This window comes from Brassica rapa, chromosome A02 (assembly GCF_000309985.2).
Source record: "Brassica rapa cultivar Chiifu-401-42 chromosome A02, CAAS_Brap_v3.01, whole genome shotgun sequence".
In the NCBI taxonomy this organism is placed as follows: domain Eukaryota; kingdom Viridiplantae; phylum Streptophyta; class Magnoliopsida; order Brassicales; family Brassicaceae; genus Brassica; species Brassica rapa.
Window position 1 is genome coordinate 7,257,181 of NC_024796.2, and position 137,565 is coordinate 7,394,745.

General features: G+C 34.7%; 24 protein-coding genes, 1 long non-coding RNA gene and 1 other non-coding gene across 31 annotated transcripts; 17 read left to right on the forward strand and 9 right to left on the reverse strand.

Annotated features, from left to right (window-relative positions):
- Window positions 1–3,147: 3,147 nt before the first annotated feature.
- LOC103851988 (uncharacterized calcium-binding protein At1g02270) lies at window positions 3,148–6,086 on the reverse strand. 2 transcript variants are annotated; one of them, XM_033284925.1, is made up of 9 exons: window positions 5,556–6,086; window positions 5,380–5,485; window positions 5,078–5,289; window positions 4,917–4,993; window positions 4,691–4,799; window positions 4,480–4,584; window positions 4,149–4,259; window positions 3,950–4,057; window positions 3,148–3,741 (listed from the first exon to the last, which is right to left on the reverse strand). In XM_033284925.1, exons 1-9 carry the CDS (start codon window positions 5,775–5,777, stop codon window positions 3,517–3,519), a joined length of 1,275 nt encoding a protein of 424 aa, XP_033140816.1. In that variant the 5' UTR covers window positions 5,778–6,086; the 3' UTR covers window positions 3,148–3,516. The 2 variants fall into 2 exon arrangements, with proteins under 2 accessions (XP_033140816.1, XP_009127113.1); XM_009128865.3 differs by having other exon boundaries at window positions 3,194–3,741; window positions 4,459–4,584; window positions 5,556–6,062.
- Window positions 6,087–9,607: 3,521 nt separating this feature from the next.
- Window positions 9,608–11,600, reverse strand: LOC103851989 (vesicle-associated protein 4-1). The gene is made up of 7 exons (XM_009128866.3): window positions 11,160–11,600; window positions 10,990–11,060; window positions 10,826–10,907; window positions 10,610–10,731; window positions 10,303–10,380; window positions 10,101–10,220; window positions 9,608–10,000 (listed from the first exon to the last, which is right to left on the reverse strand). The coding sequence occupies exons 1-7, from the start codon at window positions 11,416–11,418 to the stop codon at window positions 9,938–9,940; spliced, it is 795 nt and encodes a 264-aa protein (XP_009127114.1). The 5' UTR covers window positions 11,419–11,600; the 3' UTR covers window positions 9,608–9,937.
- A 237-nt stretch (window positions 11,601–11,837) lies between these two features.
- On the forward strand, window positions 11,838–17,702 carry LOC103851991 (stomatin-like protein 2, mitochondrial). The gene is made up of 9 exons (XM_009128869.3): window positions 11,838–14,595; window positions 14,683–14,926; window positions 15,010–15,159; window positions 15,394–15,451; window positions 15,538–15,630; window positions 15,762–15,860; window positions 15,998–16,089; window positions 16,269–16,328; window positions 16,428–17,702. Exons 1-9 carry the CDS (start codon window positions 14,318–14,320, stop codon window positions 16,566–16,568), a joined length of 1,215 nt encoding a protein of 404 aa, XP_009127117.1. The 5' UTR covers window positions 11,838–14,317; the 3' UTR covers window positions 16,569–17,702.
- A 1,057-nt stretch (window positions 17,703–18,759) lies between these two features.
- Window positions 18,760–21,384, forward strand: LOC103851990 (stomatin-like protein 2, mitochondrial). The gene is made up of 9 exons (XM_009128867.3): window positions 18,760–19,167; window positions 19,238–19,475; window positions 19,545–19,694; window positions 19,930–19,987; window positions 20,074–20,166; window positions 20,298–20,396; window positions 20,502–20,593; window positions 20,905–20,964; window positions 21,073–21,384. Exons 1-9 carry the CDS (start codon window positions 19,028–19,030, stop codon window positions 21,235–21,237), a joined length of 1,095 nt encoding a protein of 364 aa, XP_009127115.1. The 5' UTR covers window positions 18,760–19,027; the 3' UTR covers window positions 21,238–21,384.
- Window positions 21,385–21,703: 319 nt separating this feature from the next.
- LOC103851992 (uncharacterized protein DDB_G0286299) lies at window positions 21,704–22,527 on the forward strand. Its single transcript, XM_009128870.3, has 2 exons — window positions 21,704–21,964; window positions 22,057–22,527. Exons 1-2 carry the CDS (start codon window positions 21,854–21,856, stop codon window positions 22,333–22,335), a joined length of 390 nt encoding a protein of 129 aa, XP_009127118.1. The 5' UTR covers window positions 21,704–21,853; the 3' UTR covers window positions 22,336–22,527.
- Window positions 22,528–22,674: 147 nt separating this feature from the next.
- Window positions 22,675–26,908, forward strand: LOC103851994 (endonuclease MutS2). Of its 2 annotated transcripts, none has more exons than XM_009128873.3 (18): window positions 22,675–23,209; window positions 23,279–23,407; window positions 23,495–23,662; window positions 23,747–23,830; window positions 23,908–23,958; window positions 24,109–24,165; window positions 24,231–24,313; window positions 24,391–24,514; window positions 24,589–24,648; window positions 24,722–24,976; window positions 25,052–25,199; window positions 25,276–25,403; window positions 25,498–25,545; window positions 25,627–25,757; window positions 25,831–25,913; window positions 25,998–26,172; window positions 26,256–26,518; window positions 26,608–26,888. In XM_009128873.3, the coding sequence occupies exons 1-18, from the start codon at window positions 22,961–22,963 to the stop codon at window positions 26,775–26,777; spliced, it is 2,406 nt and encodes an 801-aa protein (XP_009127121.1). In that variant the 5' UTR covers window positions 22,675–22,960; the 3' UTR covers window positions 26,778–26,888. The 2 variants fall into 2 exon arrangements, with proteins under 2 accessions (XP_009127121.1, XP_009127120.1); XM_009128872.3 differs by having other exon boundaries at window positions 22,961–23,209; window positions 26,605–26,908.
- On the reverse strand, window positions 26,803–29,151 carry LOC103851993 (homogentisate 1,2-dioxygenase). Its single transcript, XM_009128871.1, has 9 exons — window positions 28,840–29,151; window positions 28,403–28,633; window positions 28,245–28,324; window positions 27,999–28,166; window positions 27,748–27,923; window positions 27,595–27,664; window positions 27,366–27,520; window positions 27,217–27,300; window positions 26,803–27,131 (listed from the first exon to the last, which is right to left on the reverse strand). The coding sequence occupies exons 1-9, from the start codon at window positions 29,019–29,021 to the stop codon at window positions 26,919–26,921; spliced, it is 1,359 nt and encodes a 452-aa protein (XP_009127119.1). The 5' UTR covers window positions 29,022–29,151; the 3' UTR covers window positions 26,803–26,918.
- TRNAC-GCA lies at window positions 28,703–28,774 on the forward strand. Its single transcript has one exon. It is a non-coding gene; the product is annotated as a tRNA-Cys (tRNA).
- Window positions 29,152–29,374: 223 nt separating the features above from the next.
- On the forward strand, window positions 29,375–31,268 carry LOC103851995. Its single transcript, XR_629845.3, has 2 exons — window positions 29,375–30,352; window positions 30,504–31,268. It is a non-coding gene; the product is annotated as an uncharacterized LOC103851995 (long non-coding RNA).
- A 63-nt stretch (window positions 31,269–31,331) lies between these two features.
- LOC103852252 (L-type lectin-domain containing receptor kinase IX.2-like) lies at window positions 31,332–32,188 on the reverse strand. The gene is made up of 2 exons (XM_009129168.1): window positions 31,436–32,188; window positions 31,332–31,343 (listed from the first exon to the last, which is right to left on the reverse strand). Exons 1-2 carry the CDS (start codon window positions 32,186–32,188, stop codon window positions 31,332–31,334), a joined length of 765 nt encoding a protein of 254 aa, XP_009127416.1.
- Window positions 32,189–35,661: 3,473 nt separating this feature from the next.
- On the forward strand, window positions 35,662–42,221 carry LOC103851996 (protein SRG1). Its single transcript, XM_009128874.3, has 4 exons — window positions 35,662–38,248; window positions 39,598–39,845; window positions 39,923–40,250; window positions 40,339–42,221. The coding sequence occupies exons 1-4, from the start codon at window positions 38,015–38,017 to the stop codon at window positions 40,573–40,575; spliced, it is 1,047 nt and encodes a 348-aa protein (XP_009127122.1). The 5' UTR covers window positions 35,662–38,014; the 3' UTR covers window positions 40,576–42,221.
- A 2,767-nt stretch (window positions 42,222–44,988) lies between these two features.
- LOC103852253 (UDP-glycosyltransferase 79B9-like) lies at window positions 44,989–46,362 on the forward strand. Its single transcript, XM_033284939.1, is given in 2 exon segments — window positions 44,989–45,216; window positions 45,219–46,362. Coding segments are annotated over 2 exon segments (699 nt in total). The 5' UTR covers window positions 44,989–45,030; the 3' UTR covers window positions 45,732–46,362.
- An 803-nt stretch (window positions 46,363–47,165) lies between these two features.
- On the forward strand, window positions 47,166–49,610 carry LOC103851998 (UDP-glycosyltransferase 79B10). The gene has a single exon (XM_009128875.2). It carries the CDS (start codon window positions 48,048–48,050, stop codon window positions 49,401–49,403), a length of 1,356 nt encoding a protein of 451 aa, XP_009127123.1. The 5' UTR covers window positions 47,166–48,047; the 3' UTR covers window positions 49,404–49,610.
- A 1,376-nt stretch (window positions 49,611–50,986) lies between these two features.
- LOC103851999 (homeobox-leucine zipper protein ATHB-52) lies at window positions 50,987–52,985 on the reverse strand. The gene has a single exon (XM_009128876.3). It carries the CDS (start codon window positions 51,570–51,572, stop codon window positions 51,102–51,104), a length of 471 nt encoding a protein of 156 aa, XP_009127124.1. The 5' UTR covers window positions 51,573–52,985; the 3' UTR covers window positions 50,987–51,101.
- A 1,843-nt stretch (window positions 52,986–54,828) lies between these two features.
- Window positions 54,829–57,513, reverse strand: LOC103852000 (probable aminotransferase TAT2). Its single transcript, XM_033284926.1, has 7 exons — window positions 57,025–57,513; window positions 56,148–56,487; window positions 55,850–56,068; window positions 55,698–55,757; window positions 55,421–55,576; window positions 55,252–55,345; window positions 54,829–55,165 (listed from the first exon to the last, which is right to left on the reverse strand). The coding sequence occupies exons 1-7, from the start codon at window positions 57,267–57,269 to the stop codon at window positions 55,026–55,028; spliced, it is 1,254 nt and encodes a 417-aa protein (XP_033140817.1). The 5' UTR covers window positions 57,270–57,513; the 3' UTR covers window positions 54,829–55,025.
- Window positions 57,514–65,695: 8,182 nt separating this feature from the next.
- Window positions 65,696–69,085, reverse strand: LOC103852254. Its single transcript, XM_009129170.1, has one exon. It carries the CDS (start codon window positions 69,083–69,085, stop codon window positions 65,696–65,698), a length of 3,390 nt encoding a protein of 1,129 aa, XP_009127418.1.
- Window positions 69,086–75,312: 6,227 nt separating this feature from the next.
- Window positions 75,313–86,214, forward strand: LOC103852001 (protein CUP-SHAPED COTYLEDON 2). Its single transcript, XM_009128879.3, has 3 exons — window positions 75,313–80,234; window positions 80,351–80,634; window positions 81,172–86,214. The coding sequence occupies exons 1-3, from the start codon at window positions 80,045–80,047 to the stop codon at window positions 81,799–81,801; spliced, it is 1,104 nt and encodes a 367-aa protein (XP_009127127.1). The 5' UTR covers window positions 75,313–80,044; the 3' UTR covers window positions 81,802–86,214.
- Window positions 86,215–87,689: 1,475 nt separating this feature from the next.
- On the forward strand, window positions 87,690–94,761 carry LOC103852002 (protein yippee-like At5g53940). The gene is made up of 5 exons (XM_009128880.2): window positions 87,690–88,161; window positions 93,815–93,858; window positions 94,103–94,211; window positions 94,287–94,342; window positions 94,433–94,761. Exons 1-5 carry the CDS (start codon window positions 88,066–88,068, stop codon window positions 94,500–94,502), a joined length of 375 nt encoding a protein of 124 aa, XP_009127128.1. The 5' UTR covers window positions 87,690–88,065; the 3' UTR covers window positions 94,503–94,761.
- Window positions 94,762–95,801: 1,040 nt separating this feature from the next.
- On the forward strand, window positions 95,802–97,924 carry LOC103852004 (transcriptional regulator ATRX homolog). 2 transcript variants are annotated; one of them, XM_033284922.1, is made up of 3 exons: window positions 95,802–96,061; window positions 96,197–97,543; window positions 97,618–97,924. In XM_033284922.1, the coding sequence occupies exons 1-2, from the start codon at window positions 95,999–96,001 to the stop codon at window positions 97,523–97,525; spliced, it is 1,392 nt and encodes a 463-aa protein (XP_033140813.1). In that variant the 5' UTR covers window positions 95,802–95,998; the 3' UTR covers window positions 97,526–97,543; window positions 97,618–97,924. The 2 variants fall into 2 exon arrangements, with proteins under 2 accessions (XP_033140813.1, XP_009127130.1); XM_009128882.3 differs by having other exon boundaries at window positions 96,197–97,495; window positions 97,618–97,849.
- LOC103852003 (ribosomal protein L11 methyltransferase) lies at window positions 97,753–99,952 on the reverse strand. The gene is given in 8 exon segments (XM_009128881.3): window positions 97,753–98,065; window positions 98,175–98,444; window positions 98,570–98,737; window positions 98,971–99,036; window positions 99,143–99,192; window positions 99,195–99,282; window positions 99,459–99,578; window positions 99,680–99,952. Coding segments are annotated over 8 exon segments (1,074 nt in total). The 5' UTR covers window positions 99,890–99,952; the 3' UTR covers window positions 97,753–97,963.
- LOC103852005 (PRA1 family protein H) lies at window positions 99,941–104,590 on the forward strand. 2 transcript variants are annotated; one of them, XR_004455340.1, is made up of 3 exons: window positions 99,941–100,317; window positions 100,472–100,834; window positions 100,925–104,590. XR_004455340.1 is itself a non-coding variant. In XM_018656881.2 (2 exons), the coding sequence occupies exons 1-2, from the start codon at window positions 100,001–100,003 to the stop codon at window positions 100,701–100,703; spliced, it is 549 nt and encodes a 182-aa protein (XP_018512397.1). In that variant the 5' UTR covers window positions 99,941–100,000; the 3' UTR covers window positions 100,704–104,590. The 2 variants fall into 2 exon arrangements, 1 of the variants encoding a protein (XP_018512397.1); XM_018656881.2 differs by having other exon boundaries at window positions 100,472–104,590.
- Window positions 104,591–108,771: 4,181 nt separating this feature from the next.
- LOC103852006 (protein RICE SALT SENSITIVE 3) lies at window positions 108,772–111,215 on the forward strand. Of its 2 annotated transcripts, none has more exons than XM_009128885.3 (7): window positions 108,772–109,350; window positions 109,439–109,489; window positions 109,598–109,746; window positions 109,879–109,984; window positions 110,095–110,136; window positions 110,239–110,295; window positions 110,381–111,215. In XM_009128885.3, exons 4-7 carry the CDS (start codon window positions 109,883–109,885, stop codon window positions 110,975–110,977), a joined length of 798 nt encoding a protein of 265 aa, XP_009127133.1. In that variant the 5' UTR covers window positions 108,772–109,350; window positions 109,439–109,489; window positions 109,598–109,746; window positions 109,879–109,882; the 3' UTR covers window positions 110,978–111,215. The 2 variants fall into 2 exon arrangements, with proteins under 2 accessions (XP_009127133.1, XP_009127132.1); XM_009128884.3 differs by having other exon boundaries at window positions 108,780–109,350; window positions 109,598–109,735.
- A 576-nt stretch (window positions 111,216–111,791) lies between these two features.
- On the reverse strand, window positions 111,792–117,414 carry LOC103852007 (phytosulfokine receptor 2). The gene is made up of 2 exons (XM_009128887.3): window positions 115,075–117,414; window positions 111,792–114,905 (listed from the first exon to the last, which is right to left on the reverse strand). The coding sequence occupies exon 2, from the start codon at window positions 114,736–114,738 to the stop codon at window positions 111,919–111,921; it is 2,820 nt and encodes a 939-aa protein (XP_009127135.2). The 5' UTR covers window positions 114,739–114,905; window positions 115,075–117,414; the 3' UTR covers window positions 111,792–111,918.
- A 10,242-nt stretch (window positions 117,415–127,656) lies between these two features.
- LOC103852008 (UPF0329 protein ECU05_1680/ECU11_0050) lies at window positions 127,657–128,150 on the forward strand. The gene has a single exon (XM_009128888.3). The coding sequence runs from the start codon at window positions 127,747–127,749 to the stop codon at window positions 127,939–127,941; it is 195 nt and encodes a 64-aa protein (XP_009127136.1). The 5' UTR covers window positions 127,657–127,746; the 3' UTR covers window positions 127,942–128,150.
- Window positions 128,151–130,840: 2,690 nt separating this feature from the next.
- LOC103852009 (early nodulin-like protein 2) lies at window positions 130,841–132,437 on the forward strand. The gene is made up of 2 exons (XM_009128889.3): window positions 130,841–131,452; window positions 131,548–132,437. Exons 1-2 carry the CDS (start codon window positions 131,269–131,271, stop codon window positions 132,387–132,389), a joined length of 1,026 nt encoding a protein of 341 aa, XP_009127137.1. The 5' UTR covers window positions 130,841–131,268; the 3' UTR covers window positions 132,390–132,437.
- A 1,003-nt stretch (window positions 132,438–133,440) lies between these two features.
- Window positions 133,441–136,551, forward strand: LOC103852010 (probable bifunctional methylthioribulose-1-phosphate dehydratase/enolase-phosphatase E1). The gene is made up of 12 exons (XM_009128890.3): window positions 133,441–133,802; window positions 133,923–134,059; window positions 134,475–134,570; window positions 134,641–134,760; window positions 134,846–134,935; window positions 135,019–135,147; window positions 135,247–135,402; window positions 135,486–135,635; window positions 135,724–135,825; window positions 135,906–136,015; window positions 136,093–136,211; window positions 136,306–136,551. The coding sequence occupies exons 1-12, from the start codon at window positions 133,598–133,600 to the stop codon at window positions 136,395–136,397; spliced, it is 1,506 nt and encodes a 501-aa protein (XP_009127138.1). The 5' UTR covers window positions 133,441–133,597; the 3' UTR covers window positions 136,398–136,551.
- Window positions 136,552–137,565: the final 1,014 nt, after the last annotated feature.

Genomic DNA, 137,565 nt, shown 5'->3' on the forward strand with positions numbered 1-137,565 from the left:
TTAGATTATAGGTGGCTTTCGATATCTCTCACTATAATCAATAATGGAGAACTTATTATTTGGTACATGTTCTATATAGAATATATGGTGAAGATTTTTCTCAACCCCTAAAGAAGATGTGGACTTTCTTGATTAGGCCAACTTAAAGTTTCAATTCGAAGATTTAATGTTAGTAAATTGACAGATCCAATGACAGTCACGTGGTCGGAGGGACTATCAAACTACGTGGTTAAACTTGATTAGAAGGAACTGGATCTTGAAATGATCATCTTCATGGCTTTCCAAGTGATGGAAGAGGTTATAACGAGTGATAAATCTGGTTTTAAAATTTTGAGTTTCTTCAGGAATCAAGAAGCCAATATAACTTCTGCTTAGCTAGAAAAAAAACAATCTCAATTGGATTTCCTTTTGAAACCATATATAATCAACTTGCTTACCTCATACCTAGGTGTATTTGGAGATATGTAACTGTGAATCACTTGTGTATTGTTTATTATTTACTTATTTGTAATTAGATTTAAGGTTATGTATATAGACTAATTAGAAGTCGTTTAAAAAGAAGTATATAGACTAAAGTAATTAGTAAAGATGGTGTTGTTGGATGAGCATGATTTATCAACACACTTGGGATATATTCGTGAGGAAGAGAGATGTAGTAGTTACCATAAAATTGGATTAAATTAGAAAATTGTAATTCTAAAAAAATAATAGAAATTGGAACTACCTTTAAGCTAAACGTAATTTCCTGTGATAATATAGATGAACTGCAGGTTGTTGAGTTCGATCGTCGTATTATGCTTCTTTTTTTATTCCTCGCGAGTGGCACAAGGAGATTATTCTTTAAGATCATTTAATGTCTTTAGTTAGGGATTACATGTGTCGCAACTTTTGTCTTTGCTTTATAGCCTTTAGGTGAGATTAAGCCCTTAAACCTAATCTCACTCTCTTTCTTTATCTCCTAGCTGCATTTTCTTTCTTCAAATTCGACAAGCTTTGTATCTCATGTGAGAGTCATGTGACACAGTCAATGTTTATATTATCCTAACTTTTTGTCTAGGAAAAAGACAAATTAAATTTTATAAACAATACAAAAGAAAACTTTTCTTTGCATAGATTTATATACTAGCTAGAAGCTAGATGCTGTTTTTTTTTCCACAGACTCATTTGGTCATTGTTTTCTCAATCTAAATAGTCAAATTAAATATTAAAAATACACAATTTTCTGTTTTGTTGTATATTTATATTGCTTGCTTATTATTATCGGAAAACTTTACATGGTTTTTAATTTGTCGGTATCACAAAATTAAATGACATTGTTTTAATTTATGACACTCGGACAAGTTGCAACTACTATATAAGACACATTATTACTAACACAATACTCGAATTGATTCGTTAGTAAGAAACTGTTCATAAGAGTCTGCCCAAAAACAAAGAGTTTGGAGTCTGATGGTTGTGTGCGTGACTATGTTACGTATCTACTCTTACGCGAGTTTGCTCGAGTGTTGCTTAAGAGAATAGAGTAAATGCATCAGATCTTGATGTCTAGGAAGATGACTCTGGAACCTTGTACATTGACCTTGTACATTGGTACTCATGCCTTAAGCTTATGCATACTTTATTGTATTAGGAAAAATGGAGGAAACTCATATGAGTCTCTTACCAATAGAATAACAGAATGTTTATTATGTTTAAATAATTAAATTTAGAATCACATTTATAAAATGTATGAACCAGTGAAATGTAGACACAGGTAATGAGAGTCTTTCTTTTTTTATTTTGTTTTGTAAAAATTCTTTTTTAGAGACCCATTTCACTCGCTTTCATATTTTTAATTATCTTACATTATTTTAATACCCTTTTACTTTTGAGAAATACATTGAAAGACTCAAAGAAAATGCTCTAAGGTTTAGTATTTGTGTTGATGAGGGTTTAGTTAAAAAGTTAGCTAATGTTCACAGTGATAACCTCATGTTCTCGAAGCTGGATGATTTGGGTTGTGGCATTCGTAGGACCGATCTGGCTTGGTGTCTCATGCTTCTGTGTCATGCCCATCTTGTGAGTCGAAAAGGTTTAGATTATGTTGTTAAAGAGATGGAAGAAAGAGAGTTCCATAGGTTACTCAAAGATCGGTGATTTCAAGAGCACTGAACTGTTACAGTATAAATTTACCAAAAATGACTATTACATTGTCTTGTCTGAATTTGAATACCTTCCCATTAATGTCAGTCAAATCATCCGTTACTAGGTTACCATATAAACTATTTGGGTCAAACTTATACCAAGACTGGCCAAAAAAACAATTTAGTTCTCACCGGGAACAGAAATCAAGACACTAAATATGTTTTGTAGTTCAACTTCAGATTTGCTTAGAACATAAGTTGCTGAAAGAAACAATTGGGTAAGACTTGGTGAAGAGATCATCCAATTACTTATAATAGAGAAATGAAATTTCCAAGGCAAAGCATTATTTGTGGAAATCTATATTAAAATGATTCAATCTATTATGTAGAGCAGGCGTGGTAGATAACTAGATGGCATAGGTGTTATCACAAGAGAGTTTTGGGATTGAGTGTAGAGGAAGACCAGTGTCTCGCATAAGTGAACCAATCCAACAAAGCAGTATTAGATAGTGATAACTGATAAGTGCTCTGCTTCCGTACAGAATCGTGACGTTGTTGGCTGCTTTCTAGCACACCAAAGGATATGATTTAAGCCCAAGAATGTTAAAGGTCACTAGTTGATCTTCTTGTTTTCCAAATCCTGTCTAGTCACTATAACTGTAAGCTCAGTGTGAAGTATATCTTAAGATGTGATTGTCAGATGCATATGACATATGCATATATTGATATCCACTAGGAATTGTGAAATCTGCAACCATACGAACATGCGTATTTTGATACACATAATTAAAGTTAAATTGTATATCTGGATGCGTTCGAATCAAACATTGAAACAAACTTCTGAAGATTTTTAAAATAGAAACAAATCAGGATTTCAAAATTGGATTGGAATTGATTAAAGTATTATAATTATTTTCATGTATGGTTAGTTCCGCAAATAATTTGTTTATCTATCTTTGAACATTGGAGCAGTGAATAACTTTTATTGGTTTCATATCTATCTAACAAACTTTACACAGAGGTATGCTTTATAAAGTTTTTTGCTAAAATAAAAACAAAAAGGGGCAAAATAATGAAGACAGAGTTGCAAAGCTGCTTCTTAAATCTCTCTACTACAAGATTTCTTTTTTTTTTTTACATGAAATATTATATACTTCGTTTACATGTTTTGTACATGATAGTATAAAGGTATAAGACTCTTGCTGTGTCCTTTCTGTCTTCTTCCCCCCAGACGCAGAAACCTCAGGGTGAGAGCGTTCAGGGCGGTGCAAGTCTTTAAGCTTACCGACCAATGCAAACCGAGCAACGTGTTGATTCTGACCTCTAAGGACACAAAAACTTAGAGCTCTCTAAAATGGAAGACGATAAAGGTTTGTTGTAGAGTGTTGTTGTGTTATGAAACCAATTGGGAGCAAGGCATTCTTATGGGAGAGAATACAACGGTTAGTCTAGCGTGATCTGAGAGAGAGTAATTTTCAGGCCACACTCCTTTCTCCACTTCAGGAGGAAACAATACTGCGTTCTTGACGCTGAAACCAACTGTTTGTTCTTGGTTACCTTTTGCTTCTCCGTCCTCTGCATCTCTCTGTTCAGACCATGTTTGATTCCAAATTCTTTGCTGTAATGAGTTATATAAACAAATGAGTAACATGTGTGTGTTCCAATAGCAAGGGTTATAGCTGCTATTGGCATTATCAAATCTCTATGTTCTTAGTCTAGCTGTTCACCAGTGATCACATTCAGGTATTCTAACTCAAAACTACGATCTGGAACTATAGCTTATGAGTGATCTATTATGAACAGGTTTTAAAGAGTAGTCTTATTACCTGAAACTCCTTGTAATCTACAATACCGTTCCCATCAATGTCAGCTTGAATCCACAGATCTTTAATCTCTTTCTTCGTAAGTCCATTGCAATGACCCGTTAGGTTGAGCTGTATAGTGGAGGAGAAGCAAATTAAGAAAGAGAAAACTCTGTGAACAGTCAGCTGGATAGGATTCAATTGCGTTACAGATTCAATGTACCTGTCGAAGAGTCTCGCAGAAGCCCAAGAATGTAATGTAGTCACCATCATTGTCGGTTTTCAGAAAGGCAAAAGCATCTTCAGATGTTAGTGAAGCTCTTCTCAGTAGATACTGCAAAATCAAAAGGCTCAGATGTTACATGGAGAATCTAGAAAACAACTCTGTTCCCGGAAATCATTTACACAAGAATAGCGAAATAAAAGACTTTCTTCTTCGTCAATACCCTCTGACATAAGTTTAGAAGCATTTCAGTATCAACAATTAAACTACCATTTTGGACAAAATTAAGGAAACTTGAGGAGCGTCTCACCCTGAACATGCCAAACACTGCCTCACTCCAACTTGTCTTTAGAAGCTTTCTATACCGATTTGGATTTAGAAGCCATATGAAATCTACAGCGCATATGTTACCCCGGTGATTCCTATGGCTTATCCACTGTAAAAGCCAAAAAAACAGGACGACAAGAGAGTTTCAAAAACCTTGATCACCAAAATTCTACAGCATACCCAAAAATATTCTCCAAATGAAGAAAGACAGTGACCTTTTGAGATTCTGAATCTGTGTACCGATGAGCACTGTCGTAAGACGACACAAACCCCTGTGACCTGAGAAACTTGTACACGTGTCCTCGCTTGCTTCCGTTCCAATCTCTGCCCACAAAGACACAAACAGAACCGAACATAGAAAATTTTCAGCTTTTTTTGTTCTTTAGAAAATTAGATGTAACTCCTGAAAATGTAAAAAAAAAATCATGACTTGGTAGTTACCCGCAGAGTATAATAGGCATTGGACTGAGATTAACTTCTTGCTGATAAGATTCAACATACTGAAGAATCTTATAAACCTATCAAAAACCAAAAAAATCATGATCAAAAGAAAGATGCAAATCATCAAAAACAAAGATTCAAGACTGAAAGTATTATTATACCTGCTGCAACCTTACAATAGAGAGTGTAGAATCATGAGGAAACAACAAATGAGTGTTGACAATCAAAACTTGCTGATGCGCATCGTACTGAGAGTAAGGAGGAACTAGCTCCACATGTAACAATTGCGCGACTCGGTCACCACAATCATTGAAAAGCAAATCTCTAGAGCGGACAACTCTGAAATAGTCCTTATGAACAGCCGTAAGCAAACCTAACAAAAATAATATAAAATACTATTTATCATCAATTAGTTTTAAGTTGGAACCATATAATAAACCCGAATCTAACAGAATATGTTTACCGTCACCACGGTTGTTGGTACGGCCTAGTTTGTAACAGAGGTAACCCGCGTCGCCGAGTCTCTTCTCGTACAAGCGAACAAGCTCTTCGTTGCCTACCCAAAACTCCTGAAAATCACAATCATCGACATTAGAAGACGGGATCGAAAACAAAAGGAGGGGGAGAAGGAGAAGTAACCTGGAGACATATGATTGAAGATCTTTCGTAGAGTAACCAATCGAGGATTCGGTGATTCCTACCCATCCAATAGGCTCGGTTATCGCTTTCGCGGATGCTTTGATCGTTTCGGGAGAGGCGTTTGTAGATGGGAGCGAGGATGTTGAAGGTAGTGCAGGAGATGCAATCTCTTGTGGATGATGATATTGCGTAGCTTCCTATCTTCGATATTCTCCCCTTCATTTTTCTCTTACGATGAAGATGATGATGACGAATCTCGAAATCGTTGCGGGCGGCCTGAACTTCCCCTCTGATTCTCTTAATTATAGATTTAAACCAATAATTAAAAGTAAAATCTCCCCCAAAATTAGAAACTTTAACGAACCTATTTTAGTTTTATTTTTCTTGCTCTGTTAAAACCTTACGAGCGTATGATATATGGTCCGTGTGCATGTGTGTATTTATAGTGGCGTAGCACTCCGATGTGTGGCCGAATTGTAATCTATTTGCTCGTTGGTCAGAATAAAAATTAATATTTTTGTCGCGTAAGTCTTATTTTGTTTATTTTCTTTACACGATGAATATTATGCTTTCGACCGAGCGCATAATCAATGGGCGCCGCCCATATTTATTCCTTTCGGCCCTCCATTTGAGATACGTTTTGTTTTTATTTATTTTTTACTAATTGTAAATTCTGCACTTTTATTTTATTCTTATCTTAATGAATGGACAATTAAACATAATGATAGGTTGTAGCAGTTCTTGTCGAAATCTTTCGCTTAAGGATTTTTAAATTGATGACGGTTTTGTGCCGGTTTATACTTTATACAGCAGTTGAAGTATTGTTTTATAAAAAGTGTATAAGAATAAGTTTCGGTTATAGGATAAGAGAAGTTGACAACAACAAAAAAGTTCGGTTGATGAGCGGGGTATCTAGTCTCTTACTGATTTTTTGTTGATGAGAAATACCGTAATATTAATTACTTTTTGAGCGTTAAATTAATTACTTATTAATTAGCGGGGTATCTTGAAGATCTTTGATAGTGAATTGTTTGTCTATATGCTTGCCTTACATTTATTTGTGCGAGAAAATATGTTGAATGGTTTTTTAATTTTTGAGTGGTAACATTGATAGATGAGTAAATCCATGTTTTTTTTTTGAGAAAAGATTAATAATCCATGTTCTATGGACATTTGTTATTTGTTTCTAAACTGTGTTTTATTAATAAGCATGGAAATAGTTTAAGTGTTCGTTTGCCATAAAACCCAATGAATTTAGTGTGAGATATAGAACAAAATTTTATATTGAAAATTAGATAAAAGATAGTCTAACATAAAAAAGAGATGTCAAACTCTAATTAATATGAAACTTTTTAAGAAGAAAACTAATAGTAAAACTATGCGGGTTTGCCAAAGGCTCAAAGTTAACAATATCGTACTAATCAAACAATACAAAGTTAGGACATGAATTTAATAAATTTCTACATTGTTATCATAGCACTAGGTTGACGAAGATCCGCAAAATAACCTAAATACGAAAGAGAAAATTTGTGGCAGAAACAAGTCAAGATCATAGAAATTAGACAAATGATAATCTAATATATAAAAATATGTCAAACTCTAATTAATATAATACCTTTTAGATAAAAAAACCGGAAAAAAATCTGTGAGCTTGTCTAATGTCTAAAGTGGACAAACAATGTAGAGTTGAACATACATTTAATAAATCCCAACATTTATGAGCACTATAGTAAACAGTATTTTCTATATTTTTTGTACTCAAGATATGCATGAAGTAAATATTACATTAGATATGTTCTTGGTATGATATATAATATATACGCTGATTCTTTAAGTCTTATCAAATGACATTTAAACAATTCTTATCAAATGTCTAAAGAATTGCTTAAATGTCAAATGAGTGTTTATGGGATAAACAAGTTTTGATCTTAAGAAATTTGTTTATAAAAAAGATTCCAAATCTTCATCCTACATGTGCCACAACCTAAACTGAGTTAATAGGCTTTGCTGGTTTCAGCGTATTTTAGGTTTAGTGGGCAATTATAATTTTTACTAATGGGCAAATATCAAACTTTTGGGTTTCTGTATATTAACGATTTGAAATAGGCGGACAAATATATAACCACCGCGTTGGGTTACCGAATCGCACATCCACACCACGGCCTAGCTCTGGTTACCGACTACGCGGCTAGGTTCCTGCATTTTTTAACAAGGATATATAAATAGTAGAGAACCGTGTTCTTGTTTTGTAGTTGAATCAGTCGAGTTTATGCATAGATTTGAATACGTTAATCGGAACCTAAACTAAAAATATACAAATACTTAATTAAGTTTTTAAAAAATTATTTCGAAAAGAACCGAAACCGAATAGACAAAATAATAAATCACTTTTTATTAAATGTAGGACATCTGTTACGGTGAAATTTACCTCAGCACAACTGTAATATTTACTTTTTCTATTTTCAGTTACATTTTTTACTTATCCAGTTTAATCTATTATCTTTATGTTACCAAATGCCTGTATAAAAAGAAAATTTCTTCGTTCCAAATAGAAATAAAGCTACATAAGGGAGTGAGGTTGGTTCAGCGTACAAAAACGAACAAGGTTAGAGTTCCGTGTTGTCAAAGGTTTAAGAACAAACTCTCATTCTTAATATAAAATCATACTATTATTTTATTATTACTTTGTTTGTACATTATTATGATATCATTTATCCAAATTGATGATACTAGAATTTGATAATATTAGAAGAATGGAATACAATGGCCAGAAGAGCCCATCAAAATCATAACCGCCTAACTGAACTCTGAAAATGCAATAACGTTTTATAATTGTATCTTCAAAACATTCAACTAGTTCATTAATCTTAGACTGGATTGTCAATTTTTGAAATAAAATTGTATAGAGTAGTTTATTCCATTAATTTGTTTTTTATCATTTAACTTGAATGAAATAAAATAAAACACACATTCTATAGATTTTACCACCATTCAAAAACAAAAAATCCTTCCAAAACATTATTCTACAATTTTGATAAAAAATGAATTGAATGAATATATTTCATTTTTAAAAAAGTATTCCGTTAATCTCTTTCTCTCTTTTTTTTTCCTTTCTGAAGCACCAATTCATCTTATACTATCCGTATTTATTCTACTAATCCCATTTCATGGTTATCATTTGGACAGAGAGGAATCTGAATATCACAGTTTTTAAATGCAAGGAGCAAAATAGCAACGCATCAAACGCACCCTTTGGGTAAACGTCTTTTTGGTACTAGGGCACTCGTGCGTGCGGTTGGATGTGGTTTGGTATCAGTCTTTTAGAGGTCACTCTTGCGGACCATAGAGTCTTATAGAAAGTAAACATCATTTTTCAAAACTATAACAAACTAGGAATGTAAAAGAAAAGATGGAAAGACTTCACAATTCTGACTATAGCAAGGACCAAACTTGGTAAAAGACTGTCATCAAAATACAAGCATGTACTTTAGTTTGAGAAAGGTTCCAAGCGAACTGGATCACGGTTCTTTGGTAAACTTATCGTCTACAAAACCATCATTCATATTTCACACGTTCACTATTATTCCAAAAGTTGACAAAAAAAACTATTATTCAAAATTAACGAATATTTTATCTTGTTCTAAGAAACCAGTTGTATATAATGAATTGTCATAATTGTTTAGCTTTTTTTTTCTAGTATTGAGAGTGTTGTAAGATGTAGAGAGAGCTCTTAAATAATTCAAAAACTTGAAACAATAACAAGCAGCACTGTAGGTAAAGTTAGCTATGTTTTGTTACACAACCGGTAGGTAAAATTAGCTATGTTTTGTTACACGCCCGGTAAGAGGTAAATTTACTCTTGATGATATAAAGCTTTTGATTGTGGAAATAAAATAAAGCCTCAATTACAAGCTACTTGTCTACATTTTGAGCAGGAATATATAGTAAGCATTGTAAAAGATTCAATACCAACAATATGATTTTTCATTTTCAAAGGAATCAATTCAAGATCAACTAAAACTAGAGGTATCAGATACTCTATCAAAACGGAATAACAAATCTACATTTGTAAACGGATAAAATATACAAAAGAACCAGTAGTGATACCACAGAAGTCAGAAAGCACAAATCAGATAACTGAACTAAGCTATGGTTCGATTCTAGATCGATTAATGAATTCGTTTTAAACCGAAACAAAATTTGATGAAAACGGCGTGAATCACACAAGAAACAGAGACATACAAGAAACCACAAAGTAGCCACTCTAGACATTATAACACACATAAAAATAGACGGATACAATTATGTACAGCTGCAAAAGATGATGGAGAAGAGAATCTCTTACCTCCCGCAAATGACAAATGCAAGTTCCTCTCTGCGTTTTAGGAAGAAGAATCTATGGCTTCGACTTGCTGTCGAGCAAGGTACTTCTCTCTTCTCTCCTTCTGATATATGACACAAACTTTGGTTAGTAAAATAAACCATGGAAGAAAGAAAACAAGAAAAAAAGAAAGAGCAAGCCAAAGATCTTAATCTATATATTACCCATTCGTCTATCACAAGACCTTCTCCAACCACACGAGGCCCTGTCTCCGGTAGAGGCTTCTTTCTTTCTTCAACTGCAGCTTCAGCTTCATCCAGTTGACGTTTCAGTTTCTCCAGTGCCTGATAATTATATCAACAATCCTCCTTATTGAAAGATTCATACTCAGAATTTTTTTTTTTATAGTATCTACTTAAAGCTTACAGCAGTTGGGCGTTCTGCATCAAGAAAAATGACCCGGAGAACCCTCTCCACCGTGACTTGATCTTTTTGCTCATCAAACTGCATTGATAAACACAAGAGAGATGCATCATCTAAAACATGTTAAGAACAAGATAGAACATTTTACGCCCAAAACTCTCTATGAGACGGAAAGGCCTTATTTTTACAAATTGCATTTGCACTATCCAACAAGAGTTATGTAACTTACGAATATATTCTAAGATTGAACAATGCTTTCAGAGTTGTATATAATAACCTGATAGAATTAGAAAGGAGCAAGATAACATACCAACTCAGGGACAAACTCAACTCCGGGTTTGACTTTGAGGCTCATGATCTTAAACTTAGCCTTGCTCTTCTGGTTCAACTGCTGTTTCTCATTGTTCTCTGGGTGTTCCACGAACTTAAACACTGAACATTTTCAAGACACAATCGGAATCAGAGGCTGTATAAACTAGTTAGAACAAAGACGACGTTTTGATTTCCACAAAAAAAAACTCATTACCAGTAGCAAAGACGCTCTCTCCTGGGGCCAAAACACCACCAGGAGGACGCATGTAACAACTCTTCGGTGCAGTTGTTTGGAACTGGAACAAACAAAGTCAACAAAAAGTCAACATTCTCTGGTACGTGAGAATCAATGAGCAAAGTCGAACAAGTCTCGGTTACCTTGAAAGCAGTATGAGATTTGCTAGTGTTCTTAAGCTTGATCGCGCTTCGCACTTGCTTCCCAGGCTCATCTGCGAACACACACAAACCTCCATCTCTAACTAAGGATCCTAAACTTCAATCTCTAACTAACGCAAACAATCAATCGAAAGGAATCGAGGGAGACGTACAAGGGAAATAGAGGTAGCTGGAAGGATCTAGCCGGAGACGACGGCGCGCGGGGAGAATTGATCTCGCGACGGAAGAGATAGACAAGGCGGAGGACGGCTTGGAGACATCCGTATTCCGATTTCGATTGCGGCCAGGTTGATTCTGAGTTGACGACGGAGGAGAAGAGGAGATTGTGGTTCTACTCTGCCAGAAAGGGAATAGCCTGAAGAGACTCTTCTTTTTCTCCGCACTCGGATTCTGACGGTCAGTGATTGCCATCGGAACCTTAAGTCAGTTTCCGGTGACCGGAGAACAGTGACAATCTCTCTCTAGGAAAAGTGAATTTTTCAATTTGAAAGAAGAAAGAGAGAGAGAGAGAGAGAGAGAGAGAAACGAGTTTACAAGTTGATTTTATTTATTTGTAAAGTTTATAATAAAGTTTTCAAATCAAAGTCCGTGTGAAAACGAGTTTGACAAAATGAAAAGTCCACCAAAAGGGTTGTGTGTTTCGCATTTATAACGAAAGGGATTTGAAAATCAGTGAGTGGTTCTTCTTGTTGTGATTTCATTTTCATTCCTTGCCTTGTACTTGTAGTATTTGGTTGCTAACCACTTTTTTATTTGCTTAATATCTTGCGTATTTTCTTGTGGTATATAAAACTAGTACGCATGTTTTGATGTGACTAGTTTTGTTACCTACATTTAATGGATAAACATCTCTTATATACTAAAGCACAAGTCACATGACAAATCAAATTTTGACAAATAGAAAATAGTTTTTTAAAAGAAAAAGTAATTGATTGAAAATAAATTGACTTTGATCCCTAATTTTTAGCAATTGTGTATCACAATATTTCTTCCACGTTCAAACTCACTTGACACGATTTCAAACTGTTTTCCTCTTTTATATAATTTAATCTCAATTTCTTTTACTTCTTTTTCTATCTTCTCCAGCAAAACAAGAGATCTTTTCATCTCTCTTAAAAGTTCAATTTCAATATCGGGTCTTCATATCTTCTTTCTTTTCTTCTGCTTTTTTTCTTTCTTTTTCCTGCACAATTTTTTATTTTTATTTTTATTCTTCATCTAGATTAATACTTAAAAGTCTATTAACGACAAGATTTTAGATAGATACAGTAGAATTTTGGGAAGCAATTGATACTGGTACGGTAATTTTTAAGAGAACTGATTTTAGATCCATATGGCATAGCTAACTTAGTTTGTTCTATCTATTGATTCACAGCCTCTGGAAGTCACGGTTTGGAGAGAAAGAATGGAGCATACGAAATATTATTCTTGTGAAAAACCTATAACTACATTCAAGGCCAGTGATCTTTTGGTTGAATCAAAGAGCATAAGGTTTTGGCATGACAAAGAAGGTTTTGCATGTTGTTCATTCTTTACTATTTTTCTTTGATTTGTTGACTTTTTTGTAGCACTTTTGATGTTTCATTTTTTTTTTGAAACAACTAATGTTTCATTTATCAATTTTTGTTTTCAGTATTCACTACTGCAATTGAGTTCGAAGCTAAAGCTATTGCTGAAATATCACGAAGCTTGCAGTTATGAATCCAAAGGTGAATTTACTTTACTTAATTGTTGCTAGACAATTCTTTTAATTTATAAAAGGTAAACTAAAGTTGTAAATTTTAATTTTATAAATTCATAACACTGTCAAAATAAGTAATATGGGTTAATTTTGTTTAGATGTATGCTTTTAAAAAAAGATGATAGGTAAATTAACATTTTTGATCAAATTAGGTAAATTAACATAAAGTGTCAATTTTAAAATATAAAAAAATTAGACCTTTCAAAAAACTATAAAAACTAAGACCTTTCAGAAAACTATAAAAATTAAATAGTAAATTTATAAGATTCATCATATCTAAATTTACACTAAACTAAATTAAGTATTTGTTATTCTGTACAAAATTATCAAATATTGTATTTCAAGTATATTTTATATTTTGGTATATATTTTATTTATTTTTGATTTTTTTTACAAAACATGTATCCATTTTATAATGATATAAAAGTTATTGTTTCATCCCCTTAACCGTTTTGTTTCAATGCATGTATCTCTAATATTATGTGCTACTATTCATATAGTATTTAAAACAATATTCACTCTTATTGAAAATTATGACTATCAAATAATTTTTTTAAAAGTGAATTGACCTGTGCGTAGCACAGGTGGTAATACTAGTTAGAATATAATCTGAGTGCTAACTACTTGTATGTTTCTAAGATCGTACATTGTTGTTGGTAACACTTCTTTTTTCAACTTTTTGTTCCGTTAATTAAGGCACAAAGCAACCACATGGTGAAATCAAAAGCCCAATACAAACCAACCCTTTCGAAAACCCATCACCTCTTCACAATCTTCTTCAGTTTCTGAATGCAAGTGTTTCCTACATTACGCAGAGATACAGGAAACACTTAAAATATTTTTATTCTGTATTTCTTCGGATAAAAATTTGTAGATATATTATTGTTCAATTTTTTATATAACTATTATAAATGTTGGAAAACCGGAAAATGCCAATTTTTTATTAGCTTAATAAAGTTTTTAACTAAAATCCATACATAAACCGATAAAAGCGTTATAACTAATAACTCAACTTGAAAAAATGAAGATATTAAGTACATGGAGTATTTAATATCTTCACTTTTTCAAACTCACTTTAATTCGCAATCAACCCATTTTTATTATGAAACAAATTAAATAAATATTATAAACAAACTTAGTCTACTACTGAACAGATTAAATAAACTGATTATTCCATTTTGACTCTCATTAATTCATAATTATATTTATGTAAATATAATATTAGATTATAAAAAGATAAAATAACATATATTATCAATGTATAAAATATCATAAAAAAATTAAATATCTTATAGCAATGTAGAAAAGTTAAACTTACATTAACAAAACTCTATAATTATTATTCTATTAAATTAAATTATCACAAAATTAATTTTTTAAAGTATATTTCTGAGCTAACCGCCAACCAGATCATTAAGTCTTCTCTTTTCTTTGGCAAAAAGTTTGAAATATTTCCAATTTTCTTTTTGCCTCTTCTCCACGTTACTTGATATCTAAGTATAAAAGTTATCATGAGAAAAGAGAAGAAGAGAGTTTTACGTTCCTTCCCAGTTACAAGCTACAAGGATCATGAACCAACTCGTATCTTCACCATCCTTCGGCCAAGCCGCCGTTAGGTCCCTCAACTACATCCGTCCACTCTGCGCAGCTCTACCTCTAATATCAGCAGGACTCAACGCCGCCTCCAAGCCCGCCACCACCACCGTCCGCAAGTTCAGCAGCTCTCCCGTGCCTAATATCAACAGGCTTAAGCCTCCCGCTGCTCCTATGACGCAACTATCCTCCGCCGCGAGCGCCTTCGTCCGTAACTTCAGCAGCAACTCATCTGCTAGTGCTGTTCTCGACAGGTTTCTAAGCTTAGAATCTTGGTATTACGCTATAATATGTGTGAGAACTGAACGGTAATAATCTTTGTGTTGATTGTTTACTTGTAGATTCCAAATCACGCCCCAGACTAACTGGGGAGTCCGAATCGTGCCGGAGAGGAAGGCGTGCGTGGTCGAGCGGTTCGGCAAATACGTCAAGACTCTGGGGTCGGGGATTCACTTCCTTGTCCCCGGTGTGGATCGCATCGCTTATGTTCATTCTCTCAAGGAGGAAGCCATTCCGATTGGTAATCAGTCTGCCATCACAAAGGATAACGTCAGCATCAACATCGATGGTGTTCTATACGTCAAGGTTTGAGACATTCTTCTTAGTTTAAAAGGGATACTTATGTCTTTGTGTCTATGCTGAGAGTTGTTGCATTGTTTTTTTTGCAGATAGTGGACCCTAAACTAGCTTCTTATGGTGTTGAGAATCCAGTTTACGCTGTTGTCCAGTTGGCTCAGACTACAATGCGTAGTGAGCTCGGTAAGATTACACTTGACAAGACCTTTGAGGAACGAGATACTCTCAATGAGAAAATTGTGGTTCGTTCTCCACACACTTTCTTAATGTTTCTTGTTCAATTTTTTGTTATGTTATGGTCAGTGATGTTACTTTGGTATTACTACCTAAGCTTGCAGTTGAGCTTTTTTTTTTTTTGTCACTGCTTCCTATTAGTTTGAGTTTGCTTTTGTAATGAAGATAAAAGTAAAAACTCATGCATTTGTATTTAGTTATGTTTTGGATATGATGGTTTGAGAAGGAATTATTTCTTGCAGGAAGCTATCAATGTTGCTGCAAAACATTGGGGTCTTGAGTGCCTTCGTTATGAGATAAGTGAGTATTTTTTTCTGTTTTTGAATCTTTTTTTAATGGATTCCCGTGTTTGCATGTTACTAAATACATGTGGTGTGTGTATCTAGAGGATATTATGCCTCCTAATGGAGTGAAGGTTGCTATGGAAATGCAAGCTGAAGCTGAACGTAGAAAGAGAGCCCAGATTCTTGAGTCTGAAGGTACTTAACTTTGCCTACTTATGTCATTGAATGCTTGCTACTGCTCATTTGTTTTAAATTATTGGCTCAAAGCTACCCACTTTACTTGTTGATTTGTTTTCTCATAATCTGTTATACAAACTTGAATATAGGAACACGTCAAGCCCATATCAACATAGCTGATGGTAAGAAAAGTTCTGTAATCTTGGAATCAGAAGCTGCAAAGATGGACCAAGTCAATCGAGCATCAGGTTAGTATTAACTACATATCTAGTAACCAAGCACTTCAAAAGCATGATGAACACATAAATTATAAAATTTCAAGTCATTTTTCAATATATTTATGCTAAAAATATTTTTTTCAATAAATTGTGCTGCGTCTCCCCAGGTGAAGCAGAAGCAATATTAGCTAGAGCACAAGCCACAGCCAGGGGTCTGACCATGTTATCTCAGTCCATCAAAGAAACTGGTGGAGTGGAGGTTAGTAAATATGCATGATTTGAACAAAGGTTTAGTCATTCATTGCTACTTAATTGTTTTTTGAACCGTTATCCCATACAAATTCTCTTTTAGATTCTACATAGTTTTTTTTCTGTCTTGTTGAGTTAGGTTAACTTGTTTTGATTTTCAAATTGGGACTTCGTGGTGCTAATATGCAGGCTGCGAGTTTGAGAGTTGCGGAGAAATACATTGAAGCTTTTGGCAACATCGCTAAGGAGGTAAACAATTATGAAACATAACTTACTACTTTTAAATCTCAGATTTCACTTGAGGGTATTGATCTAATATGGTGTAATTAATATTCTTCTTCTTGATAGGGTACAACAATGTTGCTTCCGAGTTCTGCTGAAAATCCTGCAAACATGATCGCTCAAGCTTTGACAATGTACAAAAGTCTCGTCCCCAAGAGTGCTCTCCAAGAAACTTTAGCAGTGGAATCCTCTGACGTGGTTACCTGAGCTACACATTTCACTAGAAGCCATGGTAGCTGAACTAGGAACTATAATTATTTTTTGACCTGTGAGAGACAGTTATCAACTTATCTATACCTTAGTGTCATTTTTTTCGCAAACAAGAAAACATATATAAACCCTAACCTCCTAAGGGGTTTTCACCAGATTTAGTTGGCTTTTTTCTTGTTGTCTTTAATTTTTATTTTAGTATCAAACTCTTCTTCTGTTTTTTTTTTGGTTGCTATCGTCCTTTAAGTTTCAAGGACGATCTCTAATTATAAAAACAATCAGAACCAAATCAATTAAGTTTAGAGAAATGAAACTCTTTGTCCTCAGCGAGAACAGGCACCTTCTTGGCCGCACTCGGATTCTGACGGTCAGTGATCGGCAATCAATTTCCCTTGAACACTCTAAAGCTCAAATCGGAACAGTCACGCAATGAAAACAGAGCACATACGTTAACGAGTGTTTATAAGAACGTTATTACAAATCCTCAAGTTTCTTTCTTAAGATTAATTTTTATTTAGTAATATGGCAATCCAGGAACTAAGCGACCGTAACAATCTCAATTGTCGATATTGTTTGAAAATAAGTTAAACTTGTGATAAATTATATTTTATAAGAACGGTAGGACACCCAGTTTATTAATGGAGTTCGGCCAATTTGCTTACATCAAAACATACATCAGATGTTTTATTATTAATAGAGAAAATTACAACAATTTCAACTCACCTTATAGTGATATTTATAAGTTATGAAGTTGTGGGAGCCATCAAATACTAGTTGTATGAGCGCAAAGAGCCTCCTTCAAAATAACGGTAATATAGAGCGATGAAATGTTCAATACATTACAACGTAAACCTATCATTGAGTCGTAAGGTTACAAAATACCTTTTGAGGTGAATTTTAAGACAATCTAAATCGGCCTAAAGTTGAAAACGTTATCAGTTAATTCTTCTATAAGAAACCACAGCTAGCGCGCTTGAAAGAGACACTACCGGAGCACAACACGATTACCTGTCAAGCCAAACATATTTCCCAAGAAAATACTCATAATTTCCAACTGTAAAAGATCCAGTCCTTGACGCAAAAAAAACATACCAGTCAAAAAGTAGACTTATCGAGAATCACTATATAAAATAAGACAAAAACAAAGAGCAAAAAGGATAAAATATTCATGAGATATTAGGGTTGATGAGAAATAAAGAGATTAACAATGGTTTATATTTTTTCAAAAAAAAAAACAATGGTTTATAAAACTTGTTGTTAGTATTGAGCATTAGGGTTCATTATATTATTATTATTTTATTTAAATAATTATTTATTATATATATAAAGAACAAAAGTATAAAAGTTTTTTTGTCATTTAATAAAGAATGTATTTTTGAAAATATTCTTAGTGGTGGTAAATATAAATAATGGTAAACATGAAATTCACCCTTGGATTTTCTCTAAAACTAATTTAAGTTTGACTATATATGATTTTCATGAGAAAGACATAGAGATATTAGACTCACCTATTTGCTCTATTTCCTCCAATTTTTTGTACTTTGCTGTTGTGTAAGAAGGGTAGTGGAAGCTGATATATCCATTATCTTGTGAATCTCCTAGCTAAAAACATTTTTAGTGTATATCTCTATAATTTTCTTTAAAACAACATTTTTTATTAATTTTTTTTGTCATCAGCATTACAGACTCATGTTGACTCTGTGAAGCAAACCGGGTGAGCTGAATCCATGTGAACGACAAAAGACGATTGCTTCCTAGCACTGCGTGCCAGACTATCCGCCTTTGAATTTTGCGTCCGTGGTACATAGATAATGTCTGCTCTTATGAAGCTCTCCTTCGGGATCGTGATGTCTTCTAAATAATTTGCCAAACAACATTTTTTATTATATAAGTAATTTTTCTTCAATATATTCTTCTATAATATAATTTTTTTATTTTAGATAAAATAATAGACAAATGAAAATAGTATTTCACTATATTTTTTCTTAAAAATAAAAAAAAAACTTTATTTTACAGACATATACTAAAGTAAATTTACCTTTACAATAAAAATATATTTTAGAGAAATATATATAAATAAATATAAAATGAGTTCGAAATAGTCAATTTTTCTATATAATATATCTGTTGAAAAAATAAATCTGGACAAAATAAACAAAATTAATACAAACTAACAAACGTGTCTATAAAGAAATGAATTCGTTGCAGAAATATCTCAGATTAAACAAATCTAATAAGTATAATTTAACAAACGTGTCTAAAAAGAAAATAAATTTTGTTAAATAAGTAATAATCTAAAATAAAATAAATAGGTGTTTATCTGAAATGATCTGTCAAATGTCTTGCCACATCCCCAAGTATTTTTCACAGTATATATATATGAATGCTCGTCAACCAAAAAAAAAAGCAAAAAGATTTAAAGAGGGTTTTAGTTACTCCTCCTCGAATTTGACACAATGAACCAAATAATCCGATCAAGATCCGTCGCTAGCAATGCCGTTAGGTCCCTCCGTCAATCTCCACTAGTCTCCGGCGCCACAGCCACCACTACCCCAGTCCGCCACTTCAGCTCCTCCCCGGGTCATGCTTTCAACAGGTAAGAATCATTCGATTTCGAGTTTTAACTAGGAGGAATAATCTTAGGGTTGATTATATGCGTTCGTTAGAATCAATCCGCCGGCGAACTGGGGGATCCGGATCGTGCCGGAGAAGAAGGCGTGCGTGATCGAGCGGTTCGGCAAATACGCCAAGACTCTGGAGTCGGGGATCCACTTCCTCGTTCCCGGCGTGGATCGCATCGCTTACGTTCATTCGCTCAAGGAGGAAGCGATTCCGATTGGGAATCAGACTGCGATCACGAAGGATAACGTCAGCATCCAGATCGATGGTGTTCTTTACGTCAAGGTTTGAGAGATTCTTCTATCTCTGTTTTTTGGATCTTATGTTGAGATCACGAAGGATTTTGTTTTGCAGATTGTGAATCCACATCTGGCGTCTTACGGCGTTGAGAATCCAATCTACGCTGTTGTTCAATTGGCTCAGACTACAATGCGTAGTGAATTGGGGAAGATGACTCTTGACAAGACGTTTGAGGAACGTGATACGCTCAACGAAAAAATTGTGGTTTGTCGTCTTTTGCCTTTATGTAACTATTGATTCTTGGATGTCATGGTTAGTGATGTTAATGTGAAATTCTAGTTAGTACCTAAGATTGCAGCTTAGATTGTTTAGCTTTCTTGTTCTTGTAGTCATTGCTCGGTGTTGAGTTTAGTTTTTTGTTAGATAAAAGTTTATAGGGGAATGGATTATGCGTTTGTTGTTTATGAATGATGATTTTGAGATGGAATCATTCTTGCAGGAAGCTATCAATGTGGCTGCAAAACATTGGGGTCTTGAGTGCCTTCGTTATGAGATAAGTGAGTCATTTTTTTCTGTTTTGACTCTCTTTTGATGGATTCCCTTGTTTGCTTGTTATTAAATATATGTGTTGTTGGATATCCAGGGGATATCATGCCTCCTAATGGAGTTAGGGTTGCTATGGAAATGCAAGCTGAAGCTGAACGTAAAAAGAGAGCTCAGATTCTTGAGTCTGAAGGTAATATTTGTGTTGCCTATCTTTGCAAACTTATGTCCTGTGATTGAACTGTGTCCTTGCTACTGCTCAGAAATACAGAACAAAGCCTGCTCAATTTGTTTCTCATAATCTGTTTTTACTAACTTGTTTAGGAGAACGCCAAGCCCATATCAACATAGCTGATGGTAAGAAAAGTTCTGTAATCTTGGAATCAGAAGCTGCCAAGATGGACCAAGTCAATCGAGCATCAGGTTATTATTATTATTAACTATTTAGTAAGCCATGAACGCATCATACTAATGTCAAGCCATTCTTCAATTTGTTTCATCACAACATTTTTTTGTATGGCTTTCCAGGTGAGGCAGAAGCAATAATAGCTAGAGCAAAAGCAACAGCGAGAGGACTGGCCATGTTATCTCAATCCCTCAAGGAAACTGGTGGAGTGGAGGTTAGTACATGAGATCAAACAGCTGTATCTTTACAAGATTTACAAAGTTTTGAGCTTAATGAATTAACCTGATTACTTAGGGTGTAATACGATTTGCAAAAATTGTTAGTTGTCTTAATGCGATCCTTCAAATGTAGTTTGGTTTCACACCGGGAGCAGCCAATGCATTTAGTCATATAACCTACTTTCTCCATAAATGATTCTCTCTAGCTTCTAAATAGATGTTTATGTGGCTTATTGGACTTGCAAAAGTTGACGTGTAAGTAAACTTGTTTTGCTTTACTCATGCTTAATCGTGGTGGAAAGTGCAGGCTGCGGGTTTGAGAGTTGCGGAGCAATACATTCATGCTTTTGGCAACATTGCGAAGGAGGTAAACATTTACGAAGCATACTGTACCAGATTTCATATACTTTCTTATATCGTCCTACCTTGGGGATATGAATCCAATAAGAGTAACTATTGTTCTTCTTCTTGATAGGGTACAACGATGTTGCTTCCGAGTTCTGCTGAAAATCCTGCAAACATGATCGCTCAAGCTTTGACAATGTACAAAAGTCTCGTCCCCAAGGGTGGTCTCCAAGAAACTTCAGCAGTGGAACCTCTCCTAAAGAGGAATAGGAGACGTGTGGTAGAAGAGAACTAGGAACAATAATAATAATTGTTTTGACCTGAGAACAGCTTTTTAGTATGATGATATGAGAAACTCTAATTTCCGAAAGGAGATTTTGCATAGGTTTTGGTTTGATAACATTGGTTTTTTCTTCTTATACATCATATCATTTCAACCGCATTGCTTGCCATAGTAAATCCGTATCTTTATAACAATAAGCTGTCCGACTCTTGTTTTGTTTTTCTTGTTTGTTCTTTCTTTGTTTCTATAGGGTTGCTAATGGCAGAAGGAAAGCCTGTGGCAAGTTTGTGAGGCTGTAAAAGAAACTGTGGCTAAAAAGTAGAATAAAGGTTGAGGTTTGTTTCTCCTGTTTAATAGGTCGTTAACAGAGAAGAGCCTCAGAGAATCTAAGGTGACATGAAGAAAATATAGTCTTTTCCTGAAATAGCGTTTGTCTTGGGTGTCCTTACAACCACTATATATATCTCTTTGTTGCCTTCTCCTACATTTGCTCAGCCTCTAATAAGTAAAAACAGTTTTGGCTTTTTTTTTTTAAAAAAAGGATCAGAAAAGGAGTTTCATTGTTAGCTCCACAGCTCTTCCCATTGTAACTTGTCTTTGTTTCAAACCGAACCTTTCGCTAAACAACATGGGAGGCTGTGCGAGCAAACCTAAGGAGTCTGATATCCTTGAAACCTCTGCCGTGACTGAAAACGCCGTCGTGGAGTCCAAGAATGTGGAGTCCGAAGCCGTTTCTCAGGTTTTGTGGATCAAATATATCATTTTGGTTTTGTGGTAATGTTTCGGGTGAAAGATGTGTGATTCTTTTTCTACTTTCGTGGCGATTTACAGGAGAAGGCAGATGAAGTTGTTGCAGAGAAGAAGGAAGAGTCTGCTGTAGATGGAGCAGAGACACAGAAGGAAGCTGAACCAGCCAAACCGGCTGAGGCTGAGGTAGCCAAGCCTGTCGAGGCTGAACCAGCCAAGCCTGCAGAGGCTGAGGCAGCTCCAGAGGCTGTGAAGACCGAAGCAACTGTCAAAGCTGTTGATGAGACTGAGCCACCAAAGCAAGAGGAGGCTGCACCAGCCAGTGACACCAAAACCATGGAAGAGCCTCTTGTAACTCTTTAATTCTCAAAGTCATTTCTCTCAAATCTCAATTCATATTTGTATGTTCGTCACCACTGTTGTTGTATTGCTATTTGTTGTAACATGCACCTTATGAAACGACCAACTTGTTGTGATTTGTAATCTCTCCTTACAATTATCTATCACATTGTGATTAGTCTTTATGTGATATAAATGTGCTTATGTTACTAATAATCCTCAGCGTTCGGCTTCTTCGATTTATGTAGGTAATTTGTGTGTTTTTTTTTGGTTTTTTTTGGTTTTTTTTCCACTTCTTGTAACCTTTTGTTCGGACAGGTTCAGTTACCTTTCAATTCGGTTTGGGGTGGATAATTCTATCGAGAATCAGTAAGTGTCCGAAAATTTATCGGTTTCACTTTTCAGTATTTATTACTTTTGTGTTCAAAGTTTTCAAACTATATAAAAATATTTAAATTATCGAAATTACCAAAAAAAATTCAACTCGAATTACCAAAATAATATATGAAATATTAAAAAATCAAAATACCAAAAAAAAAAAAATAGTAAAATTTACGAATATATTATTTAATTTTAAAAATATAAATAAAGAAATTATATCCCCCATTTATTAATCGATCCTTCCCTGAAATCAAAAGGGCTAAAAAGAATGCAGACTTTATCGATAACATTCTGCAACTGTGCCCTGCTCGTTAGAAGAAACTCTGTCGGAAACAGAAACAGACTTAATCTGAGTTTCATCTCTTCTTCTTCTTCCTCTTCCTCTTCTGCTCCGACTCTTATTTGCCGATCAAAATCCAAATCCCAAACCGACAGCTTAAGAGTGTTGGAATGGGACAAGCTCTGCGACGTCGTCGCTTCTTTTGCTCGTACTTCTTTAGGTCGCCAAGCCACAAAGGTTTGTTCTTTTCAAAATTTGTAGCTTCTCAGCATTAAACTCACATTGACATTTTGATGGTTTTTTCAGAAAAAGCTTTGGTCTCTTGACCAGAGTTTCGATGAAAGCTTGAAGCTTTTGGAAGAAACAGAGGCCGCCATTAAAATGCTTGAACATGGTTCCTTCTGTCTCGACCTCTCCAGCATTCAAATCTCCCTGGTAACAGCTTCACCCTCAATCCCATAAATTAATAATCATTTTTGTGTGTGTGTTTTTTTAATGTAAATACTGTTTTGTGTAAAAAAGGTTGAGTTGGGCATACGTAATGCTAAGAGGAAGATGTCTTTGAGAGCAGACCAAGCGCTTGAGGTGGCTTCTCTTCTTAGTTTCTTCGAAAACTTGCAGCTTGATCTCAAAGCTGCCATTAAGCAAGATGGAGATTGGTACAAACGGTTCATGCCTCTATCTGAAATGGTATCTTACAGTTTGAGCTCCAAATCTTGCTACTTCAACACTGTGTTGGTCTTATATACATTGTTTCATACCTCTCTGTTGCAGATAATGCTACCTGTTATCAATAGATCATTCATCAAGTTGGTTGAACAAATTATAGACGTTGATGGAAAAATCAAAGATTCTGCGGTTTGTTCTTTCTCTCACTCTTTGACTACAGCCTCAAGAGGAATGATCCTTATGTTAAGTTATATTTATTGTTTCAGAGTAGTGACCTGAGACTGTCGCGTGAACGAGTCCAGACAGTTGAAAGAAAGGTCAGCTTAGACTGTCTAAAATAAGCTGAAATATTGTCCAAACAGTATCTTACAAGACTGTTGATTTTGAGTTTTCACTGATACATTTGTTCTTAAGATATATCTTTTTAAAGTAAGATTGTCTGAAACCCTCTTATTGTCTCCTTTCAGCTGCAACAACTGTTGGAAGCTATTGTAAGGAGCCAAAAGGCTAATGAATCTGTCATGGTAAGCACTCCCTTAGCATGGCATAAGAAGAAAGAGCAAATCTTCATATCTTAACATGTCTCCAGGTAGTAGCTGAAATTGACGGAAGATGGTGTATACAAACGAGCTCAAGCCAGCTTACTTCTGTTGATGGTCTTCTTCTTTCCAGGTAAACTTAAATTTGCAGTTTTCAGATTGTGATTTTATCTTTCAGTTCAATCCTTTTGAAGATAATATGTGTTACAGTGGTTCAGGTGGAGGGACTGCTTCGGAGCCATTAGCTGCGGTGTCTATGAACGATGAACTCCAAAGCGCAAGAGCATCAGTTGCAAAGGCTGAGGCAGAGATTCTCTCAATGCTAACTGCAAAGGTAATTGAATATTTGATTTCAAAAGTTGATATTCTATATGACTTTTTTACTCATTTTGATGCAAATCAATACAGATGCAAATGGATCTTGATCAAATCGATGATGTGATGAAGTACTCAATTCAGCTGGATGTGGTAAGCTTATGCTTTTTCTCCCTTGCATGAAAACAAATTGATCTTACAGTGTGTTTTCTTGTTTTGCTTATAGATAAATGCTCGAGCAACTTATAGTCGGGCATATGGCGCTTCACATCCTGATATATACTTACCACCTGAAGATGGGGTGGACTCTGAATCTTTATCTGCTGGAGAAGACTCACCTGCGAATAACTTCTCTGGTGAGGAAGCGCTTCCTAGAAAAGAATGGTTGCTGTATCTACCTAGATGTTACCATCCTCTACTGCTTCACCAACACAAGAAACGCATAAGAAAGACGCAGGAGGCTGTAAAATATCATAAAACAGTATGTTCCCCAATGATCATTGCTCAGATTTGGTGATCCTTTTTAGCTGAAGTTGATAAGTAATTTTTGTTTCAGGCAGGCACGGTATCAGGAGTTCCACCAGTTCCAGCTGATTTCCAGATCTCTAAGGGAACTAGAGTTTTGGTCATTACAGGTCCAAACACAGGAGGTAAAACCATTTGCTTGAAATCAGTTGGACTCGCTGCTATGATGGCAAAATCAGGTAAAGCCATATGTTACTTATAGTTTTTGTCTGTGTATTCAATACTACACCAAATGATTTGCAATGCGTTTTGTAGGTCTTTATGTGCTAGCATCTGAATCTGCTCGCTTACCTTGGTTTGACAACATCTATGCTGATATTGGTGATGAACAGTCCTTGCTGCAGTCACTTTCTACCTTCTCCGGTCATTTGAAGCAAATAAGTGTAAGTCTGTTTCTCTGTCCCTGTCACGCTCTTTCACAGTTCAACATGTCTCCTCTCCTCATCTCAGTGTTTTTTCTTACTGGTTAACTTGCAGGAGATTATCTCGCATTCAACAAGCAGATCACTTGTGTTGTTGGATGAAGTAAGTTAAAAAAGATTGGACACATTTGTAGTGATCATCTGCTTGAAGGAACCCACTTTAAACCGTTGGTGCTATTAACAGGTTGGAGCAGGTACAAATCCCCTTGAAGGAGCTGCGTTAGGGATGGCAATACTCGAATCATTTGCAGAAAGCGGCTCTCTACTCACCATGGCGACCACACATCACGGAGAGCTTAAGATGCTTAAATACAGGTTTTATAATCTGCACATGCCGTTTATATCTTGGATCATCCTATGTTTTAGAGAGTATTAACTTCTTTTGTAGCAATTCTGCGTTTGAGAATGCTTGCATGGAGTTTGATGACCTCAACTTAAAACCCACTTTCAAAATCTTATGGGGAGTACCAGGTTTAGCTACATAATCATCTATAGACTGTTTTCTTACCCCTGAACATTGGCTTTATAGTGGCCATGTCTGAAAATGATTGTCAGGTCGTTCGAATGCAATAAACATAGCCGAAAGATTGGGGCTGCCATGTGATATCATCAACAGCGCTCGTGAGCTATATGGCTCTGCAAGTGCTGAGATCAATGAGGTCATACTTGACATGGAACGCTACAAGCAAGACTACCAGAGGCTTTTAAACGAGTCACGTCGTTATATAAGGTGAGAGAAGCTATTGTTGTGTCTTAGATTAAACAAGATTAAGGAGCTTGTACACTCTTATGAGCTTCTCTTTTTGGTTCTAGGATCTCAAGAGAGCTTCATGAGAATCTACTTACAGCAGAGAAGAACATTAACAGCCATGCTACTCGAGAAAGACTAAAGATGAGACAAGAACTGATTCAGGCGGGATCAATGGCTCGTTCTACACTTCGCAGAACATTGCAACAGTTTCGTGCATCTGCTGCACAATCTTCTCGGACAAAGGTAGCTACACAACTCAAAACGACCAAGGGTGGAGACAACGCAACTCGTTCACCATCCATGGTAGCCAGACGACCAGTTTCTGGTATTGAACTAAAACTTAAGCCATTTGAAAGATATCTATTGTCTGGTTTTGATCATTGAAACTGAACCATGTTTCTGCTCTAACAGAAGATGCTGCACAAAAGGGAAATACAAAGCTTCCTCAAGTCGGTGACTCGGTGTTTGTTTCTTCTCTAGGCAAAAAAGTGACTGTATTGAAGGTAGAACAGTCGAAGAAAGAGATCTTAGTTCAAGTAGGCATCATGAAGATGAAAGTGAAGCTGACTGAAGTTGTGGCCTGAATCTCTTAATGTAACTAATGTGATATTAGGAAACATTTCCTGCTTATTGCATATACATTTTACATATGGTAAAGGTCTGTACATAATGGGTATTAACATTACACATTAGTTAATGTTTTAATTACTCTGAAGCTCCTGTCTTTATTTATCTGTTGACTCAACGTTTGTCTCGTCCAAGGCTATGCGTGAGAAATGGGACTTGAGACCAATCCAACATTGGTAGTAATCGTGGTCGAGGAAAGGGGACTCCAGAGCCCAGTGGCAGACTCTAGGAATCAAAGCTGATTCGAACATGAAAGCCATTGTACCTGTGAGCTTATAAGGAGCCATTGCATTTACACGAGCAATCGTCGCCTACAAAATCATTATGAGAATGGCTTCAGACTTGAGATGTATTTTCAAACTTGTGATTGCTGCAGCATTAAGATGGGATTGATACCTCGTATGTGGTTGTATCTGGACCATGAGGTGTCATACAACTGTGAAGACTTGCGCCACCAGGTAGAAATCCATCAGCTTTGGCCTGTGAAAAGGTGGAGTCAGCTTCTAGATTCGGTAGGAAGAGCACAAGCCAGTAAAGTATTATACCTCGTAAGCACCATAGATTAGGCCCATAAATTCACTCATGCAGTTACGATGGTAGTAAGGAGGTCGAAAGGTATGCTCAGCAACCAACCAACGAGGAGGGAATATGACAAAATCAAGCAAGGCCACACCAGGTTTATCCGTTGGTGCTGTCAGAACTGAGAGAGCCATTTATATTGAAAATCAGTTATAGATGAAGAACAACAGTTAGGTATAGATTTAGTCCCCTTACCTGTATTTACAGATGGATCTCCATGGTCTACAAGGACAGTGTTGTATGGACAGAACTTGTGCAGGTCATACTGCAGATGTAAATACATGATATGGTCAGAAAAGATAACTTCAATCTTTCCAAGAGCTTAGGCTGAACAAACACTGTAATAACCTTATAAGGCACGTAATTGCCATGCCAGGCGACGACATTGAACGGAGAGAAATCTTGTTTAGCAGTAAAGAGTTCACCGCCAAACTTCTGAACAATAGTGTAGTCAGGCCGTAGCCCTTCCTCAAACCATGCCGTTGGTGCAAGAAAATCTCTTGGTGCAGCAAGACCATTGGCACCTTCACACGTCCAACGATAAAGACATAAGGCCTTTTATAATACAATCAAAGTTGAATCAAAAAGAAGAAACATACCTATAGGTCCAAGATCAGGAAGCTGAAAATGAGCACCATAGATCTCAGCAACATAACCACGAGACTTCCCATCTGGCAAATCTATTGAAAATCTGAAACCTTGTGGTATAACAGCAATTTCACCAGGAGACACCAGAAGCCTCCCACACTCAGTTTCAATCCACACCCCTAAACAACCCACTCAAAACATCAGAACAAGACTAAACCTTTATAACAAATGAATCTAACCCAATCTTGATAACTTACTTCCAGCTTGGGGAACAAACAAGAAGTCACCATCAGCGTTACAAAAGGCAGAGTCTTTCATCCCTTTGTTAGCAGTGTACCTTCAAATAGAAAGAAAAACAAGATCAATTACTCATCTAAACCAAAAGAGAAGAAGGTGTACATCTCTCTCTCTATACATGTGAATAGCAAACCCATGGCGGAGAAAAGAGCTCCCAGCTCCACAAACAGTGTACAGCCCATCAACGAAATCAGTAGGCGAGTCAGGAACATCCTCAGGCCTCCACCGAAGCTGAGTCGGGTTCGTGCGGCTGTTCGACGCATCGAACTCGCTCACTAGCCTCGTATGAGCAGGAACTCGAGGCTTGAAGGGCTCGTGCGTCACTGATGGTTTGATCCGGTACAACCAACTGAAAATTAAAAAAAAAAAATAGAAAATTTGATCAAAGTCATGAATGAGTTAGAGAAGTGAGAAACTTTGTTCCATAGCTCAGTGGTAGAGTAATTGACTGCAGATCAATAGGTCTCAGGTTCGAATCCCGGTAGGGCCTTAAGTCTACTGTTAAAAAAAGTGCTACAAAAAAAAAAGGAGATAAGAGAGAGTAAAGGAAAGGACCTTCGCTGATTAAGCTTGCGAGGAGAAGTGAAAGAGGTTCCGGAGATCTGCTCGGCGTAGAGACCGAGAGGACAAACAAGTGGACTGTTCTGATCTCGCGGCAGAGCTCCGGGGATGGCTTCGGAGGAGAAGTGGTTGCCGAAGCCTGGTTGGTACTGTAAATCTGCAAGCTTCTCTCCCATGGCTTCTTCAGCGACGAAGCCGATACACTTTAGCTTTTAGTTTATAAACGTGGGGAGTTTAGTTTTGGTGACGTTGACATTTCGATCAAAGAGGTAAGAGACAACGTCTGGTTTTAAAACTCCTTTTCTGTGGATGGATTCTCCAGCGTGGCAGAGACAGGGCATTTACGTTAACTTGTCTATTAGTTTTAGGCTTATCCATTAATGGGCTTTTTGAAATCAGGCTCAGTTCTATTTAAAATCAAACCCATGAAATGGGGTTTTGACTTTTTCTTATTTCTCCCTACACTAGAACTCTTGAAGGAGGTTTTCAACTCCAGTCGGATCAAGTAGTGATATTTTAGGAAGTTGCTTGTTTACAGGATATTATGTTGGCTTCAAGTTTATTATTTTGTAATATTTTGTACAAACTTGTTAAGTTATTTGTTCAACTACACTACAAACTTTGTACAGTAGATAAAAAGACTTATTGATAGAATAGACTAGTATGTAAAATGATGCATTTTAGGACTTAAGACTAAAACTCAATTTTTTATCTTTCAATATAATAAGCATCTTATATTTCATAAAAATTGGAGGAACATAAAGGTGTACACATTTTATCCAATAACATCAAAAGTTTTGATCAATTTCATCTTGTATTTCTTGTTCGTAATAAGACATAACTAGAGATAAGATAAAATAGAACTCATAAGTATCACAAAATTAAATTATTTGCTTGGTCGATACTATTTTGAAGAGAACAAAAACCAGACAACATAGTTCACTTTGTTCCACACATGCAAAGACCTCTCTCCGTATTAGCATTATGTGAGCTAATATAAGATGACAAAACAATTACAGAATTTCCTAGATATTAGAGCAGCATTAACGCAAGCTCCTAACCACGTCTCTTAGCATTAATGGGATTTAAAAAAAAAGGAAATTAGTATAATGGAGAGAAGACGTATCTTAATTAGGAGAAATAAGAGACGTGTTTTCTTGGACACGTGTTGTGTTTTGCGGGCTTTGTGACTCTCTCCTTCGCTCCATTTCGTTGCCGCGTCTCTCCATCTCTCCTCGACGACTCCGGTGATTTCTTCATCTCGTCACGATCGGATGAAGGATTAGGCGTCACTCTCGATTCCTCACGTTTTCGTCTACGAAGACTCTCGGTTCCTCTCCTACCTCACCGTCGACCGTAGTCACTAACGGAAGGAGCTTCGATCCTCATCTCGATCCATATCCACTCGAGCAGATCTCTCTTCCCACCGCGATGTCGAAAGCTCCGACGTGAACGTGATCCGTCCCAAAGAGTATTGGGATTACGAGTCTCTCAATGTTGAGTGGGGGTAAGATCGAAAGTCTGAGTCTTTTTGTGGAATTGATACAAAAGTGAAAAGTTTGAGCCTTTTTGATCTGTATGATGAAGATGCTTTTGTTAAAAGATTCTCTTAATCTCACTGTTTTTCTCGGATTGATCTTTTTCTTATGTTTAAACAGAGCTCTGAACAATCTTGGGAGCATCTACATCGATTGTTCGATGCTAGATCAAGCTGAAACTGCATACAGGAACGCTCTAGAGATCAAACACATTCGTGCTCATCAAGGCCTAGCAAGAGTTTACTTCCTGAAGATTCAACGTAAAAGAAGCGTGCGAGGAGATGACAAAGCTGATTGAGAAGGCGTTTAGCAAAGCAGCAGCCTATGAGAAACGGTCTGAGTACTGCGAACGTGAAAAAGCCAAAGAGGATCTCGACATGGCCACAACACTTGACCCTCTTCGAACCTATCCTTACAGATACCGAGCTGCTGGTAAACTAAACTCTTCTCTTTGCCTGTTGATGTAAAGATCGTAGTTGCTCTTTGTATCGTTTACAATCGGTAGATAGATCTAGGAAAGCAATGAAGTTGTGTTTTCTTGGGAATCGGATAAGCTCGTACCATTGTCGTCTCTGTCTTGTGCTGTTCCCTCATAGTGGCTTCAATACATCATTTTTATGTTCCCTTATAGTGGCTTCAATAAAAATGATTTTTGAGTTTTAGCAATGATAGAAGCTGTGTTAATGACTTGGGTAGCTTCTCCACTGTTTTCTTGAGGCATCGATTGAAACAGGTGAACTTTATGTGATAGTTAGCATGCTCTGCATTTTCATTTCATTACTCTAAATCTTTGCAACGATATAAACAGAGACGCACGTTTTTCTCTGTGTGTCTTCATGCTCACATATGTTTTATTAGCTGAATATATGTCGTAGTAGTGTCTTATTATGCATGTTTGTCAATGGTTCAAAAAATTTTAAGTTTAATAAAAAGTTTTTTTAAGAACTTTTAATTAAGAACCTTGCAATGGACCACAAACAAGTTTAGGTTTCTTAATGTTGTTTCTTAACTCACTTTTTCTACTTAAAAGTATTAAAAAAAAAAATAAGAACCCCCAAATGGGTCTTTGGGATAATCATGCTCTTAGTTGCAGCATATTGAGAGTTAGTGACCAACTTGAGAACGTAACTTGAACCCAACCCCCTACTTGAGCTAACTGTGAAACAAGTAGGCGAGATGTGATTCATAGGAACTGGCATCTTCTGTGGAAGATAAGGCAATGGCGACTCCAAGTTCAGGACTTGGGTGGCTTCTCTTATAGAAGGCCTCGAGTTTCCGTCAGGATGACTGCACCATACCCCCCACAACAACAAGATAGGATCAGCTTGTTCCTTATTATACTCTTCACCGAATATCTCTCCATAGCTGACAAAAGTTGTTGTCTTCCAAACGGATCCCAGGCCGCACTCTTTCAACAAGACTCTTAGCCTCAATGCCTTCTTGTGACTTTTTAGTATACCAACTCCAAAGCTATATATGTCAGATTCCTTGCTCTTGTTGCCTTGTTGGCTCTTCCTGTCAGGAGCCATATGTAGCCAAAAGTTCTGACTAATTAATCCTGTTGTATGGGAACCTATATCATAGTCCATTAATCGAGCTAGCCCAAAGTCGCATAGCTTAACATTGAAATTGGTGTCCAATATGATTTTGCTTGCCTTGTTGTCCCTCTGTAATACGCATCGATCCCACTCTTCGTGAAGATAAAACAGCGACGAGGCTAGACCAAGAGCTACTTTGTATCTTAAGTCCCAACAGAGATGTGGTCTTTTCCCAAAGAGGTGAGTGTCCAAGCTACCATTAGGCATGAACTCATATGGAGTATATATTAGCAACTACACGTCTTTTTTCATTACACCAACCAATGAGTGTCCAAGCTACCATTTGGCATGAACTTAATTTTACGAGTTATTTTGATTTTTTTTTTTTTGCCAAGAGATTTTTAATTAATATTAATCCGGGCTAAGCCCATAGTACATGGCCAAAGGCCAAAATACAATATTAAAACCCAGAAGCCCATAAACCATCCGGCTACTCTCTAGAAAATTTAAACCGGCCCACGGCCCAAACCATACAACTCGACCGACGCGTTTGGGATACTCGCATCAAGGAAGCTGGGTGCATGCCACATGGAAGCATCTGCGCCCTCGGCTCGACACGCGTCGCACACCGCCTCAACCTGATCAGCTCCGCCTCGAAACGCCGCTAGAACCCTAACCGGATCTTCATTTCCCCGGCCCTTACCACTCGCAGCAACTGTCTTCATAACCGGTGGTCCTCCATGAAAAGCGTCATCGGACTCACCGCGCTCTCCTAGGACCACCCACACACTGAACTATCTTTTCTTGTCGGTGATAGCATCCATGGAGAGCTCAATCTTCTTCAGAGAGCTTTTCCGATCTGTATAAGGTTTCCTCGACCGACAGAAACAAAACCCGAACCCACCTTGAACCGCTAACACCCAAAATCCCCATGGGTTATAAGCCGGCAGCGTAGAGCTGTGGTAGCCTCCACTCTCCGGAAACTATACGACGACGGCGGAGCTAAAGAAAGCCTCCCCCTCTCGAAACACTGAACCGGCAGCGGTGGAGCAAAAAGAGCCTCCACCTCCCGGAGAAAAAAACCGGTGACGACGGAGCTGTAGAAGCCTCCCCCTCCCGTAGTCTAACCTTAATCTAAACGAGCCACCTCTCCACCGCATAAGACCTTCTCCACAACCGCGTCTTCACTTCAAGCAACAAGCCGCCATGCATGATGGAATCGGCCGGAGTCACAGCTCAGACAAGGCAGAAGTGGAGAGGATACGGAAGAGAGACACTAGGACGCTTTTAAGAGGACGAACTCCGGTCCCGGCGACGGCACGCTCGCGTACGCGCCGGCCGTACGTCGGGACCAGCTAGATCTACTTTTCTCTCTCTAACTTTCTCTCTCTACGAGTTATTTTGATTTTGTTCTTCATTTTTTTGAGTTTTTTTTTTAATTCTGAAATGTATCAAAATTTGATCGTAGAATTTGTATGTAAAGTATTTATGTTAATTGATGATAAAAAGGTATTATTGATTTTGAAATATTAAGTTTTATATATTAATTAAATTTTATGTGTTAAAGTCTTGGTCAAAAAATTAGGTCAAACCGTCAAGAGAGAAAAGAAGAAGAAAACTCTAGGTCGTCTGATCTTCCTCGTGGTTGGCGGTGTTCTTCACCGCTATGCGAGAGAAGATCTCCTCTTTCTCTTTAGTTTAATTTAGGTTTCTATGGTTTATGGTGGTTTAGGTGAAGGTCATTGTTGTCAAGTCGAGGGTTACTTTAGATTTGGGTTGTGGTGCTTCTGTTTCTCTTCGGTTGCTTGTAGTTATGGTCAATTATTTTTTCTTCTTGTTCTAGCTTTTTGGATTCGTCGGTGTGAGGTATATTTGCTGTAGAGGAATCTACTAGACCTCTCCTTTATTCACCATAGATTGGGCGAGTATTTCGAGACGAAGCAGTGAGTTTGATTTGTAAGTTTTCTCTTGCGGGGAGGTGACCAGTTTTAGCTATGTAGATCGCTATTCTGCCTAACGGGTGTCCGCGTATAAGACCTGTAAATCTTTGCCGGTGTTTTTTCCTTTAGCATTTCAAGTTCTTGTGTCCTTGAGCCTAGGTGTTTGGTTTTGATTTGGTTCTGCCTTGGCTCCAGTTTGCAACAGTCTCTGGTGTTGATGTAAGTTTATCCTCGCACATACTTGTCCCGATGGTGCGCCTGTTTTGGCTTGGTGGTGTACCCTTCAGGGTTGGGTTTGCCTAAGTCATTGGTTCTTTGGTTATCTTCGGTCTTATGTTTCTCAGGAGTGTCTGGGAGTTATGATCAGTCCACCAGTTCCAACTTTAGTACATGTGGCTCTCTAATGCTTTTTTCTCGTATTATCCTACCTTATTGTTATTGTTTGGGCTATTGATTCCGGAGATATTACCATTTTCTGCCGGTTTTTGTAATCCACGATGTGTTCCGTTATGAAAGATTATAAATTTTTGAGTTAAAAAAAAAATTTTGGGCGGGTGCAAATCAGCCGAATTTGAATCACAGACACCCACAAATTTTTATAAAAAAATAATTATTTTAATTAAAATAATTATTTTAAAATAATTAATATTACCCATGGGTTGGACGGATTATCCGTAGATTTGGCGGGAAGGATGCAGGTATAAATGTTTTTGTTTACGAGTTATGTGGATCGAGTTTTTGAATCAAAAAAATGATTCAACCCGTGGAGGGGTGGGGCGGGACGGGTCAGGGTGGGTTGATCCGCGAACCCAGCAGTAGTCTGTAGCTGGTTGAAAACTATTTCCAGACTTCCTCTTGAGGTTCTGAGCTTGACTTATGTTTTTTGAGAATTTCTGGAAGGACTGACTCCCTTCAGGATATATATAGTCCTACAATTCTTTAGTCCAGTTTTTCTTGTCTAAATGTTGAATAAAACGTGCTGGACATGTACTAGTGCATGTCTGAAAATTTAATTTTAAGAACTTACACAAAAATTTAGATTTTAAGATTTGTACGTTATCTCAACCTCTGAAATATTACGTGGATGTGTTGGACTTTAGGATATAATTTACCATGGTAATTGTTACGGTGATCTAGTGGAAGCAAGCTTTAGATTGCTAAGTAATATAAGTTTGAAGGCATATCTAATTACACTCTGTGGTTATGCGGATATGAGCTTATTATCTAGAGTCCATTTAAATACTCGGAGAAAGGGTACATCCGTGGATTGCACTTCACTTTAGAAAATAGTTTGGATCCTTCCATAACGCGAAATACTTCTGGTAAATCATAAAAAAAACTTACAATGTTGATTTTTAACGTTTGCTAGTCAAAATATGCATTTAAGTACTTTCTGAAACATTGTTTAGTTTCGATGAGAAAAGGAATCCTTATTTCACTAGTAACATAAACCTTTGGGAAAAATATGTAAGGTTCCTATTTGTTTTTCCACGTGCATGAATTTCAATGACATAGTAAATTTTCTCAAACTTAAGAATCCAACATGATCTTAAAGCAGATAATACACAATGGCGAAAAACTTACACGAAGTGCTCGAACTTGCTTTTCTACTATAGATTATGTTGATTCAGTTTTCCATTTTGGTTTGATCAATCAGTGTTTCGTTCGTAGTAGAGTAGTTATTATAAAAAAAAACTAGTTATCGTGAACATATATGATCTGAATACAACCCATGTTTACTTCTATATATTCCCTTTTATGTTTCTAGTTCATAATATCAAGAGCTGTTACATACAGGGGCGAAGCCAGAATTTTATTTTAATGGGTGCACATCTTATATAATTAAAATAAATGTCAAAAGAAGGATCGAGCTTGAGATATCAATGGGTGCACAAGTACACTCTTACCATTTTTCCTAGCTAATTTTCTTGGCAGTTTAGATACTAAAATCATAATATCCAAAAGATTACGGGTGCACGTGCCCCCATTAGTCATGCACTGGCTACGCCCCTGGTTACATAATACAGTATAACTTATAAGCAAACAATGTTGAATTATTTGTTTGGTTGATACCATATTAAGAGAAAACAAAAACCAATGAACATAAGTTTATTTTGTTCCCACACATACAAAAGATCTCTCTTCTCACTCTATAAAGATTTATATGAGCTAGGAATGGGCATTCGGGTACCCCTTCGGATTTAGCTTTTGCAACCAAATTACCAGGATTGTGACCAAAAAGGCCAATAAAACAAACCCATAAACCAAAATGCCAAATATTAGCCCTTTCCTGGCAGAGCCGTGCCTATAGTGTAATAAAAAAGGCTTCTGCCTTAGGCCCCTCATAATTAATAAGATTTTGGGGCACCAAATTGTCAATAATCCGCTATAGTCTAGTGGCTTAGTGGCTGTTTTAGTTACAGTCTTACAGATGTGTGTTAGGTTCGATTCTTCTAATGCTAAGTTCTTTTTCTCTTTTCTTGAGTTAAAAATTTTTAGTATAAAAAATTATATTTAAATGTTATTATTTACAAATTTGCCTTGGGCCCCTCTAGACCTAAGCACGCCACTGTCTCCTGGTAGATGCTTTCTCAGTCTCCAAAATATTAGACACAAACTAGAGCTAAAAGCCGAAAATGCTATAAACATTAGACACATTGTAACCTTTGGGGTTGCCTTCAAGCAACTATATCTTATATCTTTTATGAAATCAATCAATCATTTTATCTCCTGAAGAAAAAATAGAGCTTTATTTTCCTTTCTATTTTGTGTTCTAAGAAAGATCCTTAGATTTATTTGCATTTTGTGTCGATGAAGCTTTATAATGCTATAACCATTGCATAAGATCTACTCACTAAACTGCCATAATAGAACTTATGTCCCTCTGTAATCGTTCCAGTAGAGGCTGAGAACCTGATTGTAACTTGAAAGATTTAGAGAAAATCAAATGGGGAATAAAACATGAAAGTGCAAGATCGTCTAATGACACAAGTAATACGATAGATGAACACACAGAACTTCTCAAAAAAAAAAAAATCTTTACTAGATCTTTTCCAAGTAAAACATACAAGTCTTATTTCCGAGAAAACCCCTAGTCTCACACGTTTCTATGATATAACACATGATCCAATAAATTCTCTCTTCTTTACCCCCCCCCCCCCCCCCCCCCCCCCCCCCCCTCTATGTTTCACTCACTATACAAATTATGAAACCCTTTTTGCTAAGAATACTTCTATTTATGTTAATTCAATACAAATCTAATCCAGCCTAGTTATACTAGATAGATTTCGTGGCTCCCTTCCCAAGTAAAGATCTACAGTTCTCTTTACTAATCTTCCATTTCCTTTTTAAAAAAAAATGTTTTTGTTAATGACAAAATTCCTCGTCAAAAAAAATTTATTTTGCTTAATGAAAAACATCCATTTGTCTTCACACATATATACATTTTCCTTTTTCAAGTTCAAGTTCAAGCAATCCATACATGAACTGCAATATAACTCCAGCTTCGTGCAACACGTTATATACTATCTCCTATAGTACTTTACGAACTTATACATCAGCAAACAAACCTTTGTCAATTCGGGGAACCTAGCGCAAAATTACTCACCGTGTACACTATTGTGTAATCGGCCACTCGGGCCTTGTACAACATGGGTTTTTATTTTATCTTTCAATATTATAGTTTGCAATGATTAACAATTTGTTACACCATCAAGTTCAACCTTAAATCATTGTACCAAACGGCATTTTTGTCCTTGGCAACTGGGTTTTCTGTGTATTATAATAGATGTTACCAAACGCACTTTTTGTCTTGTCCTCTCGGAACGTGCTTCTCCCACATATAAAATTGTGTTACCAAACGCACTTTTTGTCTGGTCCTGGGCAACGACATGCTTCTTCTGCATATTAAAAATGATGCTACTAGCTCTTTATCAAACAAAAAGTAATGATGTTACCAAACTTCGTTATTCTCATGAAAAATCTCTGTAGATTCCTTAGCTCGCCATCTTTGTTAATCACAACCATGCAACACGTTGACTCCAATAGTATTTTGCCTTTGGGCTTATAAATACCATACAATTCAAGACCACCTTCATCTATTAAAAAGTGGTTTTGTCTAAAAGGATCATCAGAGAAACAGTCCCGCTAAACAATGGAGAAGCCAATGTTCAAGACTGTCCAAGAGGTGATTGCTGCCGGCGAAGGGGTATCGGAAAGATACCTCCACACAACTAACGGAAACGACAAGGGTCAACCTCTTGACATTTTGGTGCCCGAGATGGATATCACGGCCGTTGATCTTAATCTTCTCCTCTCTTCTTCTGATGATGGTCGAGAAGAGTTGAGTAAACTCTACTCCGTACTCTCTAAATGGGGAGTTGTTCAGGTAACGCATAAAATTCTGTAGATGTTCTTCCAACGCAATCAAACTGAACCAGCATGACCTAGTGTTTCACTTAAAGATAGCAAAACCTAACTAACCGAACTGACCTTAAACATAGCCAAATCCTAAAGAAAAGCCACAATGACTACCTTCATTAGACAAAATATAACTAAAAACTACCGTGGTGTAGTTGTTTCGTCTGAATCTTTTCTGTAATATGTATTAAGTCATACTTATTATAAATAACTATCCTAAAAAATGTTTTTGAGCATATTTTTTTTTGATAAAGGTTTTCATAGTTGATATATTTTTTTTTTTTTGTCAACAAACGGCTATTCTATTACTCAAATATGAGGTGGTCTGGGTAGCCAGACCGGAATAGAACAACCAATAAAACAAAGAGATCTATGAAAAGATCGAGCATTCCTAGCTAAAGAATCAGCAATTTCATTCTGTGTTCTTGGCACGTAGGTGATCTTGAAGTCCGAATAACACATGAGGATGATTTGAATGGCTTCCAGCTCCGTTGAAAACTTTGACCAGGCTTGGGGTTCCTTTATCATAGCTATCAGGTCCTTGCAATCTGTACCAAAGTGTTGGCAGTTTGAATGTTGAAGCATGCTTTCCAATGCCCATTTTAATGCTTCCAATTCCGAGTGTAGTGCTGTCTCCCGCCTCCTCAAATTCCGTGTTCCCATAAGTTGGATATTTCCCGTATTATCCTTCCATACCCAACCAATTCCACTGAATAGATCTGTGGATGTCCAAGAGCCATCCACCATGCACATATTATTCAAGCTTAAGGCTTGTATCACTTCAGTGTTTGGTGCTTGAGGGGGATTAGGTATAGACTCCTTAGCATTATACCAAGCCTGACATTCACTCTCTGCATACCTGACCAGTTCCAGAGAGTCCCTGTCAATCCTCCTGAATAGCTTATCATTCCTCGCCTTCCAGATGTACCAGATTATCCAGGTATAAGGGTCTCTATCATCTTCTGGCCTTCTAATTGTATTTTTCCTCCAGAAAAGGTAGTCCATATTGGCGTACATACTCGATATGGGGAAAGTTTGGGGGTTTGACGGCGTAGATGATAGCTCCCATGCTTGTAACGCTGGGGGACATTCAAATATCGCATGGATTACATTTTCCTCTGGCTCTCCACATCTTGGGCAGTAATCATCACACCGCAGATTACGACGTATTAAGTTCCTTGTTACTGCTACCTGTCCCGAAATTAATTGCCATATAAGATGGCGAATTTTCTGAGGTGCGTTCACTTTCCAAGCAAAGGCTTGAAGTTCAGTGATGCTAGGTTGTTTGACTATTAACTATGTGAATACTGGAAGCAGGTGATAAATCATGGAATTGCGGAAGATTTCCTCGACGAGATTTTCGAACTAACCAAGCAGTTCTTTGCGCTACCGGCCAAAGAGAAACAAAAGTACGCGAGAGAAATTAATACTCTACAAGGATATGGAAGCGACATGATATTATCGGATAATCAAGTTCTTGACTGGATCGACCGCTTGTACCTCACCACTTACCCTGAAGACCAACGAAAGCTTAAACTCTGGCCTGAAACTCCACTTGGATTTAGGTAAAATCCATACATTTCAGTTTCAACGTCATGATCTTGCTTCATTGACTTTGGTATTTTGACAATCGTTTCTCCAGGGAAACTTTACATGAATTCACAATGAAGCAGCAACTAGTGATTAAGAATTTCTTCAAGGCAATGGCTAGATCGTTGGAGTTGGAAGACAATTGCTTTATAGAGATGTGTGGAGAAAAATCTGTCACGGAGACCAGATTCAACGTGTATCCTCCATGTCCGAGGCCGGACAAGGTTATTGGGTCTAAACCCCACTCTGATGGCTCGGCCTTCACTCTTCTCTTACCAGACAAGAATGTTGAAGGGCTTCAGTTCCTCAAAGATGGGAAGTGGTATAAAGCTCCAATCGTCCCGTATGCATTTCTGATCAATATAGGAGATATGATGGAGGTAATCAATTATGTATATATATATGCATGTGATTTTTTGAAAATTAATGTTTGGTGTTGTATTGACGTAATCTCTCATGCATGTTCAGATAATGAGCAATGGAATATACAAGAGCCCCGTTCATAGAGTGGTGACTAACAGAGAAAAAGCAAGGATATCTGTGGCAACATTTTACGCTCCACATGAAGACAAAGAGATTCAACCTGTAGATGGCATTGTGTCTGAGACAAGGCCAAGGATGTACAAGACAATTAAGAAGTATGTGGATTTCTACTTTGATTATTATCACCAGGGTCGAAGACCGATCGAAGCTGCATATATCTGAACACGGGGTGGCCGGACAAGCCGAGACTAGACTATATGGACAGGACGAATAGTCTTTGACCCTTTCTTTATTTACTTTCAGTTAATCATTAATAATGGATATGTCTATCCTTGTGGTTAGGAGCATACCAACTCCACATTTCCGCGTTACCTTGTTTGTAAGAATCTATGATTTCCGCATCTTGTACCGTTTTCCTATTTAACAAAAAAAAAAAGTCAAAGAATAAAGGCACGCTTACTCTGCTAATTGCAATCTTGTGTTCTAAATTGAAAAACTTTTATTGGAATCTCTATCATTTGGACCTATCTTCCCTTTTGCTTTTGTTTCAAACCACTTGGTTGCATGCAAATCACAGAGTCTAAAACATGAAAACTAAGCAAATAATTTTCTTTTATTGTATCCAAAAAATTTAACTATTGAAAACAAGTGTTTAAAAATATATTGTATTATTATTTGAGAAGTGAATTTGCTTATTTGTCATGTTTTCCATGATATTAGAATGAATCATTAGTTTTAATAAACAAGTTTAACTAGACTGGAACTTTATCTTATCGGATCGAAAACGCTCTCTCACTAAAAAAACGCTCTCTATAGAAAACCGCTAGGGTTGCCGGCGGCGCTTTCTCTTCGAGGTAGTCGCCGGTTGCCCACCATCTTGTTTTCTTTTCTTTTCCCTCGCCGCTCATCTCCTTCCTCGACCCTGCTTCCTTTCTCGGTGGCTCTGTTTCCTTGCGCCTCCGCGCGGGCTAGATCTGGCGTGTTGGACTCGGATCTCTGGAGAAGCATGGCGGCGGAGTGGTTGAGTGGTTCCTTTGGGTGCGTGGAGTAGTGGGGGTTGCGGTCTGGTGTCAGATCGGGACTTTGGTAGCGAGATCTATCTCCTTCCTCTTACTTTCTCTGTTCACTCTTCTCCGACGGGTGAAAGAGCTTGTTTGGCTGAATGCGTCTTGGGTTCCTTTAGGCGGAGGAGCTGCGGTGCTTCTTCCTCTTGTTCTTCTGGTCTCCGGCGGCGTGTCTCTGCGCCGATCAGCCCTCTCTCGGAAGCGTCTCTGTGTTGTTTTTGTACCAAGCCGGGAAGATCAACGGCGGGTTCTCCGTCGTTGGGGCGTGTGCGAGGATATTAGCTGTTGGTCTTGTCAACTGCGGCGAAGCTTTTCGGTGGCGATGCGTGCTGAGATAGCAGGGTTCTTGGATTGATCTAGGGCTTCCTCGGGTCCACCTCGCCTTCGGGTGAAGGTTGTTGTTTCTGTCTTCTTGGTACAGGTACGATGGCGTGTGGCGGCACAAGGATGCTTCTTCTCCGAATAAAGCTCGACCTTTTCATTCTGGTGTCCTTGGTCACGAGAGTAGCGGTTTGTTCTTGAAGGCCGCGGATTAGGTGGGCGTAGCAAGCTGTTTTTAAAAATCCAATCTTAAAGAGTTGGTCACCGGGTAGGCCAATATTTTCTGGGTCCAAGCTCTCGTATTAACTGTGGGTTTGATTCTGTGGCAAGCGAATGTTCACTCTCTGATGTTTCCTTCTTGTTTCTGCTGTTAATCTTGTAGATAGGTCTGGTATTTTAGGTCTGAGTCTCTGTTAGCTTGTATTACTTTGCTCTGCTTCTTGTGATCTATGTCTGTCTGTAAAAAACAGAAAAATTTGGTATAATCTTAACATGTTTACCAAAAAAAAAAAAAAAAAAAAGTTTAACTAGACTGATTAAAGTCATTAATATTTTTAAAATTATCTAAAAACTAATGGAAAACTTATTTGAAAAAGAGATAATTTTATGTATTTATTTTGCGTTTATCTATGTCTTTCTTTCTTATTCGTTAATTTATAATTATTATTATATATACATATAATAATTAGATTTATCATTATACTAAAATGTTAAAAATAGTTTTATAAAGAACAACAAAAATGATATTGTATTTGTTTGTAAACTTAATATGTCATGGCATATTTTTTCTAAATTATTAAATTTGTTTTACTATTAAAATACTAAAAAGGTATATAAGCAATAACAATAAATTTGATTTATTTTGGTTTTTAACGTGATTTTTCATGCTATTTCATTTTTATTCTTATTATTCGAAGATTAACATTTATTTTTTATCTAAGTTAAAAATTATTTTTATTTTTATTTTTATAAATAATTTTTACTCGGAATATAATTATTTTTTTAACTATTTTCAAAATATATGCCTCCAAAAGAGAATTTTTTTCAAATAATTTTTTTTTATATATTTACAGCAAGTACCTTATTATATTCATAAAAATTAAAACTATGTCTATTTATTTTTTATTTTTCAATAATTTCACAGAATTTTAGCATTGTTAAAATTAAAATTTCTTAAAAAGACTATTATGTAAAGAAAATTGTGATTCTAATTTTTTTTATTAAAACTGAATTATAAAAGATGATATTTTTAGTTATAAATATTAATGTTTGAAACTTAAAAGAACATTTGTAAATAAGAAATATTATTTTATAGAAAAAATAACAATCTCTTTTAAAAAAAAATTGATTGTAGCATATTTTTCTCTATTATAGTATTTAGAAATGAATATAATAGTAGATATAAAATGTTCTTATCTTATACATGTCAATATAGTTGGTCTGTTTGAGTGTCTATTTAGTTATTATGGGAGGTATTTCACAATATAATTATACATGTAGTAGTAGTTTTATTTACTTAGATTAGCATAATATGTAAAGTTGGGTTCGGTTTAATATTCTTGTGCTTTGGATTTATTTTGAGGTTTCTTAGGTTTTGTTAATTCCAAGAATTTGGTTTAATAACGTCACTTTATATTAACAATTATATTTTTTTATTTAATTAGATAATTATTTATAAATAAATATAATTTTAACTGGTCAAAGGTAACAACATATTTTAAAATAAAAATATTAAATGTTGTTATCTAAAAGTAATGTTTTAAATCAATAAAAGTTTAAAAAAAAAATAGTATAAATTTAATCTTTTATTTAAAATTTATTAATAAATATTTATAAATTAACTATGCATGAATATGTGGACAAAACACCTAGTTTTAATAATATATATATATATAGACAGACAAAACACCTACTTTTAATAATATATATGTGTATAAACATTTCCCGTGAATAGTGTGAGGGGTGTTCAATCTGGTAAAACCGAACTAAACCAAAATAGAAAAAAGGGTTTGGATTTGGTAATACCGAATATACCGAATGGAAGTTATTTTTAGGAAACTGCAGTATATAGATATGTTTTGGTATATTAACCGATCAAACCGATCAATTAAGATATAATAGTATAATTATATGTAAATTATATAATATAATTGATCATATAATATAATTTATTTTATTGATATGATCTTCATACTTAAAATGTTGATTTAGTAATTTCATAAAAATTATTTTTTTCATTTTTATCAGATTAAATAAAACATAATTTTTACTCTTTTGTTGACAAATGGCTAATATTTTTTTATTTATAATATTATGAGTTACTAATTTTTCATATTTTTATTCTATAAAAATTATCATTTATTAACTTAATATGTTTACTAATTATTTAAATAGTAAAAATAGTCTATTTAAACCCAAAATATCTTTGGAGGGTGTATTCAATATAACATTTGAGGTGATTTGATTTTAATTGGAGTTTTAGATGATTTCAATAAGTTGCAGAGATTTAAGCGATTTTTGTTAAAACACTTTAGAATATAACCTAAAACCATGGGATTTGGATTTTAATTTTTTTTAACTAAGACACTCCATCCAAATACCCTAAAATCATCTGAAAACTTTAAAACTACGCAACTCAGTGGATTTTGAGTACTCTATGAAATGTTAAGTTCAATAACAATAGTTTTAAATGAGTTTTTAAAATTCATATTTGAATAACAGTATATTTGTCATTTTAATACAAATCACCTAAAACTCTCAGTTGAATACACCTCCATTCATGTTATGTTAAAGTCGATATCTAATTATATAAAGTAAGATTCATAAAATATTATAAAAGATATATATACGGTATTTTGGTATAAAACCAAAATAAAAATAGTTTTAATACGATAGCTATTTTTTAGAAACCTAAAAAACTGAATTGAACGGAGAGATAATACTAGTCATTAAATAAAAGTAGTAACCAACCACAACTAATTAACCTAAAGCACCAATCAATCGCTAATAATTAATTAAAAGCACCAATCAACCACTAATAATAAAGTTAAAATATTAATCTCGTGCAGCCCACTAATAATTGAACTAAACCATTAATCACTCTTTCACAAGCGCATTGTCAATGCTAAATAAAGCGATGTCCTAGGAAGGGAAGAGGTATGTATCTCAGTCGCAAAAAGCATAAAAAGAAGAAAAGCAAAGATGCGATGATTTGAAATACAACAAAATTTTCTCATTTCAGCTCTCTTTGACGATTTGTTTCCCGTTCTTGTTTCGATAATTCGTATACAAAATGGTCCAAAAGTACCACGCATTTATGTTCCCGTGGTTCGCTTTTGGTCATATGATTCCATACTTGCATCTAGCAAACAAGTTAGCTGAGAAAGGTCATAGGGTAACTTTCTTGCTGCCCAAGAAAGCTCAGAAACAGTTGGAACATCACAACCTGTTCCCAGACAACATCGTCTTTCATCCATTGAGCTTACTGGTTTACCGTTTCTTGTAGCGGTAACTCCACCAAAAGGAGCAAAGACGATTCAAGAAGCGTTACCAGAAGGGTTTGAGGAGAGAGTGAAGGGTCGTGGAGTAGTTTGGGGAGAATGGGTGCATCAACCATTGATATTGGCTCATCCATCAGTAGGCTGCTTTGTGAGCCATTGTGGATTTGGGTCAATGTGGGAGTCTCTAATGAGTGATTGCCAAATAGTCTTGCTTCCACTTTTGAGTGATCAGATCCTCAACACTAGATTGATGACTGAGGAGCTCGAGGTTTCGGTTGAAGTGCCAAGAGAAGAAACTGGATGGTTCTCCAAGGAGAGCTTGAGTGCTGCTATCATTTCTGTGATGGATGAAGATAGCGAGTTAGGGAATCTGGTGAGGAGGAACCACTCCAAATTGAAAGAGGTTTTGGTTAGTCCTGGATTATTAACCGGTTACACCGATAAGTTTGTGGAAGCATTGCAGGATCTAGTCAACGATACAAATCTTGAATGAAGTACTCTGCTTGTGAAGCAGCTGTTTCAAGTAAGGCAATAAGTGACCAGACCGTGACGAACTTGTTTATGTTGTTACTATTTTTATTTATTTTTTTCATTTCATCAGCTCTTTAGCAATATGCTAATCCTTGATCTCTTTGAAATCCTACTTCAAAAATTATTGGATATAAAATATACAATCATTTTGTCAAAAAAAAAAAATCATGTTGGTGGGATTTCTATTAGAAAAAATAGTCATATGAACTAATCTCAATGTCTTTGATAATTTCAAAAACTTAATCTTGTGTGATACCTTTTGATAAATGGATTCGCAATGTTGTCACCTGACTTAATGTAATCTAATAGTTTTATATTGTTTTTAAAATATGACAAGTTCTTCTTTTTTTTAGTACAGCCCTTTGTCTATTACAGTGTACACATGACTCTAATTGGTATTTACAGAAGTAAAAAGGTGGAAAAGGGATGAAATAAAATAAGTGATACTGAGAGTAAGGGAAAACATAGTAGACACCAAAACAATCAAAGAACCATTAACAAAGATAATCAAACTGATTAACAGAGATTGAGAGCTTGGATCATGAGTAAGCAAGATAATTGACAAGGATATATTAGTATCTGAATCAAGGTGTTGAATAAACAATATAACTCATTCTCAAGAAAATGGATCAGACGATTTAGATTAACTCATTTTCATGATTTTAGTCTATTTACTTACATAGTCTTATAAGGTAAAACATATCGGTAATTTCGGATGAACGTACATATCAAATGTATGAAAACTATGTGTTTTCCTGCACCATGTGCAGTAAGAAATATTTTAAATCTAATTTATAATTAAAAATAAATTTTATTAAATATTATAAATTTTACTATTTTCTTACTAATATTTAATATAGATTCAGTACATATTAAATCAATTTGTATAAAACTAATAAAAATGATATAACATTGTATAATTATCAAAAATTTAGCCTAAAAAATATTTATAAAATTTGTAGGTATATAAAAAACTAATGATCTTACGATTAGATATTTAAATTTTAAAAAAATTGTAGAAATTTTTGAAAGCTTTAGTAATACAAATTGTATAATTATACAAAATAATAATATTTCGAAATTTGAAATGTTATATATGAATATATTTATTTTATAGATGATGTATGAGCTATTACCATATTTTAAAAAACGTTTATCAAAAAGAAGTATCAATATTAAATGTAATATATGAATTATTATCATATTCTAATAAGTTTGCCAAAAATATAAATCAACATTAAATTAAATTATCCATGTCATATTTTTTCGGAAGTCATGTCATCAATTTCGATAGTATGTCATATTTTGTTTATGAAATTGATTGTATAGAGTACATGTGGCAAAACCACTTCGCAACTATAGGAAGTGATTGGTTACGCTGTAACTGTAGAAAATTTACTTTAGAAATTAGTCTGTAGAATTTTTTGATTTAGCTTTAAGGGATGTAGTTTTAAAATTTCCTACCGCTAAAATAATGAAACTTTAGAAAATAAGATTTTTACAACTATTTTTTGTATGTTTTTGCTGTAGCTTTAGTTTTTTGATTGTACCTTTAAAAACTAAGATAAAGCATGATTGATAGTATTTAAGGTTGTAGATAAAAATTATAGTTAAAGTCACTTCCTACAACCCAACCAATCGCACCCATAGTCTAGGGGATACTAATTTTTATTTTCATACGTTTGGTTCCAGCGTTACTTGCTGAATTTTAGAAAATACAAAACTAAAGAGTTTGAACAATAAAAGATATATATACACGGGAGTGCACGAATTGGATATCCAAATTTTTAGATCGAGATTCGTTAAAATCTAGTAGTCTCGAGATTCGTTTAAGATAGTGAATAATAATATACAATGACCATAACATAAAAATTAGATAACAATGACCAGAACATAACATAAAAAATATTAAATTACTATATTCTATTAAACCAAAATTTTGAGATCTGAAAAACGGGAAAACTTAGATGGAACTAGACCAACCCTCATTTCGGGTTCCATATATTTTGTCCAGAATATAGTGGCACATGGCACATGAAGTTCACTACTAAATAAACCTTAAACACCCATCAACCACTACTAATAATTAATTTAAGATGCTAACCACTTACTAATACTTTACTTAAAGCACCCTCGACAGTCGACACACACTCGCATGATAAATATAGGGCTGCCCGTGAGAGGGGAATAGCATCTCATCAGTCGCAAAAACTTCACAGCCAAAAAAAACTGTTATTTTTTTTTGAACAACTTTTCTATTTTGCTTGTGTTGACAATTATGGGAAGGGAAATGGGCCAAAAGTTCCATGCATTCATGTTCCCGTGGTTCGCTTTTGGTCACATGACTCCGTACGTGCATCTAGCTAACAAGTTAGCTGAGAAAGGCCATAGGGTTACTTTCTTGCTGCCCAAGAAAGCCAAGAAACAGTTAGAACATCTTAACTTGTTCCCAGACAGCATCGTCTTCCACCCCATCACTATTCCTCATGTTGATGGTCTCCCTGCTGGCGCCGAGACCCCCTCCGATATCCCAGTCACGTTATGGAGGTTCTTGTCCACAGCCATGGATCTGACACGTGATCAAGTTGAAGCTGCGGTTCGTGCCTTGAGACCTGACATTATCTTGTTCGACCTTGCTTACTGGATTACGGAAGTGGCGAAAGAGCATGGAATCAAGAGTATGTTGTACAACGTGATATCAGCTACCTCTATAGCTCATGACCTTGTCCCTGGTGGTGAGTTAGGAGTTCCTCCACCTGGTTATCCTTCATCAACTTTACTGTTCCGCCGACATGATGCTCACGCCTTGCTGTCCTTCGCCGTCTACTACAAGAGGTTTTATTATCGTGTCACCACAGGTCTTACGGATTGTGATTTCATTTCCATTAGGACGTGTGAAGAAATCGAAGGTAAGTTCTGCGACTATATAGGGCGTCAATACCAGAAGAAGGTTCTCTTGACGGGTCCAATGCTTCCTGAACCCGACAAGAGTAAACCACTTGAAGATAAATGGAATAATTGGCTGAGCGGGTTTGAACCAGGCTCTGTAGTGTACTGTGCACTAGGCAGCCAAATCACCTTGGAAAAGGACCAATTCCAAGAACTCTGCTTGGGACTTGAGCTCACTGGTTTACCATTTTTTGTAGCTGTTACGCCACCAAAAGGCGCCAAGACGATTCAAGAAGCGTTACCAGAAGGGTTTGAGGAGAGGGTGAAGGGTCGTGGAGTAGTTTGGGGAGAATGGGTGCAGCAACCATTGATATTGGCTCATCCATCAGTAGGTTGCTTTGTGAGCCATTGTGGGTTTGGGTCAATGTGGGAGTCTCTAATGAGTGATTGTCAAATAGTCTTGCTTCCATACTTGGCGGATCAAGTTCTTAACACGAGATTGTTGACTGATGAACTCGAGGTTTCTGTTGAAGTGCCAAGAGAGAAAACAGGATGGTTCTCTAAGGAGAATTTGAGTGTTGCGGTCACTTCTGTGATGGACAAAGATAGCGAGATTGGGAATCTGGTGCGTAGGAACCACTCCAAGTTGAAGGAGGTTGTGGTTAGTCCTGGATTGTTAACCGGTTACACTGATAATTTTGTTGTCACTTTGGAGAACCTACTTAAGGAGACAAAACTTCCATGAATTAGTTTGCAGCTGTTTCAAATTACGCAATAAAAGTAGTTGTCTTTGTTCAACTTCTCCTTTTCTTGGTTCATTATGCTTTCCTTGTTTAGTTCATTACTATATGTTTCCACATATAGTAATTTTTTTAATTAATTTTCGGGAGATATTGACGCCTTAACCGAAGATGTAAACGACAGTCACATGTAATATGAGCAATCACGTGGGGCATGCCGCATGCGATGATTCCCCATAAACTCCAAAGTAATTTACTAAGTTAGTACTAATCCTTACTAATAATCACGCTAACTTCATACAGTTTTCTTTCACACACACAGTCTCCAATAAACATAAAAGGATGTCATGGGGGGGGGGGGGGGGGGGGGGGGGGGGGGGGTGTGGTGGAGGAGATGCTGAATATTTTAAACAGAGAGAAGAAGATCACGAAAAACACATTACAGCAACCGAAAAAAGCCAAACGCTTTTTCTAATTTGAAAAACAAAAACAAAAGCTTCTTATTTTAGTTAATCCTGAAAAAACATTTGAGTTGGAAAATTTTAGGAAATGAAAATGGGTCAAAACTAAAGTTTCATCCTTTCATGTTTCCATACTTCATTTTGGTCATGTCACTCCATACTCTAACCAACAAGTTAGCCGAGGAAGGTCACAGGATAACTTTCTTGTTCCCCAAGAAAGGTTAATCTATTTTCAAACCACATAATTTTTTACCATCGATCCTATTAATGGCATTCCAAAAGGCACAGAGCCAAGTTCCAACATCCCATAGACGGTGGAGACTCTCCTACTTGAAGCCATAGAAGTCGAATATTCAGTTTGCTCTTTGAAACCAGACTTGATCTTTTTCAAATTTGCTTCTTGTGTTCCAGTAAATGGCAACAACATCAATATTATCCGTGGCTGATCCGGGTTTTAATATAGTGTTTAAGAAGCCAAATCACTCTAGAGAAGGATTAATATCAAGAACTCTGCTAAGGAATGGAGCATACAAATTTACCATTTGTTTATTGTAAATCCACCAAGAGAATCAACTATTCAAGAAGCTTTACCTCAAGGTTTCAGGGAGCCGGCAGATGTAGGATCTAGAGTGCTGCTAGGAGATGTATGCCATCAGTTGGGTGCTTTGTGAACCACTGCGGGTTCGAATCAATGTGGGAGTCTCTGGTGAGTGATAGACCAATTCTCTTGCTTACATACTTGAATGATGATACTCAACACTAGATTTACACTAGGTAGGTTTCGGTGGAAAGTGAAAAGATAAGGACAAGAGAGAGATTTTTTAAAAGAAAGCTTGAGGATTGCGATCGTGTGATAGTGAGTTAAGGAATGTGTTGAGGAAGAATCATACCAAATTGAAGAGATTATGGTTACCCCTGGATTATTGACCAGTTACACCTATAAGGTTTTAAAATCATTGCAGAATTGGTACATGTTGAAAATCTTGAATGAAAACACATGGTGTGATCAATAAGGTAAAATATGAAACTAGATCCATGAAGTATTTGTTGGTTTCTTGGGTTGTCGAATATGGCAGTTCTTAGTTGTAGTTCTTTATATATTCTTATAACTATATTTAGAGTTGAAATAAGAAAAAAAAATCATCTTTCTTTTCATTTTTCACACACACTGTATTAGTAAATGACTATAATTACAATAGAGATAATACTGAATATTGGAATCTTGTATGTGTTGAAACAGAGTCAGACCCATGAGGTTGATGAAGATCCATGTCCACTGGTAACGAAACAATCATAAAGCTCGTCAAAGACCACCACTTGATTATCATGACCTTCTTCACAAGAACCAAGATTAGAATCATCCACAGGAGAATCTTGATGCGTGAACAGAGCAAGCTGATTTCTAGACCTCTTCAGCTCATCTTGCAGAAACTGCACTTTGTGTTCTAACTTTGCCTTATCGGAGAGAACTGCTTCAAGCTTGGACTGGAGATTGCAGTATTGGAGCTCGAGAGACTGAGTCTTGGACCTGGCTCGCTTGTTCTGGAACCAGACTGCGACTTGTCTCTGAGGTAGACCTAACGTGTTGGAAAGTTGAAGCTTGAGATCTGGATCGAGCTTATTGTTCAACGTAAAGCATTTCTCCAGTTGTCTAACTTGATCTTGTGTTAGCCTCTTTTTCTTGTTTCTACTCTGACCCTGAGGATTCTCCATTTTCTCTCTTTTTCTTCTTCTTGTGTGTATGTACAACGTTGTGCTTACAGAAATATATATACACACACTCACATTTATGTGTATGTTCAAAAAAAAACAACGAATGTCTTTTATGTAAACCACGAGAAAACAAAATAAATTCCAACTTGGTAAAAATTGAAGTCATTAATCTGGTGTAACGGACTATACAAATACGTAAATTAGTTTTAATGCATCGATGGAACAAAGGAATTCACTAATAAATTATCGCGTAATTAATATCTATGTAAAAGACTACGACGCATGCACAACAAAGCTAGCTGTCTAGAAACTTAGAAAGTAACATTAAACTCTTTGTAAAATACACGAAACTTCACTTTAAATGATTTTTCAATTAATATTTTCGGACTTTAATTCATAATCTCTCATATACTTGAAATCAATCTTTAGAAATTCTGATATAAAAATTAACAATTCGTATGAAAGATGGTTTAAACCAACCATTAAAAAAAAATTCACGTTCACTTAAGCTAGCAATATTTTGTTTTTAATAACTTTTTACAACTGAAGTTTCGTGTTTTAAAAATATTATATTATGGGAGAAATAGTGCAAAAACGTAAATTTATGTTGATTGTACAAAATGGAAAACTAAAGATACTTTGAAAAGATCATTTTAGTTATATTACTCATTCTAAGTTAATATTTACATATTTAGAGAAAAAAAATGGATAGAACACAAGATAGGAGGTGTATATTTGGAAGGGGTCATTCAAGAATCAAAGCTTTGGGGCCCAAAGCCCAACTAACTGTTCTTTATGGACCCACTTTACTATTCAAAAGAATGAACTAGGACTAGTTAAATTAAATGTTTTGATTAATAAATTTAATAATTAGTTGATCACAAGTATTTTTCTCAAATACATGCATGTGGTCACGTGGGCTGGTCGTATCGTAACCACTAAAATTTAATAACATTATCATCTAACACAATACTACTAAATTAATAAATATTTAAACTTCTCTTTTGTTCTTTTGGGACAATGCATCTTGTTTTATGAGTTCTTTCATTTTCATTAGGATTTTTCAGTAGAATCGTTTAGTACTTTATATCCTTTTCAAATACGGTCTGTTGAATGAAATATACAGCAATTTTTTAAGAATAGTACCAATATTGGGCCTTAAAAGAATCTGATGCGTCCAAGAGAGTGGGCTTGTGTTTATCCACCACTATAATCTTAAAACTATTCTAATAGCATGTTAGACCATCTCCGATAGATATCTAAGAAGGTTCTATGTCATAGTTCTATCTAATTATATGCTCAAAAATAAATCAAAAATAGAAAAAATAGATAGATAAAGTTCCAAAAATAGAACTTTCGGAACTAATTCTAAGTTAATACGTGTTATTTTCTGATTGGTTAATATTTTCAAATTACACCTCTCTCTCTCTCTCTCTCTCTCTCTCTCTCTCTCTCTCTCTCTCTCTCTCTCTCTCTCTCTCTCTCTCTCTCTCTCTCTCTCTCTCTCTCTCTCTCTCTCTCTCTCTCTCTCTCTCTCTCTCTCTCTCTCTCTCTCTCTCTCTCTCTCTCTCTCTCTCTCTCTCTCTCTCTCTCTCTCTCTCTCTTCTTGGCGGATTCAACAAAAAGAGCCTTTGGTTTCGAAAAAATGATAGCAGGAGCCTCTGGTTTCTCCGACGAGAAGAAATGTCATCCTCTTCCCCTCCTGTCGCTCTCAAACGATCAGGTGAACGGATCGGTTTCTGGATCGGGTTCTGTTTTAAGCGTTAGCTCGTCTGGATCGGGTGAAGATCATAGTCAGCCCACTGCTCCTAGGTTCGATTCCCCCCCCCTTCTCCCTCCTTTATTGATTGAGTGATTGATGATATGTGGATTGTGGTTCTAAGCAAGAAAGTTAACAGCTTTGATTCGGAAAAGTATCTCTTCTCTTTTGCGAATATGGCTCCGCTGGCAAGTAAAACTTAAAACATTTAATTAGTTCTATCATTGGAAGGGTTAAAACTAAACAAGTATCTAAATTTTTTAATTTGATTATTTTCAATTAAAAAATTGATTTAGAACTCTAAGACCATATCTATTGTTGGAGATGGTCTTAGGGGACTAGTATGTGTACAAAGTTTACTGCATCAATGCTAATCTATTTATTTACTATATATAAAAGAGGGCTAACTCTCTCCAGCACCTTCGCATGTTAAAGACTAAGACTAGAGAGTGAGAGCATCAGCATTTGGTGAGAGATCCATTGAATTTTTCAAACAAAAAATTTAAGACTAATGTTAGACACTATCAATGTTAGGGGAATAACACCTGTCTAAATGTCAAACTAAGAAGTCATCTCATCAAACCATAAATGCTTTAGAAGCGTTCACCTTAGAGGATTAGGTATGATATTCTACCAGACTGGAAGAGTTTAGGGTTTTGCAACCGGTGATTTAAAATCCCACATCACTTCCTCTGCTCCTCATTTTTTTTCTCTGCCTCTTACTACTCGTTTATACCTATATTTACTTTGCATCACCAAACTAAGATTAAGATGAAAAGACTTCTTTTAATATATATATCTTTCGTTTTGATTTGGGATCTCAAAGGCTTTGGGGAGTTAGGGATTCCCTTATGAATACACTTGCTTGCTTCAACTTTACGAGAATCTTCATTTCCTTATATCTACTCGCCTGGGACCTAGCCAGGAATGAAATGCATGTAGGTCGAGATTCACGTATAAATGGCTTCCTCCCAATCACTCAATTCTGAATGTGTGACATTCTAATATTAAGACTAGTTACTTGGTAATCTTTCACTCACTGCAGTTTGATGGAGTTGTTCCTCGGAGTCCCAGACATATATAAGATCTTTATTTTAAGAAAACTTAACTCTGTTTTTAGATTATCATAGTCTCAGACATGGGACATTCTAATATTAAGAAGCTTACATTAAGAAAACTTAACTCTGTTTTTAGATTAACATACATGCACCCACTTATCTATTCTATTATACTGATATATGTATGATATTCCATGTTAATGCAACTTTTTTATCTAATTAAGTAAATCCTTCGCCATTCTTTTAGTCAAGGACTAGCACAAAGCGCTTCTGTTTTGTTTTTTTTTTACTTAAATACGTTAAGGAGAAGACTTCTCTCAGACTTCGTTCATGCATGTTATCTAAATATGGGTGAAATAAGATACAAACTTGGAAATCACTGATTTAGTACAAGTGTGAATACATTTCTGCCAGTGATCCTATAGTTTACACAAACATATGCTCAAAACTGTATCTGATTCTTTTTATAAATATTTCCTAAACATGTATTTTTCCTTTGATTGAGTTTATTTTATTACAATAAAGCTACTTGTATATCACATATTTTAAATAGAGAGAAATAGAAAACACTATACTGTATGTGCTTTCTAAACACTTTTTTTTTCTTTTTCTAAGCACATTTTGACCATACAAAAATCACAAATCAACTATGGTTTGAGACTGAGTCTTGGCATGTCTGAGATAAAAACATTTGATCCTTTTAAAAGCTTCTTCAATCGAAGATGCATCAGCCGCAAACGTTATCCTCAGCCAGTTCTTAAGCCCCACCGCAGTCCCTGCTCAGCCGCATCCATAATATATTAAAAGAGATTACTCTTAAAAGTTATATCCATAATCAGAGAGACTGAAGTAATATCCTTACCAGGAAGAAGGATGACTGATTCTTCTCTAGCTAGCTTGAAACAAAAGTCGATATCGTCGCTTATATCTTCTAGTAACGAGAGATTCAGCTTAACCTGAACCAACCGCATAAATTAAATCAAGAACATTTTAAAATGTGTACACTATTCACAACTTATATATTTACTAACCATCATAGCCATGGATCCTTCTGGTCGATGCGAGGAATCAATGCAAGGAATCTCGTTGATCCAGTCATAGCATATATCCGAAGAGTTCTTCAACGAGTTCAACGTTTTCTTGAAGAATGATTCGTCCGTCTGTTCAAGAATCGTGGGAACTGCAGCCTAATGCAACACAATCAAATAACAATATTTGTGTCTTTTGATGAGAAACCATAGAAGTTGATTCTGAATCTATGTTATTATATATATATATATATATATATATATATATATATATATATACCTGGATAAATGTGGCTGGTCCACCAAGAATATCAAAGTACTTCTTGAACCGCTCGATGATCTGATCCAAATGAACAAGTTCACCCCGTAAATGGTTAACTGTCACGCTCTCTCTAAATAATCAGTTTTAAAGATATTGAAGCTATTACTAACCTTTGGGTCTTTAAACGAGCCAGAAGGGTCAGTGGTCACAAACCAACCAAGCCGCCAACCAGGAACTATCCATCTCTTTGATAAAGATCCAAGAGTAAGCACCGGGACGATAGATCCAAACACACCCATTGGCACAAATGGTTTGCTCCCAAAAGCAAGATGACCATAAACTTCGTCAGCAATCACAAGAATCCCTAGTTTTTTCGCCGTTTCCGCAATCTAAAACACACAAAAAAAAAGCTTGTATTAACCAAAAAAAACATAGTTATGTTTCCTCGTGTCAAAGTTTAGAGCTAACCTTCATCAAATGCAGGTAACTATAGACATTCCCACAAGGATTACCAGGGTTTATAACAACCAAAGCAACTGTGTTTTCGTCTGCAAGAGACTCGACAGCGTCAAGATCGATCTCCCATCCGTTTTCTGGAAGAAGGTCGAAGTAGCGAACCTCGAGGTTTCTAAACTTAGCGCAGAGTTCATATATCGGGAAGCCGGGCCTTGGAAGAAGTATATTGGCCCTGGGACGAGCCAACATTGCCAATGCTACGTCGATTGCTTGTGTGCAACCAGATGTGATGAACACATCGTCTTGAGATAGTTTGTATGGAAGATCACGCGATAGATACTCTGCGATTGCCCTGTTTCATTACACAAAAAGTGTGAAACGTGTTTCGCAAGTTAGGTGCTTATATTTGGTCCTATTAATGTTTGCATTTTCGGATTTACTATAAGGACAATTATCGACCAAAATTCATCCTTAATTTGATTTATTTTACATAAAAGAAAAGAAAATAAGTTTTTTTTTAATTAGCCAACGTTCGAACCTAGGTTTGGTTAAAATTTGAATCGGTTATTTTGTTTATGTTTACTCGGTTGTGCTAAACCAACCGAGTTTGGCATCCCCTAGGCTCTAACAGCACCACGTCTACACTCTAGCGTATACCTCTGCCTTGCTTTTTATGACGTCGAAAATAATGTTTCTTTTTTTTATAAATGATGTTGCTCAGATCTTTTTATTTTTGTCAACCGTCCAGGTCGTTCTACAATAATTACCAAAGATTTGCTTCCAAAGAAAAAATATTAAAATACACCGGAGCGTTATAAAAGATTGACGGTGGTAAACGGCGGCGTTAAACTGTAAAAGGAAAAGAAAACAGGTAAATGACGAAAATAACCTTCGAGTTTGAGGAAGACCAACGGTGGGAGCATAACCATGGAACTTGTTGGAGAGAAGAGAATCTGAGACAGCTTGAAGTGAAACTTGTGTTGTACGGAAACACGAGTAGAGTGTTGGGTCTCCCATTCCAAGTGATATAACTCTCTTCACGCATCTTCCTTCTTCATCTTCCAACTCTGAGATGCTTTCCATCAGCAAACTCAGAATCCCTTTAATTGTGATTGTCGATCCTCCATTCTCCATCTTTATTCAATTCGATTTCTCCTTCTTCTTTCTTGTGGGTGTCTATTTAACTGTTTCTTGAATCTTTCACTTTGATGGTTTGGTTGAAGTCTTTCGGTGCAACTCGAAAAGAAGGGGGATTTGTGTTTGATATGTGTTTGAGAGTGAGATTTGCCTGATTGGAGAAGGACATATAGGGAAACAACTCAACAATAAGTGGTGTTTAACTTTCCAACCTTTTATCATATTATTGTTTTTACAGCCACTCGTTTGTACCAAGGATATAATATTTCATAATAGTTTTTTTGGTCAAAAAACAAATATATTTCATAATAGTATTCGGTGATGTTTGAGATTGTAAAGAAATAAGAAATAGCCCAAAAAAAGTTTTGTTGAAATAAATAACCCCAAAATATTGGTTTCCATAATCCGAATAGCACGAGAATTTTCTAGATTACCTACCTCCTTTCTAAACCGTTCATTAGTCGGATTAAATATTTTTTTTTTTTAACTCTTGCGTAGCTTTATTATTAGAAATAGAAAGAAATGTTGAAACCAATAACATGATAATCAAAAAAACCTCATAGCACAGAACAACCAAAAAACCGCGGGCACCAAAAAACCTCATAGTCGGATTAAATATTTTGTAAGCATTTTTTTTTAAGAATTACATTTATAAAATTTATCATAATTAATTCATACATATAGAAAGAAAATAGATAGTTGCTAAATATTATTACACATCTATTTCGAATCCACTAATTATCATTTTAAAAACAAGATGATGGAAAATATGAAGCAGAGCAGATTGGAACCGTTTACCCTCAACAATTTACATATATAATTAATAGTCTTACATAGCCAATGCATTATTTTCTAAAAACGGTATCCAAATTGGTTAAAGCGACGATCAATAAATCATAATTTTTATAAATATCTTCCTTTTACATACACCATGGGGCAATATACAATTTAAAATATATTTAAAAATAAATATTTATTAATATGTTAAATTTATTATGTTTTAACAATATTTTATTATAAACTTTTAATTATTTAAATTTAAAATAAGATACAATAAATAATTTTACTTATTTTAAAATTTTATTTAAGAATAGATATTTATATTTTTTAAAACTATAATCTTAGATAGATTTCTTTTGGTTAAAATATAATGAATCAAATTGTATAAAACTAAGAAAAAAATAATATAAAATTTTTATATGTGATGTCAAAAAAAAGTTAAATAGTATTTCCAGAATTTGTAGATATCAAAAATAAACTATAGGATTTATAATTTATATTTTTAAAAAATAACATAAAACTTGAAGAACTATTTAAGTAATAAAAAGTATAATTATAAAAATAAATTAAATAATATTTTCAAATTTTCAAAATATTGTTATATTTCTGTTACTATAGTGAAATTGTTTAATCTACATTCTTAATACCACTTTTCATGTTTACTTTTGGTTTTAAGAGATAAATAAACATTTATATCTCTAGGGTATAAGGGTTAGAGTTTTGGAGCGTGAAATTTAAGATTTACAAAAATAAAATAAAAATATTGAAAATTTAAAATATTTTTTTAAATAGTTTCAGAAAACATTTACAAAATTTCAAAATAAAATTTTAAGGTGTGTTTAAACTTTAAACATTTAGATTATGAAAATAATTGCATAAAGTCGCGGTCTTAGAGATAAACGCAACTTGTTACAGCTTATCGTCACATATATTTTTAAAGCTAATTTATTAGGATATTACAATTATGAAAAATATTACATAGACGATTCGACAACCAACAATACTATATGACTTGCTTTATAAGTATCTATGTCTAACTGCATCACCAGAGCCGCCCTATGAAAACCACGCTTTACCAGATTTACTTGCATCATGTTAAAGATCTCTTGTAAGTATTTTCTATGTAACATGTATAATTGTTTAATAAATCACTTTATCCTGAAATTAAAACTTGGATCTGCTGGTGTAGAAACATTAATCGTCACATGTTTATATTGATTAGTAGAAGATTTTTTAAAGAAGATATATTGTATTGTTTAAATTCTTTCAACTCAAATATGAATCATATAACATAATTGAACCAATTACACACACTAATTCAAAACTGTACTAGAATTTAATTTGTACGTTATTTTTTATATTATAAATGTATAACCTTGATATTATCATAAATATTTTAAATATATGATTTACATTTTAGTATTATTATTGTTTAACTCTATAATCTTATATATTATTTATATTTCTTATTCGATATTATTAATGTATAGTACTTTGTTTTATACATTTTACTTTTTATTGCATATAATACATTTTCAAATTTATTTAGTTATACTATATAAACGATGATTCTTTAGGATAACTTATATTTTCATTTTGTGGTTAAAACAATACTTTAACATCTGTTATTTTACTATTTTGTAGGATTTTTTAAGTAAATTGGTTGTTCTGTTTAAATAGTGTAGTCTATTATTTTTAAAAATTGGTACATATTAGCATCTATTATATTATTTTAGTATATTTTATCGATAAAAGATTTTTTGGATGTTAAGGTATTAAGTTTTCTTATTTTTTGTTACTAAATTAAGATTTTAAAATATTATATTACTTTTTTTATTTTCACAACATAATTTTTTTCTGTATTGCATTTCAAAAAATTATACTTTAGCATCTATGATTTTATGTTTCTTAAAATATAGAGTATTATTATTTTGCATTTGAAATAATTATTTTCAAAAAGAAAATTCTATTTTGTCAAAAAAATTTAATAAATTACAACTAGTTTTGAGTAGATTACATGACATTTGTATTTTTTGTTACTAAACTAATTCATTAACTATAAAAACACGTTCGAATATTTGGTAAAAAAAAAATATTTTCAACAGATTTTGTTATAATGACAATACACATTAAATTTATAATTAAAATTTATTTTTTCATTAATATATTTAATAAATTATTAAAATTTCAAAATTTTCCAATAGCATAATTTATATATGATTATATTTAGATAATATATTATTGTAAGACTCAAAATAAATAAATAAAAGAATAATATATAGTTGTAGATATAAAAAATTATTTATGTAAAAAAATTTTGTATAAAAATATTACATATTTATAAATTTTAACCTATTTAAACAATGAATGATAAATACTTAACTAAATAAAAGGATTTAAAAAAGGTTAATTAGTTAAATTGTTTTACTTCTTTTTTTAGCACAAATAGTTTTACTATCACTTGTTAAAAGTAATAGCTAAAAATAATAATTATATTTTAATAGAATAGATCACAGTTGAACGTCGGATCCATCAACTCGGTTGGACAGGTAAGATATAGAAACTAGACATGTAATGGTCACTGGTCACCGACTAGTAGGCATAGGCACGGATCAGACATCCGAGTTTTTGCAGGTATTTGTGATTTGCTTCGTATGTCACAGATATCTAATTTTTCGATTTACTTTGCTTCGGAAAAATACGGATATTCAGAAAACGGATATCCGAAAAATAAATAGATATTTGCGGATATTTACGAATACTTACGGATATCTCATGTTTTGATTAATATAAATAATCTTACAAATTTGATGCAAATTTATTTTGTAAAATATTTTTTTTGCAGGATATACATGATAAAAATTAAAAGAAATAGTGAATCTACGTAGTTTGTAAATTTTTTAACTTAGTTAACAATTATAATAACAAAAAATTTAAGAAAAAAATATTACTGTCATAAATATGTGCTCTTCCTTTTATGTAGTACTTTTATATAAGTAATAATGTGAATAGAATTTATCAAATCATATGTTAGAATAATAATTATATAATGTTATACATTATAAATATAATCAAGATATACATGTATTTATATATTGCCGGATCGAATCGGATATCCGCGTTCCAAAATTTTAATATTTGTGATTTGCTTTGATTTTAACATATTTTGATTTTTAGTATTTGCTTTGCTTCGAAAGTTTACGGATATCCAGAATTTTCTGATCGAATCGAATCAAATTTAACGAATAAAATATTCAGCCCTACCGACCAGTGATGTCTTTAAACCTTTTTTTTTTGTCAAATGTCTTTAAACCTAACCATACATTATCAAAGAAGTACTTTTGACCGTTGGTAATAATTCAAATAAAAAAATCCTTAAAACGGAAATGGACCTCACCTCCTTTATGGTATGGTTGATAAGATCTGATACGATTATTTTATTTTAAAATGATTTGGACGAACCGAACTGATTAGATGGACACGTAGGATAGGACAAAGCATGTGAAGATAAAACCAAAACATATTTGTGAAGATGAGAGTACTTTCACCACACGTCTTCTTACAACTCTTTAGTCTTTACGTGTCTCACTTTTGGAACATAGGCTTCCACTTGTCGTCACCCTCTCCTAATTTCCATTTCACTCGCTTTTCATGTGAAAACATAAATATTTTTCGCCATTCGTATTCGTCTATCAATCGTTGTCCGTATCGTCAAGACCACAACTCATCGATGAAAAGACCACAACTCATCGAACCAGTGTACTGGTTCTATCTATCATTGTTTTTTTGAGTGAATATAAAATTGTATTCAGTAGAAAATTCAGTTTTACATCAAATACAACGGTAGTTAGGCTATCAAAGATTTTGCAAACGATCCAATGTTCTTATGCCGAATCAGAGGCTTAGAAACCGTGCATATTTCTTGTATCCCAAGCTTACTTTCAAACGTTTATTTATGATTTATCAATACTTTTTAAGTGTCAAAGGTGTCGAATTTGGATCTCCATGCCTAAGGTTTCTTTCCTTCCATATAGAATCAGAATGAATGGCATTTTGAAACACGTACCTCACTAAGTAACAATGCTGGTTTTCCAACCCATCGACCATCGTCCACCCTTTTTTTATCTATTGTTATTCATTAGTATTTGCTGAAACTCCATATTCAAAGAATTCTAATCGCAAGTAATAAACGAATATAATTGAAGAAACAATGGGCTGAAAACTAGAAAACAGAGCAAAATTACTCTTGACAAATAAAATAGAGCATAACGATCATGGGCCTGCATTAGCGAGACAATCCTATTGAGTTTATGTGCACTTTGATACCAGAGCGAAACAATCCTATTGCAGATTATCTTCTCCACTATGCAAGCTATATGTGAGTAATAGGATTACGCTATTTCTACATAGTAAATTATGGTTTGAAAGACACACATACGAATCAAAATTTAGTCTATGTTGAAACCACAACGACGAAACTGTTTGACTCAAGAACTAGAATCAAACACACAAACTCGTTGATACACTCTCTAACGAACTCGACGATGTAAGTCCGAAAGTTGAATTTGTAGAATAATGGAAAAATGCGGAAATGGACACAAGAAATTGTTTACCCAGTGGTTCACCTAGAATGGTTACGTCCACTGAGGTCTGACAAAAGGTAATCCACTATAATCTCAATAATCTCGAGTACAAGAATATAGAACCTCTCTTTCTCTCACAACCAAAGCTCACAAACCAAAATAGGTATTTTATTGACATCAAGAGAAATAGTACACACGAGCTCCTCTTATATAGTGGGAGTCTATTAGGTTAACCTAATCAGATTAAGTCATTCACTCATTTCCATAAACCTATTAGGAAATATTCTAAAATACTTGTAACTTCCATAATTCCATGAAAGTAATATTTCCAGGATTTTTCTGACTTCTATATCTCCATAAAAGTGACATTTCCTTTTCCTGATGTCATTGTCTTGGTTTAAGTTAGTCAATCTTGTTTGATTTCCATCACCAAATCCTGACTCAGTCGATTATGGATTCTCTGACGTAGCCACAGATGAAAAGTTTATGTGCATATATGTCTTGGCCTATATGTTTAATTTTAAGATAAAGTTTGGCCTATTTTAATAATTCTCCCACAGATATTTCGGTCCGCAATAGAGGATTGATCCGGCGATTCTAAAGTGTTTCTCTGTAACACAATTTTGTTTACACAAACACAAAAATTAACCCCCCCTAAACCTACAATATTTGAAATACTAAGGAGTTCATTGTTTGTAGTTTTTAAAAATAGTTTTTGGTTTCTGTTTTTCCAAAAATTATTTTTATTCAATCAAGACTTATAGATTTTAGTTTTGGTTTCTATAAAAGATACTTTATTAGCCATTCAAGTTTTCAACAAATAAATTCCCTAAAGTTCAGGGATCTAGTTTTCCAAAAAATTATCATTTTATTAACAAAAACCAAAATTCATAAATATAGGTTTTTATTAAAAAGAAAATTATTATTTTTGCAAATATTGGTGTTTTAGAAATTGATAATTAATTAAATATTCTTTATAGAAAAGGAAAAATGTGTATAAAATTTAACACAGAAATTATAATTTCTACAATAATATCATCCGAAACTGTTTCAAATTTTAGTATTGGCTCGAATTATATAAATTTTCTATGACAAGGAAAGAACAACTTATTCGAAGTTAAACATGCTAATGGATTTTTTAAAAAATTTCATAGATAGAGAGAATGAAAGAGAAATGTTAAGAATATATAGTTTAATAGCACTAAATAAAAAAAAGTACCACTTCTAATTTAGTGTTTTTATTTTTTAACAAATACCATTCTGAAAAAAATATTAGTGTTATTTTTGTGATAAAAATCAAAAATGGTATTTATTAGATATGCTCACGTATTACTTGGTTTGTGTATTTTTCACTTAAAAAGTTATTGATTTTTTATTAAAGTAGTACACAATGTAGGATACAAAGCTAACGAGTCATGATGACTCTTAGAAGCTAAGCCGGCATGAAACAACCTTCCTCCGAAAACTAAACTAGAAGGAAACAACCTTCCTACCAATAAATGCACATCAACCAGTCAAACTTTATTTATGAAGCAAACACACCTCATCATATTTCTTTGAATATCTCACTTCAACGAGCCAAGAGGAACAAACGCAAACAAGCAAACCCAAGGAGATGAAAGACACCTTTTAATTTTCAACCTCCCACGACATGATGCAGAGAGCCGAAGCCCAGCCCGAGAACCTTTGCATGAAATAGAAGATAAACCACAAACCAGGCTCTATCCTGTGGCAGACTAAAACAAGGAAAAGCACACCACCCACCCTCGGCAAAACCACCACAAGAGGAAACAACAAACATACAATCAGATCTAGAAGAGGAACCATTGGCGCAAGCAACATGGCTTTGAACTGGGATCGAAAACAAGAGTACCAAAGAGAACCGATCGAATCTCGAGAATAAGAAACCACGTCGGAGAAGAAGGATCCACGACAGACAGGCCACCGATTGACCCCCCCCCCCCCCCCCCCCCCCTCTCCTCGATGAATCTTGAACACCAAAAGACAGATCTGAAGATCTAGATCTAGAAAGCTATCTAAGAGTCTTATAACCAAAACAAAAGAGCATGCAAATAGAGAAATTAGAGAAATGAGAAACAAATCAAGAATGGCGGTGGTGATTGAAGCCCTCTCCGCCGGCCGAAAACGATTAACACGAAGACGATGGACCTAGGGAGAAGGAAGAGCAAAAGAAAAATATGAGAGAGATAGAGAGAGAGAGAGAGAGAGAGAGAGAGAGAGAGAGAGAGAGAGAGAGAGAGAGAGAGAGAGAGAGAGAGAGAGACCCAACAATGTACTAGACTTTTATATTATTTAACATGAATACAAATCTTAATTTATATAGTGCTCTTTCTTTTGACAACAAAAAATCATTTCACTACTCAAACAAGAGGTGGTCTGTAAATCTAAAGCAGAATAGAACAACTATAAAATAAAATTTCTTATAGAAAGATCTTGCACTTCTATCTAAAGAGTTATCAATTTCATTTTAGCGACGAGGTGTATAGAAAATCTTCAATGATCGAAATATCTTTTGTACTTCTGTTATTTTCTTTGCTCCATTGAAAAGTTTGACCATGCTTATGGTTCCCTAATTATGGCATAGATAGTGTCGCAGCATATTGTTCATTGCCCAATCAAATATGTCTATCTTAGAATGCAAAGATGACTTCCTTCTTCTTATGTTTCTTATACTCATGAGTCGATTTTTTCAGATGGATTTTCCAAACCTATCCACATATATGTAAGTCCAAGAGTCATCCTATCATGTAAGCATACAGCTTGTCAATTAATGTCTTTATATAGTTACAGTGAAAATCAATAAAAGGTTATTTTTTTCCAGATGGATTTTCCAAACCTATCCACATATATAGTTACAGTGAAAATCAATAAAAGGTTATAAGACAACATTATAAGCGACGTGATTGAGAAATCGGAGCGTAGAGAGAGTACTTGTTTTTTTTTAACGACTGCAACTTCGATTAATGAATCCCAAAGGGAGAATGTAAACAAAGGGGAACAGAGAAAACAACGATACACACTCAACCTTAAAGAAAAGATCTATGAGTGAATAAAAGAAGCATCTCTGAGAATCTGTTGATGAAGCCACGCAGGCCCACCCAATGCTAAGTATGATTGAAAGCGTCCATCACGTAACACACTCTTGGCAATCTCTCGAGCATCCCCATTTGATACTACCGTTTCTGTTTCAAAGGCAATGGAAGAAAAAGACATACACAATATTCTTAGTCGAGACAAGATAGCTCGGAACCTTGGCCAGTTCAATTGACATGTAACCGCATCAGTGAGATCATGAAGATCAGACCCAAGAACTATCTCCTGGTAACCAAGATCTTTCATACTCTGTAACGCCCATTCCAAGCAACGCAACTCCGCTGTTAATCTATTTGGCGAAAACGTGAAAGCATCTCTTGCATGGTGAAGTACATTACCACTGTGATCTCTTATAATAAAAGCTCCCCCGCTATGTAACTTTGCATTCCTCCAATTCGAATGAATGTTACACTTCACCGATCCTGGTATAGGAGGTTCCCACTGTTTGCATTCCAGCAACACTCCATTCATTTGCTCGCCGTTCCTGTTGTCGAAGTTGAACTCATGCCAAATTCTTGCTTCTTCAGACGCCTGCATTACTTGAGTAGAAAGCGAGGTCTGCGAGTCTGCATAGAGAATCTGATTCCTATTTTTCCAAATGGTCCACAGAAACCAGGGAATAGCTCTCCTTTGTATCAACGGAATTGACTCCACCTCCATTAACTTTAAGAAGTTCGATAAACAGTCAATCAGACTACCATCTAGGTTCACCATCCCTTGTTGAAATCCAGCAATAGACCAAATATCCGTAGCGGTAACACACCCAAATAACACATGTTTGATCGATTCTGTACTATTTCTGCAGAGCTTACACAGCGTATCCAAATTCATTCCTCTTGTGTTCAATCGTTCCGTCACTGCGAGAGCACCAGAAGCTGCCCGCCACAAAAAACTTCTGATCTTTGGAAGCGTAGGAATATTCCAAATGTATCTCTTTAACTCCAATGAACCTTGAGAATTTAAGCTAGCTTGTACAGCCCTATTCTCTTTTTCTTTCACAGCCACCTTGTACCCGCTCTTCACCGTATATGAACCATGAGAAGAGTAAGCCCAAATATCTCTGTCTGCCACCTCTCCAATATCCATATGCAAGATTCGCTCCACCTCATTGATGGGGAAGAGAGTTTGAAGCTTGTCTTTGTCCCATTGCTTCTCGTTTAGTTTGAGCGTGGAGACCTTCAAATTGACATCAAAGCAGACTTCCTTGTTAATAGGTCTGCGAGGAATATCATCCATTATCCACTTCTGGCTCCAGACAAGCGTTGTTTGTCCATCTCCAATGGATCTAATCAACCCTTTACTCAGTAACTCTCTGCCAAAGAGTATGCTTCTCCAAGCATATGAGGGCCTATACCCTTTTCCACACTCCATGAAGCCCTTATTAGCATAGTACCTCCCCTTATATATTCTTGCTAGTAAACTGCTTGGATCATTCAACAGTCTCCACGCTTGTTTGGCTAGAAGGGCTTGGTTGAAATCTTCAATATCTCTAAATCCCATTCCACCATTCTCTTTAGAAATGCAGAGTTTCTCCCAAGAAATCCAATGAATCTTCCTCTTCTCATCACATTCATCCCACCAAAAACTCGCCATAGCACTCATTATTTTCTGACAGTGGTGCTTTGTTAATCGAAAACATGACATAGCGTAAACAGGCAGGGCCAGAGCAATTGACTTGAGTAGTACCTCCTTTCCACCAAGGGAAAGCTTTTTGGCAAACCATCCTCTGAGTCGCTTACTCATCTTCTCACCTATATACGCAAGTAACTTTTTCTTGGAGCCACTGAAGCATTCCGGTAAACCAAGGTACTTCCCATCTCCACCTTCATTTTCTATATCCAAGAACTCAGCCAGTAATCTCTTCAACACCGGATCAATTCCAACTCCAAATGTAATTGCAGATTTCTGAAAGTTAATAACCTGCCCTGAAGATTCACCATAAAGTTTCAGCCTCCGTAGAAATTCTGCACATTCCGGAAGAGACGCCCGACACAAGAAGAAACTGTCGTCTGCAAACAACAGGTGCTGAACCGTAGGGCAATTTGGAGCAAGCTTCATACCTGAGATCAACCCCTGCTGCTCAGCCTGATTCATAGTATGCACCAAGGCTTCAGCACATAAGATGAATATGAAAGGTGAGAGAGGATCCCCCTGTCTGATCTCACGTTTCGGAATGATATGTCCATAAGATTGTCCATTAAGTAGAACCGAGAAGGATACCGAACGCACACAACACATAATCCACGCGATCCATTGGTGATGAAATCCTAATCTGTGAAATAACGCTTCTAGAAAATCCCACTCCACACGATCATATGCTTTTGACATGTTCGTTTTAATCGCAATGAAGTCCGACTTACATGCAGTGTTCGTTCTCAGGCCATGTACCATCTCATGCGCTATTAGTACATTATCTGAGATCAATCTGCCTGCTACAAAGGCCCCTTGTGTAGGAGAGACGATGAGCGGTAGTACTAACTTCAAGCGATCACATAAGATTTTTGAGACAATCTTATAAACCACAGAACACAAACTTATGGGTCGTAGGTTTTTCATCTCATTGGGGTTCTGCACTTTCGGAAGAAGACATATCTCAGTGAAGTTCCAATCCGCGGGAAGCTGGCCTAATTCAAAAAACTTCCGAACCTCTATAGTAACTTGGGGACCAACAATGCCCCAATATTTTTGAAAAAATTGGCTTGTCAACCCGCCAACTCCAGGGGTACTATCACTCTTGATCGCCTTAACAGCTTTCTTGATCTCAGCATCCGAAATAGGCTTAGTCAACCCACTATTCATTCTTTCCGTAACTCTTGGCTGCATTCCTTCCAGCAGTTCAGAGGGAGCCGCAGATCCAGAGGAGTGAAACAGATCTTCAAAATACTTAACGGCAATCTCTCCCATCTTATCCTCAGAAAAGTGTTCCATACCCGCAGAGTCTATCAAAGAATGGATTTTATTCTTCATCTTCCTTGACTCCACCCAACCATGGAAAATTCTGGTATTCTTATCTCCCCCTTGGAGCCATGTATTTTTACTTTTTTCCTTCCAATAAGCTTCTTCCTCTGAAAAAGCTTTTTCAAGCTCCAGCCGCAAGACAGGAAGCCTTGCTAGATCAGGTAAAACTTTGCTCTCTTCCAACTCTAACTCTTGCCGCAAGCGCTTTATATTAACACCTGAGTTCACATTTGCACATCGTTTCCATTTCGAAATCTCCTGACGAACTGATTGAATACGCTCTGAAACTGTACCTTGCCCAGGAGAAAAAGAACTACACCAACCTCTTCTTACCACTTCTGCTAACTCAGGTTTCTTACACCACCGTTTGTCAAACATAAAGCGCCCCGTTCGACGTTGTCCAGATTCAGCTATGTTCGTAAAAATAGGTCAATGATCAGAGCCAGTCTTCTCCAAATAGACCGAGTGGGATTTTGGGAAAATCCTAAACCATTCTGAATTGCCAAAAGCTCTGTCTAAACGGCACTGAATCCAAACCTTTTCCTTCAGTCCATTAGTGGTGATCTCTCGCACACCACCCCACGATAACCTGTTACCCGAACTCGGAATTTCTTTCAACAAACAGTCCCGTGCCATAGCTCTAAACTCAAAGAAAGAACTCTCCTGCCTCCTCGGTCCACCAACCTTCTCAGAATTGTTCATCAGCTCATTAAAATCCCCTGCTAAAAACCAACCTCCAGACCTGTTCAAACTGATATCTCTAAGCATATTCCAAACTTCTACTCTTCGGGTTTGAACAGGATCACCATACACGAAAGACATATAGAAAATCACCGCCCCCAGCTTCACTTCTGTATCAATGATTCTTGCTGATGCTGATAAAACCTTTACTTCATACTTGCTTTTCCAAAACAGCGCCAACCCTCCACTTAGTCCCACAGGATCCACCAAATAAGCATGGTCATAACCCAAGGTACTACGGAGCTTCAGAACGTGACTACTAGAGTTTTTAGTCTCTAGGAGAAACAAGAAATCCGGGAGATGCTCACGACACATCTCCTCTAGGCGTCGAACTGTCAGGTTGTTCCTCAAACCCCGACAGTTCCAAATGAGCGTCGTCATGTTGAGACGTGGATGGTTTCTGGGAAACCACCAACCCTTTCACTTGTTTTGCCCCTCTAGAAGACACCTCATCCTCCTCCGACGCCTTGCGTTTCATAGTAGCCTCACTTCGTTCGCTTTGCCTTATCTCAGATGCAGAATCCCCATACTTCCTCTTATTTTGGTTTCTTCGGACCCATGATGATCTACTGTTTTGCGAGGCCTTACTCTTAGTAATTCTCTCTGTAGAGATATTAACGCCACTTCTCATAACAAAACCTCCAAAATTTGTATCCACAGGTCGTGATCCATCCTCTTGATCAGCCTTATACCCATCATCTCTTCTGAGCCTTTGATGATCCCGCTTTGATACCAGATGTCCTTCATTATCTTCTTCCCCTAACAGACTTGAGCACACCTTCTCACTTACTCCACTAGCTCTTTCTTTTCCAGTCACCTCTCGCTGTCTAGTCATTCCTTGTGAAGACGATTCAAGCATATCGGGAACCCTCTCAGATTGCACCCTACTAAAGTCAAAGACGCGGCCTCTAACATTGTTTACATCCTTAGCCAATACCGGTGCCGCCTCAAGTCTCAAACATGACCTTTGTCCGATAGGATCATTGGATAACTCATTAAGCGTCTTTCTCATTCTTACTTCTCTTATTCTTCTCTCTTCTGGATCAGCACAATACATATAAATCTTCATCTGCTCAAAAACTTCTGGCGCCACCAATGAAGCAGACGGCTCAAACCCCGGTGGTACTGATGGAGCAAGCAAAGGCATAAGAGTATCAGCGAGGTTAACGTGATGTTGTCGCATTTCTGAGACTTGCTGCACTGACGCATTATTACGCACCACCACCCATTTTCCTTTGTTCCGTGCTATTTGAAGCAAAGGGCATTTTTGCTTTTCATGCGACAACCGTAGGCAGTGATAGCACTTCTTCCTGACTCTCTCATACTCCACATCAACATACTCAACTCTGCCCTTTGGTAATGTCACTGATTTCTTATCTCTTATAGGTTGATTGAGATCAAGTACTACTTGGACCCTGACATAGTCATGTAGGAGCGGCTTTTCTGGATCAAACTCAATAACTTTGACATGTCCAATTCCATCAGCTACAGCATCAATAGTCTTCAAGGTAAAATAGTTAACCGGTAGATTGTGTAACCGCACCCAAATCGCTGCAGTTTGAAGATAATTCGGAGGCGGATTTTCAACCCAACGTTCCAAAGCCATTCCCCAATCATCGAAAGTCCAAAACCCTTGTTTGAGGACCATCTGAATGTCTGTCTCCAAGTCAAATATGAATTGAAACTTCTCCTTTGTTAAAGCAATGCCTCTCACCCGATCGTATACTTTCCAAATCTTTGGCATTGTCCTAAGCATCCTCCCCATATTTTGACATTCTGGGTTTAGAAGCCGACCCAAAATACTCCTTCCTTCTATCTCCATTGCACAGAAGTCATTGTCATCCGGTATAATGATCGATTTATCTTCTCCTAAAGACATTCCTTGCAATACTTCGGCTAGATTCACGTCCATTAGCAACAAGAATAATGTTCTCAATCGCCCAGACTTTGAAAAGCAAAAGTTTTGATTTCGTGTCGCAATACTCCGAAACCCAAACCCTATATATTCCAAAATTTCCTTGGAGAGATTTTTGGGAAAAGGAAGATTTTCCGAAGATTTACGAATATCTTCAATGATTATTTGGAAATTTTCCAAAGTTATCCAAACCGCAGCAGGGATCTTCTCCCTCTGTAGATAAGCTCCACAAGGATTCGCCAAAGAAACAGCGCCATGGGAGAAGATTTTGGATTCCGCCGCCCTAAGCGAAAACCCTAAAGTCGCAGTCGCAGTCGCCATCTGAGAGAGTACTTGTTATACTATCAAACTTTCAAATAATGAAATTAATTGGGTTTTTTCTTTTGAACAGCAATGAAATTAATTGGTTATAGCTCAATATTAAATGGTTGTTCAAAAAAAAAAGCTCAATATTTCAAGTCGCTAATAAATTTGAGGAAAATATGATATTTGAATGTAATCTTAAATCAAATAAGCAGACAACAGAAAGGAGCACGAACTCGACATGCAATAATCCAAGTAACTTCGACCCTGCTGCATATTTTTTTTCTCTGGAGAAAGCGACGTGCATTCCAAGACAGAAAGAAAAATATGAAATGACGTAGTTTACTGTCTGTGTACGTATACCATTAGAATTTCTTACGTATAACATGTTACCTTTAATTCGTCTAAAATGTATATAAGGGAGTTGTACTTGTTGCTCAAAAAAAAGGGGTTGTAATTAAAGACATGTTAGACCATCCCTAATGGTTTTTTTCATTTTTTTCCTCAAAATGAAGTAAACTCAAAATGAGATTATGATTTGTTCCAATGGTTCCCCTCATTTTCTCTCTCAATTATTATTATATTTATTCTTTAACTTTTTAGTTATTGCAAATAACACTTTTTATTTCATAAGATTTTAGATTATATTCACTTATTTTTAAATTTTATAATTTAACCAAATTTTAACTTATAAAAAGCAAATATTTATTACATTAATAAAGGTACATAACAACATACAAAGTAATAGTAGAATTTTACGTAAACAATACTATTACTTAACTTTGTATTGGTTAATGATATTGTTTTCTATTTTATTTTTTTTAATTATATATTATAATTTATAAAATTATAAATTACGAATTATATTTTAATAACTAATTATTGGTAATTATATTTCAAGAAGTTTAATCAGTATATACATTTTGGATATAAAATTATAAAAGTTATGTTTATTGTTAATGTTTTGTTTATGCATAAAATAAAAATTGTTAAAAAGTAAAAGATCATTATGTAAATAAAAAAAGCTTGACATCAAAATGAGGTTGTGAATAGTGTTTTCTCAAGAGAGAATACTGTTAATATCCTCATTTTTTCCTTCAAAATGATGTATCATTAGAGATAAATTTCTCTTATTTTTTTATGTTTTCCCTCGTTTTGATGCACCATTGGAGATGCTTTTATCAACTTGCAAAAGAAAAATAATAAGAGAGACGTTGCATCAACAGAGCTATGAGGTTTTAGGTGTAAGGCTATCAAAGGGAACCAGGAAAAGTCACCAAATAAGCGTATAGTAAAAAACTAAAGGGTAAAAAGAGGTGAAAACAACGAGTATATCCAGATATAGTACTTACAAAAGAAATATACATATAAATAATAATATGTTTAAATATGTAATTTCAAAATAAACACGACCTGGTAAATGGTAATATTAAGTTAAATAGCAACAAGTATATAAAAAGTTGGCAATTTATTCTTCTTTTATGTAAACATCATTTAGTTAGTACTGTGCCATTTGATTATTTAATAAAGATACCTTTAAATGGTATAATTATGTTCAAAAAAATTCTCTAGATGGTATAATTGCTTAAATCTATCTGAAATGATATAATATAAATAAATTGAAGTTACACACTAGTCAGTATGATACATTTATAGATTACAGAAAAAAACGAGTTCGTGTGATGATAGAATGCTATCTCACCTGCTACTTTCCACACCTACTCTTCGATTGCTTGAGCTTGACCATCAAGAAAACAATAATTTGGTTTTTGTTTCGGGAAATTGGGTGAGATAACTATAAAAGAAAACAATAATTCACTAACTAACTGAGATCACACCCTCTCCCATCTTTTCTTTTTCTATTTCTTTCTATCTTTTCTCTACAAAACTAATTTTGTTTTCCTGGCTATTTCACAAATAACCGCTTTTGTTTTTCCGGAAACAAGACTATCTGAAACTTTGAAGTAAGATTCTCTCTGAACCATAACTGTTAAAGAGTATATGTTCTGTTCATAAGAAAATATGACCATTTACGAAAAGCAGCACGTCGATAAGGATAGTTTACTCATTTGAGTAGATCACCAGGGTATTTGCACAATGGCCTAATACTGTGTTAACCTCATCTCCACCACCTCCCCCCCCCTCTTCTGCATTTATTATTTATATTTTGGCCTTTTACGCCAAATATTTTTTTATTGCCTTGTGCATTTGCTTTTCCAGACATTAAATAGTCCCATGCCCTTTAGCCACACCTCTTTAAAATCAGTTGAAGTTGGGTAATAAATGATAGAGAAAATAATAACAAAAAAAATCTTATGGCGGGCTGATTTTTCTGTGAAAATTAACAAATCGGGTTGGCTGTAAACTATCTTCTAACTGAACATCTATAACATCCGACTAAATCGTCTTAATATTTTTTTTTTGTTTTTATGATGTCAATAAACTAGTAAACAGTATAATTTCTTATGGAAAAAAGAAATAAATAAAAAAAATTCTTATGGAATACGTTAATAGCGTAATAGAGACTATATACTAAGGTAAGATTCTTATAAATTACCGTTAGCTGTAATGGTTGTATACGTGTGAAACAATAAGCAACATAGTATTTGCAACAACAAAAGATGAGCAACATAGTATTTGCAACAACAAAAAATGAGCAACATAGTATTTGCAAAAAAAAAAAATGAACAACATAGCATATAAAGCCAAAAATGATCAAATCATAAACAAATATATGAAGAAAACTCTGAAAAGTTGGCAAAATAAATATCAAAAACGGTAGGTATTGCGTTCCTAGTTGATGAAAACGATAAACTGGGCAGTGTGTAAAATCTGATAGCAAGTATTTTTTAACGTTAATACAAATTGAGGGTTTTGAGGGTTTTTGTTGTGAATAAAAGAAAATTAAATAGTTGATCGAAAAAAAAAAAAATAGTTGATCGACGATAGGGGTTAAGCATTAAGGGCAATTCTATATAACACTAATTTTTTTGTTTTGGTGTTAAAATTTATTTTTCATCTCTAACCATCATACTAAATCCTACATCAAAACAATATTATATATTGATAACATTTTAATAATTTAATACATTAAGAATTTATAATTGACTAATTATATTTATTACATTTTCTTGTCGACCCAACGCCCGCAGTAGTAGATCTAGTAGTGGTCGAATTTGAGTAGTTTCGAAAAGACGCTTGATTCAACCGATCTTAACGACATGGAAAAAAACATCACTGTTTATTTATTTTTTCGCTGTCTGTAAATTCTTGATTCAGGAGATATAAGAAAAGCCTAAACTTGAAAAATTATCTCGTTAATTCATCACATTTAAGATTATATCGATAAATTAGAATTTAATAATTTTATGTTTTCACTGTTTATTTAAATCTTTTTTATGTTTATTATTTATATATTAATTTATTATTTTATATAAAATATTAGTTGAATTAAAATCTTATACATTTAAAATGAATATTAATTTATTTTGTTACAATTTTATATTATCAATGATAAGTATAGATAGAATAATATTTTAATGTTTATTAATGAAAAAAATATAATTGAAAAATACAAAACAATATGGTATGTTTATTTTAAATATAATTTTTTTTGTCAAATATAAATTAAAACTTTGATAATACTAATTTATCTATAATTAAAAAATAATATTTTTTTTATTTATAATTTTTCAAATTTATTGCTCTATCAATATGAACAGAATTACATTTACAAAAAAAATCATGACGGTAGAAAGAATAGATTTAAATGTGAAAGTAGAAAGTCGTGAAAAAACGGATACCAATCCTTCTATCCTATAAGCTCAAACCACCTTTGGAGCAATCCTGCATTATGGTGTCGATGACTGTATCCGAGAGACACAATTATATTCTGCATTTTCTTATCTATAATTTTTTGAAGCTGAGTCGTAGACGTCTAACTCATCTCAGGCCTTCTTGCATTTCTTTTTCTCCAAACATGATAAATGGTCGTTTGAAAAATCATCCTAATCAGTAGTCAAGCCGTTGAAGTATGTTCCCGTTAACCATATTAAGCGTTTGAATCCAGTCAGGGTTCGTTCTCCCTCCAAAGAACCCCTCAACAATTCTTCCCAGACCGTAAATGATTATGAAAAAGCAAAAATAAGGTGATCTCCTGTCTCATCCCTCTCTCCACACAGCCCACAACCATGTATGTTAGTAAATCCCTCATTCTTCTTCTTATCTCATGTGAAAAGTCTATTCAATACTTCTAACCATGTGATGAATGCATAATTTGGCACTCCTTCCGAGAACCAAACTACATTACACCACTGAACTTTATCCCTTCGAGGCATAATTTACTTCCATGTGGTTGCAGCACAGAACCAAGTTTTGCATTTGGAACCGGTTCTACAAGAATTTGGTTACAAAAAGTTTGAAAACGCCTAGTGCGTATACCTCTCAAATACCTTCTATCCGGAGTAACAACTACAGTAACTAAAGCCTTGCGAAGGAGACTGAGATAGGTTGTCCCAGCAGCCCCCGGACAATCTCCTAAGAGTATCTCCAATGTATATCTTTATATTTTCCTCTAAAATAGAGATATCTATTATAGAGGTGGATTTGCTCCAATGTATGCCTCTATAATATAGTTCCTTTATTTTATAGGAAAATATAGAGGAATCATACTTTTTACCTTTATATTTAGAGATGAAAATAGTAAATCTCTATATTTTCCCCTATAAATAGAGAAACTCTATTATAGAGGCATACATTGGAGCAAATCCACCTCTATAATAGAGTTTTTCTATTGTAGAGAAAAATATAGAGATAAAAATAGAGGTAGGTTGGAGATGATCTAAGCCCTCTTCTTCTTTAGGATAACACAAATCTTTCAAAGTTATTTTTGGTTTGTGAGTTTGTGTTGGTGATCCTGGTAAAAAAAACACACTACGCATTTTCTCTATTGTATCAAAGCACAAAGCACTTGATGAGTATAACGTACAGATACAGCGACATAGAGCATCCATGTATAATATTTCGGACGCTGGTGAAGAAACTTTCAAAGCTACCATTGACAGACACAAAAAATATATTATTTTAATATTAATTGTGATGTACACTATTATAATATCACAAAACATAAAATTTAGTGAGATAGTTTTACTTTTTAATATTTTATTTGATATTAAAATTATAATAAATTTGGTGTTTCATAGAACTTGGTCTATGTACTTGTATGACGAAAAGTTGTTCTGAATATATTAAAATGTTATCTTATCAATCTTTAGAAGCAAAATTAAACAATAAAAAAAACTTGTGCGAACAATCAACTTGAATTACGCTAAATAGATGTTTCAAAATATACGAAAAATAATAGTACTATAGAACTCGGCTGAGCATTTCATTTTACGACCTTTGTCTTTTATTTTAGACAATTAGCTAGCACTTTGTCTTTTTTTTTTAACCAGTCTTTTATTTTATATATACTTACAATTTATATATACTTACAATTGTAATGCTGTTTAATTTGGTTTATTTTCTCCTAGTATTTAAGGGATGAGAGGATCTTGTTAATTAGATTTACTTACTGTCATTTGCTGATATGTCTAAACAGATAGATAGACCTACATTACTACAGTAATAAATATTAGGGAAACAGTAGTAGCAGTTGTAACAGTCTTACGGAGTGATTAGTCACGGCTGTAGATGCTCTAGACACTAAAGCCATATATGTCGACTAATCAAGTTTTTATTTCTTTAAAAATTTCACAGCAAAAATATCTCTACAAAATTAAAATATAGCTGTAGAGAGTTTTATTTCCAGAGCAAAAAGATAGTGCTTTACAAAACTACAATAAAATAATCTACATCAAATAAATATATGGCTTAAATTCTACATCCAAAAACATAAAGCTACGGTTCATTACAATCACTGCCTTAACATTAACATGTCTCTGATAATCATTTTAAAGTATACTTATTACACACTTTATTTGGTGTTTTGGTGTTTTATAGGAGTTGGTCTATGTACTTATACGACGAAAAGTTATTAAGAATATATTAAAATGCTATCTTACCAATTTTTTGAAGCAAAATTAAACAATATAAAAGTTCAAAAAGAAGAAGTATACTTATTACTTTTATTACACAAACTCGAAACCACGAATAGATGGTAGTAAAAAAATAAATAAATATAGTCAAAGAAACGAAATTTTATCATGTTTAGCTGACTTTTTTACGTCTGATAAAAATGTTTGTTCAACATTTGTCTTTTTTTTTGATAAGTATGTTAATTATCATTAAAATGAAACAGTCGTAGATTAAGATCTACATCACACTAGACAGTATGCTTGAACCATATTTGCATTAGCCCACCGAAGTTGCTGCGATTCTTCCTTGCTAGGATTAATTGTATTCCTGAGGAGTCTGTCAATATCATTGCAGAGCCTGGCCGGAGTGGAAGAGATGCCTTGATGAAGACGGTTGTTGCGCTCGATCTAAATACTGTATATGGTGGCCTGAGCTGCAAGGCGTCTAAGTGTGAGAAGGCTCGTTGTGTCTCTAGCGTGGAGCCAAGCAATAAAATCGGACCAGGTATGGAAGTAGAAGGGTCTATATCCGAGGCGCCTAGTGATGATGTACTACTCGCTAAATGAGCACCTAAGGAGGAGGTGGTCTCTGTTTTCATCATAAAGATTACAAAGCAAACAAGTTTTGACAATGTTTATATCCCAAGCAGCTAATCAACATCGGGTTGGTAATCTATCATGGTTCGCCACCCACATATTGAAGGCATGCTTGGGAATGTGTCCACTGAACCAGATAGTAGATTCCCAATCTACTTTAGTGCCACGACATCTCATACAGTCCCAGGTTTCAACATTTGTCTTGCATCCACGCGTTTGTACCGGTCGATGGTGAAGCTTGAATAGGCTCACTATTTGGTTTGAGCCCAACTCTCTTTATCAAATCTTGTCTTTAACGTGGAAATGTACAAACCATTGCCACTTTCTTAGAACCTTATCTTGTGTTGGGAATTTCCCTTCTTTTTTTCTTAATGATCAAAACTTCTGTCATTACAGGTTTCGCATATAAGAAAAAACAACTATATGAGTATTAGTTATGACAATCAACTGAAATTGTGATGTATTGATTACTACCAAAATTTTAAAAGAATTATATTTTTTTTTAAAGAACAGGTCGCAGCAATATTTGATTTTGTATAACCTTGTATATAAGTCTGTAACTGTTTGATTCAATTATTGTTCAATCTTAAATCATAAATCAATAGCAATGACAAAATTCATAGAAAAATAATTATTTGGAAATTACATTTATGCTGCAAACATAAAACTTGAAAGTTGAAGCCAATAAAATAACAAAAACCCCATCAGAAGAAAAAAAAGAAAATGAATTTCAGTTACAAAAAAAGAAAATAAGACGAAAGAAAATGAAAATGAAACAAAACCAAGATGAAAAAGAAAAGAGATAGAGAGAGAGGTGAAAGGTAGAGAAGGTGGTGGCGTGTAGTAACAAAGTCTCTGTCAATTTTTTTGATAAATTAATCATATACTCTGCTGACACTCCAAGATTTGAAACAGCCTTATCGATACTTTTTCTAAAAAGATAAAATGGGGACTCTTCGTTTTCCAAATAAGTACTGTATACGTACTAATAATGTATCACTTACTATAATACTATTGTTTAGATTAGTTGTACAATAAATAATATTGTAACCCAAACGCGTAATATACTAAACAGAATAAACAAGATCGTAGACAAAAATAAACGACTGCTAAATAAAAAGATACAATCTGCATCCTCTCTTATATTTTTATCACTGACAGAGAATACCACTGCACTTTTTCTCATGCACGCACGCATACTCAGACAACAACAAGAGCCCATTCATTGTTTCTTTAATAATTTAATGACAGAAATACGGATGCTGCATGATTAATTTGTATTTTAATTCGGTCGATAGAAAAATCTCGAGTGTATAAAAGAAAATATATCGGCAAACTAAAAAATATGATGTAATAATCTGCTTTGGCTTTAATCTCTGTACTACAAGACAAGGCAGGGAAAAACCACAGATTCCTATGAAAGAGTAGACGTACCTGTCTGTTTATTATAATTATTATCTCTACGACTTTTATTTACTTTCAATACAAAAAAACTCCATCTATATCGCCGTTTTTGATTTATCAAATCCCTATGTATACAAAATAAATATAATAATACAAAATAAAAGGAAAATAAAATATCCATCCACGTTACCATATCAAAAGTCCCTTACTCAAGAACCCTCCATTCTATTTATATGTGTGTATCTCTTCAGAAACATTTGGAGTCTCCTTAGGGTTTCATTAAAAGTGTAAGATCTTTCCTTCATGGACATTCCGTACTACCACTATGACCACGGAGGAGACAGCCAATATCTTCCTCCGGGTTTCAGGTTTCATCCGACAGATGAAGAGCTCATCACTCATTACCTCCTCCGTAAGGTCATCGAGGGCTGTTTCTCAAGCCGTGCCATCGCAGAGGTTGATCTTAACAAGAGCGAGCCTTGGCAACTTCCCGGTAAGAGAAAACAAACCAATTCTTTACTTCAGTTATATAGTTCTTGTAACTTTCTGGGTTAAATCTTGTATTCTCTTAAATCTTTTAATTAACTAAATCACTCGCATTTTCTTTAGGGAAAGCTAAGATGGGAGAGAAAGAATGGTATTTTTTTAGCCTCCGTGACCGGAAATATCCGACGGGACTGAGAACGAATAGAGCAACGGAGGCTGGTTACTGGAAAGCTACCGGAAAAGATAGAGAGATTTATAGTTCAAAGACTTGTGCACTTGTTGGGATGAAGAAGACTCTTGTCTTCTACAAAGGACGAGCTCCTAAAGGAGAGAAGAGCAGTTGGGTTATGCATGAATATCGTCTTGAAGGCAAATTCTCTTACCATTTCATCTCCAGAAGCTCCAAGGTATCAATTAATTTGAACCTTTTATTATCTTTTATTTAATTAGTTATAATCTTTTGCTTCTTTTCTCAAGAGTATGACATAGTCGGTGACGTTGAGTTTTTGTTCTGCTTTTTTCCTGCATTTGATATTGATGGCTGAAAAAGCACGGCTATTTTTTAGGGTTAAAGTGAGAGCATCATGTTTTTATTGTTCAATCATAATGGTGATCTCCTAAAGCAAGAAATTTTGAATATTTTTGACAGAAATTATTAATATTTCCTACTTTTGGAAAAAATCAATGCAAAACCCATATCCAATGTAAACCCATCTTCAGGATCTTCTGACATATATATAGATATATTAAATGGAGTTTCTGTAAATTTAATTAATTTTCCATATCTATTTGCAATAACCGATGAACATTCCCTCTATGCAAGCGTTTACACGATGGTTATTTTTGATATCCACTCCTTATATTTCCAAGATCTAACATTGACTTTCTCACCATTATATAAATATCTAATTAACTTTCTTACAAATTCTTTTTTATTCCCTCAGGACGAATGGGTGATCTCTAGGGTTTTCAAGAAACCCGGGTTAGCTAATACCGGAGGCTCAGCAGAAGCAAGTATTAGCGTTAGCAATGGTACTGGTACATCTAAAAAGACAAAAATACCCTCGAACATCTCCACAAACTACCGTGAACAACCAAGCTCTCCTTCCTCCGTCTCACTTCCTCCTCTCCTTGACCCCACCACAACCCTCGGCTACACCGACAGCAGCTGGTCCTACGACAGCCGTAGCACCAACACACCCGTCATAACCACCGCAATAACCGAGCACGTGTCCTGTTTCTCCACTGCCACTACTACAACTGCCTTGGGCTTAGATGTTGACGTCGACTCATTCAACCATCTTCTACCGCCTGTGCCGCCGGGGTTTGACCCTTTTCCTCGCTTTGTCTCGAGAAACGTCTCGTCTCTATCTAACTTTAGGTCGTTCCAAGAGAACTTCAATCACTTTCCTTACTATGGGTCGTCTTCTGCATCCACCATGACCACACCCGTTAACCTGCCTTCTTCCCACGGTGGCACCGGGATGAACTACTGGCTACAGACGACGGCGGAAGAGAACGAGACAAAGGCCGGTCTGCTTAACGGTGGACTTGATTGCGTATGGAATTACTAGTCACGGAAAGAGGCGTTCACTAATAATTGTGTTCCCGTTAGGGTTTCTTATGTTTAAATTTCTAGGATGGTTATGATATTTCTAAGTGTGTCGAGGAGCTTAATAACTCCCCTAGCTTGTTGTGTTTGTTTAATTATGTAGTTTTGTGTATCCGACCGTGTTAGTTTAAGGTGCTCAAGAAAGTGTTTTGTGGACTATTTAACGTGTGTTTATCGTCGTTATGTATTAATGTTTATGGTTATGTTGATTAATTTTGAGTTTTCACAAATTTGCTATTTCCGTTGAAATTTGACAGTGAATGCGTTGTGTCACTCGTATATAACCCGACATAATGGATTTATTTTATCAGTCCCCTTTCTGTACATTAGTTTTCGTCATGAAGTGCTATGGCAGATTTGTTATGGGCGGTTATGCATAGGTTTTCAGATAAAAATTTCCGAATCTTAATACGAAGAATAATAGTCGCCAAATTAGATGATTGCTATAATTAGCTAACGTATGTGGCTAGTAATTTGTGCAATTAAAGATGCTCGAATGTGACACGTGCACGTAGACTTGTTCGTTCTAGCTAATGTTAACTTATATAAGGAAGGAAAAAAAACGTTATAAGGAAGGCGCGCTGCTAAACATATAAATATGACTTTGTGTCGGTTGATGATCTCTCTTAAACAATGTTTCAAATTTTTAAACTAAGTGCATAAGTACTTATGTACTTGTAAATCCAGTGGTTCAATCAGTCTATCAATCAAAACTGAAATCAGTTTCAATTGGCTTTTTTCTTTCTTTCTAAGAGTATTTCCAACTCAATACTTGTTTTAAGAAGAACAAACCCTCAAAATAAAGATTTAAGGATTGATTACTTCAACCACGAATCCTCAAAAAAAAATTCTTAAAATTTTAGTTCTTTACGTTATAGTCTTTAAGGATATTAACAAAATTTGTTAATAATGATAAATTTCACAAATACATATAAAATATACATTTCATATTTTATACAACACACACTATTAAAATATTATATAATAAAATATAATATAAATTACATATATAATAAAACAACACACATGCATATTTTTTTTAGAAAGTTATATGCATATAAAATACCTACTACTCAAGCATATTTCCGTATTTTTATTTTTATTTTGTATTTTATTTACATATAGAATGTATTTTATTTTATGTGAGTTTTATTTAATGTATTTTCTATTGTGTGAACTTTATTTTAATGTTATGTAATATTTATCATATTATTTTTTATTTTGATGTACTTAAGTTATTATAAATTAAGCTTAGTATATATATTTGTGAAAAGAAAAAAATACAAGGACAAAAATGAAATAAAAATAGTTTTGAGGTTGCGTTGAAACTGAGCAAAACCTTGAAATTTAAAGATTTGAAGTTAGGTTGGAGATGCTCTAAGGACTGAGGACAACAATTTGGGGATCGACTTGTTTAATATAACATGCATGCAAATGTTAACTTCTTTCAATAATGTAAAACTTAAGTTGGAACACTCCCATGCATTGTTTAGCCATTAGTTTATTAAATAATCACAGAGAAGAACAAGTTGTTAATTTGCTATCAAGAATTTTGAAACGGAGATGATGACTTTGATGCGCATGCTGACGAACGGACCACTCTCAAGTTCAGGTCTTGTACAACAGTCCACCTCACTTTCAGAAGGATGGCTTTCATGTTTCTATTTTTAGAAAGAGACATAATTAATAACCTCTCTCTGTTTATTACCATTATGCGTTTCCATTTCACGTGTGTGTCGTATAAACATATATTGTATATGTATGTGTTTAACACCGTAGCACCACCACCATCATGATTACCATCGTCAATTATTGCTCTTGTTGCATCACCAACCTATGCTACCTAGTCCTAAGACAAATTCGTGGTCACATACTCACATTTACGTCTCGCTAAATGGCAAATTTTCATGATGCCAATAGGTATACATACGCATGCTTATTATTTTGAGCTTCCTTTGGTTACATTTGTAAAAAAAAAGTTGTTTGATAGAAAAAATAATTTCTGGCAGAATATTTGTCAATACGTCTCCATAAAAATAAAAGAATAAAGGAAACTGATCTTGGCTGGATAAAATTGACCAAAATAATGTAAGATGAAAATCAGCTAGTTTACTAATTTTATCTCGTAACTACATAATGTACTATAATTTTAAAGAGTCCAGAAATTCAACTGCCCGACTATTTTCACTGTTAAACGATACAGTTAATCTTTTTATTCTGAACATGGCTATTAATTTTAATTTTAACTTTGCTTTTTTTAAAAGACATCTGACTTTGTTCTCATATCGCCCACACCAATTACAATTGAGTAGTTACTATGAGATCAAATGCTGAGTTTTTTTCGAGAAGAACAAAAAAAACACACACACACACACAAGCCTTTATGGCAATTGACTTATAATCCCAAAATTTTCACCAAAATTTGTAAAATAAATCAATCCGTACGATTTAATACATGTCAACATAATATTTCAGTCTCTGGGAATTTTAGTCGTTGCAGTGGAAGCCAACTAATCCAATTTTGAACCATACCGTTGTATTTGAAGGACGGATAACAATATTAAAAGAGTTTGCAGCGGACAAACCAGTTGCTTCTTCTTGTTTTTTGTACGTACGATTACAAACCAAAATTATAACTAGTGAAAATGGTATTCTCTGCAAGTTAATTAGTTGATCCCATTCGATGCAATCGTTCACATTCTAACTCAATAATTTGGAAAAACCCATCAGATACTTATAATCTTAATGTATTTAAAGCCTTGGTGTTATGTAATATACGCTTTGAAGTGACTACAAAAAGCCAATAAATATATAAGTATATTGAATTGCCATTTTGCACCGATAAACAACGAATCTCTCATAGATATGTATCAAAGTCATGTTTTTTTTAATATTATCAATATGATCATGTTTGTTTTAGTGCAATGATATATATGGTATCTGCATACATATACAGAAATACTGCTTTAGCTAGATAAAGAGGTAAATATAAGGGTTATTTTGTCGGACTAAAACTAGTTTTAAGTATTTGTAATCTTCCCACCAAGAATATTCTCCAAATTTCTATTTATATCGAGAAATAATTACAAGAACCCTAGTTATCAAATATAAGTACATGCCAATATGCATGTTTTGCAGCAAATGACAAAACCTGTGAGGGGACAAATATCAAAAAACAACATCAAACTCCGACGGTGATGATGGGTCCTTATGTGGTCGTGGTCCCAAAAAATCGGATGCTCCATGTGCCAAGTGGCGGATGCATACCCGCTGATTGATTTGGCCGGCGAAGTAACGGGGTCACGTGATACGAGCATTCATGCAGTGTGTGTATACGTACTAATGAGTGGAGAGAGTGAACGTGGTGCATGGAAATGGCAATCCACGCTTCTACGCGATCGGAACTTGGTCTTGGACGATATAGCATTCACGTATTTAAAGTTTCAGGGTAAAAATGAGAAAAGAAAGAAAATGAATCGAGAGAAATTTAAAGTTGGAAGAGAAATAAATCAAATTATTTTAACAAAGAAAACAAATCGACATTGTTATAGTTAAAAAAAGCTAGGGTTTGGACGCTTTCGGGAAGAAAGACAGCTGTGTATGGGCATAGGGATATGGGTCTTGATGAATGCGGCCTGATCATGTATATTTATGCATATACTTGTTTCATGTAGTACTTGGATGATTGCAGTAATACTGGTGCAATTTTCTCAAAAAAGTAAATACTGTATCACTAATTTTTAAGTTTTACTGCTTTTAGAATTAGGTTATTGCTTTTAGAACTAGGTTTATCAATAAAATTATGGTCATATTATAAACCATTTTATATTTTATACCATTTTATATGTATGTTGATTTCATTAAAAGAAAGGAGAGAGTTTGAATGGATTTCAAAAATGCATGAGGTTAACCAGCCATGAGACTATAGTTGACCCTTGCCAAAATAAAAGTTGTATTAGGCGTCTATTCTATGAGAGAGATGATTAAGACCAAGAGAGCCAAAATAGTACTGATCGCTGGAGTCCTTCATGTTCTGCGTTGTTAAGATTGTATCCCTTTTTTTAATACCACGAAGTTTGAGGCTGAAATTTGTAATTTCTCTAGACCCAAGAACATATCATGTAATATTAGTTTCGTCTCCTCTCATCGGTCATTGGAACCGAGAATCTCTGCCACAATGGCCAATATTTTTTCATGTTGAACTAACAACCTATAGTAACGGGGAATTAAGTTCAAGGAAGCCATATAATTTTCATAAAAGGAAACTAAATTAAAGGCTGTGTCCCATTTTGCAAATGAAACAATCTAGTTTCTATGATAAATCATTTCTCTCTCCTATTTTTTCTCAACCTATTTTTTTTTGTAGCGAGCTATTCATCTCAGTCACCTTTTCCAGTCAACTCTCCCTTTTAGTGTCTTCCTAAATCCAAAGACGTCTTTGGTTTATGTGGAAGTACAGTGACGAAAGATAAGCTAGTTAGACTAAAGGGTCTTTGAATCTGCCATTTGATAGTACTGATTGAACTCATATATCTGGATCAGTTTGAGATACAAGACTTCGCTGGAACGTTGAAGCGTCGCTTCCTCCTCTGATGGACCTTTTGCTCATCAGATGTGTCACCTATTTTTGTGGAGTTGTCAGCCTTCCCATGCATTTCATCGCTCCAGTACAAAGATCCGGCAAAAGCTTGTGTGTTCTTTTGATGTCTTTGTTGTATCCTCTGAGATCACATTCGTGTTGCGTAGTCGGATCTGGAGAGTTTTATTTTTTTCATCTACTCTTTATTGGAGTATCTCATGTTTTTTTGGGTCTAAAAAATGTGTTTTCACCTCTTTGCCGGAAACCCAAACATTGTAAATAGTTTTTTCCAGCACTAATCGAACTCGAGTTACGAAAGTTACAACCGCAACCTCTTTACCACGGGACCAACTCGACGTTGGTGGAGTATCTCATGTTGTTCACCATTAGCGGTGGTTGCACTTAAGCACTCTCCAGTGTTTAGCTATTTGATTGTTTGTCAGAACTCTCTTCAATTAGTATTCGGGGGCAGAATTACCAACCCCTATGTTGGAACCACTTTTGGAAGAGACTTTGCCAAACATGTGAAAGTGTTTTGTTTTTGAAGTAGAAGTGTTTTATCTTTGACGTTTAATTTTTGTTGTCAGTTGTTCTTTGATTCACTGAACTCAAACTTTGTCCATTGTTGGAAAGCCTAAAAGTTAGCCTTGAAGTTTAGGTTCATTTTAGGGTTCTTAGGATAAGAAAAGCTTTTCAGAAAAATGAGAACCAAGTTTTCCTGTACCAAACTATGTATTTTGCCCGCGATGCAGGTTTAAACATTTTCATAATTTTTGAAAAGTACTTTGTACACTATATTTATTATACTAAAATAAATCTTAAAATAACTTAATATTATATTTTTAATTATATAATTAAAAATATTATTTGATTAATATTTAATTATATAATTTATGTTTTAACGTTTTACTAAAATATTTTTTCAGATAACAATACAATATATATATATATATATATAAATTATCTTTTTTTAATTATATTTTTAGATTTTGGATAATTTAATATTCTATTTTTAATTATATAATTAAGAATTTTATTTGATTAGTATTTGCTTATATAATTCATGTTTTTTAATTTTTACTAAAAGACTTTTTAAAATTATATTTTCAGATTTTGGATAATTCTTACTATTATTAATTTTAATCAATTATCTAATCAAATAAATTAAATTAAATTTCGTTTTTATTTTTTAGTTAGTTATAGATTTCATTCATTAAGGGTATAAACGATATTAACCGCTCTAATTTTTAATGTGAGAGCTCGATTCTAAAAATTTACTTCGCAAATAATAGTATAGATCCACATGACCAAATAATGAAATTTATAATTTAGCGACAACAAAAAAGGTATATATATATATATAAAGTTGTATTTATGTACACATGTAAAGTAAATAAACGCTTTGTATAGAAGGAACTTTGCAGATTAGTCACATGCAAAGTTTATCAAAGATTTACACCCCAAACAAAAAAGTTTATCAAAGATGTCGAGGGTCTTCCTTATCCGGTACATGACAATAAAAGCACCTTAAAACTTTTTTTAGGCGGCCAAAAATTTAATGGGCCCAATTAAGACCCAAATTTCACTTATAGGGCCATTTATTTTGTAAGTGACAGAGAAAAAAGAGACGTGAAGAAGAAGAGGAGAATGGGAAGGATATTTACGGTGGAACTTGAGGGAAGATCTTACAGATGCAGGTTTTGCAGAACCCATCTTGCTCTTCCCAATGATCTTATTTCCAAGGTACATCTCTCCTTATTCAAAGCTTAAGTAATAGATATGATATTTACAAGTTCTCACCTTCCGGATAGTTATAAACCATCTATTTGCAGCGTAGCTCCTTAAAATTATTTTGTGAAGAGATAGGATAGTTTAATTACTGATATAAAGTAGCTGAAGAAACGGTTTGAGAGAACTGAGAAGTTTATATTTGAAGCACTTAGAGTTACTTCTAGTTAAAACTATTGTGTAATAATAATTAGATGAAAGGTTATCATTGGAGTATTGGAAAAGAGAGTATTTTAGCTTATGTATTAGAGTATAAAGTTGGTTAAGAGTCAATTAGATTGAACCGGTGGTTATGTGATATAAACCGGGTAGTATAAATACACGTAGATACAATGTATACGGTACAAGATAATATACATTTTTACTCTTTTGGATCGTAACAAACTCTGTATCATCTTCTTGAGCTCAAGCTCTAATATGGTATCAGAGCCATGAAACTCGCGTTTCCTGCGTCTCTTTCTCGGAAAATCTTCGTTTCTTTCCGTGATTCTGTTGCGATTCCGTTTTGATCGAGCTCGACTTCATCTTCTTCATGAGTCTTTCGATTTCCTTCATCAGTTTCTGTGAATCGTTAGCTCTTGAGCTTTTCGCGATCTATCACTTTGTTTCAGTGGTGATTGCCATTCTTCTTTTTTTTTCTTCATTTCATTGACCTTCGATTCGTGATTTCTATATTGCGATCGCTTTCTTTGTTCGAACCAGTTCATCATTCTTGATCCTTCATGATGCCGATCTCGTATGTGAATGCTGTCAACAACTCGTCGCCGTTACCTCAAAATCCATCGCCGGCTCGTACGGATGCAACGGCTTCACTTCAAGATCCGAACTCAAATCCACTCTACGTTCATAGTGCCGATCATGCTGGTATATCTCTTGTCTCTGAGAAACTTGCTGGTTTAGGTAACTTCAACACTTGGCGTAGATCCATGCTTATGGCCTTAGGTGCTCGTAATAAGGCTGTGTTTGTTGACGGAACGTATTCGGAATTACCTCCGACTCATCCAGATTTCGCTTCTTGGTCAAGATGCAACAATATTGTTTGCACCTGGATTGTCAATGCTGTGGAGAAGTCGATTGCTAAGAGTATAATGTATCTAGATACGGCTCGGCAGATGTGGCTTGACATACATGATCAGTTTAAACAGAGTGATGGCCCGCGTAATGCTGAGATAAAGCAACAGATCTTTGCTGAAGTTCAAGGCTCTCAGAGCGTGAGTGATTATTATACAAGATTGAAGCAGCTGTGGGAGGAGCTAAAGAATCATGAGAGTCCTTATACATGTTGTAGTCGTCCAGATTGTTCAAGCATGAAGCGGATCATTCAGAGAGAGGAACAAGATAGAGTGCTCAAGTTTCTCACAGGGTTGAATGATTCTTTCACTACAACACGAGGACATATTCTTATGATGGAACCAAAGCCAAATATATCCAAAGTCTTCAACTTGATATCACAGGAAGAACGACAGCGATCACTAAAGAGCACGAGTACTGTTGCTTTTCAGGTTACAAAAGATTCAGATGCTGAAACAGCGTATGTTGCTGCTTATGCGAATGGGTATAATCGTCAGAAGAACCGTCCCATTTGCTCTCATTGTGGTGTTGCGGGTCACACTATTCAGAAGTGTTATAAGTTGCATGGCTATCCTCAAGGATTCAAGAATCAGAACAACTCGAAGTCACTGTCAGCTACTCCTTCTACAGACTCTAACAAGTCTACTCAACAGTGGCCTCCTCGCAAAGAGAACGTTGCCAATATGGTTGTACAAGATAATGGTGGTATCTCCATGCATAATCAGCAAGGGGTTTGTCTTGGATCAGTTACGTCGGAACAAGTTTCTCAGCTTCTAAGCGTCCTGAATGTGCATCAACCTTCATATCAGGATGGCCTTTCTCAGATATCTGGAAGTAATATTCGTCTCTCAGATGGAACAGCTTCATCTTTCAAACCTCAACCTCATCTACTCCCACATACCCCATCTGACATTCCTTTTCCAGGTACTGATTCTTCTTCTCATTTTATTTCTGCGGGAATGAAGAATGGCCTTACTTTACTAAACCCGGCTTGGATTATTGATACTGGTGCGAGTTGCCATGTCTGTGCTGATTTGACCTTGTTTCTTGCGACTCAGTCCATTAGTGATACATTTGTTACGCTTCCTGATGGTACTAGAATTCCTGTGACAACCTCTGGCACGATAGTAATCTCTAGTAGACTAACTCTCACTGATGTTATGTACATTCCTCAATTCAAGTTTAACCTTCTTAGTATAAGTGCATTGACTAGGAATAGTACAATCTCGGTTCTGTTTTCATCTAATTCTTGCTACATATTTCCTGATAATCCTTTTAAACTTCAGGGGCTTACTCCGGGCTTCATGATTGGGAAGGGTAATCTCCTGAGCAATCTGTATGTCCTGGAGGGTCCGTCTGCTTCTGCTGCTGATTTCATTGCTTCGTCTACAACTCGTTCTGTGCCTGAAGATACTCCTGTTTTGCAAATTTCATCTGAAGTCTGGCATAAAAGGCTCGGTCATCCTTCTTTTCATAAACTTCAAGTTCTTTCAAAGATTCTTCGCATTTCTCAAGGCAATGTAGATCACTCTCGTGTGTGTCATGTTTGTCCTTTAGCTAAACAAAAACGTATTTCCTTTCCTTCAAATCCACATATGTCAAAGTTACCTTTTGATTTGATTCATCTTGATGTTTGGGGTCCTTTTCAGATTCCTACTCATGATGGATACAAATATTTCTTTACAATAGTAGATGATTGTACAAGAGTGACATGGATATATCTCTTTAAAAATAAAAGTTCTGTTTCTACATTGTTTCCTGAGTTCTTGCAATTTGTTCATACTCAATACAATTTTCGTGTTAAGGCAATCAGATCTGATAATGCTCCAGAATTGGCTTTTACATCTATACTTAAAGAACATGGCATTGCGCATTACTTTTCATGTCCTTACACACCTCAACAAAATTCTGTAGTAGAAAGGAAACATCAACACATTTTAAATGTAGCTAGAGCTCTTCTTTTTCAATCTAAGGTTCCTTTGTTATATTGGGGTGAGTGTATTCAAACTGCCATTTATCTGATTAATAGGACTCCTTCTCCGCTGCTTGATAACAAGTCACCTTATGAGCTTCTAGTTAAACAACAACCTTCCTATGAACATCTTCGTGTTTTTGGGTGTTTATGTTACACTTCTACTCTCCAGAAAGATAGAAATAAGTTTTCTCCACGAGCTGTTCCATGCGTGTTTTTGGGTTATCCTCACGGTCATAAAGGTTACAAGGTTTTAGATTTGGAGACTAATACCATTTCTATTTCTCGAAACGTTGTTTTTCATGAAAATAAGTTTCCTTTTGTTACAGACGCAAGTTCTTTATCTCGTGAGCAATCTTTCTTTGATCAAGATGTTCTTCCACTTCCTGTTCCAGACTCTTCTTTTCTTGCTTTCTTTGACTTAGGATCTGACGTTCCTTCTTCGGTTTTTGTTGATAATACTGATTCTTCTGATGATGGTGTTTCTTTGTCTAGTTCTCCTAATCAATCTGTTCCTCTAGTACCATCAGAAACGTCTGTAACAGATACAACTATAGGACCAAATATTTCTGAGACAAGGTCAAAACGACAGACAAAGGCTCCATCGTATCTTGACAAGTATCATTGTTACCTCTTGAACCATTCATCTGAACCTCCCCTTCACCCTAAACACACTACCTCTTATCCTATTTCTGCATTCTTGTCATATGATAAGTTTGACCCTGGTCACAAGAAATTCATCCTTTCCATATCCTCTCACAAACTTCCCAAAACCTTTTCTGAGGCTGTTCAATCTGAGGATTTTAAGAGATCCATGACGTCTGAGATGTGTTCTCTTGAAGAAGCTGGGACTTGGTCTGTATGTCAACTTCCTCCTGATAAACATCCAGTTGGTTGTAAATTGATTCACACTTACAAATACAATCCAGATGGCACCATTGAGAGAAGTAAATCGCGTGTTGTAGCCAAAGGTTATACGCAGTTGGAGGGATTGGACTACTTGGACACATTTTCTCCGGTTGCAAAGATTGGTACTCTCCGTTTGTTGCTGAGTGTTGCTGCTGCCAAGAACTGGACCATCTCGCAACTTGATGTGAGTAACGCTTTCCTCAATGGAGATCTCGATGAAGAGATATACATGCGTTTACCTGAGGGCTATGAGGTTATTACTGGCAAGAAAGTAGCTCCTAATTCTGTCTGCAAGCTCCACAAGTCCATTTATGGACTTAAACAGGCATCACGGCAGTGGAATCTAAAGCTTTCTCAAGTAATTCTCGGTGATGGGTTCTCACAAACTCACTCAGATCATTCATTATTCATCCGTCACATTGGGAATGTCTACTTGGCGGTTCTTGTATATGCTGATGACATATTGATTGTTGGTAACAGTGAGAGTGCGATTACTGCTTTTAAGGATGTGCTGAAGTCTGCTTTTAAGCTTCGTGATCTTGGCCCTGCAAAATATTTCCTTGGCTTTGAGATTGCGCGTAATCACACTGGTATCTCCTTGAACCAGCGGAAGTACACTTTAGAACTTCTGGAGGAAGCTGGTTACTTGGGATGCAAACCATTGTCTGTTCCTATGGAGCCCAATCTCAAGATGTCTGCTTCTTCAGGTACAGCACTTCCTGATGCATCAGTATATCGTCGGCTTGTTGGCCGTATGCTTTATCTAACTCATACGCGCCCTGACATCACTTATGCGGTTCATAAGTTGAGTCAATACATGTCGGCACCTACTGATGTTCACCTTCAAGCAGCTCATAGAGTTCTTCGTTATCTGAAGAACGATCCCGGTCATGGCTTATTCTATTCTGCTTCTGCCTCGTTGAGGTTGACTGCTTATTCTGATGCTGATTGGGCGGCTTGTCCTGATTCCAGACAATCAGTCACAGGCTATTGCGTCTTTCTCGGAAACTCTTTGATCTCCTGGCGTTCCAAGAAACAGCCCACAATCTCTCGCAGCAGCTCTGAAGCGGAATATCGTTCTATGGCTGACGCCACTTGTGAGCTTATCTGGCTTACCACTATACTTCACGAGATGCATTGTGATGTCATTGCTCCTGCTACACTCTTTTGTGACAATCAGTCGGCTCTCTATATAGCTTCGAATCCGGTGTATCACGAAAGGACCAAGCACGTCGAGATCGACTGTCACGTAGTGCGCGAGAGATTGCAAAGTGGGTTTATGAAGACTCTTCATGTCAAGTCTGAACTTCAACTGGCAGATATATTCACAAAGGCTGTTCAGCCTGCTCTGTTTCGAAGTTTGGTCAGCAAGATTGGCATCCACAGCTTGTGCCTTCCATCTTGAGGGGAGGGTATTAGAGTATAAAGTTGGTTAAGAGTCAATTAGATTGAACCGGTAGTTATGTGATATAAACCGGGTAGTATAAATACACGTAGATACAATGTATACGGTACAAGATAATATACATTTTTACTCTTTTGGATCGTAACAAACTCTGTATCATCTTCTTGAGCTCAAGCTCTAATATTATGGTATAGTTTTTGTCTTGCTTTGAATCTAACCATTGAGTATTTGACTAATTTTATTTTTGGCAGTCTTTCCATTGCCGGAGAGAAAAGGCTTACCTCTTCAATCGTTCGTACGTATAAACTTCCTCCATGTGTTTATAAGACTTGCCCTGTTTCTTCAATGTCAAGCAGTGTAGATTTCTGATTGTCTACGTGGCAATGCTATCTTGTTGCCATCAAGGCATCAAACTTAAAGATAAACTGACTTTGAGCTTTTACATTTTCTGAATCTTTCTGATTACTTAAATTACTGTTTCATCTAATGCATCGTTACCCTTTTCATATTTCTCTAATGCTAAGTTTTAATTTTTCTAGAGTGAACATAAGTATGGGTCCTTTAGAGGAAAGGATGATGCTTTCGGGTATGCATACCGTTGCTGATATTTTCTGCTGTTGCTGCGGACAGAATGTTGGCTGGAAATATGTAAGTCTCATTTCCCCGTTTTTTTTTTGGGAGCGGTTTCTTGTTTCTCACATTGTTTCTTTCTTTGTTTGGTAGGAATCAGCGCATGAGAAAGATCAGAAATATAAAGAAGGCAAATTTGTTCTGGAAAGGTAACCAGCTTCTCCTCTGAAAAGTTTCTCTTTGTCCAACTGTCCATAGTTTCAGTCATAAACTTGGGGTTTTGTTGCAATCCTTTTCAGAGGAAGGATCATGGATGAAACATCAACAGAGGTTTGCATCGATACTCGAAGCGACACAGAAGATTCTTAAAATGTCAGCTTTAGATTCTTCCCTCGCCCTCCTTTTTTTTTGTTGTGTGGAATAGTGTGTTTGTTAAGATCAGAGCTTGTTACTTGTGTAGATATCTGTAACATGAGTTTTGTAGAAGATACATGTCATGGAGCTTTCTGTATTGTGTAATATCTCAACTTCATGGTCTCTTGGTTTTTACTTGCGTAGAGAAAACATATCCAACATCTTGTATAAGTGTTTTCATCAGTTCAATTAAATTGTAGTTGTTTTTCTAGTAGTATCCAAATTTAAACCAAATCAATCTCGAGAGGTACAGAAACATCAAATATCAAACACTTTCCTATATTTTTGTCAACATAAAAGATAAAACTGTACAAAAGCCTTCTCTTGCAACTACAATGATCATATATTAAACTGTTGACAAAAAAAAATTTATATAATAGAAACTCTATATATAAACTCTATAGATTAACAATCGATAAATTAATAAACACGATATTTATTAGCAGTCCCGAATCGGACATGTGTAAAATATGACACAATTTGATAAGATAATAAAACACTATTTTTTTCAAAAATCTTATGTAAATATATGATCTTAATATAAACATAAATTAATAATTAATGTATATACAGTTTGTATAAATATAAACAATGCATTTATGAAGTCTCTTTAATTTTTCTAAATGCATTGAGTTATTTTGTCATTTTACACATATATATAAAATTTAATCAATACATATATTGTAAAATCAAGTATTTTCTTGTTTTTGCATATAAATATACTTTAAAATATATAAATATACAAAAAAATAAAAAATTTCTCTAAATTAATAACTATATAAATTAATAAATTAATAAATTATTAAAGTTCCAACATTATTAATGAGAAAAAGACCAAAATAGCACTAAATCAAGTTTTTGTTCCCAAACTAGCACTCAATGCCAAAAGTCACAAAAATAGCACTCAAGGGGTGGGGTTTAGAGTTTAGAATTTAGGGTTTAGGGTTTAGAGTTTAGGTTTTAGGGTTTAGAGTTGAGAAGTGAGGTTTTGGGGATAAGATTTCAAATTTTAGAAAATAAAAAATTTAAATTTTTCAAAAGATAAAATGCTATTTTGGTCATTTTAGTTTTTGAGTGCTAATTTTGTGATATAAACTTAGAAATGTGCTATTTTGGAGATTTGCCCATTATTAATTGATAGAATTTTTACCGTATATTGAATCTGATTGAAACGTTATTCTTGTTGAAAATGACTCATACAAATGATTTAATTTAATTTTTCCTCTTGTGAATTTTTAAAAGTTGATGATAAAAAAAAAGAATTTTTAAAGTTAAAAAAATTTGCAAAAAAAGGAAACATCCTCATCCGCTTTCCACTCTCCTTAAATTGAATCGATAAACAAGTGGAAAGCCCATTAGCATTCGCAATAAAAGAGATAAAACCTAAACCATATTTTGATTTCGATCCCCTTTTGAACAAGAGACAGCGATTCATTGAGGGAGAGAGCACGATGGGCAAATCTTCATCTTCCTCTAAGAAACTTAAACGCTCCTCTAAAGAAGATCCCTCTAAGGTACTCTCGATTCATTGATTATATCTCCCATGTATACTGCAAAGATCGAAACTTTCGATTTGAGTTTATGTAAAGTGTCGACCTTTAGTTACTTTCGAATTAGGGTTTTGTTGGTTGATGAATTGTATTGTGCAGTTGCGATCGGTGAAGAAGAAGACGAAGACGAAGAGAAGCAAATCGAAGAAGATTCGTCGGATTAAAGACTCTTCTTCTGATGAGAGTGATTCAGATTCTTCTTTCTACTCTTCGAGCTCTGAAGATGATTACAGGAGAGAGAAGAAGCGTAGGTCTAAAGTCAGCAAAAGGAAGAAGAGGTCACGCAAGAGGTATTCTAGTAGTAGCGAGAGTGATGATGATATAAAGAAAAAGAAAAGGTCTAAGAGGAAGGACCAACGTGTAGTGACCAAGAAGAAGAGAAGTAGGAGAGATTCGAGTTCAAGCTCCACTAGTAGTGATGAAGGCAGTGAGAGTGATGGAATGAGAATCACTAGAGAGAAAGGAAGAAGAGTTAAGGATGCTTCAGAGGAACCTGATGAATGCTGGCAAGTGGAGGATGAGAAGAAGAACTCCAAAAAGCTTAAATCGATTGTTGTGGTGACGTATAATTACGATGATGGTGATGAGAGAAAGGAGGGCATGGTGGATGGTGAATCTGATGAGAATGTGATTGTGGATGACCAGAGAGACGGTGAAGATACTACCCTCTCTTCTCCTGCTCATGACTACAGACGTATTGGGTATGATGATTTCGAGGAGTTTACTAATTCTGAAACTAGCAAAGCTTCTCATCCAGTTAATAGCTTGAAAGGTGATGACTTGGAAGCTATTCTAAAGGAAAGAGCCTTAGAGAATTTAAAAAGGTTCCGTGGAGAGAGCCAGAGGAATGGAACAGTTAGCAAAGAGGTGTCTTCTGTTTCCGAAGGAGAAACTCTGCAAACCGAATCTGAAAAATTTGAAGAGTCACAAGAGCGCCTTGAGGGAGACAAAGATCTTGTGGCTTCACAAGTTGTTAATGTGAAGGAATCTGGAACAGGGTTGGCTGATCTTCCCTCTCAACAGTCTGGTGATACTGTCAAGGTTAAAGCTGGTCCTGGAATTAGCTCTTGTACAACAACCAAACGGAAGTTGATTAGACCGGTATTGGGACAAGAAAGTGTAAACCTGGCTAGCAGGAAAGAAGCCGCTGCATGTCAAGATGCTGAAGCAGAGAGCATCAATGGCAAGAGTTGTCCAGAAAGTTCTTTAGCTCTGGCAACAAAGAATGTAGGTGAAAGCATAGAACCAACAAAAGTTAGCTCTACGTCTCCTCCTCATGATGATACTGAGGCATTAGATGAAAACAAAGGAGAGTCTCAGTCTGAACAGAGGACAAATGATGAGTCACAGTACGAAAAGAAAACAATGACTGTGATGAGGGGTGGAGAAATGGTTCAGGTAAAGTTCCTGCCATGCTTAGAATATTGATTTCATTGTATTTGTTAGGTAAGTCTATATACCCTCAAATGTATGTTGATACAAAACTATTTTCTTCTTTTGAATTATTATTTTTTGTTTAGGTGAGTTACAAGGTCTACATTCCTAAGAAGACTTCTTCTTTGGGAAGAAGACAACTGAGGAGGTGAAGCGATGACAAGAAGAGATACTACTCTATATCGACATATTTCTATTTTTTTTTTCTAATAGACTTGTGATAACACCAATTTTAAATTATCATAGACTTGAATCTTTTGAATCCAACAATGAAGAGTACATTAAGTTTCAATGTCAAATGTAGCCTCTTACACAACTCTACTAGACTCTCTGATCATTAGGCATTTTTTTTGTTATCACGTTTTCTTTGCTAATGTTTTATGTTATAGCCTCTTTTCTGATATAACACTGAAGAAATGATTTAGTTATCAATCAACTCCTTTTCTTGGTACCGCTCATGCAAACCCAGTCACCTATTGTGGCCACAGATATGTCCTCCAATAAGGGAGAGTACCGTTCTTTTACACTTGGAAGCTGCAAAACCAGTATTGAATATGTCAGTTTATGGTCTGTTTTTGGCCTACTCGCTATAACAATGCATGACGATTGTAATTAGAGATGATAGAGATGACTGTTTATGTACCTGTTCAGAGAGGATCCCAGAAATGCCAATGGCTGCCCCGGGTTTCGCAAATGAAAGGATATGATCCGCCAGTTCCATAACCGGGTTCAGGAGTATGTTTGCAATGACCACATCAAACTGTTCTTTTCGCAATGGCATCTCTCTATTATCACTTGGTGCAAGGTGCAGCTCCAGTTTCTCCAATGGAATATTGTTCAGAGATGCATTGTGACTAGCAGATTTAATTGCCAGTGGATCAATATCAACACCAGCAGATGATGCAGCACCAAACTGCAAATTTCAAACGAGAGCCATACACAAAAAAAGTAGGAAACATAAAGATTTTTTTGAAATAAGCTGATTATGTTGTAATGATTGGTTAGTGAGAGACTGAGATAAAGGGTGAGAGTTTTGACCTTGAGGGCTGCGATTGCAAGTATTCCTGAACCAGTACCGTAGTCTAGGAAAGCCTCTCCGCCTTTTATCAAACTTTGTAGAAGCAATAGACACAGCTTAGTAGTAGGATGTTCTCCAGTCCCAAACGCAAGTCCAGGATTCAGAATTATGTTTACTCCTTCAGCGACCTTGCAAAGAATAGTGAAAGACTACTTTTACACACACATAACTTTATATATCTCTTTCTGTATAAGCCGACACTGAAAGAAGGAGATTCATATTCTGCAACATTCAGTAGCTAGGACCGCTCTTTGTCATATAAACCAAGGCAAGACAATAACGAGAATCCAAGTTGGTGAAACGGTTCTCTCAGTACAATGAAACTGTTAAAAGAGTGTTGAAGAAGCGGTTTTATACATACAGGAGGGGATATCCACTCAGGTACGATCCAAAGCCTCTCGGCGATTTCAACAGGCTGAAACGATTCCTGCAACACATGAACCAAAAGAGTTATGCAAGCTCTCTTAAATGAAACAGAACGTAAAGCATTTAGTGTAAACCCTCCCTCCCTCTGTTAAAATTCAAAGGCTCACCTGGTTCTTGGTAACCCAGTCCTGTTCATCCCCCAGTTCAACTTTGAATTCGGGATCTCCTTCAAGCCAATGGAGTCTGCAGCCTGTGAAATGCACATTTTCACCTCCTCGTTCACAGGAAATATTGATTCTATACAAATCTGCAAATAAACCTCAAAGATTAAGACCAAATAACACACAAGCAATGACTCTGATGAGACTACAAGAACACATCTTCAAGAAACCAGAAACTAAAACACTTGCTGAGACTAAGCAAAAGCGTTCCTATTTGTTGAAACATTGTTCAATGATGCAAAAGATTGGTGCTTTTTTTCACCTCTTTGGAAGCAAGAGAAGACCCAGAAGTCACATCTTCATCTTCGTCGTCGTCGTCGTCGTCTTCATCTACAGCTACTGAGCTCGCTCCAAAACACAACAACGCCTCCGAGAAAGGATCCTAACGAAACCCAGATGAAAAAAATTGAAACTTTCGATCTCCTTATCCAATTAAGGTGCGTATGAGAGAAATAGAGAGTGAGAGAGAGGGTTACTACATACGACGACATGTTTAGGACAGTGGATACGAACTGAGAGGTAAGGTGCATCAGCGAAGGACTCAGATGAGGAAGATGTAGAGAGAGACGCGGTGACTGAAAAGGAGGAGGGAGGAGGAGTAGAGGAAGTGAAGCAGCGGCGAGGTTTCACTCTGAGGATATGGCGGGAGAGATTCGTGCACGGAAAGTGTTTGATGAATTGCCAAGCTGACATTTTTTAAAAATCTTTTCCTCTCTTTCCTAATTGTGGAATTTAAACGCTTTATAAAAGACAAAAATAGAAAGTTTCCTCTATAAATAGTAAAGAACAGAGGAAGAAAAAAAAATGGTAATGGAAGCGACAAGAAGAATGAGTTTCTCTCCTAATCCTCTCTCGCTAACCATTGAAGCTAAACCTCCTACGGCTCTGTCGGCTCAGCTCGTCGCTGTCTTCTCTCTTCTAACAATCAACCCTTTCTCGAAGCTCTCAGCCGATGATTTCTCTGGAGATACGCCAACATGGACAACCAGTTTCTTCTGCGACTCTGACTCTTACTCGTTCCCGTCGTCTTCTCATGAAGCTAGAAACAGAGTCCATGAGAATGTCAAGCGCTTCGCTAGGAACTACGCAACACTCTTCATCCTCTTCTTCACTTACGAACTGTATGCATCTATCTATCTATAAAGTTTCAGCCTTTTTTAGCTAAATTGTATTTAGAATTTACTTTAAAATCTTTTTAAGTTTAAGCCTTTTTTTTTAGCCAAATTGGATTTGAAACACTGTTGTGTTGATTGTCCTGACATTGAGTTTTTGTAGGTTTGAGATGCCACTAGCGTTGCTAGGATTTGTAACAAGCTATGCCTTTTGGGAGCTGTTCAAATTCTGCGTCGACAGATGGGAATCCAATCGACATCCCTTGATCCGAAAAATATTAATCCGTGTAGCATTATGTGGTAAGTATCCAGTAGATGTTTCTTTCTTGGTTCTTTGGTTTTGCATAGTTAACCTTGTTGATATGGACCCTAAGATGATATATTTACTTAGTTGAGATATTCTCTTTTATGTAATTATGGATCATTTAACAAAGTTCCTCGCTTTGTTTTGCAGCAACCGTGAGCTTTTTGGCGTTTTTGAATGTTCAAATTGCTGTTTTCTATGCTCTTGCGATAAGTTATGCAGGTAACTAATCGCATATTGGTATCTCGGTTATCTTTTTAACAAACCTCTCACGAATTGATGATATGATGTTGTTTGCACTCTTCTTTGTAGTTGTAATATTGCACGGCGGGTTCAGGAATCTCTCCATTTCCGAGAAGCAATCTTGAGGCAAGATAGAAGTCATAGCACCATACATAAGTAGGAAGACTAACAACAACACATTGCGATGGCTGGAGAAAAATCTGTAGTTACTTTTGGATTTACTTTACTTTGAGAATGTCGATTTATTTAAATCATAACAGACAAACAACTCATGTTTGGTTAAACAAGAAGAACAAACATTTTGAAAAGTTTCCTTAATCTATTGAATGCTTATAGATCGAATCTTGTGTTTGAGATTAAAAAAAATCAAATGGAAACTACATTTACTGTAACAGAATGGAGGTACGAATATGTTTATCTTGTCTGACAAGAAGAAAAAGAATTGGTGAAAAGGTATTGTGTTACTTCTCGTATCTGAAGTCTCTGATTGCTTCTCCAGTCGTTATAGGGTATATAGGTTTAAGAAACCATTGCTACTCATTTGTTCAGTTATACTACTGATGAGTGATGAGGATGGAAGTTATACTATACCACTTGGCTCGTTCTTGTAAGTTTTTGATTTGAGGTACTTGTTACTTGGTTTGGTCACCGCAATTACTTGATTTTACGGGACAAGTACAGGACGAGTTGCGGGTACGAATGGTAGCGGGTGGGTATGCACTGTGAACTGACGGGAATGGTCTCTCCCCTAGAGAAACAGAGTTAATACCATCGGGAGACAATGTCCCACGTATATCATTATAAAGATAACAACAAGATACTACATTTGATCTAGTCCGAGAAGAGGTATGTTTCTAAGCTTCCTAATGGCTAATTTTTTATAAGTACTACAAGGTTTTGCACCAATAAGAAAACTTGACAAGAAAACGTATATGGGCTTAAAGCCCATGCCTATTTCTTACTCTACATTTCCTTTCAGATGAATAGTGAAAACAATAACATAGAAAACACATGATAATTTTTTTTTATCAATAAACAGGTCTGAAATATCAACTTTGAAATTAGTAGTCTACATTTTGAAATACAAAACTAAATTACGAAAAGAAAATAACTGCAATATATATATATATACATATTGTTACAAAAATGAAAAAAACTCGGGAAATGTGTTCTTTATATCCCTTGTTTCTTTTTGGTCTGGAGAAGAAATTAGAATGTGGTGGAACTTGGAAGTGGTCTTTGCATGTACTTTTTGTAAGTTTTTGGTTCCCACCAGAGATAATATGCACGCTCTACTCTTAACCACCGCAAAGACCGCACGTGACAGTGACTCTACCCCCATTTTTTGCCCAGCTACCACTAATTTTGTATATATGTGTACGTGCGTGCATATGTACATATCAACGCAATGTGTAACGATTGAGAGAAAACATTCATGATAATCTAAAAGATTAGTAAATGAAAATCTTATTTAGAATCTTATCGAAAAGCATGAGAGATTATAGGCTGAGAGGAGTTAAAGATCTTGTTTTTCTATGGAAAAAAAATGAAAAACTGTTTTTTTTTTTTAATTTGGAAAGAAACTAACAGATTGGTTGCTTTATAAAGTGTTGCAAAAATAGCTAAAAGAACTCACATCACACACTCACACGTAAGAAAGTTGCATTGTTGCATTGTTGGTTATAAAAACAAAGCATCTCATAAGAGCATCTGAGCATGACTCTTCTTGCTGTTTACGTATTAAATTTTACACGTCACCCCATTTTGTTCGAACTTCCAATATTGAATCTTTCCTCGCTTTTACAAAAGTGACTATATTATTTAGCTCGTATTATAACAGAGAGAACAGCTGATTCCTTTCGACAAGACCCTAACCTAAGAAGAAGAAAATAAATATTGAAATCTCTAATAACTCTCTGAATGCTCTTACAGCATAAATATTCATCTGATATTTACAAAAAAAAACTTCACAAAACCCATAAATATATACTGTTTTGCGTTTATTAGTAGGTAGTTAAAAAGTGACTTGGTTTCTATTTAATTTACCGTTGATTATGGAACCAATAAGTTACCTCTTTAGTTTTAGTTTTTTTTATTAACTTAGAATATCCCAAATCTATAAAAGATTCAGATTCATTTTCAAAGGGGAAATGCAGCCCATTTAGTTTTTTTTTTGACGTCAGTTATTTTCATTTTTGTCCATTAATTTACCTCTCTATTTTTTTTGGTCAACATTTTACCTCTCTAGTTAACTATTACTTATTTCTTGTTTTATCCCTTTATATAATTAAAATCAGAACAAATTAAAGTGTGTAATCAAGAAAAAGCATGATTAATAAAATCTAAGGACAATTATTAAATTCAAAAGTGATATGTACGATTATTGCGGCTTTTTAAATAAAAACAATAATAGGTGTTCGACGATAAGATACAATGGATTAGTTCACAATCGGTCATCTCACTACTAATATATATTTAGGTCCTAAGAATTCTTTTTTTTTTTAGGAGTGAGGACGTCTCTGACCGTCTGAGAATGAGTCTTGCTTTTCTTTTCTTAATTGTGAAACTAAACTACATAAACGAATACTATATATACTATGTTCATAAAACACAATAAGATACGATTAAGGACCCACCATAGATACGGTCGTGGGAGGAGTTAGATCGGCCCGTGCCGGTCAATGCGGAGCCTAGTTGAATGCTCACACATCTGTTGTTTTTAGTTCTTCCTCACATGACGCGCTCTAACTTCTCCACGCGCAATGTGTTTGCCTGTCTGAATTAGAAAAAACTTATTTTCAGATTTCTTTTCATTGTTTGCGTCTCCCTAATATTTCATGTCCTAAACAATTTTGTTATTGGAATCTGTAAAGAAATTGACCAAAAAAAAAAAAGAATCTGTAAAGAAAATTATTCGATATACGAGCACTAGAATATAAAATATGTTGTTGGCAAATAGATGATTTAGATGTATAATTTTGCCGTTTTGGATCATACCAAATGTACAAGATAGTTTTTTTTGTCAAAATTCACAGTCAAATTTTAATAAAATGTTTTTGACTAAAACTACAATCGAAGGAAAAACTACATTAGGAAAATTCAATAACTTTTTTTTTTCTGAAAACGTTGATTTTTCATTTTTGTGAATAAAATGAGATGTTATGTGACTAAACAAAATTGATACAAAATTCAACAAATTCAACTTAACTAGACAACTTAGTTATTCGTCTTACAAGTTAAATAGCGTGAGAAAGAATTATAATAGGTAGTACGTTGACCTATTTTATAATTGTAGAAAATGCAGTACTTGACATAAAATTACTAAATGTGATTAGAAACAATTTGTAACTTTAATTAGCTCATAACAATCTGTTTAGAATAGATAAGTTATACATACTACAAAATTATTTGATATATTCTAGATTGGAGTTTTCATAGTAATAGACGTGCCTAAAAATAGCGTTGAAAAACTTAAATAAAATTATCACTTACTTAAAGAAATAGATTTTGTTGTTTGCACATGACTTGTGATCAGTCGCAGATCGATATGCTGTTGTTTGTTTTGGTATCACATGACTGATTGCGCAATTATGACACGTATTAACGTATTGTTCATTTTGATGTTGCGAGATTAATTGTAAATACGATTTTGAAAATCGCTGAAAATTTAATAAATTAAAAGTAAAATTTCAGATATGAAAACAAAACGAACAACATTGGTTGTAAGTTGTAGATCACAAAACCACAACGAAACAAACAACCGTTTAGTCATAAATCGCAGCCGTACATCGACGTGGCATGTAAACGAACATGGGCATAGTCTTATTTGCGTATTTTCTAGCCAATTGGTATTTTAAGATCCGTGTGCTTTCAATCCTAAAATCTACTGGATGTGCGTGAGATGGCGCGTGGTCACTGAAAGAGGACGTGAAGAGTGTTGCAAGCAGAGAAAGCACGGTCCCGCGATTCGTGCGGTTCGCTTTCCTCACGATAAGTGACGCACCGACTCACTGCTGACGGCACGTGCGCACGTGACCCCTGCTTTTTGATATTTTCTTTGCTGAATTAATCAGATTAGATTAGTACATTCTGATATTAATTATCTTCTTCATCTAGACAGATCTCAGTGATTAGGTATTATTTTTTTATTTTGACAACTTTATCTCTAAATTTTATAACTAATATTCTCGGTTGATTTAAAAGAGTTGTACTGTGTATACTTTTTTTTTATGTCACATGACCGTAAACTTTAGTTACATTAATTATAAGTTTATAACATTCGTTCCTTGTGTACATAGTCAAATAATGCACCTACCTCTTTGTTTGGTTAAAAATTAAAATTTCTATTTATTTATTTTTGTAACAAACATTAGTTATTTGCATATGGTATTTGCTTTGTTTTTTTCCTTTATGGAACACGTTTATATTTTCGTACAGCCTAGGACACTAATAATTTTGTTTTTAGGTCGATCTTATAATATTAAATTTTCATTCTTCTCTCTTTTGTTTGGAATCAAGATCAGTCTCAAATTTTGTAGTAAATCATATAAAATTTTATGTTAAATTTGCATTTGTGTTTTTTTCTTGTTTTGTTTATATTTAATGTATGTTTCTCTAATGGATTTAGGACTTTAACTATTTAAACAATATTCGTACGGTAGTCCTGAAAGAAATTTTTAATGAAATATAAAAACAGTCTTTCGTTTTAATTTTTTGCCATGATAATATTATGATCTATCTACTTCTCTGTTATTTACTCTCTCTTTTTTTCTCTATTATTTACTTAATGTAAAAACCTTTACACCTTTGATATTTAAACCAAGAATTTTCCATCATTTCATTTGCTAATATTGTATCCTTAACACTTTTTTTGTCAATAACCATGTAAAATACTTTTAGTCAAAAAAATAATTCCATGTAAATACTGCATTTGTGTTTTGGAAACTTCTGATTTTTTTTTGGACTTTTTCTCGTGTAAGAATTGGATCCTATGTTTTGATCCATGATAGCCAAATAATGACGTGTAAGAAACCATAAAAATGAAATTAACAAACATGCATATCCCTAAAATTATTATACATAATAGATTACTAGTTTGTTATATTAATATAGACAGTTGTGCTAACCTTTTAATATACGGAAATTTCTGAAGTTAATATCTAAAAAATTAAAAGACTGTGAAAACCAACAATGCTGTGTTATATGTATGATGTTTTTTTTATAACTCATGTTTTTGAGGTTTATCCCGGTGTATCTCTCTTTTACACTCTGAAACTTGGAAGTTAAGGTTTTATTGTGGTATATGAAGTGCATACTTGAGAGTAATTAATTGTAGATTGGTGGTGCTTGAGACTGTTTGTTCTGATTTATTGCAAATGCTATATGATTAAGAAGATTGGTCAACGTTTTCATATATACTGGAGGAGTTTTCATGCTTTAGAACTTCTTTAATTTATTTCTTTCTATTTTCTATTTTGTTGATTCCATTAGGACTAGGAGTAATGATGTACTTAAGATATACTTGGGACGAAATATTATATATGCTCAGAGAATAAGCATCATATATATTCTAGGGTTGATAGTCGATATAGAAAGCATAGTATACTTTTATTTCTTTTTCGCAATGCTTTTTCTGTTAGCAATATGATTGGTAAACAAACGATAGCCATGGTTAAATCAAGTGGTGCTGATAAGAACGCATTAATTATATCTTTATATTATCTTCATCCTTATGGTAATATTGGATAAGTGCATACATCCATTTCTGGAATAGAACAAACTATGAACAGTAGGTGAAATTAATGCTGAATTTGCTCGCTAAACAAAAGCCACGTTTTATTGATGGAACCCTACAGCTTTCGATTAACAAGCTTGAAGATGGAGAAATTTTGTGATATGGTCAATTCCATGATCATCTATTGCCTATTGGATGTACAACAATAACCCTCGATATCTCTTGTTGACAGCCAAAACTAATGTGGGGAGGTCTTCTTCTTCTGTCGACATGGATGGATAATGTATGCTTTTAGGCACACAATATTAGATATGCTTGTGGAATAAATATCGTATGTATTTCATATATTCTAGGGTTAATAGCCGATATAGAACATATTTATAGATTTTTTCATTGTAATGTCTGACGATTTTCTTATATATAGTGCTATAACACGAGATTGTTATTTTTCATGTTTGTACCAAACAAACTTCTTCTTTGAAAAAATCCGTTCGCATTTTTAATCATCAATATATAGGATTTGACGTGAACAGAAAAATATGAAAATGTCATCTTAAAATTTTCTTTTGACGTTTAAGTTAAGAAATGTTCAAAAAAAAAAAAACTAAGAGTAAGACCACATTATTGGTTAGAATATTAACGAGATAAAGAGATGATGCTAGGTTTGGCCAGGAATGAACACAACTTGCGGTCCAGTCTGCTACTTGACTGAACTCTGAAGTATAACATGACACAAATCTAGTTTTTTAAAAATATTATGTTCTTTTTTATGTTACAAAAAAAAACAATTATGTTCATTAAAATATAAACTTCCGCAATAAAATTATTGATGAGAAACATCCCACATCGGAAATATAAGAATTAATCTACTATTATATAAAATGGTTAGTGCCAATTCACTCATTACCAATTGGTTTTAAGTTGGAAGCCCGTAATAAACCCGAATCTAACGTGGTATCAGAGCCATATTGATAAGAAACATCCTACATCGAAAATATAAGAATTAATCTACTACTATATAAAGAGTTAGGGCTAATCCACTCATTGTCAATTGGTTTTAAGTTGGAAGCTCATAATAAACCCGAATCTAACATGGTATCAGAGCAATAAGATCCTTTGACCTAATTTTACTACAACTACTACTATTATACCGATGTTAGGTCCTCTGTGGATGTTATTTCCACATTGTCCATATTTCAGACCTAGATGTCTAAGCGTGAGGAAGGGTATTGATGAGAAACATCTCACATCGGAAATATAAGAATTAACCTACTGCTATATAAAAGATTATGGTCAATCCACTTATTACCAATTGATTTTAAATTGGAAGCGCGTAATAAATCTGAATCTAACAAAAATCATTGTGAGTTGGAGATGAAATGGTCCAGCTTCGTTTTCGATACGATAAAACATCAAATCTGTCCTGGGTCGTAATTTATGTGGAGGAAGAAGGGTAAAGCGAAACTTTAAAAAGAGATGGTAGTGAGTGATGAGAGGGGAAAACAAAAACAGAACCACTTTTGTCATCCCTCAACACCTACATTTGTCTTGCTAGCCAGAAAGAAGATAATACTTGTCCCCACCCTCTCAATCTTTCTATTTTCTATTTTTTAATTATTTCCATTGACAAATATGCAATTTTGAAAATTTTCATTCATCTCTTAAATAAAAAAAAAAGAATATTTTTAAGTCAAAATATAAGAAAAATTTAAATAAAAAGTAAAATTGCAGAGCCAAGTCCAAACTAATCTTTAGAATTTGTTAAAAGGTGAAATCTCTTACATCTTCCAAAAGATTATGTGTGTAATATGTAGCCTAATGTATGTAATACTATTTTGGGTTTTCATACAAAGATAAAGTAATAACGTTTTGAACGATCAACTATAATGGAATTATAGGAAAACCATATTTGTTCTTGGTGAAGGTAGTAGACTAATTTTTAGTCTAAGACAATGGACCACCATGGGTTTTATTAAATAAAAGTTATTGAAAAAATTGGAATTCTCATACATAACACTTTCAAAAATGATTAGTTGTCAAAAAAAAAATGATTAGTTGTCATAAAATAAAGATTATAAAAACTGAAAAACGTGTTAGAAATTCTTAAAACTAAAACTTCAATAAATATAGGTGGACCAAATATTTATGAATGCAACTCAATAAGTGGAGATGACATAATTATGGATGACCATCGTGATAACCTTAAAAGAAATAATATTTACGGATATTCAAAAAAATAAATAATTTTCTTATCATATATTCCCTTAAACAGCTAAACCCTAACTTGTCGCCGGGATTTCGTTTAATATAATTATGTTCACTAAAAGACTTGAAGCAAAAGAACAGTAGTGCGAGAAAGTATGAGAGAGATGAGACTCTGTGGTTGACAAACTCTTTTGCTCTCACATAGAAAGATAACTTATTTTCTTTTCTTTTCTTTTTTTTTTCTTTACTTTTCAGTGGGTAGTTTTATAATATTTGGACAAAAGGGAGTTTGTCTGAAGAAAGCTAAAGAGTTTAAAGACCTTAAAGAGTTGTAATGGTTTATGTCTTTGGAGAATCCTGAAGGGTTATGAAGTGAGAGAGAGATAAATAGAAAGAAAAGAAAAAAAGAGAAGAGAGAGGTTAGAGACATGGTGGGCTCAGGAGGAGATAGAAGCAAAGATGCTGTAGGGATGATGGCACTTCACGAAGCACTTAGGAGCGTATGTCTTAACTCAGACTGGATTTACTCTGTTTTCTGGACCATTCGTCCCCGACCGTACACTCATCTCTCTCTGTCTCTCTGTTCATTAATCTTTCTCTATGTATGTTTCTTTATCTTTTGTTGTTCCTCTTTCTGGTTACAGGAGGGTCCGTGGTGGTAATGGATGCAAGATTGGTGATGAAAGTGGCAGCTTGTGAGTTTTGTCTCTTTCTATATTTCCTCTGCTTTTGACAAAAACAGAGGCTGCTCTGTTTCAACTCAAGATCTCTTTCTGAAACAGTTTGTGATTTTAATTTTCAAGGATGTTGATGTGGGAAGATGGGTTTTGTGGAGGAGGGAGAAATGAAGATCTTTGTCTGGAACCAGACATTGAAAGTGAAGATCTTGTCAGAAAAGCTTTCAGCAAGATGTCCATTCAGTTATATAATTATGGAGAAGGGTGGGTGCTGGGTAGGTGGTTATATAAAATAATTATGGAGAAGATAATTAGATTATATAAACACACCCTTAATCACTTCATAATTAGCAAACCTTTCATTAAGATATATATTATATTGTGAATCTTTAACATGATATATGCAGATTGATGGGTAAAGTTGCTTCTGATAAATGTCACAAGTGGGTATTCAAAGAACCATCTGAATCTGAACCCAATCTTGCCAATTACTGGCAGAGTTCTTTTGATGCTGTATGTTTTCTTAGTCTTCCACAGATCTTTAAATATTTTTTATTTTGGTTAGATGAGAAGTTTATGATTAAGATGGTTACACCTTTTGGTTGTTCAAAAATTTATTGCAGCTTCCTCCAGAATGGACAGACCAATTTGAATCAGGCATACAGGTCAACAGTCAAACATCCTTTTTACATGTTTTTTTTTAAATATTTTTTCAAACTTTGATTTACTGTTCTTGAACTTACCTTAACACTTGTTTAAATGAACAGACAATTGCTGTGATTCAAGCTGGACATGGTTTGTTACAGCTAGGTTCTTGCAAGATTGTGAGTTTTTTTTAATTTTACATTTTCATATTAGCTTTTTGATTCGGCTATCCAGTGTGATCAATCATTGTTTTACTCACTCCAGATTCCAGAAGATCTTCATTTTGTGCTGAGGATGAGGCAAATGTTTGAATCAATCGGTTATCGATCCGGTTTTTACCTTTCCCAGCTCTTCTCTTCAAACCGAACCGGTGCTACTCCATCCTCATCCTTGGTTCCAAACCAGCAATCTCAGTCTCAGCCTTTAGCTTGGGGATCACACGCTCCATTGTTACCTTCCCCTGGTTATCAGAACCAAACACTACCTGCATCAACAAGATATGGTTTCCTTCAAGAAAGCAATGCTCCTCCTCCTCAGATGCTTCCTCCAATGGAAGAACATGAAGAAGACATCAAATGGCCCAATGGTTTATCATTGTTCAATGCTTTGACTGGCCGTGCAGACGAAGCTAGTAGACTTCTATTTAACCAGGAGCAGAACCCGATGAATATCGAAAACCAGAACGAGTTCTTGAGCCTTGAAAGTCATCCTAACAAGTTTAGAAGAAGCTATACATTACCAGCAAGAATGGACTCTTCCTCATCATCAACCTCGCTCGATCAGCAGCCACTAGAGTTTAGGAACAACTCCGGAAGCAATGCAGGAATGTACTCTGATGTTATGGAGACGTTCTTGAGGTGATTTGACAAGTTCAAGAATCATGTTTAAAGACAGAGTTAAAAAGATAATGAAAAGCTTTTAGCTTAATCTGTTTAAGACTGTCCCTTTGTTTCTTTCTTACATCTCCCTCGTTGTTGCTGTTGTAACATATATGTCTGATTGTATCTGCTTTTATGTCAAAACTCTTTTTAACGTTTTAAGATACTTTGTTACGTATCATAAGGATTGTCACATGAGAAAAATCTGATTCTCTTGGTGTGTTTATGCTTTGTATGTTGGATCTACCCATGAGCATCCGGTCCTCAGTTTGGTTCTACAGGCTATAGCGGCTTAGGATCTGTTCGGGTATTTTTAGAAAATTTGATCCGTTTTAGTTTTTTTTTTCTTCAGTTTTTGGTTCAGTTTAGGTAACAAAGTTGTGAATCTATTAATATCTGAGATAACTTTAAATTTCATTTGGTTCCAGTTTTTGGATTAGTTTAAGATAAAAAGTCAGAAACTTCAACTTTGTGAATTAAATATCAAAAATTCTTTTAGGTTTTCGGATAAAAATTTGGATAATTGGATAATTTGAAATATTTCGAATAAAAGTTATTATAGTAATTCGGTTATTTTTGTATTTCGATTTATAATTAATATTTTAAAATTATTCGATTATTTTAAAACTAAATATAATTAATATTTATACACATATAACTTTATATTATAAAAATTTAGGGTACCCACTCAACTCTGGTTCGGTTTCAGTTTTCCGGTTATATAAAATCCACTCGAGTAACTGATAGGATCCAAATCCGAACCAAAATTCATTTTTCGGTTCAGTTAGGTTTTTTCGTTCTGGATAACTGTCTAGATCTAGTTGGATCAACAAAAGTTCATAGCTTTACATGTATACCCCAAGTTTCTCTAACCAAAACCAGTGATCTACATTTAAAGAACTAACAAAGATCCTTAAAAAGGATTTAACACTGTTGTTTAACAGACTCTACTGTAACATCTTCAAGCCAAGCAACAACCTCTTCAATCAACGGTCTCCTTCTAGGGTCACGATCAATGCATCTGCACGCAATCTCCAACATCTCCAAAACCTCATTCTCCTCCACATCATCGCGCATCGTCGCATCGATAAGCTCAGCTTCACGCTTCTCAGCCTTCATCTGAAACACCCTAGACACCAAATCTCTACAGCTCTTCCCTTTACACACCTCCACCGGCCTCCTCCCCGTAACAAGCTCCAAAAGCACCACACCGAAACTGTAAACATCTCCTCTACACGTGGCAATCAAAGACTGGCTATACTCCGGAGGAATGTACCCCAACGTCCCCACTAGATCAGTCGTCACGTGAGTATCGTAAGGCCTAAGCAGCCTCGCTAACCCGAAATCAGCAAGATGAGCTTCGAAGCTCTCGTCTAATAAAATATTAGACGACTTCACGTCCCTGTGGATAACGTTAGGTTCACAGTCTTTATGCAAGTAAGCAAGCCCACGCGCCGCTCCTCTAGCAATCTTCAACCTCACGTCCCACTTGAGAGAGGCGTTTGCATCGACACGCTCGTGCAGCCAATAGTCCAAGCTCCCGTTCTCCATAAACGAGTAGATAAGCAGCCTATCGCTCCCGTGCTTGCAGTAGCCTTGAAGAGAGACCAGATTCTCGTGTTCAGCACGCGACAGCGCTTCGACTTCCGCTTGGAACTCACGTTCCATCTGTCCACAGTCACCTGAGAGCCTCTTGACAGCTGCTTTCGAGCCGTCGGGTAGATTGGCCTTGTAGACAAGACCAAACCCGCCGCATCCTATGATGTTTGCTTGGCTGAAACTGTTCGTAGACTTGAGAAGATCCGCTACGGTCAGGTCTTTGCATCCACAGCTATGGAAGAGAACTATCTTCGACGACGTGGGAGCTTTAGGAGCTTCCTCGTCAACGTCGTTGACTCTATCATTATCAACAGCCTCTTTTCTTGAGAGTCTTAAGAGAATAGCAGCGAGAAGAAGCGTGATCCCCACGGCAAGGCTTATAGTAAGTACAACAATGCTACTTCTACCGAACTTTCCATTACCACGCGAAGAAGAAGCACCTTTGGGTTTCAACACATTACTCATGAGAACATCGCAAGGGGAGTCAATGGCGCGGCAGAGTCCCAAGTTTCCTTCGAAACTCGAGTGAGGGAAGCTGTAGAACTGACCACCGGAAGGAATAGCTCCCGTGAGACGGTTATAAGCAACGCTGAACCTAGACAAGAAAGTGAGGCTTTGAAAGGAGGGAGGAATGGAGCCGTTGAGATGATTGTAAGAGAAGTCAAGAAGCTCCAGGTTGTCGAGACGTGAGATGGAGTTAGGTATCTCCCCGGTGAAGTTGTTCCTGCTCAGATCCAGCATGTGAAGCTCTTTCAACCGTCCTATCTCGGTCAAGATCGTCCCGTTGAGTCTGTTATTGTTTAAGTAGAGAGAAGGAGGGAATCTCGAGACTTGGTTGTAAGGAAGACCGTGAGAGCTTTTGTTTCTCTTCACGTAGAGAGGGATCCCTGAAGAGTCTATCATCTGAGAGTCAGTGCAGTTTAGATGGATCAAGCTCTTGAGATTTTTTAAGGCCACAGGGATTGTTCCGGTTAATGTGTTGTTGGAGAAGTCTATGTAGAAGAGACTCTCCATCTGACCGATCCACTGAGGGATGGCGCCGTAGAAGTGGTTCCAGGATAGATCAAGAACCTGGAGCTTCTTGCAGCTCAACAGCCACCTCGGAATGTGACCTCTGAGACCGCAGTTTCCGAGGGCTAAGATGGTGAGGTTGTTGAATCCCGTGACATCTCTAGGCACTTCCTCTCGGATAAAGTTCTTTGAGAGGATGAGAGTTGAGAGGTTTCCGCAATGCTGCAGGACTCTCAATGCTTCTGACAAGTTCATAAAGCTGTTGTTGGATAAGGAGAGGAACAAAAGAGACTTCAAATTCTTGAACGTGTTGGGGATTTTCCCGGTGAACTCGTTTTTCGCTAAGCTTAAGATCTTCATCTTGGAGCAATGGCCGAGAGAATCAGGAAGAGGTCCGGAGAAGTGGTTACTAGCGAGATCAAGAACGGAGAGATCTTGAAACTCGGTGAAGTTGAGATCTATAGAGCCGGTTAACGAGTTGTTCCTAAGGTCAAGAACCTTGAGTTTGGAGCATTGAGATAAGCTTGAAGGAAAATGTCCAGAAAACTTGTTGGAGCTTAGGTCGAGGTGCTCAAGGTGAGTGAGGTTACCAAACACATCTGGTATCTCACCGGAGAACCTGTTCTCGGATATCAAGAAAGACTTGAGAGCAGTGAGGTTACTCAGCTTCTCGCTTAACTCTCCAGATAAGTAGTTGTTGCTTACATTAAGCATCACAAGACTTGGAAACACTCCGAGATTGGATAGATTCCCGGTAAGCATATTATGGCTCAGGTCAAGAACTTGAAGCTGCTGCAACATGGAGATCTCTGACGGCAATTCACCTTTGAGGTGGTTACGAGAGAGATCAAGTAACTGAAGCTCACTCAGCTCGCTTAAAGAACTTGAAACTTCACCTTCTAACCCCTTTTCAGACAGAACCAGCTTTGTAACTCGACTAGAAACATCATCACAAACGACACCACCCCACTCACAACAGCTTGAATCGTTTAGCCAAGGTTCAGTAACGGACCTGTTCTTCAACGCTCCTGCGAACTCCCGGAGCGCAGATAAGTCGCTGGGGTGACATGTGAGCGTTGGTTGGCTCAGAGATGAACCAAGAAAGAAGACTAGCGATAGCAGAATGATCACCATGACTTAAACCAACAGAGACAAGAGTCTTCTCTAGAGTTAAGGGCTCTTGAAGAAGAGAAGAAGACTCAGAGAGTCACATGCTCATGTCCCAAAAAGAGTAGAGCTTGCACAACTTGTGATTGAAGCAACATTGTGAAAGCGAATTGATAACAGCAAAACGTATCTTCCTGAAATGGAATCCCAAGAAAAGAGAGTATGAGAAGAAACTAAACAGACAACAAGACTTGTAAGTTGTAACTAAGACTGCTCACATCCCAAGTCTTATCCAAGACTTGCAACTTAAGCAAAGATACAAACTTTTAAACTTTAAATAAGTCAAAAGAGTAAAGTAAATACCTGTTTAAGCAATTTGGCTAACCAAAAACCCTAAATTGCAAAGCTTTTCAAGATAAAGCTTAGAGCTTTCGAGTTCACAACCGCCACTGAGATAGTGAATGATCTTTTTCTTCTTCAGGGAAACTACTGATGCCGAAGACTTTTGTTCGGAGGGTTTATAGTGTGTGGAAGTGAAGTGGAGGTCTTTTTCGAGGCGAGACAGGAACAGTCTAAAAAGCGAAACAGAGAGTAGTTGAGGTTTCAAATTTTGTCAATGTTTTAATTTCGAAATTGATTGGAGAAAAGACGATAGAAGAAGATTTTTGAGAAGAAAAGGAGAGAGTTGTTTCGTTTTCTCAAGAACAGTGAGAGTTGCTATTAGCTTTTGTCCGTGACAGGTCTTGTCTCAAATGTCTTGTGTGCACTTCTCCTTAACTTTTTTTCTTTTTTTTAATTTTACAAATTATAATGGGACGTCAATTAAATTTACTATTTAATTCTGTGGACAAAATCCTGCACAACTATTTATTACAGCTCACAAGTTTATATTATATTTTAGAAATAATAATCGCTCACACAGTTTGACTGTAATTTGTTTTTTTTTCCTTTTAATATTTTACTTATTAAAATGGTTCAGTGATAATGTTATTTAAACTTACCTCCGTTGAGTAAAAACTAAAAACATTAAGTTTCTCGAAATTATCATAGGCATATGCAGACAAAATGTTGTCGTTTGCTTCAAATCTATATATTTTATGACAAATTAGTGGGAAACAAACTAAATTTCTAGTTGGAACAAAGTCAATAAAAGTATGTAGTTAGGTCAAAAACTTTTCTTAGAGGCTTTCGTTTTCTTCTATAGTTTGTCGCATTAAGGAAAATAATTGAGAAAAGATTAAGGGATCGTTCCGAGTTAATCCGATTATCTAATGATGAAGCTAATAAGTATTAATAACTCATTTTGTCAATGCGTTGCCCCCAAAATCAATACCAACATGACTTTTCTCTAAAAGTAGAAATTAAGCATTGATATCCATAATAACATATTCCTTTGTAAAGTAATTTTCGTTGCCAGATAAATATCGTTTTAGAATTTTAATCAAATTTATTAATTTTATATTAAATATTTTTTTTTACATTTTCGAATTTATTTTATTGGTTAATTTTTTTTAAAAATGGTAAAACTGGTTAAAATGTAATTAGTTCTATGTAATAATATTTTTGTTTATAAAATATATAGAACTAAATATTTTTTAAATCTGAATGCATAAATCTAAAATAATTAAAATAAAATGGAAAGAGTATCTGATAACGATGAATTGCTCTTGTAAAATTTTCGGTGGTCACTAAATTTTTTTCTTTCTTTTTCACAAGATTTGATTCACGTTAGATGTAGTTTTCTTTTTCAAAATAATTAAATGACATGATTTGAGTTTCTCTTTGGGAGATATAAACATTCACAAGTGTAGAACCTCTTAGTCATAAAAATATTTACACAAATTTTTAATCAGGAAAAAAAATAAGAAATGTTTCATTGACATAAATAGTAATCGAACCTCCCGTGAAAGTCGTGACGCATCATGGCTATTTACGGTGCACGTGGCCCGAAGAGAGTGACCTTCCTTTGAACCTTGTGGGTTCAGTTTGGACTTTCAATCCCGACGTCACGGGTTCGATGCCGTGAAAGAGGTGGAACCGTTGAGATTCTTAGAAAAGGCCAGATCACGGGTCCCATGTGACTTAATGATAGTTTTTTTGGGCTTTTTATTTTAAAAGAACTCTCTTTTTGTTTTTTTCTTTAAAATCTTTCTTTATTGACAACCTACAAACAATGTTTTTTTTTTTTTTGCAAAAGGCTTAACCTACAAACAATTGTTATAAAAACTATAAACAAATCGTTCTGGTCTCGAAAAAGTACCTTCTGAATACATAATGGGGGTAATTTATATACAAAAGGTCCTTGATTGATGATGTGCCCACTAACCCTGTTATGCTTTCTGTGTTTAATTCGATATTTTAAAAGATGAAAAAAGTGATATTGATACAACCATGCAATGCAAAGTGCTAACAGTAAGAATAATATATGAATAATATATAATGAGAAAATTGGAAAGAGACTCTTGATTGTAATTAGATGTCGAAGTAATTAATCCAATAGTTACATGTAAATTATGAACTTAGTACTAATAATTATTTATGGTTAATAGTTTTGTCACTGTGATTCTAGTGGTACAACCGAATTTTCTACTACAACAATATATATATATATATATCAAAATAGCATTTAATATAAGTTTTTTAAAACTATAAAATATTTAAATTTGGATTTAATGATTAAAGTTTAATATTTAGGAGAATAGGTGGGATTAACATTTAGAGCATCTCCAACCCAACTCTATAATAGAGATCTCTAAAATAGAGGAAAAAATAAAGATGGTGTTTTTGCTCCAATGTGTTCCCCTATAATAGAGGAATGCTATATTTGCCTCTATAAATAGAGGAATGCTATTTTTTCCTCTATATTTAGGGAAAAAAATAGCATTCCTCTATTTATAGAGGCAAATATAGCATTTCTCTATTATAGAGGAACACATTGGAGCAAAAACACCATCTCTATTTTTTTCTCTATTTTAGAGATCTCTATTATAGAGTTGGGTTGGAGATGGTCTTAGGAATAAGATAAAGGTGATGATTGTTTGCGTAGTTTTTAGATTTTAGTTTTGGTTTTTGGATTTTGGTTTTTAGTTCTTAGAATTTGGTTTTAGTTTTTCTGTAGATTTTAGTTTTTCAAAAAGTTTGAATGGGGGCATTAAATTTTGGTTTTTGTTTTCTAATCGAAAATATTTTATAAATATAAAATTATTTTTCTCGAAACAATTAAAAATAATAATGTTTTATTTTATCACTAATTTACATAAATTTATATTTAAAGTTTTTAAAAATATATATTATAAAATAAAAAATAATAGCTAAATTTTTTTAAAAAAATAATTTTGTCTCTCTAGAACAATACACAATTAATAGCTGATATTTTAAAACAAACTGAAATTAGTTATATTTTTTAAATATGGTAAATTAAATAAAATTTATGCAATTCAAATATCACAATATCTAAAATATAAAAAGTACATTTAATTCTTTAAAACATTATTATATTTTATAAAAAAATTATATTTTTCAAAATGGTAAGTTTTTTTAAAGAAGATTTTCGACAAAAAAACTAGAATTTAAATAAAAAATAAAATGACCATTTAATAAATGCATAGTAGATAAAACCAATAGTTTTAGTAAATTTTATTATAGATTTTATAGTATAAAGTATTAATTAAATAATTATAAAACTAATTTAGCTAAACAAAACTCCAATAACCTAAATTTTAAAAAATGATTGTTATTGTGGAAATCAAAACTATATGAATGTAATCATCCACCATTTGTCATTCTGAATAATTTATAATTTTATTTATAGTTTATTTTTAGTTCTAATACTTTATTTCAGAGTTTAATTGGTAGCATAGTTAAACAAACATGTGGGAGCTGAAGAAAGAAGATAAACATAGAACAAATTTAAAATTTAAAAATTTAAAAGAAAATAATAAATTAAAAAAACTATCGTTGGCCAAACTCTAAGAAAACATAGTTTTTGGTTTTTGTGTAGAAAGAATTAAGTAATTATTTGAAAAACTAGTTTCTCTACTTTTTATGGAATCATTTTTTCTAAAATCTTGATTGGCAAAAAAAAGTGGTTTTTCAAAAATAAAAACCAAAAACCATTTCAAAAACTAAAAACAATCAAGTTCTAACTAGACTTCACTAAAGTGCATATATAATGTTGGTTATATATAATTTTTATATATGAAAATTAAAAATCGGTTATTGTTTTGAAATGTTTCAATATAATGTTGGTTATATATATTATCGTTGTTTTCAATCATTCGCCATTCTTTAATAGATCAATTGCGCCGGACCCGAAATCTAACTATCATAGCGGATGACTTAAAACAACTGTAATCAACATGGCAATGGTTACTGTTTTTCTTCTTTCTTTTTCAGAAAATTGATATTATTGTAAAGTTTCAGAACATAAGGAGGTGTTAGTGGGAGTTAGATTTATGATGATTGTTAGAATTTATAGAATCTAGTGTTATTGGTTTACACAATTTCACATTCTCATTAAAATCTAGTGTTATTGGTTTCATGATTTAGTAATTCTATATACAATCTTTTGTTATTCAAAAATTCTAGATTTTAATGATTCTTTAAATCTATTAAAGTTGGTGTTATTGGGAGTTGTATTCTTCACCATTTAACTCATAATGCAAGATTTTGAGAATACGTGTTAGTGGGAATAAGATTTATATAGAGTTTGTTAATTTTAAAAGTTGAGAGATTTGTTAAATTTGGAAAGAGTTGTAGAGAGTTTTGTATATTTTGAAATTCTATGAAAATACATTGATATAATGATTCTAAGAATCTAAAGTATATAAGTAGTATTCTCAAAATCTTGCATTATGAGTTAAATGGTGAATAATACAACTCCCAATAACACCAACTTTAATAGATTTAAAGAATCATTAAAATCTAGACTTTTTGAATAACAAAAGATTGTGTACAGAATTACTAAATCATGAAACCAATAACACTAGATTTTAATGAGAATGTGAAATTGTGTAAACCAATAACACTAGATTCTATAAATTCTAACAATCATCATAAATCTAACTCCCACTAACACCCCCTTTTATATACTTTAGATTCTTAGAATCATTATATCAATGTATTTTCATAGAATTTCAAAATATACAAAACTCTCTACAACTCTTTCCAAATTTAACAAATCTCTCAACTTTTAAAATTAACAAACTCTATATAAATCTTATTCCCACTAACACCCCCTTATTTACAGTTTCATCGATTAAAATAATACTGAAAATTTATTTACAGTTTCATCGATTAAAATCAACTTTAGAAAATCCCTTCCATAATTTGCATGTTGCTTCCATGAATGAAGCAACTTAAATGTATACACCATTCAGTTTTAAAAGATTTTAAGTTTTTAAGAAAAAATATATTTAAAAACATTTTAGAGATTAGATTGTAGGAATATATTAGATTGCGATGAATTTATATATATATATACACAAAAGACTTTCAGAATTTAAAACATAGAAGCAAACAATTTATGTTTGGTTAGTTAATATCAATATTTTTAGGATTCTCCAATATTTTATATGAGAATATTATGAAAATATTAGTGATTTGAAAAGATTTGTATAACTAATAACATATGGATTATTTGTTTTTGCATAAACAATTTATGTTTGGTTATTTAATATTAATATTTGTAGGATTCTCCAATATTTTATATGAGAATATTATGAAAATATTAGTGTTTTGAAAAGATTTGTATAACTAATAACATATGGATTATTTGTTTTTGCATTTAGTAAATGGAATATTAGGAAACTGCATACACGTTAAAATGTATTATTTGGAAACATAACCGAATTGTAGACATTTTTTGTTAATATGTTTTTTAAGATTTTTAAGATTTTTTTTGTTTTGTTTTGAATGTTTTATTAGATTTTGAAAATTTAGATTTGGACTATAGTATTCTTTATATTCAGTTTATATATTTCCAATATTTTTCATATAACTTTTTAATACTTTAAATGCTTATTAGAAATTTATACTCTGATATGAATATAAAAATTTTGTACTTCATTCTTAAATAGTTGATTCAGTTTTTTTATATATATTTAATGATTGGTTGTAGATATGGTGGTGAACATATGTTGCATATTAGGGATAAATGTCCTACATCGGATATTGGAAGGAATACTTAACAATATATACGATGGATGGGTCACTCCACTTAGCACCAATTGGTTTTAGGTTAGAAGCTCATCTAGCTTAACATAGCATCAGAGCCCGATCCACACAGTCCAATCCGATCCATTATCGATCCAGCCCAAATTCGGCCCATCGATCATTGCCCAAACATTCCGAGATTGACGCTCAAAGAGCCATCATCTCGAGGGGGCGTATTAGGGATAAATGTCCCACATCGGATATTGGAAAGAATACTTAACAATATATAAGATGGATGGGTCACTCCACTTAGTACCAATTGGTTTTAGGTTGGAAGTCCATCTAGCTTAACATTGCAGACATGGTATCAGAGTATACTTGTTAGATTTTTTCATTTTTTTACTGCAGTTTTGTTTTTGATGTTGTGCTCTGGTTGGTTTTGAGCTCCTTAAACTTCTTGGGTTGAGAATTCGTTAGCTTAAATTGCAATTGGTAATGAAGTGATTTAAATATGTTTTGGTTTCAATGTGGTTCTCTTTTGATTTGATGCTTAGGTTACTATTATAACTGGACCACTTAGCATTAATCCATGTTAAAAATTGCATCCAGGCCTAGCGCCAAATGACAAAATCGAAAATTAATCGAAGAGTAATCAGAAATTAGTTTTAATTTTTTTTTAAAAAAATCTCTTATATATATTTGTACATGTAAAACTAAGAATCAATTGTTACTTAGTCTAGTCATTTGTTAGCAAGCTGAATCTCGTATCGGTTGCGGGTTTGAAGGAGAATGACAACATTTTTGTTTGTTTTTGCACTCTTTCAATAGTGACACAAAATTACCTAAAATCATGTCTTTTTCTGCATAGCCATAGTCGATCTTCAAATCCAAATTTTGTTGTTTTATCTTTTTCACGATTGTTAATTTTTACTTATTTTCACGACTTTTGACAAATCTAAAAAGAAACACTTGATTTAGTCTTTAAAACCCACAAAACTAAGGGTTTTACATGTTGCCGCATAACACAACTGAATCACTTCAACGCGTCACGATTGGGCACGTCACGATTGGGCACTGTTTGATTATGGGCTTTGAGATTGTTAGTATGGGATAATCGGTCAAGCGGCCTAGTTTTAGAACCTGGGTATTAATGTGTTAGAATAATGAAACGGATATATTATATATTTGCTTAAATGAAAAAAAAATAATGGATTTTGAAATGATTTATGATGTTAGTGACAGAAGTTTTAATATATAATTTGAAGGACAAATTATTTTGTATCTCAGTTTTGATAAAATAAATTATGTTATTTTTCTTTAAAAAAGGTATTGTTTTGAAGATTGTTTTTTGAAAGCTATTTTTATTATAATTTTTTTTGAATGCTACTTTTAAGACCATCTACAAGGGTTACTTCTATTTGTTATTCCAAAAATAAAATACTCTAAATATTGAAGACGGTTTTGCTCCAATGGTTATTTCTATTTTATACTAAAATAAAATATTCCAAGTATATTATTTTCTATTTATTTATTAGTTTATTATACTATCTTTAACTTTTAAAATATTAAAATTTCACTCATTTATTTTATTTTATAAAATATACTACACTATTTATATAACTAAATGATTCTTTTAAAATTAAAATTTTATTACAACACATCATTATAAACAAATGATATACTAAATATAGTATTTAAATACTATATAATTTTATTTTAGTAAAAAAATAATCATATAAACATAAATGATCATTTTGTAAAGGAAAAGTTTCACTCTAAAAATAGAGTAAAAGAATAGTATTACTCTATATTTAGCGTATTACTGTTCATCTCTCTATATTTGGTGCAAGATAGCATACTATTGGAGTGAATTTTACTCTATATTTGTATAAAGGGAAAGTAGAATATACATTCTAAAAATGTATTATTATTTTAGAGATTTATTTAGCGTTCATTTTATATTCATATAATATTATGTGAGTTAAGTTTGGGAGAATCGAGAGTGAGTGGTGTCTTTTGATAATGGATTGTATAGTCAACTGCTCACACACCGCAAATCACGTGAAGTCCTCGAATCGTACACCTATCGGCCTCCTACTTTGTTTGTTTTTCAAGTCTTCTCTAATCTCTACGATCGAACCTCGAATCTATCGGACCTCACCTCAGTCACTATTTTTTTTTTAATTAGTGTATGTTTAATTAGTTTTAGTCACCCTTCTTTGTCATCTATTTGTCTGGTGCACTTAACTAGTCAACCTGTACCTATTACATAGTTATAATCTGGTTTTGGCTAAAGTATTAGAAAGACTTCAGATAAATATGATATACAACAATACATAGAATACACCATACATGTACGATGTATCTATAAAACTCGTGTAACTAGAGAAATCTTGTGAGCAGGCCCGGCTCAAAAGAATTTTGGACCCTTGGCAAAATAGTTAAGAAAAAAAATTTACATAATTATATGGTAACTTAAAATTTTCGGACCCTTATCTTTAATTTTTTAAAAAATATTGAGCTCCTTTTCAATACTATTTATGCAAAAAAATCTTTTGGGTCCTAGGCCAGTGTCCCTTTGCCCACTCTCCTAAACCGGACCTGCTTGTGAACATAACGTCTAATAGCATGTGCAAGTGGAGCAGTAGAATAGAGGTAGAATTTAGAAAAAGTTCAAAATTTAAAATTTTTAAAAAATAAATATATAAACTATGGTTTAAAACTTCAAAATTTTATATATAATATTAATTTAGAATTTATAAATTTAAAAGAGACGTCAAATATATATAAATAGAGCTATAAACTTTTAAACTTACTCTATTGTATCACTAAATACTGTTAAATTTTTTTTGAACAGAGCCCATTAATAATTTGAGACGGTACGGCTTGTGAGATTTCTATTTGGTGTCGTAGAAGAACAACAGACCTTTTTTTTTTGAGCTTGTTACATAAAAGGTTACTTTGTCTTGGGCCTTTAACATATTTACACACTTTATACTTGAGGTGTACTTTTTGATTTGCTTTTGTTTTTTCTCTTCCGTAATTGCCCTTCTCGCAAACTAGTTATAGCGAGACTTAAAATCTGGTTACACAAAAAGTAAATAATAGTTTGTCTCTTTCTGTTACAATTAATTGGTGGATTTATTCAACAGTGAGATTTTTTTGGACCGTTAGATTAAAGGATGTAAAAACAAATCGGATGACTAATGTTAAAGCAAGTACAAATCTACTAAAAAGAGAAGACATAAATGTGTATATCTTTCCTTGTTGTGGAAAAACATTGTTCATGAAACGTGTGGTAAGGCTGGATTGGTCTTATTTTGGCTGGTGGAGCTTGGTGCATTGGAAGGTGGTCTGGTGAATCGTGGTGGGATGAAGTATGGTTGATGGTAGTGTGGACAGAAAACATGTGGTTGGGTGAAGGGGTTGAAACAAGAGTAGGCGTCTAGCGTGTGGGTGAAGTGTGGCTGTGTGAAATGTGGTTGGGAAAGTAGTGGCTGGTCGAGGCGTGGTTGGGGGAGACGTGATTGGGGTAATCGTGGATAGGAGAATGTGAAGAGGTGACTTTCTGTTGGAGGTTTCTGCAACACATAAGAAGATTTAGGTGTCAACTAACGCTTTAATCATGGGTTGAGGAGATTATCAACGAATAATCAGAGAAGATAGGTCATACCATTCGTTGTGGTTTTTGAGAATTAACGGCAGTTGAAATTAATGCCGGTGAAAAATTGACGGCGGATTGTGTTTTCGTCGAATCGAAGGAGACGACGGCTTTTGCTATTTCACTATAACAAAAAAAGGAAAGGGGTCTAGATCAATCTATAAAATAGGGTAACGTAGTTAAGATTTGTCTGATCTTTCCTTGTAGAAGAATACATCGTGGAGTCTCCATGATTTTTATTCTCCGGTGGTGAGAATGAAGAAGAAATCGTCAAACTGGAAGAGGAAAAAGATAACTACTTGATTTTTAGATATTGAGATAAGAGAAAAAGAGTAGTTGGTTCACGATAGATAAATAAAAGAAAAATGTAACTAATTGATTTCTAGTTTCAAGGGTAAATAAGACAATAGCACATAAGAAAGTACTTGACATGGAGAAAGTATGTTAGAGTGATATAGGGTAGAGATAAAGTATGTCTAACTGTAAATTTTTCTTTTTTTTTGGGGGAACAACCAAGAACAAGTGAACAACAGACCCATATTAATAAGAAAGCAGAAAAAGATGACCAAACTTGTCCGTCTTTTCAACGTTTCAATTAGATCCCGTCTTGTGTCTAAATTGACGGAGTTCCAAATTGAACAACTACTGAGAAACCAACATTACACAAACATTTTTTTGGAAAAGTAAATACAATTTTTCTTATTTCCTCTCATCGCCAAATATAAATATTGGGTTTCTACTACAATATCGTTTATTTATTTGTTAGTAAATAGAATTTTAGGTCTGTAATCCCTTCACAACCTCGAGGTAACATGTTAGTAATGTGCTCCCTTCCTCATCAGCGAGATTCGAATATGAGATCTTGAGACGTAGTTCCCTTGAAAGGTTTCCTAGTACCTCAGCAGAGCTACTAATGCTATATTTTTTTATGTGAAGTATGTTACACTGTTTACAACAAATAAATCTACCAATAAGCATGTAATAAGATAAACCGCAGAATATGAAACCAAGATAACTCCACAGTAAGACATGTGCAGAATATGAAACCAAGATGACTCCACAATAAGACATGTTTAGATGTTTCTATTAGAAATCTTCTCACATCGAAATTGTAAATTAATATCATATATAAAGACTAAAAAACATGTGTTGTTATTTCAGTCTTTGTTAATTAACTTTGAATTGTAAATCCATAAACCTGACAAACATAATACTATAGAATTCAACCTCGCCATTACAGTTAACGATTTGAACCACTGAGATCATGAGATAATAGTCCTGCTACATCTGACATCTCTCTTATCATAACAATCTGGATAAAGAGAGTAGCCTGATGGGTTAATCCAAGATTGTCATATGAAACCGTAACGATACCATGATGCTTGCAGCGCTAAGCCCAGCCCATATTGCTGTGCAATACCATTAGAATTCAACTATCCACGAAACACCTAAACGGTGTATTGGGCTTGGCACAAAGCGAGTACTCGTTATTTTCTGTATACTTGCGACTTGACTTACTTTGTATGAGTATAAAATTTTCGATTTGCATTTGACTTGTTAAAAACGAGTATTTGCTATTTCTAATATTTGATCAAAAATGAATTATTTACAAGTTACTTAACCCGTTATGTTACTTACTATTTATGAGTATTTGTAAACTATTTACGAGTTTTTTGGAATTTTTAAAAACTACTTACTAAATAATAATTATTAGGAATAGACTTGAAAATTTGTTTTATTTATTCTACTTAACATAACATCTTAATTACTGTAAGCGAAATATTTGTTCATATTATAAAAAACACAAAAAAATATGAATATATTGATATATAAACATTGTATAATTTTTATGCAAAAATGTCTTCTCTAAACAAGTAACAAGTCATATAGTTAAATTTTTAATACTTGTTACTATATAATACTTAACTAGATGACGACAAAGATTTATAAATCAAGACATATACGAAATAAGTATATTTATAACTAGATTGTACATATATATTTTTTGCCTTGATCAATAAATTTGAAATTTCATAAAAAAAAAATAGAATAAGTAGTAAGTATAAAAAGAGTAATGAATATTTGTGTCTAATCCTAAATGCAAGTAAAAGAAAAAACAAATATAAACAAGTATTTAATAGATCATATAAATAGTAAGTAGTAGGGTAAGTAACATGGCGCAATGAGTCAAGTACTAAAAATAATAATGATACTTGATATTTGATTTAGTTTTGTAAATAATAAAAATTGCGGACTTGTTACTTACCTTGACAACATTGATTACTTGAATTTTTAAGGTGGATTTAAGGCGAGTAACAAGTAACGACGGACAGCCTACTAGTATAAAGTGCGATTTTGAGTATCATAGTATAAGGTAATGCAACTGATTAATTAATTACTAGATTTTACTGAGAAATCCTTTGCAAGGTCCCACAAAAAGATATAAGAATAGGGCGGCCATCCACTTGATTTGAAAGAGACTGTAGTGGAATCCAACCATATGTCACAAAGATCCAAGATAATATATGAACTATTTTTCAAATTGTGATAATGATCAATACTATTTTCTTCAACACTTCATTATCATTCTTAAGAGTAGTTATTTATGCATGTGCATGATTATACGAAAAAGAACCGACAATTTACTCCGCAAGACATTTATACGGTACATTGTCATTCCCTTCCTTTTATTATTTCCTTCAACAAACGATAATCGAAACGAACGATTCTGTGTTATACAAAGATCGAGTTTATTGAGAAAACAACTTGTTATCTAATGGTTGGTCACTTGGTCCTGAATATGATTTGCTCATCTCCACCAAAACCAAAGCTCAAATTGTAAATATCAGTGATCGTGCATGTGAATGAGTGAGAAAGCTATTAAAGAGTTATTTGATTTAGTAGTCACTAACTTCTAAAAGAAATTGGCCACCGTTATGACTCAGGACACTATCACTCCAGCTGAGCTTAGGAAACATGATTGAAAATATAAAGAGAATTAGTTGGAGTGGGACCAATGAAAGAAGTATCATTATTAGACGAGAAGAAAAAGACAGAATTGTTAGAGAAATGTCAAAAAAGTACAGTAACAAGCAACAAAAAAAGGCCCAATCAATGCTCTACTTTCATTAAAGCTTTAGTTTTTAGGTAAGGAATGTAGAATGTGTGTGTGAGATTGTAAGGTAGAGAGAAGGTGATAAGTGAGAGAGAGAGAGAGAGAAATGAAGTTCTTGTTCCAGTGTCCATGCTGCTCTTGCTTCTGCTTCATGAAACCAAAGCAGGGCAAACCAAAAGCTGTAGATTCAAAACCAAAGGAAGAGAAGAAAAAAGAGGAGAAGAAACCTGAGAAGAAAGAAGAAAAGAAAGAAGAAAAGAAAGAAGAGAAGAAAGAAACCAAAGCTGAGAAGGCCGAGTGAGAGCTCTATTTCAAGAAAACGCAATTAATTATCCCATTTTATTTCTGTTTCTATTTCTATGCTATGTTATGGATGCTTAAGTAACTTGTAACATTTCTTGATTAATAAAATTTTCTATTTTGCCAATATGGTTTGTCTCTATTTTATCAATGCTGCTTGTTTAATATGTACTATTCTGAATTTGTGAAAGAAAACTATGATTATTGTTTCGACGTGATTGTCCTTTAGTTTTATAAAACCCCACTTATGATTAGATTTTGAGGGTTTGAGTTTATACGATTGATGATTCATATTGGATTTCTTATTCCTAGTTTCGGATTTGATTCTTTTTGTTGTAACAAGTATATGAATGAAAACTATTAACCAAATCAAATCTGAGTCTAACTCGTATAGGTGCATGCAATAATGATTAGAACAGAAGCCCATTTCAATGAAATCAAACTCAAGCTCATGTAAACTAATTTCCTTAGCAAAATAGCATGGAATATAAAAATGTTTAGTTCTCAAAGGAAAGGACATCCAGAGCTTCTTTCTTTCTTGTTTTTTTTTTCTTTGCATTTAAATAAAGCTTGGTGAACTAATAAAGCTGTTATAAGTTCAATCAATCTTGCTAACGACTTGCTTACATAATTCACTTCTTATCTACATATTGTTTCGATTCATAACTAATATGGTGTTGGAAAGCGATCCATGTATTTGTTTCCCTACTCCCTATACAGAAAATTCCAAGTTATATATTTTATCAATTACCTTATCACCGAAAATGATGGTCTTTCTTAAAAGACAAATGTTTTTGTATTTTTCATTATCAAAGTGAATTTTCTAACCAGATTCCTTTGCCCTCATTGATGTTTACCTCCCAATTCATCAAAGCTCGAAACCATCGTAATTTTCGTTTCATGCAAGTATATCATATTAGAGTTGCTCTCATATCTCTCATCATTTAATCACTCCATATTTGGATCGTGAGTACTGACTCAAAATATGTTGATTTGACTCTATGCACTAAAAATAATCGTGCAAAGAGATATAAGCATGTAATCATAATAAGACTTAGCATATATATTGCATATGTAATCCCATATATATTATTTGAGAAGCATTACAACATTTTTTTTTAGCCACATATCATCACTAGAATGATTGCTAGAATCCTTAGAAAAATAGGTTGGTCCATTAAATATATAATACGATTTTTATTAAATTAACCATAAATACATTATTAATGTGATGCATTACTTCCTTAAATAAAATTACAGAATTCTCTAATGTGGCTAAAGTATATATATGACAATTAATTATTTTGAATAATAAAGATTTGATAAAATAAGTATGTCTTATATTATATTTTTTTAATTTTAAACTATTAAAATAAATTAAACAACCATAGTAACCATATAATAAAAATTAAAATTTTCTTTATATGTTATATCTAAATTTTTTTAAAACGAGTATAAATTACTAAAACTGTTAAAAAGTTCACATTCAAATTTTGTGATCCATGGTTTAAAATTTTTGTTATGTCATAATACAAATAATTAAAAAATCATATAAGTTGAAAGTCTCATTTAATAAGTATTAAAATAAAAGATATAGAAATATATATATATAGAAATATATATATATATATATATATATATATATATATATATATTAATCCCACAGTGAAAATTTTGTTATCACTAATTTAAATTTTTTGCTATAACATATACAAATGATAAAAAAAATATGAGCAAAAAGAATCATTTAATAAATATTAATATTAAAATATACTATATATATTACTATCATTTAAATTTAATTATATACCATATCAAATAGAAAAAAATATTTTTTAGATTAATAAAATTTATTTATATGTCTGCACCAATTTAATTATATAAGTAATAGTTACTGATTTTTTAATTATTCAATATATATTTATTATTTCATAATATGTTAGAAACATATAATATATAAAATAATATATATATATATATTTATTATTTCATAATATGTTAGAAACATATAATATATAAAATAATATATATATAATGTTCATTGCGCGCAAAACGCAGATCTTAACCTAGTTTTTTATTAAAGATAAATCAAACCAGTGATGAGATATAGCTGATCAAAATATTGCAAACAGAGTTTTTTTCATTAAATCTGAAAAAAGAAAATAGAAAAATAGTCCAATTTAGCAAGAGCTAAATCAAAACCAATAGATAGCTATACTTTTTTTTTTGTCAACCAAATTGAATTGCATTAAAAGATCCAAGGTTATTATACATAGATTTATGAGTAAGTCTAGCCTGTATTGCTAAGGCATCCACATGACTTGGAGATTCTCTGGATACATAATGAAAAGTATATGCGCATTCCTTGATGCGGTTCATTTTGAGAGTTTGTACTTTGTTCAGTCCTCAACTGATTTAACTCTTCAATCATATTCTTGCAATCAGCCATAAAATGCAACTTGCTTATAATTGAGTCTTCGTAACTGTTGCACTGCTGACAGTAATTCAGTAAAGCTGCAGCCTCTGCTTCTCCCACTGTGTTTACTGTCTTCAGAGAGGAAGACCCTTGGAGGAGACGGTTTCCTTCTTTACTAAAGAAGGACCAACCAATCCCTATGAGATCTCTCGATGATTTCCATGACGCGTCACCAGACAGTAGTAAGAAGCTTCATGAGGCACCTCCGTTTGAATTGTAGGCTTGGGCCTGCTCACAATTGCTCTTAGTTGGTCTTCATTCTTTTCTTTACTAATTGCATCTTTCCATTGATTGCATCTTCATATAATTTATAGCTATATAATTGTTTACAATTTCTTCATAAATATTTTGCCTAACTGTTTTGTTATTGTTGCTACGCGCACAAAAGAAAAAAAACGCTATTGGGCTTTTTTTGTTCGAAAGTTAACTTGGGCTTTCCAAGATAATCAAATGTTAAAAGTAGCCTCCAATTCGGATTCTTCAGATTTAAAAGTCGAAACCCACTTCGGAATTCAAGTTCAACTTATCTAGTCACACGCTAATGGATATCTTTAATCAGAAGTAAATAATAAAAATTATGGTAAATGAGTTTAAATACGTTAGTCAATTCTCACACATAAATGCATTTCAATCCATTCTGTCAACGTTCAAATCCAATTATTATTTATTACCTTAAACAAAAATATTCCTTTCTATTAAAGCAAGAAGTAATCTGTCACATTTTCATTTCCCATTTTCGTAAGATTCGCCTCCAAGTCTTCTAAACTTCTATCACTATATAACAATACTCATTCCCCAGGAATCAAAGACGCACTAAAACCTAATCTCAGATCTCGCCGCTTCTCTTTAACCATGGTGGCCCTCATGAAAAGTCTATGTTTTTCTTTCATCGTCTTAGCTTCTATTGCGACCCTCTTCTCAGTTGCGGATGCACATAAGTTTCAGGTCGGTGGTAAAGGCGATTGGGTCGAAAAACCACATGAGGGTTACAATTCTTGGGCTGAAAGTAAACGTTTCAAAGTCCATGACACAATCCGTAAGATCCTTTCTATTGTTAGTAGTTTATATTACGAGTTTTATTTATATATATATGTGATTGATTGTGACCAAAAATATTAAAATCTTTTGTAGACTTTAAGTATGCCAAGGGATCAGACTCGGTGCAAGTAGTGGCGAAATCAGATTACGACGCATGCAACGTTAACAATCCGATAGAGAAGTTTGATAATGGAGATACCGAGATTGCTCTTAACCGATCTGGTCCTTTTTATTTCATCAGTGGTAATAAAGAGCACTGTACTAAGGGACAGAAGATGATAGTCTTTGTCCTCGCCATCAGAAATCAACCGAAGGTACCCATTTCCCCGGCCAAAGCTCCGTCGACTGCTCAACCCCCGAAGTCTCATTCCCCGGTAGTTGCTCCGGCGAAGGCTCCCTCAACCGCTCATTCGCCTAAATCTCATTCCCCGGTCTCTCCGGTTGCACCGGCCAAATCTCCGACAGCTCACTCCCCCGCTTCTCATATTTCTCCGGCGAAGGCTCCGTGGACTGTTCAACCTCCAAAAGCCCATTCCCCTGTTTCTCCAACTGCACCGGCGAAAGCTCCAACAATGGCTCATTCGCCTAAGTCCTCTGTTTCCCCATCCCCGCACCCTGTTGCTCACTCTCCGGCTGTGTCTCCGTCCAAGGCTCCAGCAACGTCCCCAGCTAAACATTCTCCTTCGCCGTCCCCCACAAACTCTCCAAGATCATCCCCTGCTACTCCTCCAAAGGCCTCACCATCTACCCCAGAGAAACCTCCCAAGTCTACTCCAGCTTCTCCAGCGCCTGAGAAGACTCCACCTTCGTCCCCAACTCCTTCTGACGACAACATGGCGCCGGCGCCAAGTCCCAGTGCAGCAACTGTCGTGACTGTTACTTCGGTTATGTCTACCCTCTTCACTGTGGCTTTTACCGTTTCGATGTTCGCTTAAGTTTTTTCTTTTAAGAATGGTTATGTGTGTTTGATTTACATTTCTTTATTCTGTTGAGTGTGTCCTTGTTTTGCATTATGAATTATTACTTCTGCATGTAGGAGTGGGCAAAAAAAACTGAACCAAACTAAACCAAACCGACCCTACCAAATCCAAACCAAAATATACATCTACATCATTTGGTTTGAGATTTTATAAACTAAATGGTTCAGTATGGTTTGGCTTTAAACCAAACCAAACCGGATTTTTTTTTTCTAAGTAGATTAATTAAATATATTAATAATACTAAAATTTAATATATTTAACATTTAATTTAAACTAGTAAACATAATTTTATCAATTTTACTTTTAAATGAATAAGAGAAATGCAACTACAAATAAAATAAAGAATATAAATTGTATAGATTAACATAAAAATTGAAAAATTACCATGTATATTAGGTTTGAATATAATAATATAAAATTATTGGATTACATAAATAAATTTGGACACTAAATCAATATTTTCTTCATATCCAAAACCCATCAATTTGATTTTTGTTGCATATGCATAATTATAGAAGATATTTTTTTTGTAATGATAATGTGACCTCTCTTTTTTGCTTTTTGTTTCATTTTATTTTAAAGAATTAATTTTCAGTAACAAGAAAAAAAAGAATAGTTTTGGATCACATATATAAGTGTAAAGCTAAAAATCACAAATAAAATATTAAAGATGTTTCTATAATTTATATTTTTGTAACTGAATGAGAACAAAATTTAAATATCAACTCGATTGAACTAAACAAACACAAACAAAACCATATTAAACTGAATTAAACACAAACTAAATCGAATTAAAACCAAACTAATTTGGGTTGACTTTGATTATAATTATTTTAAATCCAAATAAACCGAACCCAAAAACTAAACCGAACTAAAACCAAACTGAACCAAACTAGGGGATATATGTACTCGATAACTTCTTAAAACTATTGAAACATTCCATATAGTTTTCACAATAAATGAAACAAAGTCAATACAGAAGTTCAAAAACTATGGGCTTTTAATGAAATAGCCCACAAAAAAAGAGCAAGAAAAATGCTGTGCTTAAAAAAAAAAACATTTTAAAAATCTAAAATAAACGAAGAAGAGAGAAAAAAGGAATCAATCACACTGTTGGGAAAGCAGCCAAGAGAATCGGTTTTCAATCTCTCCTTTGCTAATCAATGGCTGCGGCGGAGGCGATGATCGGCTTTCCGCAGGCGTATCTGGAGAGTAGAGAGGTGAAGGAGACAAGCTCGCTAGTAACTGAACTCTGCCGTCACTTTTACACACAAGGTTGGGTGTCCGGAACAGGAGGCAGCATCACCATCAAGGTCCACGATGCTTCTATCCCTAAACCCGACCAGCTCATCGTCATGTCTCCTTCAGGTTTCTCTCTCTCCCCGTGTCTGTGTTTAGTAGTGTTCTTGTTTGTACATTTGATTGAAATGCAAAAAAGGTTTAAACTTTATATTTTTAGTGCTGATTCGAGTTTGTTATGTGGTGAAGGTGTTCAAAAGGAGAGGATGGAGCCTGAGGATATGTACATCTTATCTGCTAATGGATCCGTTATATCTGCACCTTCTCCTAAGCCTTACCCTAATAAGCTCCCCAAGTGTACTGATTGTGCTCCTCTTTTCATGAAGGTTTGCTTCTTTTTCTGTGTAATTAGCTTGGTATGTTGGTGAATGGTAATGGTACTTAATCTTGAGGTAGTCTCTTTGTTGAATGTGCATTTTTGTAAATTTTTTTGAGTTTACTGCTTGAAGTGTGTAAAACTTACCTATGATTTGTATGTATGTTTGAACAAGGTGTATGTGGTTTGTTTTAATGCTATTTGCAGTTTTCAAGCAAGTGAAAATTCCATTCTTTTGCCCCTACCAAATGTTTTTTGTTTGTTCTGTTTTATGATTTTACATTTCATTTTTTTATGTCTAATCTCTAGGAATAGTGAGATAGTTTGACTCTATTAAAAAGGTGCATAGGGTTGACTTTGTTATAGTTTCTAACGCCTGGTGATGAGCTCTTACGTGGTACTGTTTAACGTTGTGGTGCGTGCAGGCATATGAGATGCGAAATGCTGGAGCTGTTATTCATAGCCATGGCATGGAATCTTGTCTTGTGACAATGCTTAATCCACAAGCCAAAGAATTTCGTGTAAGCTTGAATGTTAGACATCAGTTAAAACTTTGGATCTTAATGTGTCTTCATATCTGACATATCGTAGATAACTCACATGGAGATGATCAAAGGGATTCAAGGTCACGGATACTATGACGAACTTGTTGTCCCAATCATAGAGAACACAGCTTATGAGAATGAGCTGACAGATTCCCTCACCAAAGCTGTACGTCTATATATATATATATATATATATATATAGTGAGGAAGCTTTAATATGAAACACAAGAATGATTTTTTCACATTTTCAGATAATAGCCTATCCTAAAGCAACAGCAGTGTTGGTACGCAATCATGGAGTTTACATTTGGGGTGATTCCTGGATCCATGCTAAGACTCAGGTTTCTGAAAGCCACTTCTGTTTTGTTATGTTTCATTCAAATACATTTGCTATATAAAAACTTGTATGCTTGCTTGTTTCCAGGCTGAATGTTACCATTATTTGTTTGATGCTGCCATCAAGCTTCATCAACTGGGTCTGGATGCTGCTACTCCAGAACACGGGCCTATCGAAAGAGCCATACACTCACAAAACCAAACAGAATCAACTCGGGTATAAAGCCTATGGTTTCTATCGTCTTACATGTTACATCCAATAGTCAAGGATTCACAAAAATCTAGTTTTAGTTATATTCTTTTTTTGGTTGCACAGAGATGCATTGTCCTAGATATTGAAGGGACAACAACACCCATAACATTCGTCACGGATGTTCTCTTTCCCTATGCTCGTGAAAACGTTGGGAAGCATTTGAGTTTGACGTACGACACAGCAGAAACTCAAGAGGATATTAAGTTGCTGCGGTCTCAGGTAATAACGAATTTTCTTTATTGTCTTATCATCTCTTGTAATAAACAAGTGACCAAAGTTCATCTCTGGTATATATGTTGCAGGTTGAGGAAGACTTGAGACAAGGTGTAACCGGCGCTGTTCCCGTACCTCATACTGATGAAGGAAAAGACGAGGTCATTGCAGCTATCGTCTCTAATGTGGAGGCAATGATAAAAGCCGATAGAAAGATCACTGCTTTAAAGGAATTACAAGTGAGGAAACAAAAAAACAAGATTCCAACTTTTTATGTTCTGTTTTGTTGATTTTTGTAATGTCTGATATGGAGTTTCTGTATTGAAGGGTCACATATGGCGAACAGGTTTCAAATGTAATGAACTGAAGTCTGTCGTTTTCGAAGATGTAGCAGACGCTTTAGAGAAATGGCATTCTTCAGGAACTAAGGTATGTTCATGTAAAGCTTTTAGGAGAAATGTCATTTTTATTTATTTTTGTTCTCAGGTCTAGTGTGGTGTTGTGAATAGGTTTACATATATTCTAGTGGTAGTAGATTAGCGCAAAGGCTTCTCTTTGGGAACACAGCCTATGGAGATCTGAGGAAGTATTTATCTGGCTTTTTCGACACTACAATCGGGTATATAAAAAGAGTCCATCACTTCCATTTTCAATAGAAGATGATGATCCAAAGTCTCATACGTTTCTTGGCTGCAGAAACAAGAAAGAGAGCAGGAGTTACAAGGAGATTACAGAAACTCTTGGAGTGGATGATCCTTCAGAGATTCTTTTTGTGACAGATGTTTATCAAGAAGCTACTGCTGCAAAAGCCGCAGGTAATAAACACATGCACAAAACTCTTATCTGTAGATACTATTTTACCTGTGAAACTGGTTAGAGATTCTGATGACCTTTTGCGGTTGTGAAAAGGTCTGGAGGCGATTATATCGATTCGACCTGGAAACGCTTCCCTACCAGAGAATCACGGGTTCAAGACTGTCACATCATTCTCACAAATTTAGAGATTCCTCTATGTGTTGTTTCCTATTGGTGTTGTACTTGATATGATCACACTTACCAAATAAATGGACTTGATAATAAATCTATATGTAGAGAGCTTGACAAAGCTCGACTCTGATTTATCAGTGAATTCAGTAAAGTTTGGTTCATGCATGTGAGTTATGAATAGGAATGGCAATTGGTACCACCCGCCCCGCCGTAGCCCGCCCCGCCGCGGTCTCTCTATCCGGCGGTTCTTTGCGGGTTGGCCCGCCACTACCCGCGGTCTCAATCCGTAAGCCCAAACCCGCCCCGCTAACCTCTCCTAGCATTTGCGGGCAGCCCGCGGGTAGTCAAATATTGGTGGCAAACGGTACCACCCGCCCCGCCCCGCCCCGCCGGTAGTCCAAGTCTCCCTCTCCGGTGGTCCTTTGCCAGTCCTAGCTGTCTGCTGAATCAAGATTATTCCAACATAGGTAAATATAAACTTCACCAAAAGCACAGAAGAAAAAACAGCATTAGATTTTATATCAAATCATTACCAACAATGTTGGCAACACAATCAGTCAATCATTACTCATTACATTTCATCGTCTACATTCTCTATCTTCAGGCGAAATATTATAGCTCACTCACCTGATTTGCAACATGAAAGAAAGAAAAACTGACTTATCTTATCAAAAGGAAAATCAGAAGAAAGCATATACCACGACAGCTGAAATGTGAAAACCATAGAGCAGCTCATGGCGATAGAAATGTGAATATGACTCGTATGTGGGACTGATACCAATACCAAACATTCTTCTTCTTTTTTTTAAGTTCAGCCTTAAAATTTTCAACAAGTGTTTTACTCGTATGTGAGACTGATACACTCGTATGTGAGACTGATACGTGATAATGATATTGATTGCAAATGTACATTACCAAAAGCACAGACAACATCAACTGCAAATTTTTCAAGTCTTCACCAAATTTAAATTAAACAAAACACCAGATCCAAATGATTAATCTCAAAGGCAATAAAAAATCAAATCCAAACAGTCATTCTAAATGTAGATAAAAGAAAAACACCAAATCAAAAAAAAAAAAAAATCAAACTTCTTCTTCATCTTCATCTCCACCATTGACAATAGATTCAAATGATGGTAGGTTCTCTTCTTCATCAAGAATTTCATCTTTAGAAAATATCAA

Coding starts and splice junctions, on each gene's coding strand:
- LOC103851988 (XM_009128865.3), bottom strand. CDS start 5,777: ATGAAGGGGAGAATATCGAAGATAGGAAGCTACGCAATATCATCATCC. Junction 4,800..4,916: donor ATGCCTATTATACTCTGCGG/GTAACTACCAAG, acceptor CTTTGTGGGCAG/AGATTGGAACGGAAGCAAGC. Junction 4,585..4,690: donor CAGATTCAGAATCTCAAAAG/GTCACTGTCTTT, acceptor TGGCTTTTACAG/TGGATAAGCCATAGGAATCA.
- LOC103851989 (XM_009128866.3), bottom strand. CDS start 11,418: ATGGCAATCACTGACCGTCAGAATCCGAGTGCGGAGAAAAAGAAGAGT. Junction 10,732..10,825: donor AGAGAGCGTCTTTGCTACTG/GTAATGAGTTTT, acceptor GAAAATGTTCAG/TGTTTAAGTTCGTGGAACAC. Junction 10,381..10,609: donor TTGAGTTTGTCCCTGAGTTG/GTATGTTATCTT, acceptor TTATCAATGCAG/TTTGATGAGCAAAAAGATCA.
- LOC103851991 (XM_009128869.3), top strand. CDS start 14,318: ATGAACCAACTCGTATCTTCACCATCCTTCGGCCAAGCCGCCGTTAGG. Junction 14,927..15,009: donor ATGGTGTTCTATACGTCAAG/GTTTGAGACATT, acceptor TTTTTTTTGCAG/ATAGTGGACCCTAAACTAGC. Junction 16,090..16,268: donor AAGAAACTGGTGGAGTGGAG/GTTAGTAAATAT, acceptor GCTAATATGCAG/GCTGCGAGTTTGAGAGTTGC.
- LOC103851990 (XM_009128867.3), top strand. CDS start 19,028: ATGAACCAAATAATCCGATCAAGATCCGTCGCTAGCAATGCCGTTAGG. Junction 19,168..19,237: donor CCGGGTCATGCTTTCAACAG/GTAAGAATCATT, acceptor TGCGTTCGTTAG/AATCAATCCGCCGGCGAACT. Junction 20,167..20,297: donor TCAGATTCTTGAGTCTGAAG/GTAATATTTGTG, acceptor TAACTTGTTTAG/GAGAACGCCAAGCCCATATC.
- LOC103851992 (XM_009128870.3), top strand. CDS start 21,854: ATGGGAGGCTGTGCGAGCAAACCTAAGGAGTCTGATATCCTTGAAACC. Junction 21,965..22,056: donor AGTCCGAAGCCGTTTCTCAG/GTTTTGTGGATC, acceptor GGCGATTTACAG/GAGAAGGCAGATGAAGTTGT.
- LOC103851994 (XM_009128872.3), top strand. CDS start 22,961: ATGCAGACTTTATCGATAACATTCTGCAACTGTGCCCTGCTCGTTAGA. Junction 24,314..24,390: donor GATGGTCTTCTTCTTTCCAG/GTAAACTTAAAT, acceptor TATGTGTTACAG/TGGTTCAGGTGGAGGGACTG. Junction 25,758..25,830: donor CTTAAGATGCTTAAATACAG/GTTTTATAATCT, acceptor CTTCTTTTGTAG/CAATTCTGCGTTTGAGAATG.
- LOC103851993 (XM_009128871.1), bottom strand. CDS start 29,021: ATGGGAGAGAAGCTTGCAGATTTACAGTACCAACCAGGCTTCGGCAAC. Junction 27,665..27,747: donor GCAATTACGTGCCTTATAAG/GTTATTACAGTG, acceptor TTACATCTGCAG/TATGACCTGCACAAGTTCTG. Junction 27,132..27,216: donor CAGATACAACCACATACGAG/GTATCAATCCCA, acceptor ATGATTTTGTAG/GCGACGATTGCTCGTGTAAA.
- LOC103852252 (XM_009129168.1), bottom strand. CDS start 32,188: ATGCCTAATGGTAGCTTGGACACTCACCTCTTTGGGAAAAGACCACAT.
- LOC103851996 (XM_009128874.3), top strand. CDS start 38,015: ATGGAGAAGCCAATGTTCAAGACTGTCCAAGAGGTGATTGCTGCCGGC. Junction 39,846..39,922: donor GAAACTCCACTTGGATTTAG/GTAAAATCCATA, acceptor TCGTTTCTCCAG/GGAAACTTTACATGAATTCA. Junction 40,251..40,338: donor ATATAGGAGATATGATGGAG/GTAATCAATTAT, acceptor ATGCATGTTCAG/ATAATGAGCAATGGAATATA.
- LOC103851998 (XM_009128875.2), top strand. CDS start 48,048: ATGGGAAGGGAAATGGGCCAAAAGTTCCATGCATTCATGTTCCCGTGG.
- LOC103851999 (XM_009128876.3), bottom strand. CDS start 51,572: ATGGAGAATCCTCAGGGTCAGAGTAGAAACAAGAAAAAGAGGCTAACA.
- LOC103852000 (XM_033284926.1), bottom strand. CDS start 57,269: ATGGAGAATGGAGGATCGACAATCACAATTAAAGGGATTCTGAGTTTG. Junction 55,346..55,420: donor AAGGATCCATGGCTATGATG/GTTAGTAAATAT, acceptor CGGTTGGTTCAG/GTTAAGCTGAATCTCTCGTT. Junction 55,166..55,251: donor ATCAGTCATCCTTCTTCCTG/GTAAGGATATTA, acceptor GCGGCTGAGCAG/GGACTGCGGTGGGGCTTAAG.
- LOC103852254 (XM_009129170.1), bottom strand. CDS start 69,085: ATGTTTGACAAACGGTGGTGTAAGAAACCTGAGTTAGCAGAAGTGGTA.
- LOC103852001 (XM_009128879.3), top strand. CDS start 80,045: ATGGACATTCCGTACTACCACTATGACCACGGAGGAGACAGCCAATAT. Junction 80,235..80,350: donor CGAGCCTTGGCAACTTCCCG/GTAAGAGAAAAC, acceptor CATTTTCTTTAG/GGAAAGCTAAGATGGGAGAG. Junction 80,635..81,171: donor TCATCTCCAGAAGCTCCAAG/GTATCAATTAAT, acceptor TTATTCCCTCAG/GACGAATGGGTGATCTCTAG.
- LOC103852002 (XM_009128880.2), top strand. CDS start 88,066: ATGGGAAGGATATTTACGGTGGAACTTGAGGGAAGATCTTACAGATGC. Junction 88,162..93,814: donor CCAATGATCTTATTTCCAAG/GTACATCTCTCC, acceptor TATTTTTGGCAG/TCTTTCCATTGCCGGAGAGA. Junction 93,859..94,102: donor GCTTACCTCTTCAATCGTTC/GTACGTATAAAC, acceptor TAATTTTTCTAG/AGTGAACATAAGTATGGGTC.
- LOC103852004 (XM_009128882.3), top strand. CDS start 95,999: ATGGGCAAATCTTCATCTTCCTCTAAGAAACTTAAACGCTCCTCTAAA. Junction 96,062..96,196: donor CTAAAGAAGATCCCTCTAAG/GTACTCTCGATT, acceptor TGTATTGTGCAG/TTGCGATCGGTGAAGAAGAA. Junction 97,496..97,617: donor GGGGTGGAGAAATGGTTCAG/GTAAAGTTCCTG, acceptor TTTTTTGTTTAG/GTGAGTTACAAGGTCTACAT.
- LOC103852005 (XM_018656881.2), top strand. CDS start 100,001: ATGGTAATGGAAGCGACAAGAAGAATGAGTTTCTCTCCTAATCCTCTC. Junction 100,318..100,471: donor CTCTTCTTCACTTACGAACT/GTATGCATCTAT, acceptor GAGTTTTTGTAG/GTTTGAGATGCCACTAGCGT.
- LOC103852006 (XM_009128884.3), top strand. CDS start 109,223: ATGGTGGGCTCAGGAGGAGATAGAAGCAAAGATGCTGTAGGGATGATG. Junction 109,490..109,597: donor GGTGATGAAAGTGGCAGCTT/GTGAGTTTTGTC, acceptor TTAATTTTCAAG/GATGTTGATGTGGGAAGATG. Junction 110,137..110,238: donor AATTTGAATCAGGCATACAG/GTCAACAGTCAA, acceptor TTAAATGAACAG/ACAATTGCTGTGATTCAAGC.
- LOC103852007 (XM_009128887.3), bottom strand. CDS start 114,738: ATGGTGATCATTCTGCTATCGCTAGTCTTCTTTCTTGGTTCATCTCTG.
- LOC103852008 (XM_009128888.3), top strand. CDS start 127,747: ATGAAGTTCTTGTTCCAGTGTCCATGCTGCTCTTGCTTCTGCTTCATG.
- LOC103852009 (XM_009128889.3), top strand. CDS start 131,269: ATGGTGGCCCTCATGAAAAGTCTATGTTTTTCTTTCATCGTCTTAGCT. Junction 131,453..131,547: donor CAAAGTCCATGACACAATCC/GTAAGATCCTTT, acceptor AATCTTTTGTAG/ACTTTAAGTATGCCAAGGGA.
- LOC103852010 (XM_009128890.3), top strand. CDS start 133,598: ATGGCTGCGGCGGAGGCGATGATCGGCTTTCCGCAGGCGTATCTGGAG. Junction 134,571..134,640: donor CACAAGCCAAAGAATTTCGT/GTAAGCTTGAAT, acceptor GACATATCGTAG/ATAACTCACATGGAGATGAT. Junction 136,212..136,305: donor TACTGCTGCAAAAGCCGCAG/GTAATAAACACA, acceptor GGTTGTGAAAAG/GTCTGGAGGCGATTATATCG.